At 45.5% G+C, this 138,013-nt stretch overlaps 3 long non-coding RNA genes across 3 annotated transcripts; 1 reads left to right on the top strand and 2 right to left on the bottom strand.

Moving 5' to 3' along the window:
• Window positions 1-19,807: 19,807 nt before the first annotated feature.
• Window positions 19,808-132,028, bottom strand: LOC114673700 (uncharacterized). The gene is made up of 5 exons (XR_013408364.1): window positions 131,703-132,028; window positions 127,858-128,134; window positions 123,975-124,058; window positions 59,919-60,017; window positions 19,808-21,923 (listed from the first exon to the last, which is right to left on the bottom strand). It is a non-coding gene; the product is annotated as an uncharacterized LOC114673700 (long non-coding RNA).
• Window positions 74,244-78,243, top strand: LOC144336517 (uncharacterized). Its single transcript, XR_013408374.1, has 2 exons — window positions 74,244-74,445; window positions 76,148-78,243. It is a non-coding gene; the product is annotated as an uncharacterized LOC144336517 (long non-coding RNA).
• LOC144336518 (uncharacterized) lies at window positions 102,599-108,201 on the bottom strand. The gene is made up of 2 exons (XR_013408375.1): window positions 106,791-108,201; window positions 102,599-104,246 (listed from the first exon to the last, which is right to left on the bottom strand). It is a non-coding gene; the product is annotated as an uncharacterized LOC144336518 (long non-coding RNA).
• Window positions 132,029-138,013: the final 5,985 nt, after the last annotated feature.

The following is a 138,013-nucleotide window of genomic DNA, read 5'->3' as shown; positions in this document are numbered from 1 at the left end:
TAGAACTTTCTCACATGAATGGAGGGTCAGAGGCACCATGCGGCTCACAACAAGCAGGGGAAGACTTGGAACCAGGAGCGAGCAAGGCATCGGGAAAGGGAATCCAGACAGCGTCCCTCAGAGGGAGTGGTGGGTTGACTTGTGGAGCGGAGTTATCACAAGGAGGAACCACTTTCTCCCACAGAAAGCATGGCAGACACAGCGTGTTCCAACAACTCCTTTTGAGGGAAAACCATAGGGCCACTCTCCTGCCATTGCAAATCCCCATACAGTGTGACATAGGCCCACGCAGACTCGCAGGGAGTGCAGCTCCCCTGAGAAAGGATCCTTTGCAGAATCAAGAGGAAATATTCCAGCTCTTCTGTGGTAAGATGAATCAGAAGTCAGTTATTTCCCTTGCCTTGTCCACACCTACAGAAACTAAATTAATTTTGATGCATTTCTTCCAGGGGTTCCTGTCTTCTGTGAACATGAGTGTAATTAAGGCTTCACATTGCATAGTTCTTTGCTGCTGACCACTCATTGTCGTCTGCATCGCCTCCCTTTGTTGATATTCAGAACCACACTGAGATCCTGGTGTTACTTCTCTTATCCAGACTTTACAAATGGATCAGCTGGGAGAAATTACTCATTCAGTTGTTCACCCAGTAAGTGGGACATGTGAGATTTGAACCCAGGGCTTCTAACTTTCTCCCACATGGCACAGGCTTGCACAAGGCATGTGGGCCGAAAGCTAGAAACCTCTGAAACGTGTGTCCCCGACCTCACCTCCCCTTGTTCTCCTTGGGCGGTCCCACTCAGAGGCCAGTCCATGTCTGGTTCTAGGAGGCAGCCTCAGCCCACAAGCAGACAGCCATAACCCTGATCCCACAGTCTTGATGGGTGTGGATGGAGACAGGGTTGGCAACCTTGGGTTAAAGTGGCAAGGGTGAGTCATCAGTGCATGTGTCCCTGAGAACACCCATTCTCAGCTGCCCCCATCCCCAGACCCCATCTGGCCTGTAGTAACATCATCCACAAGACACAACTCTGCCCATGTTCTCTCTCTTGTACTTCTATCGGCCCTGAGCCCATCTGAGGCTGTGTTCTCTGTCCAGGCCCCAGAGGCCTTGCTTCAATGCCAGTCTCGGCACCTAAGGAAAAGCCTCTTCCCAGTCTCCTCTTGCTCCCCATCTGCCCCTCACAGCTGAAGCCCATCAGGCCTCCAAGCCCATCGGAGGCTGCACAGACAGCGCTGCATTCAGAGCTCTGCTCCAGTGTCCCGTCTTCAGAGGGGACCCGGGAGCAGCCCAGCTGGCATTCCTCCCCGCACTTCCTCTCTGGCCCCTCTGCTCACCCACAAAGCCACTCTAATTCTAGGACCTTCTTACAGCACTAATCACTGCAGGAATTATTTGATTCAGGTTCTCTCTGGGTTTGCTAGCATCTGGAGCTCCAGTGTGACAGCAGGCCTGGCCCACATATCAGCGTGAAGAAGTGCATGTGTGAATGAGTCCACAGCACTAGCCCTCTGGACGCTGGCACAGCCTGGGCCCCGGTCACAGTCTCATTTGGTAGAGAAACTCGCTATCAGCCTGTTGGGAGCCTGCTTGTGAGACTCAGTATGGTCCCAATAAGGATGGATGGAAATGGACCTCTGTGCCATTGAGACTCTTGTCATCAGGCCCTTTGCTTCGCGTCTGATCGTCGGGATTGTTTTCTTTCCTACAGCCAGCTCCTGGTAGTGCGAGGAAGGCAGATCCTGACACAGGACAAAGCAGGCATCAGCAACTTTTGTGGCCATTGGAATTCCCCTTCTTTCTTCCCCCCTCCTATTCTTCCTCTCATCATCTCTCCACCTTCTCCCACTGGACAATGCAACTTATACATCCAGACTTGTTTAATTTGCACCAAGTAAATAGAGAGGTTCTATTAGCCAAACTGCGCATTTGTGAAACATCCAGAATCTCTTTCCCCATGAGATGTCCCTGAGCCAGGATGAGCTGGGCTTTAAGGCTGGCCAAGTGGGGCCATTAACTCTGGTGTTGCAGTGACAACCCACCCCTCTCCTAGAGGAGGATAAAGGGAAGAGGATGGGGAGGGGGGAAGGAAGGGAGGGTGGGCATCCGGGTGATGACTTATCAGGGCAAAATTCCCATTTTCTCCCAATGATTGTGGAGTCCATACTTAACCATTGCCCTAGGAGCTTTGCCCAGTATCAAAGCCAAACTCTTTACCTTGGTGGACTTAAATGTTTAAAGTGCATTTCCTCGTAGCTGGGGTTCAGAGAGAACATCAGAGTCGAAGACTTTATCACCCATTATCTTAAGTTTTCTTTTTTGCTGTGTTCTTATTTGGTATGGGGATCAGGGTTATACTGGCTTTGTAGAATGAGTCTAGAAGAATTCCAACTCTTTCCATTTTTTGGAAGAGTTTGAGAAGAATTGGTATCAGTTCTTCAAACATTTGGTAGAACTCAGCAGTGAAGCCGTTTGGTCCTGGGATGTTCTTTGTTGAGAGACTTTTTATTTTTATTTATTTATTTATTTTTTTATTTTTTTTTTTTTTGAGACGGAGTCTCGCTGTGTCGCCCAGGCTGGAGTGCAGTGGCCGGATCTCAGCTCACTGCAAGCTCTGCCTCCCGGGTTTTTACGCCATTCTCCTGCCTCAGCCTCCCGAGTAGCCGGGACTACAGGCGCCCGCCACCTCGCCCGGCTAGTTTTTTGTATTTTTTAGTAGAGACGGGGTTTCACCGTGTTAGCCAAGATGGTCTCGAACTCCTGACCTCGTGATCCGCCCGTCTCGGCCTCCCAAAGTGCTGGGATTACAGGCTTGAGCCACCGCGCCCGGCCTGTTGAGAGACTTTTTATTACTGATTCAGCCTTGTTACTGGTTATTGGTCTGTTGAGGTTTTCTACTTATTCTGAGTTCAATCTTGGTAGGTTGTATGTATCCAAGGATTTATCCATTTCTTATTTATTTATTTATTTATTTAAACAGAGTCTCCCTCTGTTGCCCAGGCTGGAGTGCAATGGCGCGATCTTTGCTCACTGCAAGCTCTGCCTCCCAGGTTCACCCCATTCTCCTGCCTCAGCCTCCTGAACACCTGGGACTACAGGCACCCACCACCACGCCCAGCTAATTTTTTTGTAATTTTTTTTATTAGTGACAGGGTTTCACTGTGTTAGCCAGGATGGTCTCGATCTCCTGACCTCGTGATCCACCCGCCTCCGCCTCCCAAAGTGCCGGGATTACAGGCATGAGCCGCCGTGCCTGGCCGAATGTATCCACTTCTAATAGGTTTTCAAATTTACTGGAGTATAGTTGTTTATAACAGTGTCTAGTGATCCTTTGTATTTCCACGGTATCAGTCATGACATCTCCTTTTTCATTCCTGATTTTATTTATTTGAGTCTGAGAAGAAGTTATTTCTAATATATTTAACTATCAGCTGAGGGCTCTGGAGATCCACCAAACATGGTCTCAAGAGAGGGTTACTGGGAGATACTGGTCACCAAAACTTGGCATCACCCCTCGCGCGCACACACACACACCCCCCACAGGCAATCCACTGACCACAGCTAAGAGTCCCCAAGCACAATCTTAGCCCCTCTCTGTCCTCACTTAGACAAAGTCCTGGTGCTAACATAGTGGAAACGCTTTTACCTCAGGTGTGAAAACACAAGTGGCCACTGTGTCGATTCACTTGATCGGGTATTGCCTTCCGGTAGGCGCCTAAAAGCTTCGATGTGAGAGCCAGCCTGTTCACACCTTGACTCCATCACCGCCAGCTCGGCCACGCTGGGTCAACTGCTAAGCTCTCTAGGCCACAGGTGTGGTGATAGTGCCCCACCTGACAGTGAATCACACTAGCCACAGGATTCAATCAGGAAAGAGCTTAGAACAGTGCCCAGGCCACAGTCAACACAGCAAAAATGTGCAACAGCCAGACATTATTCTTAAAAGGCCAGCATGTGTGAGAAGAATCTTATCCAGTGTTATATCACAGGTTCTTGATGTCCTATTTTTGAATCTTTTTGATGCCGCTTTATTGAACACTAAGTGCACTAAGAATAAATGATAAACAAGCCGGACTGTGCCCTCAGAAGCTCACATTCTAGAAGCGGGGAGAATAAGTAAGCCAGTGATGTAAATTCTGCAACAAGGGGGAGCTTGGGGCACTTCATTCCTCATAGGCAGTGTCCCTAACTCAGCCTTAGAGGGCCAGAGACAGCTTTCCCTATAGGAGCTGAGTCCTACAGGTACGTCCACAATTTCCACGCGCTTTCTCTCCTATCAAGTGTACGTCCACAATTTCCACGCGCTTTCTCCCCTATCAAGTGTACGTCCACAATTTCCACGCGCTTTCTCCCCTATCAAGTGTACGTCCACAATTTCCACGCGCTTTCTCCCGTATCAAGTGTACGTCCACAATTTCCACGCGCTTTCTCCCCTATTGAGTGTACGTCCACAATTTCCACGCGCTTTCTCCCCTATCGAGTGTACGTCCATAATTTCCACGCGCTTTCTCTCCTATCAAGTGTACGTCCAGAATTTCCACGCGCTTTCTCTCCTATGAAGTGCAGCAGGTTTTGTGTGCAGTGGGATTGTAGTTATAGGTAAAAAGGAAGCTCATAGATTTTCCATGTTCAAGACAGCGTGCTTCTGCCATTTAATGCTCTAATAACTTGAAGGCCAGACTGCTATTAATGTAGAGTCTCAGAGACTGTTGGGTTGTAGTAGAAAGAAATTGGAATGTAAGTCAAGAGACTTGGCCTTCAGTGTTTGCTGTCTACTGTTAAATTTGGTTAACAGTAATATATAAGCTACCTCCTTATATATTTTAAATTCAGCCTAACATTTCTCCGTACATAGTGAACTATAACCTAACTGCGTGTGTAAACAGGCGTAACTTGCTGTTGTAACAAAGAGCCAAGTCTCAGCCAATCACAGAAGCCAGACTTCAATCATTCACAGGTGGCCAACTATTTAAACCATATTCAAATAAGGCAAACACCAAGCTGTAACCAATCCAGCTGTTTCTGTACCCCACTTCCATTTTCTGCACATCACTTTCCTCTTTCTGTCCATAAATCATTTCCAACCACACAGCACTGCCAGAGTCTCCCGAGCCTATTCTAGTTAGTTGGGTGGGGCGGGGAGGGCGGGAGGGGGGAGCAGCGATGGGGAGTGGGTGCTGCCTGACTTGTGAATCATTCATTATTCAATTACACTGTTAAATTTAATTTGTCTAACAAATGGTGTCAGAAGCGAGACTTGAAAGACAACTTCCAGCGACCCTCAGGAGCATCGAGCGACCGAGCGAGGCACTCAGCAGACCCACGGTGCTTTCTCACAGAAGCTGGGAATCACGGGTCAGTTCGTTCTGAAGCTCCTTGGATCTGTGTTTTCAGCTCCTTGAGTTTGAACAAATTTTTTACTCAAACTGGGCTGAAAAGTCCCACAAAAACTGAACTGAGTCCAGGATGGGCTAGATCTGGTAATTAACTGGCTTAGATCCATGTAGAGGCCTGAGATGTCCGCCTGGGCCAGACAGAAACTGGCAGTGAATAATAAAACTGGGCTTGGGGGGGCTTTCACAGGGGTGTTTGTGTTCTATTTCCCATCCCTCTTTTTTTCTTGCATGGTTAGATAGAGAAAAATCACTGGCTAAGTTAATAAAGGGCATCTGAGAGCCAAAGCCAAAATTCAATGTAAAATGAGAACTTTAAATTCTAAAAAACAAAACGCCCCGCTTCCAGCTACAACTACCCACACATGTATGAGCATTAGACCCCAAAACAAGAAACGCTTACAAAAAAGACAAAATCTGGCCGGGCGCGGTGGCTCAAGCCTGTAATCCCAGCACTTTGGGAGGCCGAGACGGGCGGATCACGAGGTCAGGAGATCGAGACCATCCTGGCTAACACGATGAAACCCCGTCTCTACTAAAAAATACAAAAAACTAGCCGGGCGAGGTGGCGGGCGCCTGTAGTCCCAGCTACTCGGGAGGCTGAGGCAGGAGAATGGCGTCAACCCGGGAGGCGGAGCTTGCAGTGAGCTGAGATCCGGCCACTGCACTCCAGCCTGGGCGGCAGAGCGAGACTCCATCTCAAAAAAAAAAAAAAAAAAAAGACAAAATCTGACTACAAATAATTTAATATTACAATGCAATATTCCAAATAAACAATACTACACTTTAAAAAATACATTTAAACATAAGGGTTCTTAAATTAGGCTGATCCAAAGATGTTTACTAATGTGTAGAAGTTTCTAAAATTTTTTCAATATTTTTATTGCCCCTTTTAAAAGACTATAAAAAACAAATTAAAATCTTAATTGACTAATTAATTTTAAAACTTAAATCTATGAACCTTTTGGCTTAATTACTATCCTTCTATAAAGGCTTTTTAAAAGGCTATTCTAGATAAAATATTTATAAGAGATAGACTCTCAGGTTAAAAGAGGCTTACTTCTTTTTCTAGACTCTCAGGTTAAAAGAGGCTTACTTCTTTTTCAGATTTATCCATACTGAGTCCAGACATAGAAAATATTTTCTTTGCCCTATTCTTTAATGGGTTCCACCTTAAACTCAATAATTTTGGCTAAAAAATAATAACAAAGTTAAAAAGACCACCTATTAAACTAAATCTGTCTCCAAAATACAGCTGACAACATTAAGCTGGCCATTTTCACACCTTTTTTTTTTAAATTCACATGTATAAAAAAATTCAGTGATAAAGATGTCTGCCTCTCTGCATCAAAAAGAGAGGAAGGAATGAGTCACTAAAACCTCTCACCGTTAGTTTAAGTTTACATAGCTAGTCTTACTTTTACTTGAGGTATTTTTCTTTGACATATTGTCTTACCTGGGCCTTTACCTATACCCTCATTCCTTAATTTGAACAAATTATAATACAACATTGGAGCCTAACATCTCAGCCCTGTACTTTTGAGATAAACATTTTCTGCCTTTGTATTTGGCTGTTCTTACATTCCTATAAAGGAATATCTGAGGCTTTCATTCCTATAAAGGAGTGATTTATAAAGAAAGAAAGTTGAATTGGTTCACAGTTCTGCAGAACGCACAAGCATGGCACCAATGTCTGCTCAGCTTCTGGTGAGGGTTTCAGGAAGCGGGCAATCATGGAGGAAGGTGAAGGGGGATGCCAGCATAACACATGGTGAGAGAGAGAGCAAGAGAGAGAGAAGGGAAAGTCCCAGATATTTTTTGAACAACCAAATCTCATGTGAGCTACCTAAGCAAGAACTCACTTATCACCAACGGGATGGTGCCAAGCCATTCATAAGGGATCCACCCCTAGGATCCAATCACCTCCCACCAAGCCCCATCAACATTAAAAATCACCATACTTCAACATGAGATTCAGAGCAAGCAAACATCTAAACCATATCAACTTTGTTTCACTTAAGAGTCATTCCTTTAAAAATACAAATTTAGGGTTGCTTGCTAACAAATACTTAAGATGATAAAATGTATAAGGAGTTATAGTCTAAATAGAAAGAAAAAAAAAACTATCCGCTGGGTGCAGTGGCTCATGCCTGCAATCCCAGCACTTTGGGAGGCCAAGGAGGACGGATCACGAGGTCAGGCACTCAAGACCAGCCTGGACAACATGGTGAAATCCCATCTCTACTAAAAATACAAAACTTAGCTAGGCGTGGTGGTGGGTGCCTGTAATGACAGCTACTTAGGAGGCCGAGGCAGGAGAATCACTTGAACCCAGGAGACAGAGGTTACAGTGAGCTGAAATGACATCACTGCACTCTAGCCTGGGTGACAGAGCAAGACTCAGTCTCAAAAAAAGAAAAAAAAAAGAAAAAGAAAAAAACTATTTAAAAGACAAATAAAAATTCTCTATAAAAGCTGTAAGATCTGATTCTGCCTAAGTGTCTTTATTATGAGGTGTGTGTGTGTATGTGTGTGTGTATGACAGTTATATCACATTCATATATACTTAACAAATACAGCTAATTTAAAATTTTAAATGTTTAAAATTCTAATAAAATAAAAATGGCTTCAAATTTGTCAGTTAAATATAATCAAAATATTTTTGCGTGGTTCTATGGGTTAAACAGGTTTACACTGTCCCCTCTACATATTTTAAGGTAATAAAACTGCTGCTTCTAGAATATTGTTGATGCTTAATTTGTTCACTAAAGAGAAAGACTGACTGCTAGACACCCCAGAGCCTTACACACATCATACTGTGAGCTTGTCTTTAGTTTGAGGTTATAAATTCTAGGATCTAGACAGGTGGCCATAATGAGACATGTCCTCAGCACCTTGACCACCAGCTGCAAGGCAAAGTCAAACCCAATATGTCCCCTTTCCCCCTGGCCCAACTTTGCCTCCTGGCCATACTGAGAGAGTCAAATCTTCTAGACATCCTCTTTACAGCTTTGTCCTCGCTCTTAAGTTCTATACCTGGTATATAAATTCGCACCCAGAAGGGCTCTGTCATTCATAGCCATCCTGGGTGCCACATGGGTACTCAGGACCTGGGATGACTGGGGAAAACATTAGGGAGGGTACCTGTGTCATAGTTTCAAAATTCTGTCCAATGATTTAAAATATTAAAGTCATGTTATGTTAAATTAAGTAATACATAATCATAAAACATCTGAGTTATTTCTAAGTTAAAATACTGAAACATTAATTATTAACATAAGTTTAAGTGTATATACTTTAGCATCTTACTTTTACATAGTATAGAAAAACCAAATGTATTTAGATCTATTAATAAGCAAAAAATTTTAAAAAACACATCCTTCTAAAAAAATTAGGAAATGGTTTTTAATATATAAATACTAATATGAAACAGTTCAAAATTACTTACTTCCTAGGTTTTCATTAGAAATTTAGAGAGTTACTATCATTTCTTGGCCTTTTTGCTAACATCAAGTGTAGAAATTAGAGTTACTAAGAGTTAAAATTATAGTTGATATGAATAATTAAAACTACTAGATATAAAAAAATTCTGTATACAGAGTGTATTTAAAAGGCAATATGTGTTATTGGCAAAAAAAAATTATAAAGGCATAGAAGTGAGTGTTGAAAAATGTAATTTTGTCGAATTTAGAAGTTATTTAATAGTTCTTTCAAGTAAGAAAATTAAAAAAAGATCATGGCTGACTAGAGGCAGGACTAGATTGCAGCTCCAGACAGAGCAGTGTGCAGAGGCTCACACTGTGAATTTTTACTCCAGATACCCAAAGAATTATAAATCATGCTACTATAAAGACACATGCACACGTACATTTATTGCAGCACTATTCACAATAGCAAAGACTTGGAACCAACCCAACTGTCCATCAGTGACAGACTGGATTAAGAAAATGTGGCACATATACACCATGGAATACTATGTAGCCATAAAAAAGGATGAGTTCATGTCCTTTGCAGGAACATGGATGAAGATGGAAACCATCATTCTGAGCAAACTATCACAAGGACAGAAAACCAAACACCTCATGTTCTCAGTCATAGGTGGAAACTCAACAGTGAGATCACCTGGACATAGGGTGGGGAACATCACACACCAGGGCCTGTCAGGGGTGGAGGACTGGGGGAGGGATAGCACTAGGAGAAATACCTAATATAAATGACGAGTTGATGGGTGCAGCAAACCAAGATGGCACATGTATACTTAGGCATCAAGCCTGCACATTGTGCACATGTATCCCAGAACTTCAAGTATAATAAAAAATTTAAAAATTAAAAAAAACTCCATGGACCAAGACAAATGGCCTGTAATAACCCATTTAATGAATAGCGCCATACATATAAATTTAAAAACCAAAATTAATATTTTAAAAGATATAATTCAAATATTAACTGTAGATTCATGGAAAGTCTAGATGGCCATCTGGTCCTTAAAACTTCCATTATTAAAAGCTCTACAATCTGTGACTTATCATGAAAAAAAATCCAAATTATATATATTGGATTATATATTACATAATATATATTACATATATATATTGGATTATATATTATATATATATTAGTAAAACAACTTTTATAAATTATTAAAATGGTTTAGGACCAATATTTGGTTTGTCAAACTCATAATCCTAAAAAGATAATCAAAACTTCAGATATAATACATTTCTACTACCTAATGCGTGACTTAAACACTTGTAGAAAGATTTCACTAAATTGCCATTTTCAATACATGTTTTCTAATTATATAGAGGCTTTCCCATAAAAAAAGGCTAATGATAAAACAATATCTATAAGGTTATTAGAACATATGTTTCCCTCATGAGGCATTCCAAAAAAAACCCTTCAACAATAAAGGCTTATTTCACTAGACAAGTTGTAAAACAGTTAAATAACATATTACAGCTACAAAAATATTAGACATAAGGAACTAAATCAACTAAGTTGCCTTAGTCAAAGATATCACAGATTGATGACAATCAAATCCACTTCCAAATAAATGGACCCTTTATAAGACAGTCACTAAAAGGCCTATGCCCCTAATAATAGAACATCGTGTATCTTTTGCTCCTGAATTCTGATATGACTAAATGTTGCAAGCTTTTAATAGGTTATGCCAAAATATATTTTCAGATTAAAGAAAGCTGTTCTTAATCCACCAACTAAATATAATCAAACCCTTCACGATCCAGAACCCAAAGATAGAGTCTTCTAAAAATGACATCAGAGAAAAACTGCCCTTACCACCCACACTACAACAAAACTTTGAGACTTCAAACCTTGGGTTCATGATCTCACAACTCAGAAGGGTCCCTCCAGATGCTTAAAACTCTATGCCTGTTAGAACCCTTAAGGTAAACCTAGCCAAAGAAGTTTCTCCCCAACAATGGACAGCATCTTACACATAGACAGCTTCCCCAAGATGACAGATCAAGACTCCTCTGCCATCATGAGACTCTGACCTCTCATTTCTTTTCTTACTTATGCCTCTATAAATAACAAAACTAAAGAACAGTCATGTGCACCCGTGAAATATACTTTTATTTATAAAAGATTTTACAGCCAGTCTTATTCATAGACAAACTTATGCCTTGATAGACAAAAAATAAAGGTCCAATATTGACTAAAGGTTTTAATAATACCTTTGTTACTCCATAGTGGAAAACAAAACATTAGTGCACTCCTCTTAACCTACATCACAGGTTTAAAAAAAATTGCCAGAAAGCCTTCACCTTTCTAGATAGACATCATTTTACATCCCTTCCTCCATGGTTTACAAAAAATAAAACAATGATTAAAAATGTATCCCTCATACTGGGCTCTGTAACAGATTTTACTACAAAGGCTAAGATTACACAACAGACTTCTTAAATTTTCTTGCTAAAGTTACACTAAATAATAAAACTACCTTAAATTACCTACTGACGAAACAGAAAAATAATATAAGTACAATTGCTGACATTTCTTTTTACACATAGATAAAATACATCAGATATTATAGAAATTCAGTTATAAGAGATTAACAGACTACTTAATTAAAACAAATAGGTTCTTCATTTGTCTCATTCTTTTTTTTTTTTTTTTGAGATGGAGTCTCGCTCTGTCACCCAGGCTGGAGCGCAGTGGCACAATCTTGGCTCACCGCAAGCTCTGCCTCGCGGGTTCAAGTGGCTCTCCTGCCTCAGCCTCCTATGTAGCTGGGGTTACAGGCACCCGCCACCACACCCAGCTAGCTTTTGTTATTTTTAATTTTTAGGAGAAGCAGAGTTTTACCATGTTGGCCAGGCTGGTCTCGAACTCCTGACCTTCAGTGATCTGTCCGCCTCAGCCTTGGCCTCCCAAAGTGCTGGGATAATAGGCGTGAGCCACCACGCCCAGTCTCATTCTTTATTTAATTTTAGTTACATAGTTTATGAAGAACCTGGCTTAAAAAAATACTTCCAACTCCTGATATTATCCTTACATATCCTGCCTCCTTACATATTTTAAGTTCCTAATAGGAGTCTCTCTGATGTGCTATATTTTGTGAAAAATTTTAAGTATTTACATGCAGCCATCCATAAAATATCAAATGGCCTTTCTTCAACAAAAACAATAAAAACTCAAAAAAATACGTGATCATAGGCACCATAACCTATAATGACCTATGGAGACCAAGAACCCAAAATAATAAGTAAAAACAGTGCTAAAGCCCCAGGTGTTGGTCACAGGTCACATTCTCATCTAAATAAAAATCTGACCAAAAAAAATTGTTAAACAAAGTTATGAGGCCATTATTTTAGACAGAGTTCATATACTGGACCTCAATAGACCAGACCAAATTAAAGCAAAATAGAGTCACTCATACAAACTAAAACTTTATTTTAAAAAACACCAGATAAATCCCAACACAGACCAGATTTTTTCTCTCCTAAAAACAAGAAATTCCAACATAAAGAGATCCCCTCTACTCTAACCCTTACCAAAAAATAACCTAGAGTTCTTATTCTCACCTTATATAACCTACCATCCTACCACTTCCCAGTGAACTTTGAGATCAAATAAACACATTTACAAAGGTGACAAAGTGATATCAATGCTGAATGTTTTGGTCAACCTCTCAAAATTGGGAAATTGTTAAATTAAGTTTAGCCTAAAGCTATCACCTTCATATTTCAAGTTCAGCCGAATGGTTTGTCCATTCATAGGAAACTGTAGCCTAACTGGATGCATAGACAGACGTAACCCACTCTTGTAACAATAGCTAAGTCTCAGTCAAACACAGCAACCAGACTTCAACCACTCACAGGCAGCCAGCTGTACAAACAAGTTCCACTAAGGCAAAACTGAGCTTCAACCAGTCTGGCTGTTTCTGTGCCTCACGTCTGTTTTCTGTGCCTCACTTTCCTTCTTCCATCCATAAATCTTTTCCAACCACTCAGCAGCACCGGCGTTGCTCCGAACCTATTCTGACTCAGAAGGCTGCCCAATTTGCAAATCGTTCTTTACCCAAGTAAACTCTGCTAAATTTAATTTGTCTAAAGTCTGTCTTTTAATGCTGCCCATCTCGGGCCTGTCACTTAATGGCAGCATCCTCCCTTAGCTGCAAAATGAGCACAACATTACCTGTCCTATCTGTCTTGCTGTGCTGTAGCACAGGGTATAATAAGTTAATGTTGATTGAAACACATTGCAGGAACCACGAGATGTTGCACATGTAAAGTGACATTGCTGTTAGCAGCAGCAGCAGCATCAGGTTGATCATAATAAAGCAAGGTTATTATCTTTATGCGAGGAGATTTGGTAAGCTCTCCTGGTTTTACAGCTCAAGGTCCCACATCTGGGAAAACCCCTCAATGTCAGGCCAGTAGGGCTGGTTGGTCACCCTCCAACAGTGACGGCAAGTCAGACCTTAAGTTCTGATTCCTCATTTGCCCCAAACCTACCCTTCAGGCCTGGGTTAGCCAATTAACTTTCCAGCACTTCAGGCTTGCACCTCGCTTTGTCTAACAAAGAACTAGGAGAATGAAGAACAGGGATTGTGTACCCTGGCTGCATATTAGAACCACTCTAGAAAGTTTTGATAATTTTCCATTTTGGGGACCTACCCCAGAGCAATTAACTAGTAAATCACAATCTAAATATTACATCACAATTGCTTATTGTTAATTATTAAATCACAGTCTCTGGAGAGTGGTGCCCAGTCATCAGTGTTTTGTTTGCTGTTGTTTTTGTTGTTACTGTTGTGTGTCCCGTAGGTGATTTCTGTACCCAGCCAGGAGTAAGAGCCCTGCATCCGAGCTGTGTTCTTCCTGCCTCACAGGCAGTCTATGATGGGTCATGAGACCGTATTTATGTAGAGCAGGGCAATCTGCACATGAATGTGCCCTGGCTGCTTGGTCTCTCTTCTTGTACATTTGCTGTAATTGTTGGCAAGAGCTGAAGTGCACTCATATATTACGGTTGTTATTATTGGCATGAGAGGAAGGAATGCTTATGGCTTTTATCAGCAAACCATGTATTTGCATTACTCACTGTATGGCTAATGACAAGCAGCATATGCATTTTTGGAAATGCCAAGTAAGTACCCAAATAAGATGAAAGAGCTGGAGGGCACATTGTACTGTCAGCAAAGCGCATCATCTATCAGATGGATCAGATCTGAGCAGCACTCCCCCTTCCCCACCTGCCCCTCCTGCCAGGCGTGTGCCCAATGAGGCAGAGGATCTAGGGCTCTGGCACACCCCTCACCAGCTCACGTGGGAGCCGGTGGCCTGGGCAGGCATGTGTGGAGACAGAAGGCTTCTTTCCTCACTTTAAGGACAAAGCTCTTAGGTAGGCGTGAGTAGGGAGGCAAACTGTTCTTTAGAACTTTCTGCTAGAAGGAGATACGAAAACACATTAAAAGTAATGGCAAAACCACAATTAGTTTTGCACCAACCTAATACATAGAGACAATTTGGGAATAAAATATAACTGAAGTCCAAATAAAAAGACTGACTTTAATTCATATTTTCATATCTCAACATGATGTGGCCCCTGATAACTAAAACTGAAATCCGGAGGGTGGGCTTTGTGGCAGAAGAGAAGTCAGTTCTGGATATTCATAAGATTTAGCAGATGAGGTCTGTGCTCACAGGGAGGGTCTGTGCACTGGCAGAGTGAGAATTTACCAGGGCTGCTGCTGGCAACACCTTATGTAGCCGGGTGTCTTCCCAGTGAGTGACCTTGTCCTCTGCCCAAGTCCTCTTAATGTAAATGGGAAGGTTCCAAACCATGCAGTGAAATAAATCAAACCTTTGAGTGACCAAGCGACCCTCTGAGGTGCTGGCTCTGAAAAGCCACCTGTCTCTTACTCAGCAGGTGGTACCCAGCAGGGCAGGGCTGTGCCAACCTTTATGTGTCCTAGTATAACCCTGGTTACCTACACAATGTGCCTTCTGAGTGCCATCCTGGTTCCCAGCACATGGCCCTCCCCAGGCCCCTGCCCTCTGCTCCTCCGGCCCAGAACATCCTCTGACCTCCCTACCTCAGTTATCCAGGGCCTGCCATCTCTCAAGCCCAGCTGACATCCCTCCATCTCCCTAAGGCCTGGGGCCACCCTGCCTCCACTATCCCAGTACACAGTGATAAGAACAGAACCCACCCATAGTCCTTTTGCCACAAGTCTGAAATTTACAACGCTCTGAAAAACAAACATTTTTCATACCTCATTTGGCAGCAAAACCTTACCTGAATTGCCATGAGGCCTAAATGCTGGATGCCACCTGGCTCCACCGCCATTTTGGCCTTTCCCTGGATGCACTGCCTTGGGACATCTAAAGATGGGTTTCCACCCTAGAGCTAACTTTCAACACTTTTTCTAAACAGAACAGAGAGGGCATATAAGCCGCTGGTCCCTGGAGCAAATCTGCAGCAGGGAATGAGTGTCTTAGGTTGGCAGGCTGGGCCAGAGGAAGAGTTATCAGAGTGAGTAAAAGCAGTGCAGTGGTGGGCACCCGGGACCTGTGAGCCGAGAGGCAGGGAGGAGGTCTGAGGTTCCAAGGGCAGGAGGAAGAGCACGTGGAGAACTCTAGGCACCATGTCCCGGGGTGAGGCAATGCTGTTCTCAGACAGGAGATGCCTTTCTGTTCAAGGTAAGATACACTTAATTTGCTCTTAATCAAAAACAAAGAAGAAACGAAAGAAAGAAGCTCGAGATTTTCAGCAAGTAGGAAGCGGGCAGGAGATGTGAGGCAGTCCAGGGCAGAATGGGGAGTCTGTCACTGTGTCATAGGCAAGACCTTGAAGATAAAGCAAGGCCCTGAAGATAAAGCAAGTGCACTTCCCAGGGACAAATGAGGGATGGAGGAACCTGTACCCTTTCCTGCTCCTGGGGTCCAGCTGTTGGCTGTCCTGAACCAAGCATCACCCCCAAGCATCAACCCCAACCTGAGCACAGTTTGTTTGTGTAAGACAGGGTGTCACTCTGTCACCCAGGCTGGAGTGCAGTGGCACGATCTCAGCTCACTGCAGCCCCAACTGCCCAGGCTCAAGCCATCCTTTGCCTCAACCTCCAGGGGCATGCCGCCACACCTGGCTAATTTTTAAAAATTATTTGAAGAGATGAGGTCTCACTATGTTGTCCAGGCTGCACAGTTTTGCCACACACCGTAGCCTTGGTTCCACTTGCTTCGGGACCTATAGGAACAGGGCTGTGTCCCCACAAAATTGGCACTGAGAAAACAATCATCGCATAAGGCAGATTGTGAAAGTGATCAGGAGTTCACAGGGACAAGAAATCAAAGTGAGAGAAGGTGACGAGATCAAACGGTCTTAAAATGTTTCACAAATGTGGAGGAGACAAACCTCAATTTGTTGCTAAAGACCCAGGCGTCAGGCCAGGCCTGATGGCACCCTGTTGTCCCAGCGACTCGGGAGAATCCTTTTAGACTGGGGGTCGAGGCTTCAGTGAGCCATAATCTCACCACCGAACTCCAGCCTGGGCAACAGAGCAACACCCTGTTTAAAACATAAAACAATAATAATAATAATAATTAAAAAAAAAAAAAAAAAAAAAAAACAGGGACATTTAGGCCAGTGACACTGCACGTGTATTTCTTTTTTCAGCCTCACAGGGATAATTCGAACTGTGTCTGACCCCAGAGCCTGTTTTCAGACACAGGCCGGACTGCCGTGGTTGAAGAAGGGACCTGGGGCTGAAGCACCCCGAGCACAGGCCTTTCCCCTTAAGCCCAGGGGGACTGCCCTCGTGCCCTTCCGCAGGGCCTGGCGCAAGGGTTTTCGGTGAAGTCTGCTCCTCCTCTCCCGCACCCTTGCTCCATCCTGCCCTTCTTAGGGCCGTGAGCACGGGCCTGTGGACACCAGCCTCACACGGCCAAACTCCATTCCCTCTGGCAGACACATACCCAGCCAGGCTGTCCCCTCCAGGCCCAAGTGAGGGCACCCCTCTGGTGGCTCGGTGGAAGGAGGACCACACACAGCCTGGCAGCAGCTCGGAGGACCTGGGTGCAGGGGCATGGGGACCCCTTGCCTCGGGCCCTAAATAGGCTCTCCCAAGTGTAAACCAGACCACGTCTCAGCCCCTCCACAGATCCCCATGACATACAAAGCCTGGCCCAGCTTCCTGAACACGATCCCCGCTGGCTCGGAGACCTCCTGACGCCCCCTCCTTTTCCCCAGGCTGCAGGAGCAGTCCTCTCGGCGACCCTGCTGGGTCCAGCCTCTGCACCTCGGCTCATGCGGTACCCCTGTTAGACCCACTAGGTCTTCGTTGTCCTGGCTTCCCTCCCAGCTAGGCGATCCTTCCGTGCTAGTGTCCATGCCCGTCTCTGGGCATAGAAACTCCACCTCTGTAGCTGCTCGCCTCGGCCTGCACTAGCCCTCATCACCTGCTCCAGGCCCTGCGCGCATTCACCTTGGGCCTGAAGTCCCCAGCAGAGAGCTTGCGCAGGATGGGGCCTCGCTGGGAGGTGCGGGGCAAAATTAAACCGATTTGGCAGGTAACTCCCAGTGCACAGAAACCCGGCCCTGAGAGACACTGATTCAGAGGAGAAGAGAGACCTCTGTGAGGGACGGGAATCCCCCGGCCCTCCGTGGAGACGATCTCAAGCCACAGTCCTGCCTGGCTGAAGATGTCATTCCAGCGCCTGATGAGTCTGGGCCTGTGACTCCCAGTGTGCAGAGCCCTCGGGGCCTTCAGCAGCGCTGTGCTGACTTCAGGCGGGTACTCAGTGGCGGGCACCTGGGGCCCCTCCCAGCGGCTTTTCGCTGCCCCTGGAGAAGGTGGATCTGAGCACGTGTGCCCCAGGCCTCAGGTGCTAGACTCTTTACACCTGGGGAGTCTCCCTCAGTAAGAGACTCCGTCCGGATTCCCCCACAGCTGCTGGCCAGGAGGGATAATTCAGAGGCAGAGTTTAATACCATTTCCCAACGTGTTCTCACTCTACCTGGGATTAGGCTCCGGTTATCACTGCTAACGGGCTTCACAGCGCATCTTCTGTTGGCTGCCTCCCTTCCTTGTCATCATTTACCCCATTCCCTTCTGGCCCTTCCCTGTACATTCCAAAATATACGATTTGAATTCAAACCCTCCTCTCAGGGTCTGCCCTGAGAAAAACTCCAGCCAAGACACCGTGATACCAAACTCAAGGACACTTATGAAATAATTGCTGCTTTAACTTTTTTATTTTTGGCTGGAATCAATACACCTTATAAAAAATAACGTTGATATTTTTGTTTGTTTTTAAGAAAAATAAAATCCTTATTTCATTAGAAAATGGTCCACATATAGTATAGTTGCTTGCAGTCCTTGTTTCCCTCAGATCAGTGTCTCCAAGATACGTGCTGAGCGGATGTAATTGGACTGAGAAAGGGCCCATCTGCATGGGATGGAAATAAGGAATCCTGGGCCATTCCCGCTAGGGCTTTCGGATATCCCTTACAGAGCTACTGAAGGACCTCCTTCCTGAGCCCCTGCCCTAGCGAAAAACAGCGTCTAGCGCCAAGTCAGATACTCTCCAGTGGACTTGCTTTTCTTTTCCCCTTGAGTGAAGGGAACGGCTCAGGAAATGAATCTCATCAGCTCTTAGAAAGCTGGTCCATGCTTCAACAGGCAAAGTGTCAAAATAGCAGCACTGGCTGGAAGGATTAGCAAGGAAAACCAAACCTGACGTGTTCTGGCTCTTCCAACAATAACGGGAAGAGGCAGCTGAGCCGGAACCTGGCAGACTGCAGCTGCCGAGCCTTGGGTGGGCAGGGGGTCCGCACCGCAGCTGAGCTTCTCTAAGCCTGGAAGCGCATGGAGTCACTGCTTAGGGTGTGATTTGCTGCAGAAACATATTGGGACCTCTGCATTTATAACAAAATACTTACGCATTTCAAGAGAGCATGAAGTCGCTCAGTGGAAGCTCAGTGGCCACACACACCGCTGCCTGTGATGTTCTGGGAAAGCGTCTATTGCACCAGGTGTGGGCTAAAGATGTTCCCTCCCCTACACCTGCCACCACATGGTCTGCTGAATACTTTTTCATTCAGGCACTGAAGCAGCACTGAAATTCAGATGTAACCAGCTCAGGGGCTCACGCCTGTAATCCCAGCACTTTCGGAAGCTGAGGCAGGTGAATCACCTGAGGTCAGGAGTTTGAGACCAGCCTGGCCAATATGGTGAAACCCCGTCTCTACTAAAAATACAAAACTGGTGGTGCACGCCTGTAACCCCAGCTACTCGGGAGGATGAGGCAGGAGAATCACTTGAACCCGGCAGGCGGAGGTTGCAGTGAGCCAAGATTGCGCCACTACACTCAAGCTTGGGTAACAGAGCTAGACTCTGTCTCAAAAACCAAACAAGCAAACAAAAACAAACAAACAAAAAATCAAGTAATGTTTGAAAGATAAGTCACTTCTGACAATGATACCCTATGACCCCAAAAAGGTAACATGATCACAAACCAGTATGATTGCCTCCCAATTCAGGATTATGAAAAAGCTCACAAACCCATGATCACATGCCTCTGTGAGAAATTAATAGACAAAGTTAGGTAAGCTATAAATGCTTTAAGCAATGAAATTTGAAAGCTTGATCTAATATTGTAAATAAATATAAATATCATTTACCCAAGGAAGAAAAATACATTCTTTTCAATTACACATCAAGGAGTTGAAAAAGAGACCACACATTAAATACAAAAGAAGTGTTAATAAATACCAGAGAATTTCTTCTGACAAACTTGCAATTGTATTAGAAATCCACAAGTAAAGATTGTTTAAATAAATATAGTTGGAAACACCAACATCGCACTTTTATATAATTCCAGGTTAAGAGAAACCTGTTGTAGAAATTACAAATTACTTAGAACAGAAATGAAAGTACTCCAATACCTATTACAAGTGGCACATAGGAGAAAATTTATTGCCTTAAGTGTTTATTATAAAAGCAAAATGAGTGCATTTATATCAATGAATTAACTGATCAATTCAAAAAAGCTTGAACAAAATGAAAAGTAAATCTAAAAGAAGATGTAGGATGTAAATAATAAAGATAAGAGCAGGTATTGATGAACTAGGAAACAAAGATTTCATAGAGAAGATCAACAGAAACAAAAGCTGATCCTTTGAAAATGCTAAATAGAATAAACAACTAGTCAGACCCACTGAGACAAAGAGAAAAAACCACAACTAATATTAGCAATGTAAACATGGATACCATAAAGATTTTCAAAATCACAAGAAGATACCTTAAATAACTTTCTGCCAACAAACTTAAAAAATTGGAATAAATGAATACTTTTCTAAAAAATATAAAGTTATACATAAATTTAAGTTAAATATAAACATCAATGTAAAGTTTGTTCAGGAAGATACAGAAAACCCAAGAGAACACATAACTATGGCAAAAACTGTTCTAGAAGAAAAAAATATTGCTCCCAAAAGACACCAAACCCTCAGTGACTTTACAGGGAAGTATAATGCAAAAAATTACAGTCCAATTTCATTTATGAAACTATGCAAAAGACTCAAAATACTGGCAAATTGAGTTCAACAGTAGGAGAAAACTGAATAGGTTGTTAAAATGTTGCAGTTGATGCAGGAATACAAGAATGGCTTTGAATCAGTCTTTGAAAAGGGGTAAAAGTAGTTGCCTATTCCAGGTCACAGTTGCAGGGAAAGAGGAACAGGTCTTACATAGCATATAAAGGAAAAGTTTAGAAAAACTTGCCTGTAGGGAATATGAAGGTCAGAAGATGATACAATTGCTAGAGGGAAAACCATAAAATGATGAAGGAACTAAAAGAATGTTGCAATTTTAAAATAGTATTTATGTTAGGGACAGCATCTCACTGTGCCACTCAGGCTGGAGCCCAGTGGTACCATCATAGCTCACTGTAACCTTGTACCACTGGGCTCAAGTGATCCTCCTACCTCAGTCTCCAGAGTACCTAAAACAACAGGTACCCTTCACCATGCTCAACTAATATTTTTATTTTTATTTTTTAGAAATGGAGTTTCACTGTCTTGTCTGGGCCAGTGTCAAATTCCTGGCCTCAAGCAATCTTCCTGCCTCAGCCTTCCAAAGCACTGGGATTACAGGTGTGAGCCACTACCCTTGGCCTAAAATAGTATATTTTTTAGTTATCTTTTTAACCTAATAGTAATCCTACAGAGGGTTCATTTGTAAGTTTCTTTTCATTCAATTTGCAAGTATGGGAGAGGTCTATGTTAAATATGTTCTAATTAGTTAGAATATAATTAAAGCTTATAATTTAATCAAAAGACCTAGTTGTTTCCTGAAACCTATGTAGTTTGCAAGTGCTGTTGTTTCTGTTACCTATATGGTATGGGGCTGTAAAATGCCACATGGCATACAAAGCTAGCGGAAAGAGATGGGAAGTTTCAGTCTGGGCCCAGAGAAGACCCATAAGTTGAGGCAAACAGCATCATGGCTGCAATGCGCACACTGGAGGGAACGGGGAGTCTGTACCACAAGTTGCTCCCCTAATGAGGCCTGGACAGAAACCAGGCCATGGCAGACCCAGCTTCAGACCCAACCTTCCTTATCTGGATGGCCTGGAGTTCTTTCCAGGGTAGTCCTGATGGACATCTGGCACCTATGTCCCAGTTTGCTGAGGAGCTTTCACTGCCCAAAGAAGGAGGCAGCATCTCCTTGCAGTGGTTCCTACAGAAAAATGTGGAGATGGCACTCCACCCGCTGCCCTGAGCACGTAGGTGAAGCTATTCGGACCAGGAATGCGTTTAACAGGAAGCCTGGGACAGTCACAACCTAAGTGCTGAGAAATGCGGCCAAGAGCATCCATCCGCCTCCCTCAGCAGACAGTCTGGCGGCGTGTGAAGGAAAGCTGCTTTCTGGGACCTCCAGAGGGTGAAGCGTTGACATCATCTACATTGGTGATGTTAACCAACTTCATTGATCACGGGGCATCCATGTTCCATGTCTCCAGCCTTAGTGTCCTCAGCAGCTTGTGCAAAGTCTTCTCAGAGACTTTGAGAAAAAACATATTAATAGATAATTGAATAAGTAAAAGTGTAACAAAACACAGTGTTTAAAAATCACAAGTGTTGTGTGATTTATAGGATTAAAAATTGAATTAAGGCCCTGTGAGTTTTCCGGTAGCCCTCTCCTCCCCCGCTGCACCAGCCATTCCAGACCTTTGAAGGAAGCATCTTGGTGTTTCCCCCAGGGGACTCTCCCCTCCCCAAGGACCTCAGAACCCCACCAGGATGAGGGTCACCGCAAGCTCCAGACTAGCAACGATGGGCGGCCACTGGGGGTGTTGCTGGGGTCGACCCACTGGGAGGTGAGCTGCCCACTACTCCAAGCACTGGGAAGAACAGAGAACACAGCCAAGTGATTTGAAAGTCTCTATCAGTTCACATGGGAAAGCAGCCGGCAGAAACAGGGGAGCACAGGCCCAAGGCTCCCCAGAAGCATTTCTCAGGGATCGCTCTGCAGTCGGCTGATCACTGGCATGCGGGCTCTTGGTGTTCTAGACGGGACCCCAGCGGGCTGGCAGCAGGCTAGCCCCGTGATCATTTTATAACTGTTCTTCCCACCTCTGTTTTATCAGTTTATAAACCTTTTCAAAGTGAGTTTTCAGCTCTTGACCCAGGAGTAACGGTCTGTGGTAGACAACTGAGGGAGTTTAATTTTCATTTGTATTTCCTCTGAAAAGTTTCCTCTTTCAAGTTTAGGTTTGTAAACTAAAAATAAATTCCTAAGCTCCCCCATCACCTGAATGGACCCCTCTTTGCCTGCGGAACCCTGGAAAAACCTTAAAACTGAGTTCCTGGCCATGACAGGACAGGAGGTCAGACATGTCTCATTATACCCCTCCCTCTAGTGGTTTAGACACAACAGCCGACCAGCATGAATGTTAAAGTCAAGATCATAAGACACACACAAGGGACCCTTTGTGGCAATAAGATACCAAATTCCAAATAAGACCGAAGGCCATGCCAGGCAAGGGTGGAGTCACACACCCCTACACTTCAAGAACAAACTGTGTTCTAAATGCCACAAGGGTTTTCTTTTTCTCTGGCAGCTGAAAATGCACTCGCCTGGAGAGATAAGCAATATTCTAACGGGGACCGGCGCAGTGGCTCATGCCTGTGATCCCAGCACTTTGGGAGGCCATGGCGGGCTGATCACCTGAGGTCAGGAGTTCTAGACCAGCCTTGCCAACATGGTGAAACCCTGTCTCTACTAAAAATACAAAAATTAGCTCGGTGTGGTGGCAGGCGCCTATAATCCCAGCTACTCGAGAGGCTGAGGCAGGAGAATCGCTTGAACCCAGGAGGCGGAGGTTGCAGTGAGTTGAGATGGTACCACGGCACTCCAGTCTGGGTGACAGAGAAGAGTCCATCTCAAAAAAAACAAAAAAAATCTAACAGTTGTAGCTCACCAACAGACACTAACTAACTGACCCCTTGTTCCACCAGCCATCACTACAGCTTTGATTGGACAAGACACCAATTTCAGCAACATTCTCCAGATAAGACCACTGACCACGCCCTCGTTCTGGCCGGTTTACAGAGGCTGCACACTTGCGTTCCTTCATGTCCTGAAAATACCTTTTGACATATAGGACCTAACTGTAACACATTTAAATGTTAAGTCTCCACCCCAAAGTGAACATGGGTCGTATGTTACATACATGTTTGTTCAATTTGCATGTCTCAGGACTACCTTTATGAACATTCACAGCTCTTCCTGTAATCTGTTGAATGTATATGTTTAGCCAGCCTGTCCAGCATAAAGCTCCAACTCCCACTCCTCCTCCATCCAAGTGCTCTGGTCTTTGTAGAAGGCTACACTTCCCAGCCCATGGAATGGCCACCTGGTAGGCTGTAACCCTTTAGAAGTAACAAAGTCTCTTTCTCCAAATGTATAAAGATCTCCTGATGTTTCAAAAGTTAACAGATCTGATTATGAGTTGGTTGGTGACAGCACACCTGGGTGACCATCCAGGTGTTTTTCCTCATTGACTCCATGGCCATCCTGGGCCATAGCTGCAGAACAGCCCCTCCACAAGAACCAGAGGCAGCCAATGTGATCCTGTCCTATCTCCAGTGAGACCACCGGCAGGCTTTTCCAAGAGACCTGGGCAACAAATGAAAAAGAGTGTCTGTGTTACTGCTGCTTTAAAAGGCATAAAACAAATGAAGGAAGTAGAAAGGGGGAGGGATTAAAGATGAGCAGACAGACAAGAAATCCACACAGTGATTGTTGGCTGTCTTTCGAGAAATTTCTTAAAGGATTGGTGTCTTAAATACCTTTGTGTCACTGCAATATTCAAATTATTAAAAACAGTTACTGTTCACTGATCACTGTGGTATTTGATGCCTGATTCACTCAACATTTGACATAATTTTCCAATCATTAAATTTCTGTTTACATTATAATAGGGAAAATGGAAACATTAATAAACACTATAAATTTGTCCCTGGTTAGTTCATATTATTCCACTGATACAAATGGAGATTATTCACACCAATATCACACCCTGAAGAAGAATTCCAAAGTGGGCCTGCAGCATGAATGCAGTTGCTGGGCTCCTGAAGTCGAGTGCTCAGGTGTAGAGGGGGAAAGAGAAAGGAGAGGCCCCCCCTTGCACTTCTTGCTCTCCATCTATCTGAATAATCAAAATAATTCCATCATTTTCATACACAGTCCCGAGACACCAATAAGGTAAGACCATTTCCTTGAGGAACAGATAATCCTTCTTCTCTCTCTTAGTGCATATCCATTCTCTGGTCTTTTTGTGAAGAGACTAAATCTGTCACCTCTAAATGTTTATTTACAAAAATAACAATAATGATTTTATATGCAAGCTGCAATAATCCATATCTGCCCATCACACAATAACATATAGCATTTGAATGTCTTTTACCCCATGTCCTATTCAAGGTGCAAAGGTGTAATATACTAAAGAATATACCTGGTCTTTTCCCGTAGATTCTGGCCTGGAGCTTCAAAACCCTTGGAATTTCCTGATAAAAGTCTCTTTTGTTAGTCATAATGAGCCCTTTCAGAAATGTCTGAGTAATTTTTGTTTTTGTTTTTTGGTTTATTGAGTTTTTCTTGAGATGGAGTTTTGCTCTTGTTGCCCAGGCTGGAGTGCAATGGCGTGATCTCGGCTCACTGCAAACTCCACCTCCTGGGTTCAGGTGATTCTCCTGCCTCAGCCTCCCGAGTAGCTGGGACTACAGGCACATGCCACCATGCCTGGCTAATTTTTTTTTTTTTTTGTATTTTTAGTAGAGACAGAGTTTCATTATGTTGGCCAGGCTGATCTCAAACTCCTAGTCTCAGATAATCCACTCATCTTGGCCTCCCAAAGTGCTGAGATTACAAGCATGAGCCACTGCACCTGGCCCACGTCTGAGTTTATACTAATGAGGTGGTGGCTCAGGGTGAACCTTTAAATAATTCCAAGGGAGGGATTGACCATGCCGGAGAAACCAAGCATGCCCTGCCCTCTGACTTCTGCAGAGGATGGGAGGACCGGAGATTAAGTTCAGTCATGCAGCCAATAATTTAATCAATCATGCCTATGTAAGAAAACCTTGTTAATGACTCTGGACATCGAGGCTCAGCTGAGCTTCTGGGTTGTAAACACCTCAATGTACCAGGAGGGTAGCGCTGCACAGAACAGAGAGGCTCAGGCTCCCAGAACTTGCTGCCATCTGCACCTCTTCATTTTGTTATTCCTTTGACCTCTATACAATAAAATGCTAACCATAAAGATAGCCCTTTCCTGAGTTCTGTAAGTTATTCTAGCAAATTATCTAAATTTGGGGGGAGATGAGTTGTAAGAATTCACAAATTTGTAGCCAAGTTAGACAGAAGTTTGGGTAGCCTGGGGGCCCCACTTGGAGATGGAATGTAAGGTAAAGACACTCTTTTGGGGGCTTTGCCCTTCAACGTGTAGATCTAATGCTAAGTCTAGGCAGTTAGTGTCAGAGTTGACCTGAACTGTAAGATACCCAGCTGGTGTCAGAGAGTTGGTGTTGAAATGCAAAAAGGAAATAAAAAATATAGAAATAATACTTCCAGTCGTAAGTCTCTTCCAAACTAATTATGACAGTAAGTCATCAACCCATATAAAGAGATGATAATATAATGCAGTAACTAATTGTCTCAGTCTGTTTTGTGCTGCTATAACAAAATACTTCAGACTGGGTAATTTGTAAACAACAGGCATTTATCTCTCATGGTTCTGGAGGCTGGGAAGTCCAAAATCAAGGTGCCAGCAGTTTCAGTGTCTGGTGAGAGCTATATCCTCTGGAGGGGAGAAACACCCTACCTTCAAATGGCAGAGGGAAGAAGGGCAAGAGGGACAAAGTCTCTCTGTCAATCTTTTTATGAGGATACCTAATGCCATTCATGAAGGAAGACCCCTCATGGCCTAACCATCTCCAAAGACCGCACCTCCCAATACTGGTTACGCTGACTACACTAACAAAAGACCAGGAGTGAAGATCTCTTAGGCAGACAGCTATACTCTTTTCTCAAAAAGGACGCTGTGAACAAAATTTGTGTTTGCTTGGTTTTTCAGTCCTCCTATTGGAAACAGCCCACTCGACTTCATGCTTCTTAAAAACAACAAAAGCTTTTTACACCTTCATTTGATTGCTACGTCATCACACACACAATCAGAAAATGCAGTTATGACTTCTGCACATTTCTAGTGCTGTTGTATTCCTAACAGTGGCACCACTGACATACTGTGATATGCTTTCTAATCACAGCTTTGTGTTGGCAAACAATTGAATTTGGGTTGGTATCTTAACCCAGTTCCTGGGCAATCCTCCTCAGTATGGAGACATAAGAGCACACATTTCATACCCAGAATAGCCAGGCTTCTTCCTTTCACTCAGAAGCTGCAGGCCCACCTCCCTGGTCTTTGAGGAGCGCCTGGTGGCAGCATTCTTCTTTGGAAGGAAATGTGGTAAGGAAATGGAGTAGGAAGAATTACACGTTAAACTCACATCTTACCCCTTGGCTCTAACTCCAAAGTATACAAGAAATTCCAAGTAAATTTTCTAAATGGGTGGGAAGAGGCAAAGCAAAATCCATTAGGAGGATTATAACAGATTTACTTTGTTTGAAATTGGTCTCTAATGACTCTAGAAAGTGATACCTACACAGAAGGCCAATTACATCTTTAGCCTGGAGATGCCAACACTATTTCCAAGGAGATAATCTGCAATATCCCTAGACATTCTGATTTTCTTAGCATTTTTCACACCGCTTGTAAACTGCTTACTTGGGGGATCACACTTTGGAATATGACCCAATCAGCCCTGTAAATTTTCTGTCACCCTATTAATGTCCAAGAAAAGATGAGATGGACTTAGATTGTACCATTTGATTTTTATTAAACAGTTAATTGTACCTTTCACTTTTTTTCAAACACTTTCCACAGATTTCCAATTTTCAGCCAAGCTCATCTTCCCTAGACTATGACAAGCCATCAAAAATCTGTTTTAAACGTGCTTTTCCAAAATTCATCACAGTATAGAGTAAAACAGGAAAAAAAAACAGTGATCATTTCATTTTGTTAATCAGAAAATATATTCATTAGTCAGGGGAGGATGGCTTATGCTGCTGCAACAAATCCCAAACCTCAGTGGCTTAACACAACAATAGTTTGTTTTCCTCCATGAAAATTCTGCTGTAGATCCACGCAACTCTCCAGGGCATCTCCCCTCCATGCAGTGACTCAGTCCTACAGGCTGAGAGGCGATTGCTCTGCAGTCAGCATAGCAGAGAATGCAAGAGTGGCAGCAGGTCTCGCATTAATTAAACGCTTGGCTCAGAAGTAACCCACTTACTTCCTCTCATAACCCCATTGACTTAAACTAGTCTTATCACTACAGCATGGAATTGTCATCCTACTGCATGTCTGGAGGAAGAGAAAGATATGTGGCAGGGCACTAGGAACCACTGCCACATACAGATTCTTAGATTATGTATAGACAAGAGAATGGTGCCCTCTCTCAAAAGGGGTCCTTCTAGTGATCTTAAACAACACTCACCATTCAACAGAAATGTACTCCAAGTCATAACTGTGAGCCACGTAAATAACTTTGAACTTTTTAAGTAGCCACCAAAAAATGTAAAAAGAAATGAGTAAAATTAATCTTAATAATATATTGTATTTACTCAAATATATACAAATATTAGTTTGTCATCCGATCAAACTCTATATATATATATATATATATATATATATATATTTTTTTTTTTTTTTTTTTTTTTTTGAAATGGAGTCTCGCTCTGTCACCCAGGCTAGAGTGCAGTGACACAATCTCAGATCACTGCAACCTCCACCTCCAAGGTTCAAGTGATTCTCCTGCCTCAGCTCCTGAGTAGCTGGGATTACAGGCACCTGCCACCACACCCTGTTAATTTTTGTATTTTCAGTAGAGATGGGGTTTCACCACGTTGGTCAGGCTGGTCTCAAACTCCAAACCTCGTGATTCACCTGTCCCGGCCTCCCAAAGTGCTGGGATTACCAGTGTGAGCCACCACGCCTTACCCCAATCAATATTTTTAAATTGATTATTTTGCATTTTTGGTACTAAATCTTCAAAACTCAGTGTGTATTCTATACTGACAGCACATTTTAATTTGGACTAGCCACATTTCAACTATTCAGTCACCACACGTGACTGACAGATCTGGAAGCTACTCTGAGTCATAGAGGAATTCATGATTGTGCTTGTTCAGCACTGATTTGCCATACATTAGCATATGCAAATTATTTCTATAATTTAAACTAAGGCACTAAGGAGATGTGCCTAGAGATTAAGTTGAATCATACAGTCAATAATTTGGGAGAAGTCAAATAAAACACCGAGGTCACATGGCCCTTAAGGGATTGAGCCAGTATTCAAAACTGTGTAACCCCAAAGCCTGTGCTTTTTCAACATCCTGTCACATAGAACTTTAGAGCTGAAAAGAACAGATCAGAAACTGAAGGACTATTTAGTGAGCAATGATATCTTGCCTTAAAGCTTCATCATTTTTCTTCTCCTTAGAGAAGAGCTTAATTGTATGCCCTCTATAATTAGGACTTTACAGAACCAGTACTTCATTTTGTACCTTAGAAAACAAATCATTCTCTAGCTCCTTAAATGTGTTGCTTCTCAGGAATAGATGTGCAGGGGAGGAGAAGGAGGGAAGAGAAACAGGGCAGGCCAGGCAGAAGTTAAGAGCAGCCAAAGGAAGGAGGCCAAAGTTTAGTGGCTTAAAACAACTATTCCATTATAGCTCATAATTCTGTGGGTCAGAAATTCAGGAAGGGCTTGGATGATATTTTCTGTCCCACATGGAGGCCACTCAGGAATGATTAACTGGTCTGGAGGGTCCAGGGTGGCTTTGGGCAGGGATGATGGGAGACTGGCCCAGCCAGGACTGTCCAGCAGGGTGCCCCAGAGTCCCTTCCACCATGGCAGCCTCAGGGTAATGACGCTCAGGGACAACTCAGGGATCCAAAAGAGAGTGTCCCAAGATTCTGGTGGATGCTGCAAGGCTTTCTGTGGCCTAACCTCAGAAGTTCCAGAACACCACTTCCATCCCATTCTATCACTCAAACAAGTCATTTAGGTAGATTCGAGGACAGCGGAATTGGATTTAACTTCTCAATGGGAGGAGTAGCAAAGAATTTGGAGCCATCCTTAATCTACCATAACCAGAAAATAAAAGCAGTAGCTTGGCCAGATGCAGTGGCTCATGCCTGTAATCCCAGCACGCTGGGAAGCCAAAGCAGGAGGATCGCTTGAACCTAGGGGTTTGAGACCAGCCTGGGCAACATAGGGAAACCTCCATCCCTGTAAAAAAGTTTAAAAATTAGCCTGGCATGGTGACACTCACCTGTAATCACAGCTACTCAGGAGGCTGAGGGAGGATCCCTTGAGCCTGGGAGGTTAAGACTGCAGTGAGCTATGTTCACACCACTGCACTGCAACCTGGGTGACAGAGTGAGACCCTGTCTCAAGAAAAAAAAATACGAACAGTAGCTTAAGCAAGGTAGACACTTATTTTTCTCTCATAAAAACCTGGTTAGAAGCAGCCCAGAGTGGATATGGAATTTCCGGGCACCTGGGTTCCTTCTGTCCTCTTGCTCTGCTTTGCTTGAGATATTAGTCTAGGACAAGAGTTGGCAAGCCACAAGCCCGTGAGCCAAGTTTGACCCATAGCCTCTTTTTGTAAATAGAGTTTTATTGGCAAACAACCATGTTTTCATTTAGGTACTTTCCATGACTCCTTAAAGAGGAGGACCTGCATCAGAGACTATGTAGCCTGCAAAACTTAAAATATTTACTATCCAGCCCGTAACAGGAAAGGTTTGCTGTTCCCTGATGCAGGGTATGATCTGAAAATTGCCCATATTATGTCTGCACACATGGGAGCTGCAAGGGAGGGTGAGAAATATTTTTATTCTGGGGATCCATGTCCCATCAAAAATTGGAAGTTTTGCTACTATAGATAATGGGAAATGCATACACCAGAGCCGACTCGCAGACTCTACAACCCAGGCCCAGCTGCACGGTCAGTTTGGAAGTCTACACAAGCATGCAGAGGACCTGGCCACAAACAGGGCTAATTCAGGTGCCCAATTCATGTCCCAACTCTGTCCTGTCAGGCGACTAAGTCAGGGCACTGGGAATCCAGGGCCAGGTGGAATAACTCCTCCACAGTCAGTGTGGGAGTCTCAGCAGGTAGCTGGGTCCTGCCCAGATTCGTGTGGGACGGAGGGCTGGGTAAACTCATTGCTGCAATAAAAGGGACAGAATCTCAGTGCAAAAGAGACTAGAAAAAAAGTTAGGTTTCCAGGCTGGAATTCAGAGGGGAAGATGGAAGTCCATTTGATACAGTAGTGGTGAAGATGGAAAGTGGTCCCTGCAGTGAGGAAGGTACTTGAGCTATGAAGAGTGGAGTATAAGCTTGGAACCAGATGTGCACATACCCAGAGTTCATGTCCAACATATCTCAAAATCTTTGCAAAGTCTGCGTGGATGCTTAAAAACTGGGGAGGGCAGAGCCAGCAGTGGTCAGGTGGCCCCCACCTGGAGGAATGAGATGATAGAGTCCAGGAGTGAGGCAGCGCCCTGTAGTTTGTCCTCATCCTTCCATTCTCCACACTTCCAGTTTCCTTTCAACCACTTCAGAAAAAAAAAAAAAGTCCAGAAACTTCAATGTTGCCAAGTTTAGAAAGCAGGTCATCATTAGTGTGAGTGGAATCAACGTTGATCAGTCTGGTCCTTTTCAAGTTTCTTTGAGATCTTCAAAAGCCCAATCATCCCATTCCATCTAGGACATAAAGGAAAATGCACCCAAAGAATAGTCTTTCAAGTGCATTGCCACTGTAGCTAGATGATTATTATCCTGACTATTAATTGCTATTATAGTTACTATTGGCATGACTTTTATGCTTTTCTGTGTGCCCATCCAATCCCACATCCAGCCACCACAGCCACTGCTGGGTGTTTCCTGGGAACCAGATGCCCATGTGCTGATCTGGGCGGGCCTATCCACCAAAAGCAGCCTATCCAAGCAGAGCTGAATGTATTGGAAGACAACAGAATGGAGGAGCCACAGGTGAGCCACAGGTGAGCCACAGGTGAGCAGGTTTACAGCCCCCAAGAGGATTTGGATGCCCAGGCCTGGGAGCTTGCTGAAGAAGTGTGGTTTCATGAAAGCATTCATCCCAGTTATGATGAGCCTTGGAATAAAGAAAGCTCAGCCTTGGAATAAAGAGAAGCACGAAGAGTGCAATGAGGAAGAAAAAACAGCTCGAATGAAGGACAAAGACACCAAGCCATCATCATAATCAGGAGACAGTATTAAGATAGCCCTCAAAGCAATCCAGCCAGAGGCCAGCAAGTGCACCTAGACCCCATCGGGAATGCCAAACACCTGGTAGTTTGGGGGTTCTGTTGGTTTCTCTTATAGTGCTTCATTTAAATTTCCAGTGCTGAGTTCTCTGCAGTCCTCATGACTTTCAGATTCCTGGCACAGTCTTTTTCCCTCCTACTGGGTGGTGAGCTCCTCAAAGACAGGGCCTGGGTCTTCATCTGACTTCTCCCATGCCTAGAACCACACCTACATAACAGCAGACTTGAGTAAAAAATAATTGAATTGAATTAAGGACCAAAAGGAAAAATTTTAAGGACTCAGAGTTGCAATGAATAGGAACTGTAATGAAAGGAGCAGTTCAGCACAGATGGAGGAGGAGGGAGCCCAGGAAGGAGAGTGGCTGAAAAGGCCCACACAGAGAACGCACTTCCACATGGATGCAACACACACAGAACATGCTTCCACATGGATGCAGCACACACAGAACATGCTTCCACATGGATGCAGCACACACAGAACATGCTTCCGCATGGATGCAGCACATAGAACATGCTTCCACGTGGATGCAGCACACACAGAACATGCTTCCACATGGATGCAGCACATAGAACATGCTTCCACATGGATTCAGCACACACAGAACATGCTTCCACATGGATGCAGCACACAGAACACGCTTCCACATGGATGCAGCACACACAGAACACACTTCCACATGGATGCAGCACACACAGAACATGCTTCCACATGGATGCAGCACACACAGAACATGCTTCCACGTGGATTCAGCACACACAGAACACGCTTCCATGTGGATGCAGCACACAGAACACACTTCCACGTGGATGCAGCACACAGAACACACTTCCACGTGGATGCAGCACACAGAACATGCTTCCACGTGGATGCAGCACACAGAACATGCTTCCACGTGGATGCAGCACACAGAACATGCTTCCACGTGGATGCAGCACACAGAACATGCTTCCACGTGGATGCAGCACACAGAACATGCTTCCACGTGGATGCAGCACACAGAACATGCTTCCACATGGATTCAGCACACACAGAACATGCTTCCACATGGATTCAGCACACACAGAACATGCTTCCACATGGATGCAGCACACAGAACATGCTTCCACAAGGATGCAGCACATAGAACATGCTTCCACATGGATTCAGCACACACAGAACATGCTTCCACATGGATGCAGCACACACAGAACATGCTTCCACATGGATTCAGCACACACAGAACACGCTTCCACATGGATGCAGCGCACACAGAACATGCTTCCACATGGATGCAGTGCACACAGAACATGCTTCGACATGGATGCAGCACACACAGAACATGCTTCCACGTGGATTCAGCACACACAGAACATGCTTCCACATGGATTCAGCACACACAGAACATGCTTCCACATGGATGCAGCACACAGAACATGCTTCAACATGGATGCAGCACACAGAACATGCTTCCACATGGATTCAGCACACACAGAACATGCTTCCACATGGATGCAGCACACAGAACACGCTTCCACATGGATGCAGCACACACAGAACATGCTTCCACATGGATTCAGCACACACAGAACACACTTCCACGTGGATGCAGCACACACAGAACACGCTTCCACATGGATTCAGCACACAGAGAACATGCTTCCACATGGATGCAGCACACACAGAACATGCTTCCACATGGATTCAGCACACACAGAACATGCTTCCACATGGATGCAGCACACACAGAACATGCTTCCACATGGATTCGGCACACACAGAACATGCTTCCACATGGATGCAGCACACACAGAACATGCTTCCACGTGGATGCAGCACACATGGATCCAAACAGACTCAGAGCACGCCTCCACACATTCTCCAACCCTTCCATGCAGAGAGAGTCAACCCCTCCAGGGAAGGCTCCTTGCTGCCTATTAGAGTTCAGATGTCCCCTTCAGGGGTGAACATCGATTGATCTTGAGAGTTTGTAGGAAGTGGGTGGCACAGTGTCCATGTGGAGTGCCTGGGTGGAGGAGCTGCTGGAAGTTGGGAGCTCGGCCCATATGCCCATGGCAGCCGATGTCAGGGTTCAGAGGAGGCTGCAGGAAGGCCCCAGATAACCCCAGAGACTATAGCCAGAGAGGCACGCAGGCAGGCTGGGGCCACAACAGACATTCTGATGGAGGGAGACAAGCTCCAGAGTAGGGGATAGTATGGAATCTACAAGTCTGTTGCCAAAACAGATGGTACACAGTAAAAAAAAAGATGTGGGGAGGAAGAGTTCTCACGTATAGGCATTGAGGAAATCGGTCAAACCAAAGCAAAACCAAAGCTGCCACAGAGGTGAGTGCACAGAGGATGGAGCTGCCTCAGTGCCTGGGAACCCCATGGAAGCCCATCCAGGGCCTGCAAGTGAGAAAAGGTAAGCAGTGGCCTCAGGTGACACTGGGGAGGGACAGGGCATGAATCAGGGTAGCCGATCTATTGTAATAAACAACCACCAGATCTTGGGAGTTTGACAAAATAAAAGTTGATTTTTTTCCCATATGAGTCAGTGGAGGAGGTGGGGGTGGGTTGGAGTAGCTCCTCTCATAGAAGCATCTGGGGACCAGGGACCTTCCCTCCTTCCACTTCTCATCTCCATCTTCTCCTCTTAGAGTCCTCCATTGGGTCCTCTGCATATAGCCAGCAAAAGAGGGAAGGAGAGAACATAGAAGATCACATTCAAGAAGGTTTTTAGAGTCTAGGCCCGCAGGTGGCGGGACACTGGCCAAGCTCGGCGACGCGGCCTACCCAACTGCAGGAAGAGTGTTGTCTTGTCTCTAAGTGTATGAGGAAAAGCACGTGGGGCTGGAAAAACACGTAGTTGGAGACAAATCAAAGCCGCTCCAAGAGAGCAGATGTGGCCAGAGAACACAAGACAATAAAGGCCCTGATGTGGGAAGAGGCATCGCAGGGCAGGAACAGGTCAAAGACCTTGACGCAGGGGGGCTCTGCTGTGCAGGGCTAATGGTTGTGACTTATTGGGCCACTCAGCAAACCACCTGCATGCCCCAGGAACGGGCAGGGCAGTGCTGTACATAATGTTAGAAGAATGAGGGCCAAGATGTTCTTGAAGGACCCAGTAAGCATGAAATAAAAATCAACAGAGAACAACAAACAGAGGACAGGGTGCAGTCCCCGGCACTATGGGCTCCTGTGTGTGGGGTCTGCATAGAGAGTCACAGGCAAGTCACAGCTGCTGCTGACTGGGGGCTCCCAGAAAAGGCCAAAAAGGAAGAGCTGATGGCTCCAGAGAGAGAGTGGAACAAACTTCCTGGCCACTTCCAAAACTCAACATTTGCAATCAAGACCGTAGAGACTGGGAGGTGGCACAAAAAGGTCTGTGCAGCCCTGGGGCCCACGAATCCACAGACTCAGGCACCCGTCACCTTGCAGGGTGCCTCCCGGCAGTAATCTACATGTGTGTTGTGTGGTGCCTTCCTGTGCATAAACTCCTAATGTTGTTTTTCTCATAGTCTCAGAACGGCCTGGAAAGGATCAGGGCCATGCCTAAAACTAATAACCTGAAGGAAGTAATGGAATATTGCAATTGCTCTGTCCATTTCTTGGGAAGGCTCAATTGGAAATAGACACATCATCCCCTTCTTGGAAAGTTGGTTGATCCAAATCACCTCAGATGGAAATGATTTCTCAGGATATGTGTACGGAACATTTTCTGTCTGCAGCATCTCAAAAGTCCCAGGTAATTCAGGGGCAATTAACAGAATCTTCCCTCTGATTCTAGTCCAAATCTTAAAGCTCGTCTCATCCAATGTGGAAAACAGAACTTCCAAAATCCAGTTGTCAGAAGTTTCCATGTGGGTAACAGTGGCCAAATCAAGACAACATCTTGAAACTTGAGGAAGACACTAAGCTTTGTTTGTCTGCCAGCCAGCGTGCTGTGCCTTCAGGGAGAGTGGGGCTTAAAGCCCCTGTGCACCACAGGCTTCTAGCCTTTTGGAGTGGCATCGTGCTCTAAAGGCACTTAAAGAGGGCCGGGCCTCTGGGGTTTTGTTTGTTTGTGGTTCCGATTCTCATGAGAGCTGTTTCTTCTTCAGCTACCATCATGCTATCATCGCTCCACAAAATGAGATTCCAGAAGTGGGCAGGCGAGATCCAGTTTCCAGAATGAATCCCCATCTCACTCATTCGCAATCTGCAGAGCTCATAGGAGCTAAACAGCACGAAATAAGACACACTCCTGGTCTACACGCCAGTGGCTGTCAGCTGCAGGCAACCTTGGCAATGTCTGGACATTTTTATTTGTCACTGTTGAGGGGATGCTACTGGCATCTAGTGGGGATTATCACTCCCAGCGACTCACTGGGGGAATTTTTGCTTCCAAGGCCCACAACACTGGGCTCTACAGGTTCAGAGGCACTGGTTCCCCAAAAGGCATACTTTTCCTCCGGGGAGCAGAGCCAGGGTCTCATTGAGCTACAGCACAACAGCCACCTGGGCACTCTGAGGTCCTCCTGTGCAAGGAAAGGAGCCAGCATCCTTTCCATGATTGTCAGAGGGAGGTTGGGTTGCCATGATACACAATGGCAGGCATGAGTCTATGTGGGCTTCAGGGGACTCATGCTGGCACCTCCTGCACGCCCTTACCTAACTGTGACCATCCGTGGGCATGTGCAGCAAACCCAGCTCAAGGAGATCATGGCAACCAGGACTTCAGGAATGAGGGTCTGAGTCACACCACCAAGTAGGACACCGAGACAGCAGGAGTGGTGTCTAGGGATGAGGGGACTCTGGACGGAGAGTGGATCTATGGCACTATGCTAGGACTGCCAGTTCAGTCCTGACACTCACTGCAGCAAAGGGGTGCAATGTGTCCCACTAATCTCCCTCTCTAAGCTTCCCCCCGAAAGAAAAGTGCACCCTAACAATGGAGGAGCTGGAGCTGCTCCCCGGGATGCATGGAGAAGTGTGGCACGTGGCCGCGAGGTGGACCATGCTAGGCCATCTGAGGCACAGGTCAGCCTTCAAGGAACGACTTGCTGCCCCATGGCAGGAAGGATGGTCCTCAGGCAGCTTTGGGTTCCACCTGGGCTGCAGAGAGCTGCCTCACCTGAGGTCATGCCCACATCACTGACTGAGCAAGGAAGGGCTGTAACATGCCCCATGATGGCTCTGGCAGTCAGCACTGGCTCTAGCGATCCCCGTCCGGTGAGCTGAGGCTTCCTGGGACCTACATTGCCATTTAGCTTTTACTTCTGCTCAATCTCATTTCCTCACCATTCTTTCCACAGGAGTTCATCTTGCACCCCGAGCTCCATCTCAGCAGCTGCTCCCAGATCGCCCAACCTGAAGCACAAGCCACTTAAGTTTGCATGGGCTCTTTTTCCCCCAATAGCTTCTTATCAGGTGTGTGGGAATTGAGGAGGGGGATTCTATCTGCAATGCCCGCTGTGTCCCCAAAATTGCTATTTATTGACAATTAATGGTAACTAATCATCTAGGACAAGATAACAGAGGTGCCACAAAGCAGTCCGCAGCCTGAGATGCATTTATGGAAGGGCTACAGGACACCGAGGTGCCACAAAGCAGTCTGCAGCCTGAGATGCATTTATGGAAGGGCTACAGGACACCCGTCCTAAGGCACTGACGGTGGGGGACTGGCACATTCTTTTCTGCAGAGGGCTAGATAGTAAATATCGCCAGCTTTGCAGGCCACCTGGACTCTGTTGCCACTCTTCAGCCCTGAGGCTGCAGCACAAAAGCAGCCACAGGCAACAGGCAAGGTGATGGCGGGGCTGTGTTCCCTGCAGCTTCACACACCCAAACAGGCAGCACACCAAATCCTGTCTGCAGAGTGTAGTTTGCTGACTCCCTGTCTCTGAGCAACTGTTTAGACGGAGAAGATGCAGACCCACTGCATGAACATGAGCTCATCTTTTTCAACATTTGCTGCTGAGAGTCTTTCCTTCTCCTCTGTCTAGTGTCTCCTTCAGGGAACTTCCCATCTGGAAGAGCGTCCAGGCTCCTCGCTTTGTAGGATGCGGGCAGGAGAAGTGACTTGATTAAAACTCACGGTAAGAAATGCTCTTTGCTTTGCAACCCAGGACACACATACATGACTCAACATCTACAATATGATTTCAAAACGTTAGTGGACAATGTCCCCAATAGTTGAAATCAATTTGATAAAGTACATAATTGTAGTGTTTGAATGAATTAATTAGAGGAACAGAATAGAATACAATAGAGTTGAAAATATCATGCAAAATAGGTGGAAAAGGCAAGTACTATTTCATGAAATTTTTATGGAGGTTATATGCGTTTATGAAATGTGTACATGCGTTTATAAACACATGCGTTTGTGTGTGAGTATAATACCAGGGTAGGTTGTAAAATGTATTTCTTAGGTTAAGTCATAGTCAAAAGGCTTCAGAAACACTAGCCTATGGCAATCACCCCTGATGGGCTGTGTCCCAGGGGTGACACTAACTAGGAGCAGATTTGCTTACAACCTGCACTTGAAGGATCCACACAGGCAACTGGATTGCCCATTATCCCACCGTACTTGTCAAGGCACCTTTTCAAAAAAAACTCCTCCTCTTCAAAACATTTTCTTATTCTTTTGGGTTTTCTGACATTCTTTTCTGGCCTCTCTCAGTGGACTTTTATGACTTCAGTTGCCAATGGAGCGCTCAGGTATCAGGTGCAAGACCTGCTGTGATTTCATTCATGCCTAATTACTTCAAGCTGCCTGTTGCTTGCAAGCATTTCATGTGCTGGCCTGTGTGTCCATCCCCAGGGCTCAGGCCCCAGGGCTCAGGAGAGCCCTTTGGGTCACACTCCAAATGGAAGAGTGTCACACTGACTTCAGAGCCTTCCTTCCTTGCTGAAGTGTTCTCTCCCGACCCCTGACTTTGTCAGGCCAGGCCTGTGTCTGAGCAGATAAACAATAGCTGGAAAAGTGACTGTCACCTCCAGGCTCGGAAGGTCCTTCTGTGTGACTCCAGGCAGGGCACACTCGGGACAGTTCTCCACCCCAGTCCAAGGCTGGCAGATGCTTACACATACCCAGAGTGCCCCACACACGCCCTGGGGCATCAGCACATGGGCTCAGGGTTTACATCCACTGAAAATACTGCCTCCCTCCACTTCATCTCTGACCCTTGATCAATTCCTAAGCAATGACTTGCAAATGGGTGCTCATCGTGTCTGTGCATGTGGCAGGGATGAGGTGACCACTAGGGAACAAGCAAACTACCAGAGAAGGGTTTTTCCTCATCAAGCGTAGCTCTCAGATTCCCTCCCGAAAGGGCAGTGAATGGAACAGTTGGAATTTGCAGAACTGTTTGTGGCCTGGGTCCGTCTGATCACACCTTACTTGCCTGTGGTTAGTGTCCTTTAAGTCAAGGGCTCCTTGTGTTGTTAATGAGCAAGAAGACATCTAAGAGCATAACCTAATTGACTTGAGCACATTTCAATTCCTACTGAGATGCCAGAGATCAGACAACATTACGTCACTCCCCCTTCCCTTATTTCAATAGGACCTCAATTCAAACTGCCCAGAGCAGACATACTTAATCTCAATGTTCATTGCAAGAAGTGGGATGCAAAGAGAGACTATCTGTGCCTCACCAGTTAAAGCAAGTGGTCCAATAACAGGAAAGCTATGAATAGGAGTTTCCAATGTTTCCAAGTTACCTTTGTTTCCCTCAAACTTATTGCTCAGGTTGGATCTTTTGATCTAAATACCAACTCTTCATTAAAAATTGTCACAAAATGAGCTGGGTAGTGTCTCATGCCTGTAATCTCAGCACTTTGGGAGGCTGAGGCAGGTGGATCATTTGAGGTCAGGAGCTCAAGACCAGCTCGGGCAACACTGAGAAACCCCATCGCTACTGAAAATACAACATTTAGCCAGGTGTGGTGGTGCACACTTGTAATCCCAGCTACCTGGGAGGCTGAGGCAAGAGAATCACTTGAAACTGGGAGGTGGAGGTTGCAGTGAACCGAGATGACGCCACTACGCTCCAGACTGGGTGACAGAGTGAGACAAAAAAATTAAAAAGGCACAAAATGAAGTAAATAATGATTTTTCATGCAGGATGAGTTTGTTAGAGGCACAGACTCAACATTTGCATATTGTCTCCCTGAAACCCGACATAATGAGCCATCTGAGGAAGGACAGCAGGAGTGAAATCTCTCTTGCCCTCACAGCAATGCCAGCACGCAGCACAGCATCCCTTCCTAGGTTAAGAGCTCGGTGCTTTTCCCATGAACAGGCAGCTGTCCAAATGGAAGCTCCGAGTGACCTCTGTGCCCAGATCTAAAAAGGAGAGATAGGCTGAAATTGATGCCTGAATATCCACTCCTGGCACACATACACAATCAACATCAGCAAACTTGCTGGGTTTTGGCAGGCTGCTGTCCAGGATTCACAGTTTTTAGATTCTGCAGTGAATCTTTAGGTCTTGTTCTTGGAAGTCAACAAGTGCCTGGCATCTAGATGTTTTTCTTCTTCATTTTCCTAAGGGAAATTACAATATTAACATAATGAACCTTAGCAAAGCTAGTGACATTCCCTTCCCGTTCCACCAAAAATAAAGTGCAATAATGTGAGGACTCGCCCTGGAGAGACACCAGAGTGGAAGGAGAATGATTGGTGGTGGGAGCAGCCCAGAGCTGCCTGATGCCTGTCCAGGGAACACAGAGGCAGCCATGTAGCCAGCTGGTCTTCATGGCACTTGTCTGTAGAACTGAGCCAAATGGCACTGGCAGGGAGAGGTCAGGGAGGGCACCTCTGCCTCCCTCCATGGCAGCACCAGGGCTCCACAGTCTCAAGGCCAAAGGACCACTGGCTCCAGTAATCACCTTGTGTGAACATCGGTGCCCCAGCTCTATCTTTTTCTTTTTTGAGACGGAGGTTCGCTGTTGTTGCCCAGGCTGGAGTGCAATGGCGCGATCTCGGCTCACTGCAGCCTTCGCCTCCCGGATTCAAGCAATTCTCCTGCCTTAGCCTCCAGAGTAGCTGGGATTACAGGCACCTGCCACCATGCCCTGTTAATTTTTTTTCTTTTTTCTTTTTTTTTTTTTTTTTGTATTTTTAGTAGAGATGGAGTTTTACCACGTTGGTCAGGCTGGTCTTGAACTCCTGACCTTAGGTGATATGCCTGCCTTGGCCTCCCAAAGTGCTGGCATTACAGGCATGAGCCATCACGCCTGTCCACCAGTTCTATCTTCTTAAAGCAGATTCCAGTCACTGGCGAGGTAATTCACATGGCAGGCCCTGCGAGGGCTGCTCAGGGCTTCTATAGCATGCACTATAGATGAGAATGATCATAATGACCTCATCACATTGTTGAAAGAGGAGTAAACGTGCACCTGGCACATAAAAAACATCCAATAGATGGGCAATCCTCCCATCTAGGAAACAGCACAGTCATTGGCATGTCCTTGTGAACTTGCTCATCAGGTGGCTTTCCGCTTTCACAGGAAGGTCTGTGCAGGACGAGAATGCTGACTTGGGGCTCAGGAGGGAGGTTGCTGGTGGCAGGAGAGGGGATGAGGGCATGTGGGCAGGGTCAGGGAACGTGGGGGATGAACTTGGCCTACTCTTGTTTTTTTCCTGTGCTGTCTGCTTGGGGAAGGGAGGGAGCAGGCTTCAGGGGGAGGGGTAGCAGGAACATAGCGTGGGGTGACCTAGCCTCAGAATTTTTCACAATTGGACTTGGGAGAGGGCACCAGTGTTATAAAGGGAAGAGGGCGCCAAATCGCATAGCTGGGCAGAGGCCAGGGAGGGGAGCCCTAAGTGCTGGGCCAACGTGGGGGTGAGGGCCAGGGCACCAGGAAGCAAGGGCTATGAGTCAGGGATATTTTCCAATCACAGACCTGGGAAAAAACAGCTGGAATGCACTTTAAAAATCACATAGCTCGATTTTTATTTTGCACAGAAACTGAAGCCAGTGGTCCCGTCTCACAAGGAAAAGTTAGAACTCACACTCAGTTGGGTCCATTTAAATCTAACAACCCACAACTTGTTCATAAATTATTAGTTAATTAATTAAACAAAATATAAATTATCCAGACAAAAATTTGAGTCACAGCTTATTTTCCAGCTTTCAGTCACACAGTCAAGAACAAAGTGAGTTTGAATCTGAACATGAGGTTCCACTATTGGGTACTGAAATCATCACGCCCTTTATGACTTCATTATCTGTCAGGGAGCGGCCCACAGAAACAGGAAAAGTGAGTTATTTGTAGCTACTCCATTATCTGAAAAATATCAGCGCATAAGTCACGTTGGGCTCTAAGGGTTTTACTTTCCACAAGGAGAGAATGCTGGTAAACAGTTTGAAAATAAGAATTATCTGGGCTTCCTAAACACAATGGCTGCTGTTAAGTTGAATTTATTTATCAGATCACGGTGGTGAAAATGAAGAATCAGGAACTAAAGAAAGTAAACAATAGGGAAGAGAAACACTCCTGTCATAAAATCAGTCTGTGTCTTTTAGACGATTTGTGGGAGGTGGGAAATTGAATTTTTCACATACTCAGTGTGTAGATTTAAACTGTTGATACCTCTTTCGATGTCACAAGGTGGGGGACTTGGAGTATGTGAAAGCTGATGCTCTCCCCAGGGCCCGTGGAGAACAAATGCCCAGGCAGAAGGGCGTGCCTCGGGGAACTCCAGGAACATGCGGAGGATCCCTTGGCATGACTTTTGGATAAAGCCAACTCTTTGTGAACTCAAAGTGACTTGCTGGTTTCCGCAGAGCACGGCTGGCCCCCAAGGGTGTCTTCCTAGCAATGGCTTGCATCATGCTGTGATAAGGGCTTCTGTCACTCTACAGATGTGAAAGCTCTCCCCTAACTCAAACGTCAGCCAAACACCCCGAGCCACCCTGCAGGGTCAGCACCTCGGATGTGTGAGGAGTTGCCCCGGCTGGATCAACCAAATCAGGAAGAGACTTTGGCCGTTTCAAAACTAAACTTCTGGGCCGGGCACGGTGGCTCACACCTGTAATCCCAGCACTTTGGGAGGCCGAGGTGGGCGGATCACCTGAGGTCGGGAGTTTGAGACCAGCCTGACCAACACGGAGAAACCCCATCCCTACTAAAAATACAAAACTAGCCGGGTGTGGTTGCGCATGCCTGTCATCCCAGCTACTCGGGAGGCTGAGGCAGGAGAATTGCTTGAACCTGGGAGGCGGAAGTTGCGGTGAGCCGAGATAGAGCCATTGCACTCCAGCCTGGGCAACAAGAGCAAGACTCCGTCTCAGAAAACAAAATAAAAATAAAAAAAATAAACTTCTCTGGCCACCTCAGTTCATTCGGCTGAAACAGACCGGGGTGAGTCTCAGTGTCTTCTTCTATTTGGCACCTTTAGCCTGGGGGACTCACACAGGTCAACCCTTCTGAACACATGAAAATCATTCCCATTTAGGCAACCTCAGTTTCTCTTTTATAATCCCCGCAAAGTCAATACAGACTTTCAGGCTAGATTCTACCCAGCTCCCACATTCAACACATCACTCACCTGGTGTGAAAGGAGTCCAGGTCAATATCTAGCTAATGCTGAATCTGCCCTATGACTAAGTCTTTTATGTGCTTGCTTCTTGTGAGCAGAAAACTAAACAGAAACTATTTGCAAAGCCCGGGGGCCTGAATGGGTGGTTCTCTCAGCAGGAGGTGGGGCCTCACCAAGCTTGGGACGCGGTTGTCAGCTCAGGCCCGTTTAGATTTCCCTGACGGCCACTGTCAGCCTTCTCCGGCTTTTGCACCAATTCTGTATTCCACTGACTGTAGCCTCCCAGTCTCCCGGCCTCAAATCACTTCGGGAAGTTCTACAAAGACTCATCTCTGACCTGGGTCTTTGTTGTTATTTCCTGCATGAAAATGGGGGTAGGGGAAAAAAAGAGAGACTTTTGTTTTACTGTGTCAGGGTTTGTAAAGTGACACTTGAGTAAGTCTGTGGGGTTAGAGTTATTCAGAGCAAAGGCATACTGTGAAGGAAGCATTTTACAACAGATTGGGTAACAAATCCTGGCCCTGTGTCTTCAGGGCTGATTTTTCACCTGAAACTAAGAGCTGCAGCTCCGCTTCCTCCTGGGCACCTCCACTTCAGTTCAACAAGCCCAAAGCCACCCTGACCACCTGCCTTCCTAGGGCCCCTCTCACTCCTACATGAGTCTGCCATTGGCCCAGTGCTTCAAACCCAGAGTCTGCCTCCTCTCCCATCAGTCACCCAATCTCACCAAGTCGGCTTCCCTCCTGCTGCTCACCCCTTTCCACCCTCCCACCACCCTGCTGCTGCCAGTGTGGATGGGCCCGTAACCTCTCCCCCTGCACTACAGTAACAGTCCCCTCGCAGGGGCCCCTGCTTCCAGTTCATCCCTCCAATCCTTGCTCCACACTGCAGTCAAGGGTGAGCTTTCTGAAGCAAAAACTCTTCTCAAGTCATTCCCTCTTTGCAGGGCTGCCAGGCCCGCAGCGAACATTGTCCAGTTTTCTAGGAGAGCAACTGAGTCAGGGGTGGGGATTCTGGAGGAGGCTGAGGTTTGAGAACTGTGAGTCAGCTCCAGACAAGCTGAGTTTGAAGTGGCTTGAATCATCCTGGAAAAAACGTCATATGGGAAGTAGATAATCTGTCTAAAGCTCGAAAGAGACGCAGCGGCTGGAGACGGGCCCTGGCAACACAGACCTTATTTCTGGCCCTGTCCTCCACGGACCCCGCTGTCCTGTACCACGCTGCAGACACACCGGCCTCCTTGCAGTTCCACACACCCTTCATGCCCTCGTCTCCTGGAGCTTTACAGATGGAGACCCACATTCGGAAACACTCTCTCCAGCCTTCTCACACACTTTGCCTGCCGATCCTCTACTTGTCCTTCAGGACTTGTTTTCAACAGCAACCAACAAGATGTGCACCCAGAACACCTGCACCTGCCACCAGGGTCCCAGTGATCCTTCATGCTGAGATCAACTAGTTCCTGTCTTCTCCCACCACTAGACTCCAAGATCTGGGGTATGCGCTCAGTAAATATCTGTTAAGCAAAAGAATGACTAATTGTTTAATTATTTATCTACAGGATCAAGAAGTTCTGTAAGCCCCAGGAAAGATAAATATAAAGAAATGCACACCTAGACATATCATCATAAAACTGCAAAAAAAAAAAAAAAGACAAAAAGAAAATCTTAAAAGCAGCCAGAGGAAAAAAGTTTAAGTACCTTCAAGTGAGCAGTAGATTGACAGCTAATGTTCCACAAAAAAACAAACAAAAAAACAACAGAAGGCAGCAAACAATGCAATGGTATGTACCTACAAAGGACAGAAGGAAATTAGCTGCCAACCTAGTAATACACTGTGCATGGGGAAAACATGCTTCAAGAATGAAAGTTAAAGAAAGAGGCCGGGCACGGTGGCTCACACCTGTAATTCCAACACTTTGGGAGGCCAAGGTGGGTGGATCACCTAAGGTCAGGAGTTCAAGACCAGCCTGGGCAACATGGTGAAATCCTGTCTCTACTAAAAATATAAAAATTAGCCAGGCCTGGTGGCTTGCAACTGTCATCCCAGCTATTTGGGAGGCTGAGGCAGCCTCCTGAGGCAGGAGAATCACTTGAACCTGGGAGGCGGAGGTTGCAGTGAGTTGAAATGACACACTGCACTCCGACCTGGGCAATCATAGCGAGACTCCGTCTCAAAAAATAAATGAATACATAGAAAGTTAAAGCAAGACAAGTCTATACCAATGGAAGCTAACATTTGCAAGTTGCAAGCTGACTCATACTAAGTGAAATCCTTACAGGCTTTCTTAGATGAAACGCCAGAGATCGTGTATACGGGCGCACAAAGTGAATGTTGGATGTATAAAATAGCACTTGTTTATATCTGAGCAGAAGGGAAGAGAGGCAGTTCTCTTTAGTCAGAAGAGATAGGCATTAGTTATGAAGATTGGAAAAGAAAGGGGAAAAGAAAAACGCATTTATTGAGAAATTACTATTTTCCAGATTTTTCTACCACCTGACTACTATTTCTAAGGGACGGGACTTCAGTTTCCAAGAGTTTTTAATACACTGTAACCTTACAAGACAAATTCCTACTAAATCCTACCGATTCTTAAACCCATTGATTCTACATGGAGGGAAAGTCAACCACAGGCCTCCCGGCCAGCCCTGAATCCCCAGTGGCGTTTTCTCTCCCCTTCCTTCCTCCTGGAGGAGGAGGAGGATCCCTTCCAGGGAGACTGGAAACTGAGAGGAGTCTGACTACTTGGTCTCCTGCTTTTCCTCGGATCTTGCAAGCTTTCTGCTCCACAATTTTTCATTTTTCATTTCTTCCCCAGTGGCAATATTCACAGTATATCTATCCACAGTGCCTTCACCGCAGGAGGGACCCTCACAGTCCCCTGTTTTCACTCTTTTCATAGAGGAGGAAACTTAGCCTCAGCGAGGTGAGGGCTTCAGGTCACTGATGAAGTTACTGTTAGGATCTAGGCTAATACCAAGAACAGCTGTGGTTAGCTATTATGTGTCCGAGGTGCTTAATATGCATATCTCATTCATTCTCTCTCCACTGTGTAATCAGAATATGGTAGGTCATGCTGGAAACAACCATTAAATCTCAATGGCTTCACACCACAAAAGTTTATTGCCCACCCATGCAAAGTACCCTAGAGGTCTGGGTGACTCTCCACAGCTGCTATCCTTCATGGGATGGCTCAGGGATCCAGGCTTAGGGCACCTCCACGTCTCCTGAGCTCCCATCATTCCCATGGCAAGAGAAGAGAAAGGTGTAGACACGGCACCAGCAATAAAACACTTTTTGGTTAGCCTGAAGGAGTCACGTGGTCATGCATACTTCAGAGCGGTGGGAAAATGGCTTCCTTAAAGTCTAGGAGCTAAGGGGCTGCAAGGCAGTTCTCCAGTCCAGGATGACCCAGTGTTGATGCTGACTTTAATCATCTTGACATTCAGCATTCTGAAGGTATTGTCCCTAAATTATTGCCAACACCACTAAAAAATAAAATACATTTTTATGAAAACACTCACTAATACCTACAAGTTTATAAACCTGAAATCTATCCATGACTCCTCTCTCTCTCTCCCCTTCACTACACACATCTGATTCATGAAAACACCACCCCATCTCCTCAGTCCTCTGGAGTGTGTCCCCTTCCCCTGCTGTAGCCGCCCTGGCCAGGCCCTCTCTCCTGGACTCATCACCTGCCCCGATCCCGGCTGCAGGTCTAGGTCCATTCTCTACACTGACTCCAGATTGGTCTTTCTGAATACCTGAGTTGGTTACATCCCCTCTTATGCCCTCCCTGACTTCCCACAGCCTCCGAGATGAAACCCCACACAGCACAAAGGTGCCCCATGAGCTGGCTCTTTTCTTCCTCTACCCTCATCATCACCTTCCCATCCCCGCCCTCGCCATGCCTCGGCATCCCAGACACTTGTTACCCAAACCCCAGTGCTCGGAGAAACACATTCCCTCACATTCACACGCCTGCCCCGGGTCCCACCTGCCTGGTGAGCTCCTGCTCATTAAGTAAGCGGCAGCTCAAAGTTCCCTCCGTGGAGCCAGCGCCACCCTCTCCCCATCTCCTGCTTTATCTGAAGACCTGAGTCCTATTCAATAAAGCATCCTTGGGGTCTAGCTGAGTATTTTACAATGCTTATTGGCAGAATAACAAATGAATACTAACTCTTCTGCTTGGCAATCAGAGGCTGTGTCCCCAAGAATATGGGTCTTTAACAGGTGTTAATAAAATAGTCATAAAAATAGTCAAAAATAGTTAATAAATATTAGTCATAACACCTAATAAAAATAGGTGTTAATAAAAATAGCACCATGCATATGGTGCTTATCTTTTGCCAGGTACTAGTCTAAGCGCACTGGCATGTACTAACTCATTTAATTCTCCTAACAGCCCCGAAGGGAAGCACTGGTCATTCTCCCTCTGTTCTGAATGAGGAAACTAAGCACTGATTGGCAAAAGTGACTTGCTCCAGGTTACACTGCTAGTAAGTGGCCAAGCTGAGATATTACCTCATGCATTTCACCTTCCTGGCTCTAGGAAGAGTCAGGGTCTGTGCTCTGATGGCCTCTCAGGGTCCACAGAGAAGAACCTCTGCTGGAGGCACTCCATGTTCCACACTGCACCTTAGCCTGTACTTGTCTCCTGGAAACAGGGGCTGGTGAGTGCCCTCCAAGTCATGTGCTATTCCCTCTAAACCCAGAAGGGACAATGGTGGTGTATTTGGCTATAGAAGACTGTCTTACCCTATCAACTCTTAGGTTAACCATAGGGCATGCCAAGGAGATATTTAAAGTTCCCGAGAAGGCTGGGCGCCGTGGCTCATGCCTATAATCCCAGCACTTTGGGAGGCTGAGGTGGGTGGATCACTTGAGGTCAGGAGTTCGAGACCAGCCTGGCCAACATGGTGAAAACCCGTCTCTACTAAAAATACAAAAATTAGCTAGGCGTGGTGGCACGCATCTGTAGTCTCAGCTACTAGGGAGGCTGAGGCAGGAGAATCGCTTGAACCAGGGAGGCAGAGATTGCAGTGAGCCAAGATAGCGCCACTGCACTCCAGCCTGGGCAACAGAGCAAGACTCTGTCTCAATAAATAAATAAATAAAAATAAAGTTCACAAGAAAAGGATTCAGCCTCCATCTAGTAATAATAACTAACACTGGAGTAATAACTATGCAGCAGAGAGTCCTCTGAGGACGTACATGCATTAATTCACATAATCTTTACAAAAACTGCTCAGGAGTAGTTGCTACTGCTCGCCCCATTTCAGTGGTAAAGGAGATAATTCAGATAACACATGACCTTACCCAAGGTCACCTTGTTACTAGTGGAGGGCCTTGACTACAAGTCGTACAGATTCTTGGCATTTTGAACAGAGAATTGGACAAAACACACAAAGCAATGTAAAAATGAAGCAATGAAAGCAGATTTATTGAAACAAAAGTACACTCTACAGAGTGGGTGCAGGTGCAAGTGAGCCCCTCAAGAGTGCTGGTTACAGAATTTTCTGGGAAACCTCCAGAGGTTTCCCATTGGTTACTTGGTTACACTCTATGCAAACGAAGACTTAGGCCCACGATCAGTCTGATTGGTTGCAGGAGAGAATCAATCAAAGGTACCTTCCAGTTTTCATCTGACTTGCAGTGGAAATGGGGGTGGTTGCAAAGGGAGTACCTCTGATCCTTTTGTTACCTGGGTGTGGAGGGGTGAGGTTTTACCTTTTGATTCAGTTCTAGGAAGTCAGCGTGAATCAGCCTTAGGTTCCCTGCCTCCAGACTCTATTTTCCCGCCTCAGCTTGACACCTTACTAGGAAGCCAGGGATTCCAACCCAGACATTAGGCTGCAGAGGGTGCAGGTGGAATCTGGCCTCTCCAGGACATTGGGCTGGATCACTGGTGGCTGCCTGTGGGCCACTTTTCAGATCCAGTGAGGCCACACTTTCTGGCTCACCATCTGGGCCTTAGAGCATCCATTCTCCTTTCCATTTGAAGCTCAGAGATTTGTGGGCCTTACACCTCCTCCAGTCAGTCATGTCCCAGCTTCTCTGTGCATACACTCTGTAGGCAATCAGTCCCCCTTGTTATAAAGCAAACCAAGTCTGCATTATCTGATTACTTACATTGGGCCCATTCAGATGGCCTTTCCAGGGATTACTGGTCGAAGAGGCTAGCTGTCTTCCTAAGGTCATCAGAAATAAGGCTGGAGATCGAGAGTTACCCCAGCCTGTATCCAAGGAACCACCTCTAGTCCATTTATGCCAAACTGATATGATTTGAAAGGATCTGTCAAAGCACACATTTGGTTTTCATTAACTGGCTCCCTAGAATGGAGGAGTGAGTCAGGGACAAGTCCTTCACTGGGTACTTACCCCATGGGTTAGAACTCCCCAGCTTTCCTTTAACTGGGAAGGGTGGCATCTGGAAATAGTCCACTCTGCATTTTATTAGAACACTCAGTCACCTTGTTAAAGGCCCCAGAAAGACAGGGAGAGTGGATGGTAGTTATCGGGCCCATCCACATTGATCCCGGGCCATCTGTATCCATCTTAATATGCCATCCTGGCCCTTAATATAGCTGATGACTAAACAGACTTGAAATGAATTTTAACACTGTTTTCCAGCACTTATGGAAGATATGAATCATAATCCTATTTTCTTGTTGTTATCTCTGGCCAAGTAGATATAGAAGAAACCAGTTATGTCAAATAACCCCCAAGTTTTCATGATCTTTTGGGAAACATGACTAACAGTAGTTAGAACCATGTGCTTTTTCTCTAACAAGAGATGATCAGGTGATGCTGGGATGCCCTTGAGCACCCAAGGTAAAATGGGAAACAGAAAATGGGAATCACAGCACCTCAGTTATACTTTAACACAGAAGCAAGTCTAATTTCTTATTCCTCTTAACCCATAATGTCACATCAAATCATAAGTTAGAAATAATATGAACGTGGGCTACTACCTCTCACGGTCACAAAAGAATATAGGAGACTGGATCGTTTTCCATAAAGTACCACCCCTGCCTCGAGACATGACAATTTCTGTTTTAGGACTACTTTGTTCACATTTGTTTTGGGAACAGGTAGAAGAGAAAGAAGCTTCCGAAAAGAGAGCTATCCCTTCAATAAGTGGAGTTACTATAAAAATCCTCTAGAGGAAGTGTCTCTTCTCAGGTATTTAGAGGCAAGAGCCTCTCCTTGGGAGTCCCCACATTCTTTATCTTGCCAGCCCGCATCTTCATACACAAAGCGAGCCTGTCTGCCAAGCCTTCCCGCTGGATATGGAGAATGGTAAAAGAGGATATTGGCAGGACTTGGACAAACATCATTGTAATATTTTTTTGTTAAAGCTCACCAATAGGTGTGGTTAGTTAACTCACCTCTAGATTCAGAGGCACACAAAAAGTTCATTATGCAAAACATATTGATACGGAAGTGGGGGAAGGGAAGTGCTGGGTAGAGAAAGGCTGTCCCTGGCTAGGGCTCCGCCCCCCCGACCTACGTGATGACAGGCATTTCCTGCCCAAATGTTTCATTTCCCAAGACCACCCCGGCCTGTCACGCCCCCATCCTGGGCCCATAAAAACCTGAGACCCTAGCTGGCAGACACAGAAACGACTGGACATCGTGAGAAGCGCATCGGCGGAAAGAGACACAAGCGGCTGATCGTTGCCTGGTTGTGGAGAGCCCACCAGCAGAAGAGCCACTGGCGGGCTGGCAGGCCACTGACTGGTGGAAGGACGTGTAGTTTGGACGGAGCAGTCAGAGAAGAGCTAGAAGAGCTGGGCCGCTGAGCAGCCCGACTCCAGGGGAAAACCATCTACCTTCTGCCTCTCCCATCTGCTGAGAGCCACTTCTACTCAATAAAACCTTGCACTTATTCTCTAAAGTCACATATGATCGCATTCTTCCAGTACACCAAGGCAAGAAACCATGAGATACAGAAATCCCTCTGTCCTTGTTATAAGGAAGTCTAATTGAGCTGATTACCCCAAGCCAACTACAGAGGGCAACCTAAAATAGCACCTGTAACACACGCCCACTGGGGCTTCAGCTGTAAACATTCACCCCTAGACACTGGGGTGGGGTCAGAGTCCCACAGTCTGCCTGTCTGTATGCTCCCCTAGAGGTCTGAGCAGCCAGGCACTGCAGAAGCGAGCCACATCACCACCGCATGCCCTGTGAGGGGGACAAGGGAACCGGCCCCGTTTCAATAAAAGATACATCTTTTACCATATTTTGTTTTGCAAGCAATCTTGATTTCACTCTAATAATTATAGGAAGGTGTTTTGGAAGAACCAGTAGTTTTAAGTGCCATCATATGGTAGAAGAAAGATATTTGGTCTTTGTCTCCAGTTGCTGGCACAGAGCTCTAAGCCCCTTGGAGTTTCCTGTGTGGTAGGAGTGTCTTCTGTTATTCAAGAACCCCTTTCCCTCACACGGGTGTTTATGCTGAGGAGGTGACTTAGGGTGGGGACCCTAGATAGCTTCAGGATAAAGCTGGTGGCCAGAAAGACCATGTGATCAGAGGGATGGGACTTTCAGCCCCATCCACCAACCTCCCACAAGAGGAGTGGGGCTGAAGATTAACCTCTGTCAAGCTCTTGAGCAACGGAGGTTTGATGAGCGTTTAGGTTGATGAATGTCTTCAGGCACTGTGGGGGTGGCACACCCACAGGACATGGAGGCTCTGAGACCGTTCCCCAATCCTTGCCCACTGCATCTCTTTGGCTGTTCATCCGTACCCTTTGCAATACACACACACACACACACACACACACACATCCCAGAAATCACTGCTGCCATCTGTCCTGCTCACGGTGAATTGTATGGCTCCCTGACCTATTGCTGTGTCTTCTATTTCAGGCATCAGGCAAGAGCCTACCAAAGAGTTTGTGTGTTTTTAAAAAGGTTTTGACTTCAAGTGACAAGGTCAGCAATAGAACATTCTCACACCATTAGGATCCTTACTGGTTAAAAGCCTTACAGTGATATTCAGAAGTCACCTTTCCGAAGAAACCAACCAACAGCAAATGAAATCAGATGTCTTCTTTGAGGAGAGCCCTGGGAGGCAGGTGGATTGATGGTAAATGGTCAACTTTGCAACAGATACAAGAGGGTGGATTTTGTCTGATAATCAGCAAGCCTGTATTTTCAAAACCAGATCAATCGCTCAACATTCCACGTCTCATGTGAGACTGTATCCTGGATGTGGCATAAGCTCACTAGCAAGTTTATCTTCCCCCCACTTCCTCTTTCGGGGATGAATTCCTACTTTATGTAGACCAACTCAAGAGTCATCGGGGGACCCCCAGAGCTGAAACAACCAGACCTTTCATCTGAGAAAATACATCCCAATCTCTTCTATGAAAATTATATAGATCCAAATGCTTTTTTTTTTTAATTACATTTTGTACTTTTTCACCAGTTGGAATATATTTTACACCTTTCCTAAATGGCTTGAACAGTTGATTTTTTTAAAATTTAAAACAATAGTACTAAAATTGAATTTTAAAATTAAAGATGAAAGAAAATAAGAAAAACTGGTCAAAGCAAAGCCTGCGTTGGAACCAGTCTACCAGAAAGTCCTGCAGCATTGTTCAGGCGTCTCAAACCCCACTCTGCTTATGTCAAACCAGAGGAATGGAATCCTTTAGACAACTAGCAGATTTTGATTCCATTCACGCAAAAAAAAAATGGCCAGCACTGACTCCGGAATGCGTCCCTCCCAGGGCAGCAGCCCTACGTAGGGGGCCTCTAAACATCCTTTAATAAGGCCCTGCCCCAGGGGGAGTGAAAGGGCAGAGGGTGGGGTGGCCCCTGGGCCGCAGCGGGAGAGTCTGGCCCAGCTCACGCCGCCTGGAGCCAGCAGGTGACCTCACCCAGCGTGGCTCCGGCCTTTTAACGTTTTCATTAAAGAGGCCATTTTTCACCGGGACATCTATGAGGAGAGAGGACAAGAAGGCCCATTCTTTCAGGTTGCCAAGGACGCTCTGCAGAGCGCGTGGGGGCCGCGGCGGAGCGGGCGGGGCGGCAGCAGCTGCCGGGGAGAGGCCAGCGCGCCCCAGGGACAGGTGTGGGCGGCCCGGCCGGCCCGAGGGACTGCCCTGCGCGGCTCCTCCAGACCCCGCCCTTGCGCATGCGGGGAGCAGGGGAGCCGGGGAGCCGGGGAGCCGGGGCTTGCTCGAAACCTGCCCGGACAAGGGGCTGCTATTGAGGGGCAGCGTGGGGGCGCTAGGGCGGCAGGTGCGCCCCAGACAGCGCTTCACCCCGCAGTAAATTCCATAATTACAGGTCACCGAGTGGGCGCCCCTTTGAAGTGAGAGACTTTCTTGTTGTTCCTGCAGCGGATACAATTTGGCTGAGATATCAAATGCAGATAGTAAAAATTTAATTAACAAATCAAAGCCTTTATCTGCAGTTTTCAGAACTGTGGCCAACAGTTTTCTTCCATCTCAAGAGCTCCAGTCAGACGAAGAGAAGAAAACAGCGCCTTTGTAGCACATAAAACGGACTCTCCCTGATGATTGCTCTCACAGATAAGGCTTCCAGTGACTGCAAGAGGCTTGGAGGCCCCTGCCATGGCTGCGTGTTTGAAAGCCCTTTGACGCGGGGGCCCTGGTTAACCCTTTATCTTCAGAACTCAGGATGACTCTCACAAGCCAGGCTGGGAGAGAAGAGGAGCCCCTTGTGTGGGTTACATCCCCGGGACCAAACAAAAGTAAACAACCCAGATCTTCTTTTTAGGTACCTAATGTGGACTCAGTTTCATGAGAGACACAGAGATCAAGTCATACTAGGTTGGTGCAAAAGTGACTGCGGTTTTTTTCCATTAAAAGTAGTGGCTAATATTACAGCTGCCATCCACTTAATTGCAGACTCAAAAGGGTTAAGAATGTGTCCAGACTCCTAATGCAGACAAAACTCTCATGAACAAAGCAAGAGGAAATTATGCAGGCAACATGTAATTAACATCCAATCAGATCACCAGAATCCAAATGTGTGGGCATCTGTACTACATACGTACCTACCCTTGTTTAAAACTATCAAGATGCCATCTGACTATGATTAAAGGTGGTTTTATTTTCATTTTTTGTGCTTAGCTCTAGTTTTCAGGGTTCCTGAAATTAACATGTGTGAAATGTATAATAACAAATTACTACATCAGTTAATGGCGCTCCTGAGGACAGAGAACAAGCGCAGGGGCAGCTCCCAGTGCTGGCCAGCATGTGGTTTGGATTGGCTGGACTAGACTAGGTTGAATGGGATGGACCAAGAAGGGATAAAGTTCTCTCAAGGCTGTAGGCCTAGGGTAGGAAGGGAGCCGCCCAAAAGGAGAATGCAAAGATCAGGAAGCCAACTGGAGGAAGTGTCTGCAACGTCACCAAGGCAGGAATGACGCTTGGCCAGAGGAAATGAGGAATCTCCCCTTCATATCACCCCATTTCCCTATTTCCAGGGGAATGTGCATACGCTGGAGGATTCTAACATTGTCCCGTAGTCAACTGCTGTGTGTCAAGTGGACCCCATGAACTGGGCAAAAGTGGAAGAGATAAGGAAGCCCAAAGGGAAGAGAGGAGGCCCCTAAAACCTGAGGCATGAGAGCAGCAAATCTATTCATCAAATTTGATAGGAAGCCTATCTCACAGGCTATAATTTCAACATGAGGCTTTTTGGGGGGTGGTGATGGGGAGACACAGGCAGGCTGAGGACTAATCAAAGTTAAAATGGCCAATCCAGAGGTACCTTGGCACCGTGGGGCCAAGAATGTGACACTCAGAGCGCAGGGCCCAGGGTGCTGAGTGGAAGCCAGAACATCCACTAAGAGGGAAGAAGAGCAGGTGCTGCCCCCGCTCGGTGGTCTCTGGGATATTCCTGCATCCTAACCTGTCACTTCAGAAAGGCAAAGAAATATGGGAACCAGGGAGACAGATGGAGAAAGGGAAGCATCACCAAATACGTTTCATCCTTACCAAGTCTTGGAAACGTGACCCCTGTCTGGGAACGTTTCAGCGTTGCAAAGCCCTCTTGTGCAGCTTGTCCCCGGAAGTGAGGTGCCTGACTACTTGCGACCACTGTACCAGAGGCCAGTGGAGGGACCTTACTTCGAAACGGTTGGGAGCAGCTGACCAAGAGTTCCCACCCAACTGCATTCTGTAACTATAAACCCCACATTTACCATCAAACCCCTGGGCGGTTTCCATTCTAGCTGCTTGAATGTTCCATTTCTAAGCATGAATATCATCTAAGATGCATTTGACAATTAAAGCTATTTAAAGCCATTGATTGCTGTCACTCGTTCAGGTGATCATCTTACTGGAAAAGCAAGATAAAACCCCTGTGACACTGTCAGGATGAGTGCAGGTCATCAGTGAATCTTTAAGAAGATGCTGTCACGTTTATTACATCCCTCGGTTTCAAAACATATTTCCTCCCTGAGGTTCAAAGAGAAAAAAAATTTTAAGAGCTTTGAAAACAACAGAATTGCAGGCCTTCATTTATTTTTACAATTCACTGGGTCTGTAATGTATTAAACATGAGAGGCTCCTCTAGGCCGGCCTGTTTTTAATAAGTGTGGCTTGCTAATTCCCCTGCATTTGCTTAATGAACATGAGAGCTGCAGAGCAGAATCAGATCTAGGATGTTCTTGAACCACATGCAGCTAAACACATGCTCACTTAGGTGTCTGATGAATGCAAAGCTGACATTTAGGGTACACCCTGAAGGGAGATGTCCAAAATTACAGATGTTCCTATTAATTTATTAATGCAATTAATTAGTCAACAAATAGTTATTAACTATAGTTACTATTTATTGGGAACTTGTTATGGGCCAAGCCTTGCTAAAACATTGTTTAATCATCACCGAATTCCTGAGAAGCAGGAACCATTATCTCTACTTTCCCAAGGCACGATAACAATCAGAGACAAGATTTGACTCCAGACCTGTTTTACCACAAAGCCTCTGCTCTAAATCAGTCTCATACTGATTTAGAGCCACGAAATTACAGGGAAATTCCCTGTTGGAGAATATAAAACCATATATCCATGGCCCCTACCTGCTTGCTATAAGTTTATGGTATCTTCATGTACTAGGGCATACACATAAACTGTTAACCAGTGACTCGGGACAGCCTGTCAGCTCCCAGTGATGGCAAGGAAAGTAAGTGCTGTAGCATTCAAGGGTGCGTGTGATCCTGTCCTGGAGTTACCAAGAATGTTTCCAAAGGGGAAGATCATGAACAGGCTTTCTGGTAGTGGTTTTGGGAGAGGGAGACTTGCAGGCAGCCCAGGCTAATGTTTTTTCACAAATTCTGAGTAGGCTAGAAGGTGAGAGCAGTCAGTCTAAAAGCACCTTTGCATGTGTTTGCAAAATCAAAGGAGAAGAGATTCATTTCCATGGGCACTGTAGTAGCTAACATGATTTAAATGTATGATAACACAGATTTTTCACATAGTTAGATAACATAGTATTTAACACAGTTTATATCTATGGTGACAAGCCTATAATAAAGCTAATAATACTACCACCAACCACACTGTGATAAGTCTTTTGCAATTATCTCATTCTATATTCAAACAAGCCTAAATTCCTGTCACATCCTCATTTAACAGATGAGAAAACTGAGGCCAGAAGAGGTAGGCCAGTGGCTCATGTTCACACAGCCACTCAACGGCAGAGCTAGAGTAAAACCCGCTCTCTCTGATGCCAGCATGTCACTTCAGCACCTGGCTCTCCAGGTAGTAACATAGGAAGACGTGGATAATGATCCGAACTGACTCCAAAAAGAGATTCTTGGAAGTTGCACTGTGGAAGCAAAGAAGCAGCTTGTACTGGGAGTCAAGGAAACCCATAAGGGTGGAGAGGGAATGAAGTGAGAGATGGCATCCCCCAGAGGTTAAGAGCTGTCATTTCCCTTTCTCCAAAAGAAGCTCATCTGGCAAATAATCTCCATGCCAAGGACACAGCTAAGAGTGTGTGCATGTGGCCCAGGACAAGGCCCAGACCCTCACCCTGAGTAACATGAGCAGCCACAGAGTGGGATCTGGCTGGCCTCTGGAATTTGGGATTGCAGGTGCAAACACTCACTTGATATTGACAGCATGTCATTTCCTCCCTGGGAGGCCCGTATATAATAAGAGGCTGTGCATGGTCATATTGCCATGGTCTGGTACCCTTAGTAGAAAGTGGATGTGAGAATGCCCTAAGAGAAGGTCACTCGCTCTACAATTGACTTTTAGTTTGGCCAACATTGCAAAGGCTCAGCCAGCTGTGAGGGGTCATCAGCTGCTGGCCAGGCAGTCACTCGGCAGAGCAGGGTCTCTCAGGCTGAGATCAGGGCTTCAGGACAGGACCATGCCCTGAGGCCTGGAGCTACCAGGAGTCCTGCTGCACTCCAGCTCCTCTTCCTGCTGCCTCCACATCTACTTTTCATCCCTGTCGAGGATCTGCCCTCCCCTTCCTCAGTCCTGCAAAGCCAGCCTCAGAGGTGATGCAGAAAACATGGCCTCAAGGAAGAGCCTGGACCAGGCGGCAGGGTCCCAGGTTCAAGCCTTGGCTTTGCCCAAAACCTACTGTGTGATCTTGGGCAAATCACATATATATATAAACCCTGCTTGAAGGACACTATGAGCCCCCAGAACAAGGAGGATTTGCCTGTCCAGAAGAAGAGGGAAGCCAACAACGAGGAACCCTGGGCGTGGCGGCCATTGTTCCCCATGGGACAGAATCCCAAAACCTAGGGTAGCGGCTGAGGAGGAGCAGAGTGGAGCTTTCTGCAGACTCACCACGCTAGAGGGGCAAGATTTGGAGTTTGGGGCTCAGCAAAAAGAAGAGTCCCTGACAAATAGTCGAAAGAGTTCGGGTTCTCGTGAGAATCCTGAAGGCTCCCCTAGGAATGAGTGAACCAGAGATGGACCAGCCCTCACAGGACAGAAGTCTAGCCTCGCCCTTGAATAGTCCCAACCCCTGGTTGGGTTCAGATGACCAGAGCCTTCCAGAAGCACAAGTGCATCCTTCAGGGACAAAGAACGAACACCAGTCAGTAACATGAGGTGTTGGAGTAAACAAAGAGCAGTGAGTATGTGGGTGAATAGAACTGAATGCTAACTATCCCATATAGTTACCATGTCCTGGAGGGTTCTAAATATATGTAAAATTAAAGCACATGTAGCAATAGCACAAAAGGAGGAAGGGAGGGAAATGGAGTTAAACTGTTCTAAGGTCTCTTCATTCAGAAAGCGGTGAAAGAACTAATTTTATCAGACTTAAGAGAGTCAAGGAAAGATACTATAATTTCTATGATAATCACTAAAAGAACTGTAAAAAGAGGGTATAACTAACAAACTAATATGAGAGAGGAATGAATTTTTTAAATAACTAACCTAAAAAGCACAAAAAGAAGGGAAAAGGAATATAGACAGGGTGGAGGGATGCAATGAGAAAACAATAAAATAATAAACTTTAGTATTTACAATAAATGTAAATGAATATTGCAATTAAAAGACAAAGGTTATCAGACTGTAGTGGAAAAAACTAACTGAGGCTTACTAGAGTCATACCTCAAATATAAGAGTAAAGGAAGTTTGAAAGGATGGGAAAAAATATAGCACGCAAAATAACCAAAGAAAAGATGGTCTAGCTATATACTACTATCAGATACTTTAAGGCAGAAAACATTCCTAGAGACAAAGAATAACACCTCATTATTATTTATCTAATAGAAAATAATAATTTTACCACTTCCTTGACAATGTTTCAGTAAGGAATGAGCCAAGCCATAGAATGGGAGAAGCTTTTCGTCGTACATCTATCTGACAAAGGACTCTCAAAATCAGAGTAAAGAGAGAATTCTTATAAGAAAAAATAAGATAGTACAATTTCTTAATGGGCAAAATTTAAACAGGCACTTTATAAAAAAGGATATCCAAATGGTCAACAGACCTACAAAAAGTGCTCAATTATATTAGTCATCAAGGAAATCTCAAATTAAAGCACAATGGAATGAGGGTTCACACCCCACATAATAGCTAAAATTTAAAAGACAGCACCAAGTGTTGGCAAGGATGTGGCACAAATGGAGTTCTCATAACCGTGGTGAATATATATATTGGTATAAACTCTCTAAGAGCTATTCAACAGTATATACCAAAGGTGGCCATACACCTACCTCACGACCAAGCAATTGCCCTCCTAGGTATACAGCCAACAGAAATATGGACACATGTGCACCATAGACATGCTCACAGCAACTTTACTCATAATATTCCAAAAGAGAGAGCAATCAAAATGCCCATTAATTTTAGAATGGATAAAATGGTGTCTACAGTATGTCGCATGATGGAATTCTTTATAAATAAATAATGAAATGACATGAAAATGAAAGAACTTCCGCAATCGGCAGCAACCTTGCTAAACCCCAACACCACACAGGAATCACACAAACAGGATGCTGAGCAAAGGACACCAAACACAAAACAACACCCACTGTATGGCCCCATTTATATAACGTTTAAAAACAGAACAAATGGATTTATGGAAGTAGAACTCACGCTTGTGGTTGCCTTGGGAGAAGGGGTAGTGGTTCAGGGGACACCAGGAGGCCTGGAAGGTTCCGTTTCTTGATCTGGGAGCTGGTTACATGGATGAGTCTGTAAGAAATCATCAGGCAGTACACATATTATCTGTGCACTTTTCTGTCTGGATGTTACTCTTCCACTTAAACACAATGTTTGTTTTTAGTTAGTAAGTCTATTATGATATCGCAAGAGGCAGAATCTCTGAAATTCTGAGTCTTTCTCAGAATCTGTGTGAGCAACAAGCTAACTGGGATTGAACTTTCTTTCCTAGGCAACAGACATTCAGGAATTCCACCCTCCCAGCCACCCCCCAGCCTCCTCTTTTCAGTTTGGTCTGTGAGGAGCCAGTTTCTGTGTTGCCAATGCCCAGGCCAAGGCAGGGTCCTGGGGCAGCAGATCCGTCCCAGGCTGAGGAACAAGGGGTCAGTGGCCAAAGACTGGGACTTTGGGGCCAGCCCTACCCTATTTGTGTTGCCAAAATCACATTTTCTAATAAATGAAGCATTAATTTGATTGAGTTGCAACAGGCATGGATTAGGAAAATAACAATAGTGATTGTACCTGTTGGCAGAGTGTGCAGTGGCATTGGTGTTCTTACACCACTTGCTGGCATTTGTTTCCTAAAGGAACAGCCAGTGAATGACCTCACGCCACTGAGCTGTGGACGGCATCAAGTTTGTTTTGAATCTCTGGCTGGCCAGGCCTGATGTGGCCCAGACAACAGGACAACCTGATTCTCCAAAACCAAATTGGCTGCTTTCCAGGTCTCAGAGTGAGGCTCTGGGGCCACACATGTCCTGCCTTCCTCCCCAGTGGCTCGCTGGGCAACCTGGTCTCTGACACTCAGTGAAATGTGTTGCTCCAGGAAGTTATCCTGTTGAGGATGCCCGAGACCAGCAAGTTGAAGACGCATGGGGGAGCAGAGGAAATGCAGGACCCCTCAGTTATGGGGACCTAGGCCCTGGCTTTCGGGGTGGGGGCAGTTAGAGCAGGAGGACTTTCTACAACCAAGGAGGGAAGAGTTGTGAAGGGAGCAGGGGGTTGATCAAGGAAGCAGCAAAAGGCAGAATGGAAGAGAGCTGAGCCAGGCATGGGAGGCTAGATGTGGGCTGGCAAAAGCAGCAAAGGGAGGTTGCAGAGCTGCGAATCAACCAGCTAATAAGCCATGTGCTATGCGAGCCTGCAGCCTCTCTGTCTTCCGCATGATCCGCAAATCAGTAATAAAGCTCTGGTTCAGCCGGGCAGGGGGGCTCACGCCTGTAATCCCAACACTTTTGGGAGGCCAAGGCAGGCAGATCACTTGAGGTCAGAAGTTTGAGACCAGCCTGGCCAACATGGTGAAACCCTGTCTCTACTGAAAATTACAAAACTTAGCTGGGTGTTGTGGCAGGCCCTTGTAATCCCAGCTACTTGGGAGACTGAGGCAGGAGAGTCGCTTGAAACCTGAGTTTCAGTGAGCTGATATTGAGCCACCGCACTCCAGTCTGGGCAACAGAGTGAGACTCCGTCTCAAAAAAAAAAAAAAAAAAAAAAAAAAAAAAAAAAAAAAGCTCTGGCTCACTGGGCCCTGTGTCATTGATGCCTGGAAAGAGAAGGGAGATACAGATTTGGGTTGAGCAGCCAGAGAGGAGATGAAGCAACGGCCTCCCAGTGAAGGGTGGAGAAAGAGAATCCTGTCCATGTGGGATGGTGGAGCAATGGTGGCTGTGGAGGGAGAGGAGCCGCGGGCCGGCAAGCTGGGCCGGGGGCAATAGACAAGCAGATGGCCAAGGCTCGGTGAGCCTGCCAGGCCACAGTCACACAGCAAAAGAAAGAAGCGACTACTGCACAGGCATGGCCGGAATTCAGGAGAAAACATACAAGAAGCGCTAACACAATGGCAGACTGTGATTATTATCTTGTTCCTTGAAAAAGTCTCCTTTCTTTCCCTTTTCTACCAAGTCCCAGATGACTGAGGAGCTGTCTTTCTTAATGTGCCCAGGGACAAGCTGGCCTCCCCTACCCTCTGTGGCCAGCCCTGCTCCTTCAGTAGGGCCCTATTTGTACCTCTGCAGTCTGCATTCAGACCTGGCCAGATTCTCCCCCGAGCCTAAGGCCTCTGCCGTGCAAGGAGAGCTGTGATTGTGAGGTTTGGTTATAGAATTAAAAGGGTTAAGGGGGGCGTCGGAGCCAGAGGAAGTTCTGTCATTCAGGGCAATGCCTAATTAAGATGAGTAATCAGGAAACCTGCGAGAAAGGCGGTTTTCTTTCCGCAGTGCATCCTCAAGCCTTAGAGAGTTTGACGTCTTTTATTCCATCACCACTTTCTATTTCAACACTGCTCAACAAAGCATCCATAAAACTCAGCATAGCCTCAGGTAGAGGCAAACCCTCCCCCTAGCCCTGGTCAATCTGGTTTTGTACTTTTCAGAAACCAGTTCTGTTCCCTAGATCAATACTTTATTAGATCGAAATCCACAGATGAAAAGCATTGGCCAGGTTGTGTTGTTGCCTGCCAGGAAATCTGTGAAAACTATTTTCATCTTTGCTAAGAGGTAAAATATTTATGTCTTTAATAAGTACGGTGACTGACTGAGACGTCAGTGTGCTTATAAATCTCTACGGCAGAAGTGTGTGTGCACACACTTCTTAAATAAAAGGAACTGGAGGCCTTACAAGTACCACTCTCTGGGCCCTCCCTAGCCTAAGGGGTAAAAGAGCTGTGACCACCAACTTCCAAACAACCCTGCCTCTTCGGTCAGGCCTCTCTTGTTAAGGTGAACACCAGTTTTTCACCATCCTATGATAGCTCTGGCTGTGTCAGACAAGAAAGTGGCAGCTGTAGCTCTCAGTTTCTTCCTGTGGGTAAACTAAGTGGTGGGGACTCAAGCTGGGGAATCAAGGGTGATCACCAGGCCTGAGTGTCAAGTACGGAGCTGATGGCATGTCATGCTGTGATACCGGCTCCATGTGCCCATCCGATGTTGGGGCATCCCCCAGGGCATTTCTGAACCCCTCGTACCAATTACAGCACTGTTCAAACACACACACCCAAACATGATTGTTCAGCTGACAGGTTACGATAAAGCAGTCATCTGACCACAACCACTAAACCACTCAGTGTAGGGAGCTCAGATTACAGGCACTGTGAAATCTGAAAAATTCTTGAAGGACCCAGGACACTTTCACCAGCCAATCTCCCTTCTTTACTGCACAGTTAATAGCAATGGGAAAGAAAACATGTGTTGGCACAGAAACAGTTATGTGACCCAAATACCACAGGCTCAGCTCTGCAGACCACATCCGGGGTCACACAAGAAGTACATGGGACAGAGGGTGCTGAGGCTACTCGAGATATTTCTCTGCCGTGGAACAGTACATAAACACAGTTTACTAAAGAATGCATAGATGTCTACAATTATTTAGGAGACAGCAAAGTTGCAAAGCACTCTGGAAGTATTTTTGGCACTCAGTGTCTGCTCCACATGTGTGAACACATCACCTCTCTGCAAGAGGTTTGGGTAAACCTAACAAAGCCTTGCAGTCCCCTGATTTATATAGAGGAGCCTTTACACGGGCCTCCGTCCACACCCGGAAGTTAATCCTGCGACCTCTTATATGCTCTGGAGTGGAGTGAAGGGGTGATACAAAATAAACCCCACGCCAAACACACGCCTACTCTCCGAGAGTACACTAACACAGACCCTTCCATCGGCGGATCCTTCTGTGTCACACATACAGCAATGGTGCATGTTTCCACATGAACCTGGGGAATTTCATGTGCAAGTTTTTGATTGAAAATGTTTAGGGGAAGTTTTCAACATGTAAATACTACTAAAATATTCTCAAATGATACATAAGTCCAAAACGAAGTTATTGAAGAGTTTAATCAACTTGCGGGGTTTTTTTTGTTTTTATTTATTTTATTTTTAAGTGACATAATAGTTGTATATATTTATGGGATGCAGTGAGATGTTATATGTATATATTGTAGAATGATTAAATCAGGCCAGTTAACGTATCCATTGCCTCACATATTTATTTATGGTGAGACTATTTAAAATCTAGCATGTTAGCAATTTTGAAATATACATTATTATTGACTGCAGTCCCCATGCTATGCAATACATCACTAGAACATATTCCTCCTGTCTAACTAAAACTTTGTAGTCTCTGACCAACATCTCCCCTTTCCCTGTCCACCTTCCACTTGGCCTTCTGCTCTCTGCTTCTATGAGTTTGACTGTTTTAGATTCCACATATAAGTGATGTCATGCAGTATTTTTCTGTCTGGACTTAACTTATTTATTTAGCCTGTTGTCTTCCAAGTCTCAAATGAAAGAATTTCCTTCTTTTTTATGGCTTTATCCATCCATCTGTTGATGAACACAGGTTGATTCAATATCTTGGCTATTGTGATTAATGCTGTATCTGAGTCCATTTAGTGTTGCTATAAAGGGATACCTGAAGCTGGGTAATTTATACAGAAAAGAGGTTCACTAGGCTCACCATTCTGTAAGCTGTACAAGAAGCATGGTGCCAGCACGGCTTGGCTCCTGGTGAGGGCCTCAGGCTGCTTCCACTCAGGGCAGAAAACGAAAGGGAGCTGAGCATGCAGAGATCACATGGAGAGAGAGGCAGAAAGGCAGGGTGCGGTGGGAGCAGCAAGACTGGTTCAACAACCAGCTCCTGTGGGAACCAACAGAGTGAGAACTCACACTTGGGAATTGCATTAATCTATTCATGAGGGATGCACTCCCATGACCCAAATCCCTCCCAGGAGGCCCCACCTCCAATACTGGGGATCAGATTTCAACATGAGGCTTAGTTGTGTCAAACATGCAAACCATAGCATGCTGCAATGAACACGGGAGTGTAGATCTCTATGAGACACTGATTTCAGTTCCTTTGGATACATACCCAAAAGTAGGATTGCTAGGTCAGATGGTAATTCTATTTTTAGTGTTTTGGGAACCCCCATATTGTTTTCCACAATGGCTACACTAATTTACATTCCCAACAACTGTATCTAAGGATTCCTTTGTCTCTGCATCCTCAATAGCTGTTGTAACATGTGATATCTTCTTATGGTTCTAGTTTGCATTTCCCTGATAATTAGTGATGTTGAAAGTATTTATATATCTGCTGACTATTTGTGTGTCCTCTTTAGAAAAATGTCTATTTGGGTCCTTTGCCCACTTTTAGTCATTGTTATTTGCTATCTTGGTACTGAGTTAAGTTCTTTATATATCTTAGCTATTACCCTCCTCTCAGATATGCAAATGTATTTCCTCAAGGCATGGGTTGTCTCTTCACACTATTAATTGTTTCCTTTGCTGTTCAGAAACATTTTAGTTGAATGTAATCCCATTGATCTCTTTTTGCTTTTCTTACCTAGGCTTTGTGGGTTATATCCAAGAAATCATTGCTCAGACCAACGTCACAGAGCTTTTCGTCTATGTTTTCTTCTGGTAATTTTATAATTTTAGGTATTACATTTAAGTATTTAATCTGTTTTGAGTTGACTTTTATGCATATGGTGTAAGATAAGGGTCCAACTCCAGTCTTCTGCATGTGGAATTCCAGTTTTCCCAACATCATTTGTTGATGAGACTGTCCTTTGTCCATTGTTTGTTTTTGGCATCTTTGTCTAAAGTCAATTGATGATAAATGTGTGGGTTTATTTCTGGTCTTTCTATCCCGTTCTATTGGTCAATGCATCTGTTTTTATGCCAGTACCATGCTTTTTTGGTTAATATAGCTTTGTAATATATTCAGAAATCGATGGAGTGTGATGCCTCCAGCGTTGTTCTTTTTGTTCAAGATTTCTTTGGCTATTCGGGGTCTTTTACAGTTCCCTATGAAGTTTAGGGTTTTTTTTTTTTTTTTTTCCATTTCTATTTCTTTAAAGAATGACATTGGAATTTTGATAGAGATTATGTTAAGTCCACAGATAGGTACTATAAACATTTTGGGATCATATGGATACCCATATGAACTATGGGTACTATGAACATTTTAACAAAATTAATTCTTCCAATCTATGAACATGGGATAGTTTTCCATTTATGTGCATGTTCTTCAATTTTTTTCAACAATGTTTTATCATTCTCAATATACAAATCTTTCACTTGATTAAATTTGCTCCTTTTTATGCTATTGTAAATGGAATTGTTTTCTTAATTTCTGTTTCTGATAGTTCATTGTATAGAACCGTTACTTATTTCTTTATGTTGATTTCTATCCTACAATGTTACTAAATTCATTTATTGGTTCTAACAGTTTTTGGTGGAGTCTTTAGGATTTTCTGTATATAAGGTTATGTCATCAGCAAACAGAGAATTTAACTTCTTTCTTTCCTACCTGGGTGCCTTTTATTTCTTTTTCTCGCCTAATTGTTCTGGCTTGGACTTCCAATACCTTGTTGAGTAGCAATGGCAAGAGTGGATGTTTTTGTCTTATTCCTGGTCTTAGAAGAAAAGCTTTCAGCTTTTCAACCTTGAGTGTGAGGTTAGCGGTAGGCTTGTCCTATGTGACCTCTACCGTGTTGAGAGACATTTCTTCTCTACTGAATTTGTTGAAAGTTTTTATCATGTAAAGATGTTGGATATTTCTACAAATGTAAATGTAAAAATCCTCCACAAAACACCAGCAAGCCAAATTCAACAGCACATTAAAAGGGTCATTCACCATGATTAAGTAGCATTTATCCTTGGGATGCAAGGATGTTTCAGCATACACAGATTCATAAATGTGATTCATCATATTAACAGAATGAAGGACAAAAAGCATATCATTATCTCAAAATGGAGAAAAGGCATTTGACCAAATTCAACATCATTTCCTGATAAAAAACTCTCCACAAATTAGGTATAGAAGGAATGTTCCTCATCTTGCATTTTAAACAGTATAAGAGGTGTTTATAATGATTCTACACATATTTCTAGGATCTTCCCTGTATATCCATAAAGTCACCGGGGGAGGGGGATTCTGGCTGTGCCGGTACACACGATGAGATCGGTAAGAAACCTAGTGACAGGTAGGGCCTGAGGGGAGCCAGGACGTGCTTTCCTGCAGCTTCACAGACACGGAAAACGCATGTGTAATGATCAGAAATGGGATAAAACTTTCAAAAGAGCAAAAAATGACTACAAAAATTATAAAATGTAAGTCCGAATTCCATTGTTCTAGAACAATGAAAAGCAGACTCTTATCAACACAAGAAACCATAGCAGTGAGTCCTCTGGCACAAGTCAGCTGTCAACACCATGTCCTGCCATCCCCACTGCCATCTGCTCCAACACCCAGAGAACCCACGGCCTAGTCAACACTTGCACAGCCTCATTTCACTTGATAGACAAACAATTTACATTTTTTTAGCAATACGATCTTTCCATTATGGTCAACCGTAGTTTCTTTCTTGATGACTTGATATTGCATTATGTGAAATGCTGTCTGAATTTCTTCCTAGCAATCTTTCAGCGGCAATAGTTTCTGTGCAACACCCACCATTCTCTTCTGCTTCCTCCCCGTAACCTGGGTCTGAGTTTCTGAGAAAGCTGGACACAGGTCACCTGTAGACCATGGTTATAAGAAACAACACTGCCCCCAAATCCAAAAGTAACTCAGAACCATGGACAACAGGGCTCATATAGGAATGGCAGGGCATACCTGTGTGAACATTTAACTTGCATTTATATATTTAATGTAAGTTAAAATATATTTTTTCAATTTGTATTATTCCTGTGTCAATGTTTGAGTCTTCAGTAACTCAAAACAACGGTTATTTAGCTTTTGTTTGCTGAAATGACTGAATCTAAACTTCATCATTTATAAATTTAGTTAAAACTTACAATTGTTCTTTCCTTAAGAGAGGAAGATTTCTCCACATCCTCTCCAGCACCTGTTGTTTCCTGACTTTTTAATGATTGCCATTCTAACTGGTGTGAGATGGTATCTCATTGTGGTTTTGATTTGCATTTCTCTGATGGCCAGTGATGATGAGCATTTTTTCATGTGTCTGTTGGCTGTATGAATGTCTTCTTTTGAGAAATGTCTGTTCATATCCTTTGCCCACTTTTTGATGGGGTTGTTTGTTTTTTTCTTGTAAATTTGTTTGAGTTCTTTGTAGGTTCTGGATATTAGCCCTTTGTCAGATGAGTAGATTGCAAAAATTTTCTCCCATTCTGTAGGTTGCCTGTTCACTCTGATGGTAGTTTCTTTTGCTGTGCAGAAGCTCTTTAGTTTAATTAGATCCCATTTGTCAATTTTGGCTTTTGCTGCCGTTGCTTTTGGTGTTTTAGACATGAAGTCTTTGCCCATGCCTATGTCCTGAATGGTACTACCTAGGTTTTCCTCTAGGATTTTTATGGTATTAGGTCTAACATTTAAGTCTCTAATCCATCTTGAATTAATTTTCATATAAGGAGTAAGGAAAGGATCCAGTTTCAGCTTTCTACTTATGGCTAGCCAATTTTCCCAGCACCATTTATTAAATAGGGAATCCTTTCCCCATTTCTTGTTTCTCTCGGTGGGATTGTAAACTAGTTCAACCATTATGGAAAACAGTATGGCGATTCCTCAAGGATCTAGAACTAGATGTACCATATGACCCAGCCATCCCATTACTGGGTATATACCCAAAGGATTATAAATTATGCTGCTATAAAGACACATGCACACGTATGTTTATTGCAGCACTATTCACAATAGCAAAGACTTGGAATCAACCCAAATGTCCATCAGTGACAGATTGGATTAAGAAAATGTGGCACATATACACCATGGAATACTATGCAGCCATTAAAAAGGATGAGTTTGAGTCCTTTGTAGGGATTTGGATGCAGCTGGAATCCATCATTCTTAGCAAACTATCACAAGAACAGAAAACCAAACACCGCATGTTCTCACTCATAGGTGGGAACTGAACAATGAGATCACTCGGACTCAGGAAGGGGAACATCACACACCGGGGCCTATCATGGGGAGGGGGGAGGGGGGAGGGATTGCATTGGGAGTTATACCTGATGTAAATGACGAGTTGATGGGTGCAGCACAGCAACATGGCACAAGTATACATATGTGACAAACCTGCACGTTATGCACATGTACCCTACAACTTAAAGTATAATAATAATAAATAAATAAATAAAAAAAAAGAGAGGAAGATCACTAGAATTATTCTTAAGCTTAACTACAAATTTGAATCAGAGAGACATTTTCCTACAATAAGAAACTGAAAGAGAATTGGAAGAGAACAAGGAAAAGGAGGATTTTATACGCACATTAGAAGCAAAGATTTTCTAACATTAAATGCATTTGTCTGTGGGAGATGAAAGACAGGAAAAAGCAGGTAGCTTGATGTATGTGTAATATTTCCAGAGGGAAGAGAAAAAACGGTGATCCTGACCTTGGTCAGAGAGTACCTCATGTCAGCCACCGGATGGTTCATCTTCCCCAGGAAACTTGGGCAAAAATCACAATGATGAATCAATAATAAATCATGTTTACTGAGGACACATCATTTGTCAGGAACTTTGGGGAAAACCTCTCACATGTTACTTGATGTAGGGAAAAATGTGGACAGTCTCCAACTGGACAGAAAAGATCACTGGCCGTCTTTTCAGTGGAATCCTAGAGATGCCTCGGGGGTATGCTCCTCGCTTTGTCTTTGACTAGAGTGTTTTACAATTCTGTAGAGATGAAAGTTAACTTGTAGCAAACTGGGAGTGAGGCAACTTACTCCTATCTGTGGAAACGCAAATTGTGTCCAGTGGAATACAACTGACTATCACCCTGTAGAAACTGACCAGTTTTGCCTCCATTGCATATGTAAGATATGTAAGTTCATTTCGTCTGCCCTTTTTTTTTTTTTCTTTTTTGGGATGGAGTCTCACTCTGTCGCCCAGGCTGGAGTGCAGAGGCGCCATCTCCGCTCACTGCAACCTCCGCCTCCCGGGTTCAAGCAATTCTCCTGCCTCAGCCTCCCGAGAAGCTGGGACTACAGGCACCCACCACCACTCCCGGCTAATTTTTGTATTTTTAGTAGAAACGAGGTCTCACCATGTTGACCAGTCCTTCTTTATCTGACTATAGATGGGTGGATCTTGAGTTCTCTTTTGAGCCAGTTGTAATATCGAGTGACTTCCTCATTAATTGAGTTAAATAAAATCCTTGGCACATGTTCATTTTATGATTGTGTGAGAGTCATGATTTTACTGTCTTCTAAAATTTAGTCTTTAACGCTCTTCTAATCTTCATGATAATACTATGAACAAGAGGAACAGGTTTGCTGGGAATCTTCTAGCAAAAGGTAGAAGGTAGAAGAGAAGGCCTGGGCAACCCCTAGCCCACACATGGCTTCAAAGAAAGGGGCTTTCATATAATTTTATTTGAACTCCCTTTCAATATGTGAATAATTCTTCTCCAGCACCCCTACATTCATAAAGTGTCCAGCGCACAGGAGCTCACTACCTAACAGCAACTTCCACTCCAAAGTTGGAAAGCTGTAGTTCTTACATTGAAAGGAATTTCCCTCTCCTGAAATGTTAGCCATTCTCCCAGAAAAACAATCTACTCCCTTTTCTGCAAGAGTATTTTAACTCTTTGAAGGCCAACATCTCATATTCCCCCAGTCTTCTCCAGATAAAATCCGTTAGCTATTCCTTATTTGAGATAGTTTTAAGACCCCTCATCATCTTGCCTTTTCTTGGTGCTCTTGATTTCATGTCTCCCTAAAATTGAGGCACCAAAAATTGAATACAATTCTGACCCACCCAGAACACTGATCTCATGATCTAAGTTTTAGAAATGTGTAGAGTGTTAATAACCCCATGTTCATAATTTGAGGGGTTGTCTATAATTTGCTTAGGTTCCTTTGTATATACGGAGCTGGCACCAGCTCTTTCTGCTTTTTTGTGTGTACTATTATACGACTCTTCCTAATGTATGTAAACTATGTCAGTTCTTTTTTAAATATGTATACCTACTTATTTCTAGTTAGATTCATTAAAACCGTTATTTCTAAAACAATCAGTTATCCCTTTTATTCGATTTTTATTGAAAAACATCTGCTGTCTTCTGTTTATATTAACAGATTAGTTCTGATGATTAAAAACATAAACTATCTGTTTGATGCAAGGCACCATGGTGGGGTTGTTGAAGCATGTGACAAATAACTCATTTTGACACTGTAAACTAACAATCAATCAATATTTACAGCTACCATTCATACTCCTTTAGGAATTCATGCTGGTGAATTCCACGTTTCTGATAGTTTCTCAGCTAGAAAGGTTGCCAGTTGTGGGAAGCCAGTGTGGTGATGACAAGCATCCTCCAGTTCCCTAAGCTGCTAACAAAGTTGCAGAAGGTTAACCAAAGGAAAGAAATATCCCAATACCCCTGGGCCTGTAATTAACGTGATCCACTACTCCTCCTGGCACTCCCCATCTTCCAGCCCCTGGCTGGCCAGAGCAGTCTGCGGAAGCCTAACCTGTAATCAGGCTGCAATAGAAATGAGAGAAAGAATCACAAAACAGAGGAAGAGGAACTCTGGATGTCTTCTCTACCAGATGCTCCTCTGCATGCCCGAGGTTCCAAAACAGACGGAGCTTTAAACCTGGCTTCTCTCTTCACAGGGCTCCGTGCACCCTCCCTATCGAGCTGTATTCATGGGCAAACAAACCCTCCATGAAGGTTAGCACTCCGTGGTGCCCTTGCTTTTCATACCATTATTAATTATGTACGTAGAGCATTTAGACATCATCTTATGTGGCCACAACAACTGTTGGATAAAAGAAAAATATAGTCATCCCACTAGTTCATTGACCTTCATGCTATCCAAACACTGATTTTTTTAACACATCGATTAAAATAAAGGATATGTTGACATCCTGTGCAGACAGTGTCTGAATTCTTCAGTGCCCTTCAATATAAATACATTGCTCATCACATAAGTTCTTGATGACATGTGAAGGCCCCTTTGATATTGTATAACCATCAAAACCATGGGGAAACATATCAAAAGGGGAGGCAATAGGCCAAAGGTCAATGGCAAGGTCAAGGATGGAATTAAATTTAAGAGCAAAAGTTTCAACTTCATTAGCCACTATTCCCTAGCGAGACTCCAGAACATCCTGTAAGAGCTTGTTGCTTCTATGTTCAAAGTTAATTTATATCATTAGCAATTAAGAAAATTACCTGAGGAACATCACAGAACCAAATTATCCATTTTGATTATTTGGGTATGGAAATGTGGGTCACTTTTTCAATGTCAGGCAACACTTGTAATGTTTCCCTTCAGTTAAACCTGGCAAACTCCTTAAATCTAGAATGAGTTCCTGGTTCACCATTGATGTCATTGCCTCAGGAGAGCCCGAGGAAGGACATACGGACAGTACTCTTTGACCCGCTGTTCCGCACAGCCAAACCTTCTCTTTCTGAGTGAACAGCATTTGTATCATGCGCCACTTCAGCGAGTGCCCTGAAAACCCCTTCACACATACAAGGGAGCCTTGGGCAGGCAATAAAGATTTCATACGAACAGGAAACCAGACTTGTACCACTTTATGCAACAATTTAGCAATAAAGTTAGAGCAATCATTTGGCTCTTCCAACGTGTTGGGAAGAGAAACATGTGGAAGAATTGCAAGTGGCTTCCTATGAAGAGATGAATCTACAGCCACAGACAGTGCCCAAGAACTTTGGGAGAGCTCCCTGGAGACAGTGCTGTCTTCTGAACAGGGCTGGACCAATGGCAGCCTGGGCCATCCATCACCACCCCAGCCAACAGGACAAACACACCCCTGTTGCTCCAAGACGCTTGGGACAGGGCTCCCAGGGCAGGCACCAGCACACACAACACGAGCTGCTCCAAGCCAGCTGTGTCCAGGCCTCCCAGATCAAAGATCGGTTTGGGGCAAAAGGAAGTTTTGAATTTGACAGGATGTTCCTGCACACGTTCAAAACAGGAATAACGTGACAGGCAGGAGCAACAGACTCAACTGCATGCAACTCTTCAGGGCCACAAGGTTGCGTGTGTGGGGGCGAATCCTTCAGGGTCCAAGGTGGTGCCGGCTTAAAGAAAACACACAAGGATGAAAACTAGCCCTCCGTACAGTAATCCACAAAGCCCGCGGTGAGCGAAGGGAAAGGAGGGAGGAGGGGAGGCAGATTAAAGTAAGCAAATGAATTCCTTGACATGGGCCTTATGAGTTTTGACACTTTGATAGGAAGAATCTGTTACTGTGCTTAAAAGTTCCAAGTCTCGCCCCGCAGGGTATGGGGGAAAGGAGCAAAGAGTTCAAAGTGAATAATTACCTGTTATTGATGTATTATATTTAAAGACCCTGGCTGAGGATTAAAGACACTCTCAAGGCTGTTAACAGCCTGCAGTAAACAAGTCATATATCAGAGAAGTGGGGGAGAAAAGAGTTTCAGAAGGATTTCCTCCATCATTCCGGAACCCTCTGTAGGAGAGACACAGGGTGGACATATGCATTACACAGAAGGACACATTTGAGACCAGGAAGAGAGTCATTAAATACTGACGGAGCTCTGTCTCAGTGCCTGGAAGCTCCTCAGTGCCTGGAACTTTGCTCTCTTAATACTTCATTGATTAATCATGATATTCCGGGCACCACTGAAAGACTGGCAACTGGTGGGTGCATGACAAACTTCATTGGTTGGATGGTTGATCGGTTGGTTGGTTGAACCCAATTTCTTTCTTGCGTATAGTTTCAATAAACAAAAGAATAAAGATTTTAACCACTAAAGTAGGTGGCTCACCACACCCCATGCCCCTGCCCTGGGAATATGCCTAGAGAAGGAACAATTTTTCATTAGCAAAGTTCCCCCAAAAGCAGCCACTGAGGGTCTCCGTCTCCCTGGAGGATGGACTTGATGATCCCCAGTTCGCGTTTCCCCTTCTGTAGCATCTGATCCTGTGATCTCTCAGCTGAGGACTATTATACTAATGAAAAACACTTCCAGGAAATCAGTCCAAGACAGATTCAATTTGATGTGGAAAAGAATCCCAAACGCACATTCTACCCATCAGAAATTAGGATCAGCTTTAGGTTTCAAGTCCCCAGTTCTGAAGATGCCACGGTATGTTGAAGGAATGGAAGAGGAGTCCTTTTTGTTTTCGTCTTTTATTTCTTTTAAGGAACAATGAAGAAGAAAAAGAAGAGCCATCCTTCCCCCAGGGAAAAGACAGTTCTGATCAACATAATTACAAGCCCTGACGGGCAGCGCCTGCCTAGTGCTGAAGCCACGAGGCTGGTGCCTGTGCAGGTCACGTGTGCCTCCCGCAAGCTGTCCAGGAAGAGTTCAGCTGCAGGGGAAAGAGAAAGTCAGGTTTTCTGGGTGCATAGGCTCAATTCAGCCACTGTCTCCAGGACACGTCCCTGCCTCTCTACCTGGCAGTGCTGAGCTGAGAACCCAGTCCTCTCCAGCAAGACCTGAGCTCACTTTCCCAAGTCCAGCTCCACGTGTGCCCTCAACAAACCATGCCAGCCTCCAGGTGAGTTCGAGTCTTGTCTCCAGAAAACACTGTACCCAGTTTTCAGCCCTCTCTGCTCCTTCTACCCCAGAACGTCACAAAATGCCAGATACTTACAGCAAAAATGGGCCTGGCCACCCCTGCAGCTGAATTTCAGCATACTAAAAATGAAAGTTCTCTCTTACGGGATAAGAAGGCAATGCTGCTCATCGCTTGGCTGCGCAAGACCAGCTCCAAAACCCTCCTTGTCTGTCTTTCCAATGTGCAGAACTTCAAGGACACACAGTTAAATCAAGCATGGTTCCTGGCCCAGAAACCCCATGCACATAGGTCTACAAGTATACTAGGATCCGTCATGGTAAATGTTATCCCTCCATTTATAGTTTTTTATTTCGGTGAAATATATGTAACTTAAATTTTCCCATTTTAATCGTGTCTAAATGTACAATTCAGCTGCATTAATTACATTCACAAGGTTGTGCAACCATCACTACTCTCTGGTTCCAAAACCTTTCACCACCCCAAACAGAATCTCTGTAACCATTTAGCAATAACTCCCTACTCCTCTCTCTCCACCCCAGGCACCTGACAACCTCTCATCTACTTTCTGACTCCATGAATTTGACTATTCCAGGTATTCTATATAAGTGAAATTATACAATACTTATCCTTTTGTGTCTGGCTTATTTCACCTAGCATAATGTCTTCAAGGTTCATCCATGCTGTAGCATGTTTCCTATTTTCATTCCTTTGTATGTCTGAGTAGCGTTCCATTGTATGCACACACCACATTGTGTTTTTCCACTCATGTGTTAATGGACACACTTGGGTTGCTCCCCTCTTTTGGCTATTGTGAATAGTGATGAACATTGGTGTTCAAGTCCCTGATTTCAGTTATCTGGGGTATAAGTCTAGGGGTGGAATTCCTGGGTCATTCCTTTTATGTTTGATGAATGAAGCTGGGCATGGTGGCTCACACTTATAATCCCAGCACTTTAGGAGGCTGGGAGGATAGCTTGAGCCCAGGAATTCGAGGCCAATCTGGGCAACATTTTGTGCAACCTTGTGTCTACAAAAAATAAATGTAAAAAACTAGCCAGATAGAGTGTCATGCGCCTGCAGTCCCAGCTTCCTGGGAGGCTGCAGTGGGAGGATTGCTTGAATCCAGGAGTTCGAGGCTGCAGTGAGCTGCGATTGCACCACTGCACTCCCACCTGGGTGACAGAGTAAGACCCTGTCTCAAAAAAAAAAAAGAAAAAAAAAAAAGATGAATGAATGAGTACTTCCAGCAGAGACAAGAGTTTGTGCAAAGGCAGAGCCCACCTTGTGCAGCTCTGCACGGCCTGAAGCCATGTGGAAAGGTTGCCCTGAGGGACCCAGAGATGAGACCATGGGGGCAGGATCTCTCCTGACACTCCACCACCTCTATCTTCTGACTACATTTAATCCAACACTGACAAACTCCCAGGTATAGTCCAAAAAGTAACTGGTTCCAAAACTCTCCTCTACCTGGACACCCAGGCCAGAAGTCATTCAAAGATGTAGAATACTCCCATGGCCTGCCAACAAAGTGGTCTTAACTCCACTTCTCTCTCTTTCCCTCAAGAGCTCAAGCTAAAGGGACTTACATTTTTTCAGGAAAAGTTATTCTAGTATATTAGAAAAGACCAACCATTAGTGTTTCATTTTAACACCACTCTTATCCACCTTACAATCAATACAGACACAAGTGACGACGTGGAAAGGAAGATGGAAACATCTTCTGCAGCATCTATCTCATGGACCAACCCCACAATGGATCCACTGACTTTGTTGACAATCACAATTAGCCAGGACAGAAAATATGGGAAGAGGACTGGTATGGAAAGATGATGACTTTATTTTAGGATACAGACTGAGAGGTGGCCCCAGGGAGAGGATGGGCACAGTGGTCCAATCTCCAGAGAAAGGTCAGGCTAGTGAGAAAGATGTCAGAGGCACCAGCATTTAGGGTGAGACTGTCTGGCGGTGAACAAGGCTTTAGAAGAAAAGAGGACCAAGATCAGACTTCTGAAGAATTCCAACATTTAAGAGATAAGTCATCAGAGACTTGGAAGAACCAGCAAAATCTCGTAATAGTCAAGGGAAGCACTTCAAGGAGACGGTGATCAACAGTAACCAGCACCCCCAAGTCACGGTACCAGTGAAGGATTCTATTAAATCTGACAATTGGGAGGACCAAGAGGTCTTAGACCCATCTCAGGGGAGCAGTGGACAACACGTCCACGTTTGAACAGTGAAAGGGAAATAATGAAGTGGATTGGGAGTCATCTCCACATTTGGTAACAGACACAACACATGGTGGACACTCAAATGTTTACTGAATAACTGAATGAGAAAATAAGTAAATGCTTGGGAAGGAACTATTGTAACTACCTACTACTGTTGAATATAGGACTGTCTCTATTAAGATTAGTAAAAGGCCATATTTATAATTGCTAATTTGTTGCAGAATGGTCTTGAGTTATTTTAGATTGAATGAGCACTAATGATATAACTATAGAGTTGTCCACATTTATAATGAATGCAATAAATCGGATCACTAAATACACTAGAAGGTGATTATAAGAGACTCGGCCTTTCAGAATTTGATGATCTGGAAGAGCAGAACTTGTTCTGACTTGAATGGAAGTTTCTTTTTCTTCTCTAGCTAAAGGCAGAACCAATGGTCTAAATACTATTGGACTATCTTCAATGTTTAAGAATATGGACAGGCAGGGCACGGTGGCTCACACATGTAATCCCAGCACTTTGGGAGGCCAAGGCGGGCGGATCATGTGGTCAGGAGATCGAGACCATCCTGGCTAACACGATGAAACCCCGTTCTACTAAAAATACAAAAAATTAACCAGGCGTGATGGTGGGCGCCTGTAGTCCCAGCTACTCAGGAGGCTGAGGCAGGAAAATGGCATGAACCTGGGAGGTGGAGCTTGCAGTGAACCAAGATCACGCCACTGCACTCCAGCCTGGGCAACAGTGCGAGACTCAGAATATGGATGATAACAGGAGACAATGATGATAAATGGATCAGCCATCTGCATCATGGGCTGGCTTACAATAGGATATTAAACTCAGAATTCCCTCTCAACCCTGAGTCACCATGAGCTGAGAAGTATGATGAGGTCAACTCCACACACTTGAGGTCGAGAAATATCATGTAAAATGCAAAGAAATCTCCTACATCACAAGATGCAAACCCTCACATCCTTAGAGCCTGCTTTAGTGCAAAGAGAGGCTCTCACTAATATCGTGGGAGAGCATGACTGGAAACACGAGAGTTAGAGCAGACAGAAGCAGCAGAATCTGTGTGCTCCATGTGTCATCATTTCAAAAGGGGTGAGGGGAGCACAAGATAGAAAATCCAAGCCAGTGCCTCAGTCCACAATTTCATCAATTTACTTTTCCTAATATACCGTTTCATCCTATCACACTATGGCTCAAAACTACTCAGTGAATCTTCTATTCTACTTTTTTTTTTTATTTCAAAATCTTTGAATTGGCATTCAAGATTCTCTAGACTCCGCCCTTGTCTTTCTTATGAGAATTCTCCAACCAAACTGGCCACCCATGGCCCCCAATACTCGCCACATGGTCGTGCCCCAGGGACGTGTCCCACATGGGCCCCCCTCACTCATAGTCTGTGGTCTTATCCCTGACCTCCCTGCCCACAGGAAGATGCACATCTCATCAGCTATTGTCTTGTCATCTGAGCCATGCATTTATCTTCAAACCATTTTTTGGACTTTCTTTTTTCCAAAATAGATTTCTGTTTCTTAAGCATATGGGCTGAGAATTTGATTCATTTATATTTCCACAGTATGTGGTATAGTGCTTTTCACATAGGGGCTCAGCAAAGAAAAAAGCTGAATAAATGAACAGAGGAAGGGATGGATAAAATAAAATCCAAAGTCGCAACGATTCTGGAAAAATAGACGTATTAGTTGAGATACTTTTAATCTGCACTCAAACTGCCTTACACAATAGAGAAAGATTTTATTTCTTATTCTGACACATAACCAGAAGCCAAGAGGAAGGAACACTTCAGGTCTGGTTGGTCAGTGGCTCAGCAGTGCCATCAGAAATGCAAGTTTTCACTAATCCCACAGAAATACAAAAGATCCCCAGAGACTGTCATGAACACCTCTATGCACATAAACTAAAAAATCTAGAAGAAATGGATAAATTCCTGGAAACACAGAACTTGCAAGATTGAATCAGGAAGAAACTGAAACCCTAAACAGAACAATATTGAGTTCTGAAAATAAAGCACTAATTAAAAACCTATTAACAATAAAAGCCCTGGACCAGATGGATTCATGGACAAATTCTACCAGATGTACAAAGAAGAACTGGTACCAATTCTATTAAAACTGTTCTTAAAAATTGAGGAGGAGGGACTCCTCTCTAACTCATTCTGGGAAGCCAGTATCACCTTGATACCAAAACCTGGCAAAACAAACAAACAAACAAACAAAAACAGAAAACTACAGGCCAGTATCCTAATGAACACAACAAACGCAAGATCCTCAACAAAATACTAGTAAACTGAATCCAACAGCAGATCAAAAAGTTAATTCCCCATAATAAAGTAGTCTTTATTCTGGAGATTCAAGATTGTTTCAACATATATGAATCTATAAATGTGATTAAATAAATCATTTTTGAAGTCAATAAACAGAATTAAAAACCATGTGATCTTCTCAATAGATGCAAAAATAGCTTTTGATAAAATCCAACATCCCTTCGTGATAAAAATCCTCAAGAAACCGACCATCAAAGGAACATACTTCAAAATAATGGGTCATCTCTGACAAACCCACAGGCAACATTATACTGAATGGGCAAAAACTTGAACCATCCCCTTGAGAACTAGAATAAGACAAGGATGCCCACTCTCACCACTCCTATTCAACATAGTACTGGAAGTGCTAGCTAGAGCAATCAAGCAAGAGAAAGAAATAAAAGGCATTTAAATAGGAAAAGAAGAAGTCAAGTCCTCTTCTTTCATGGATGATATGATTCTATACTTAGAAAACCCTGAAGACTCCACCAAAAGGCTCCTGGAACTGATAAATAACTTCAGTAAAGTTTCAGGATACAAAATAAATGTACGAAAATCAGCAGTATTTCTACACATCAATAATGTTCTAACTGAGAGCCAAATTAATAATGCAATTCTATTTACAATAGCCACAAAAAATAATAATATACCTAGAAATGCATCTAACCAAGGAGGTGAAAAATCTCTTCAAGGAGAACTATAAAACTGCTAAAAGAAATAACAGATGACACAAACAAATGAAAAAACATTTCATGCTCATGGATCAGAAGACTCAGTATCACTAAAATGGCCATACTGCCCAAATCAATGTATAGATTCAACACTATTCCTACCAAACTACCAATGTCATTTTTCACAGAACTAGAAAAACTATTCTAAAATTAATATGAAACCAAAAATTAGCCCAAATAGCCAGAGTAATCCTAAGCAAAAAGAAAAAAAGCTGGAAATGTCACATTACCTGACTTCAGGCTGTACTATAAGGCTACAGTAATCAAAACAGCATGGCACTGGTACAAAAACAGACCTTATTAGTCTGTTCCCACATTGGTATAAAAAACTACCTAATACTGGGTAGTTTATAAAGAAAAGAGGTTTAATTGACTCACAGTTACACAGGCTGTACAGGAGGCATGGCTGGGGAGGCCCTGGGAAACAGGGCAGAAGGCAAAGGGGAAGCAAGCACATATTCACATGGTGGGAGGAGAGAGAGAGAACAAAGGAGGAAGTGACATGCACTTTTAAACTGTCAGATCTCATGAGAAATCTATCATGAGACAGCACTAGGGGGACAGTTTTAACCCATTAGAAACCACCCCCACAATCCAATCATCTCCCACCAGGCCCCACCCCCAACACTGGGGGATTACAATTCAACATGAGATTTGACTGGGGACACAAAGCCAACCCATATTGTAGACACATAGGTCAATGGAACAGAATAGAGAACCCAGAAATAAAACCATGCACCTACAGCCATCTGATCTTTGACTAAAGGTTAAAAATAAGCAATAGGGAAAGGACTCCCTATGTCATCAATAATGCCTGGATAACTGACTAGTCACCTGCAGAAGAACAAAACTGTACCCCTAACTTTCACCATATACAAAAATTAACTTCAGATGGATTAAAGATATAAGACCTCAAACTATAAGAATTCTAGAAAAAAAAAAAACCTTAAAAACACCATTATGGACTTTGGGCTTATAACTAAGTCCTCAAAAGCAATTGCAACAGAGACAACAATTGACAAGTGGGACCTGATTAAACATCTTCTGCACAGCAGAAAGAACTATCAACAGAGTAAATAGACAACCTACGGAGTAAGATAAAATATTCACAAACTATGCATCCAACAAAGGTCTAATATCCAGAATCTATAAGGAACATAAACAAATCAACAAACAAACAGAAAGAGAAAAAAAAAACACAAATAATTCTGTTAAAAAATGGGCAAAAGACATGAACAGACACTTCTCAAAAGAAGACACACAAGTGGCCAACAAACATATGATAAAATGCTCCACATCACTAATCACCAGAGAAATGCAAATCAAAACCACAATGAGATACCATCTCACACCAGTCAGAATGGCTATTATCAAAAAGACAAAAAGTAACAGATGCTGATGAGACTGAGGAGAATAGGTAGAGCTTATACACTGTTGGTAGGAGTGTAAATTAGTTAAGACACTGTGAAAAGCAGTTTGGAGATTTCCCAGAGAACTTTAAAACAGAATCACCATCAAACCCAGCAATCCCACTACTAGGTATATACCCAAAAGAAAACAAATTGTTCTACCAAAAAGACACATGCACTCATATGTTCATCACTGTACCAGTCACAATAGCAAAGACATGGAATCAACCTAGGTGCCCATCAACAGTGGACTGGATAAAGAAAAAGCAGTATATATACACCATGGAATACTATGCAGCCACAAAAAGAATAAAGTCATGTCCTTTGCAGCAGTATGGATGCAGCTGGAGGCCATAATCTTAAGTGAATTAACACAGAAAACCATATACCACACGTTCTCACCTAAGTGGGAGTTAAACAATGGGTACTCATGAACAAAAAGATGGCAATAACAGACTCTGGGGACTACTAGAGGTGAAAGGGTGGGAGTTGGGGAAGGGTTGAAAAACTAACTATTGAGTACTGTTCTCAGTATCTGGGTAATCATACCCCAAATCATACCCCAAACCTCAGCATCAATCATACCTCAAACCTCAGCATCACAAAATATACCCATATAACAAATCTGCACATGTACCCCCGAATCTAAAATAAAAGTTGAAAAAAAAAATTAAAAATAAATTTTAAAAATACTAATTAGCTCTTTGTTTTGATCAAGAATATTGATCAGTAAGTGATTGATTCAGCTGGGCGCTGTGGCTCATGCCTGTAATCCCAGCACTTTAGGAGGCCAAGGCAGGTGGATCACTTGAGGCCAGGAGTTCGAGATTAGCCCGGCCAACATGGTAAAACCCTGTCTCTACTAAAAATACAAAAATCAGCTGGGTGTAGTGGTGTGCGTCTGTCATCCCAGCTACTTGGGAGACTGAGGCAGGCGAACTGCTTGAACCCAGGAGGTAGAGGTTGCAGTGAGCCAAAATTGTACCACTGCACTCCAACCTGGGTGACAGAGTGAGACTCTGTCTCAAAAAAAAGTTTTTTAATTAAATAAATGAAATAAAATAAATGATTGATCCATAAAGTTAAATCCCAAAAAAAGAAGAAAAAGAAATGCCAGCTTTCCTATCTCTGTGCTCCACTTGCCTACTGGCTGCATCCTCAGCAGGAGGCCCTGTGGCTGCCTGTGGCACCTGGGGCCTCATGTGCTCTTGCTCACATCTAGTAGGAGATGACACACTTCCCTGTGCACAAACCAACTCAGGTCACCCAGGGGAGCGCCACGTGCTATTTGGCTTGAACTAAAGTTAGAGATGAAGCCAGCACCCTGAAAGGCAATTGGATTGTCTTGCGTAGGGTCAATGCCTGAACAAAACAAGTTTTGTTAGGAAGAGGAAGGGTGGGGGGCACTGAGGCTCAGGAGGCAATCAACAATGTCCACTGTAGCAGGAACAAAAACTAAATCACGAAGTAATTTACATGCATTACCTTGTTGACTCACAATGCTGCAAGATTGTCCCCATTTTACTGAAGAGGACGCTGAGGCACAATGATATTTAGTAACTTGCACTAGCTCACATAGCTTTTAAACAATAGAGCCAAGATTCAAAATAAGTCCATGGCTAACAAAGTGACCTAATTTGAAGGCTGCTGAAGAATGCTAACCCAAATTTAGCTCTCCTGGTTACCAACTACAAGAGCCAAGAAATCCTACCATTCATCATTTCTTAAAGGACAAATGGACACCGCTACTCCTCCCAAGACAAAATATAAAAGTGTTACTTAAGAAGTATTGGCAGATGGTAGAGACACAACAAAAAAAAGAGAATTTTAGACAAATATCCCTGATGAACATCGATGCAAAAATCCTCAATAAAATACTGGCAAATCGAATCCAGCAGCACATCAAAAAGCTTATCCACCATGATCAAGTGGGCTTCATCCCTGAGATGCAAGGCTGGTTCAACATACACAAATCAATAAATGTAATCCAGCATATAAACAGAACCAAAGACAAAAACCACATGATTATCTCAATAGATGCAGAAAAGACCTTTGACAAAATTCAACAGCCCTTCATGATAAAAACTCTCAATAAAGTAGGTATTGATGGAACGTACCTCCAAATAATAAGAGTTATTTATGACAAACCCACAGCCAATATCATACTGAATGGGCAAAAACTGGAAGCATTCCCTTTGAAAACTGGCACAAGACAGGGATGCCCTCTCTCACCACTCCTATTCAACATAGTGTTGGAAGTTCTGGCCAGGACAATCAGGCAGGAGAAAGAAATAAAGGTATTCAATTAGGAAAAGAGGAAGTCAATTGTTCCTGTTTGCAGATGACATGATTGTATATTTAGAAAACCCCATCGCCTCAGCCCAAAATCTCCTTAAGCTGATAAGCAACTTCAGCAAAGTCTCAGGATACAAAATCAATGTGCAAATCACAAGCACTCTTATACACCAATAACAGACAGAGAGCCAAATCATGAGTGAACTCCCATTCACAATTACTTCAAAGAGAATAAAATACCTAGATATCCAACTTACAAGGCATGTGAAGGACCTCTTCAGGGAGAACTACAAACCACTGCTCAATGAAATAAAAGAAGACACAAACAAATGGAAGAACATTCCATGCTCATGGATAGGAAGAATCAATATCATGAAAATGGCCATACTGCCCAAGGTAATTTAGAGATTCAATGCCATCCCCATCAAACTACAAATGACTTTCTTCACAGAATTGAAAAAAACTACTTTAAAGTTCATGTGGAACCAAAAAAGAGCCCGCATTGCCAAGTCAATCCTAAGCCAAAAGAACAAAGATGGAGGCATCATGCTACCTGACTTCAAACTATTCTACAAGGCTACAGTAACAAAAACAGCATGGTACTGGTGCCAAAACAGAGATATACACCAATGGAACAGAACACAGGGCTCAGAAATAACACCACACATCTACAACCATCTGATCTTTGACAAATATGACTAAAACAAGAAATGGGGAAAGGATTCCCTATTTAATAAATGACGCTGGGAAAACCGGCTAATCATATGTAGAAAGCTGAAACTGGATCCCTTCCTTACACCTTATACAAAAATTAATTCAAGATGGATTAAAGACTTAAATGTTAGACCTAAAATCATAAAAACCTTAGAAGAAAACCTAGGCAATACCATTCAGAACATAGGCATGGGCAAGGACTTCATGTCTAAAACACCAAAAGCAATGGCAACAAAAGCCAAAATTGACAAATGGGATCTCATTAAACTAAAGAGCTTCTGCACAGCAAAAGAAACTACCATCAGAGTGAACAGGCAACCTACAGAATGGGAGAAAATTTTTGCAATCTACTCATCTGACAAAGGGCTAATATCCAGAATCCACCAAGAACTCAAACAAATTTACAAGAAAAAAACATACAACCCCATCAAAAAGTGGGCAAAGGATATGAACAGACACTTCTCAAAAGAAGACATTTATTAGCCAACAGACACATGAAAAAATGCTCATCATCACTCACCATCAGAGAAATGCAAATCAAAACCACAATGAGATACCATCTCACACCAGTTACAATGGCAATCATTAAAAAAGTCAGGAAACAACAGGTGCTGGAGAGGATGTGGAGAAATAGGAATACTTTTACACTGTTGGTGAGACTGTAAATTAGTTCAACCATTATGGAAAACAATATGGCAATTCCTCAAGGATCTAGAACTAGAAGTACCATATGACCCAGCCATCCCATTACTGGGTATATACCCAAAGGATTATAAATCATGCTGTTATAAAGACACATGCACACGTGTGTTTATTGTGGCACTATTCACAATAGCAAAGACTTGGAACTAACCTAAATGTCCATCAGTGACAGACTGGATTAAGACAATGTGGCACATATACACCATGGAATACTATGCAGCCATAAAAAAGGATGAGTTCATGTCCTTTGTAGGGACATGGATGCAGCTGGAACCATCATTCTCAGCAAACTACCGCAAGGACAAAAAACCAAACACCGCATATTCTCACTCATAGGTGGGAATTAAACAATGAGAACACTTGGACACATACACAGGAGGGGGAACATCACACACCGGGGCCTGTCGTGGGGTGGGGAGAGGGGGAGGGATAACATTAGGAGATATACCTAACATAAATGAAGAGTTAATAGGTACAGTACACCAACATGGCACATATATACATATGTAACAAACCTGCGCGTTGTGCATATTGTACTTAAGTACAATAAAGAAAAAAAAAAAGACTTACACCTCTCAGCAATTGCCAAATGACAGTTCTATACTCTTCATGAAGGACAGAGCAGTCACTGAAAGAATAAATGAAAGTAAAATCCTGCTGGACTTACATTCCCCTCAAAAAAAAAAAAAAAAAAAAAAGAAGTATTGGCAGATTACCACCTGACTTTCCTGAAATTAGGCATCAGATTAATAATGTAATTATTTTTAAAAGAAAAAATGGGTATTCAAATGAAAGCTAATTAGGCCTCAGGCACTGTCCTAAGCACTTCTCATGTCATGAAGAGAAATTACTCACAAAAATCCAGTGAGCTCATATGATCCCCAACTTATAGATTGAGAAAGAGAAGCTGAGGGAGGTTAAGTAACTTGTCTAAGGTTATCTGGTTATTCAGCCAACAACTGGCAGAGCTAAGATCTTTGAACTTATTTATTTATTTATTTATTTATTTATTTATTTTTGAGAAGTGGGTCTTGCCCTGTTGCCCAGGCTGGAGTACAATAGCGTGATCATGGCTCACTGCAGCCTCAACCTCCTGGACTCAAGCAATCCTCCCACCTCAGCTTCCTAAGCAGCTGTGACCACAGACACACATCACTGCACCTGGATAATTTTTTATTTTTTAATTTTTTTGTAGAGAGGGGGTCTCGCCATGTTGCCCAGGCAGGTCTTGATCTCCTGAGCTCAAGTGATAGATCCACCTGCCTCAGCCTCCCAAAGCACTAGGATTACAGGCGTGAGCCACTGTGTCTAGCCAGATTTGGACTCTTGCTCTTAAAACTTGACCCATTATCACCTCCATACATTACTAGTCCTTGTATCTGTTTCCCTTTATCTGAATCTGGGAAACCCACTCCTAACTTCCCTGGAATCTGGAACAGTAGAGCCAAATCCTTGCCTCCTCCACCCTCTGACACCCCACACCCAACACCCCGGTCCCGGATCCATCAAAGCAGAAGAAAGTGGCTTCTCCAGAAGGCCAGTCCTATCCCCTCCAAACCAGGCAAAGTGATGTGAAAGCTGACATGGACCCCTAAACCACGGACTCTCTGGGGGGGGCAGGGAGGCAATGTTGCCTTCAAGGGCAGCAAAAATTGATTCTTGAGGGAGAAAACAATTTGGATGTTATAATAGTTTGTGGCTCTCTAAAGCACGATGTTATTCAACAAAATTATGTGTCTCCGTATTTCATTTCTCTCATTAGGGAGAATTTAAATTTCAATTTATCTTTCTTCTTAGGGAGGTGATCATGAAGAAATGGTTGAGAAACACTGCAAGGGGCGATCTACCCAGAATTGAAAGACCCCTGAGAATGCCCCCAGTCCTACCTCCACACATATCTCTCCCTGAACCTGCTCAGCCTGAGCTGCTAACCAGCTGTGGGCACCTTCCCATCAGTCACGAGGTTCCCAAAGATGTTCTTCACATATACAGGTTCCAAAAAGTGAGTACTTTGGGACAGCAGATAACTTCGGGAAACTCTTGGTGAAGTGGCATCAAGCTGTAGTCTTTGCTGCGGGACTCCCTGGTCTTGAGCCCACCTGTGGACACAGAGGCTCTCCGGGAAGTGACTCCAGGCACAGCCCGAAGCTTTCTTTGCTGTCTGGGACCATCTTCTGTCATGAGGGCGCACTCGGCAGACACTGCTTCAGAAAGCAGTCACTGAGCCCAGCACTCAGGATGTGGTAGCAGCACCATTGATTTCTTTTGATGAGATTTACTTTATTTATTTCTGAATTCAGCATGTTCCGACCCTCAAGCTCCAGCCGGCCTGCACCCCAGAAAAAGCTACACAATGGAAGGCGGAAGCAGGGAAAAACTCTACCCATGTGTGGTGGTTTGTGTCACAATCTATATAGGCAGCACGGTCCATCCACCGCTCCTCCAAACGTGCTCCCAGCCGCCTATCATTGCATTTCGAAGGGGTTTGGGAAACCCTCAATGAATATATGCAAATCCATTTATTCAGCAGGAATAATGGTTACAGAAGGAATGAAGGGAGAGGGGAGAGATGGGAGCTCTGCAAACAATTTCTCTTGTAAAGGGAATCTGCCAAAGGAGAGGCGGAGAAATGGAGACCTGGGGGATGAATCACCCAAGTCCCACGGGGAAAACCGCAGTAAGGCCAAGGACGCAGCTCTGAGAGCTGTGCCACGGCGCTCTGCAGAGCCATACTGCCTCTTACTGCCGGTGTTCTTTTAACAGCAAACGCCAAAATGAAAAACTGCAGAACAATGGGATTGCCCGGTGGCCAGCAGCCTTGTCAGGGATTTCTGCGCAGCACATTTTCATTTCCTGCATGCGGCAGGACCACCTTCTTTGTTAAAATGTCACCCACACGATCCTAACCCATGCGGCTAAGACTAGTCCTGCCTTCAAAGAGTCTCTTGGCAAAGCTGAGGAACCTGGACACTTGCCAATAACAAAGTGTTTCCAACCTGGAATTTTGGAGGAGGCTTGTAGGCTCTCTGTGACCACCTCCCTTTCTTTATCCTTTCTAAGCCTGGTGGCAATTTTCTGAGTGCAAGCATTTGATTTGGCCCTAGCCTGGTACTCACAGGCATCCTTGACTGATGGGACAGACATGACTCCTGCACACACACAAGAAATCTGCTTTGCTTTGTGACCTGAAGGTATCTCTATACTGAATTCTTTATGGCCATGAATCTTAATCTTCCTTGTTTCATAAATTGCACTCAAGGCTGCAAGAAATCCTAATGGCAGAGCCTCTTGTTTTATGTGGCATTTTCCATCCACATCTATAAAAATCAAATCCAAAATTTAGTTTCCATCTTCAGAACCATAAAGCATTTGCATCAGTATTTTTCTGTTTTGTATTTTGCTTAGTGCTTTGTTTAAAAAACAAAATTTTTTAACGCCTGCTGTGCAAGGGCAATGGATTTGAATGATAGTTCTTGTGACTATCCCACTTAATCAACAACACCAAATGTCAACCCATAGCACCTTATGCATTGCTAAGCCATGTGTTTGCAATCGGCAGTTGCTCTTTGAGCCTTGCCAGCATATGTTCTTGGCTTTTGAATTCAATTTCAGCAACCTTGAGAAAGCACAACATAGGCTGGGAAGGAATTTGAATGGTATTAGCTTAATTTGGATTCTGTAGAAGCCAGATAACCATCCACCCATCTGTCTGCTCCAAGATGTTCATTTGCAAATGTGCACCAATCCCTCACTTTGTGCTAGGCCTCCAAGGCATGCATGTGCAAAGTGGAGGGAATGAAAAAGTCTGCTGTCTATTTATTTGATGAAAGCTCTATGTAACCGAAGGACTGTTGTGCAGAGTGTCTGTGTGAAAAGACCTAGGCACATACACATGGTGAACATAATGAGTCTAGTGAGGACCCTGCTGAGGACTGGATTTTAACTGGTCATTGAAGCTGGATAGATTGCTCACCCCTTGGGCTGCATCTTCACATCCTCAAACACCTGGAGGGAAACTGGATAGGAAATGTTCTGCTTATCTCAAAAAACCAGATGTGTTCCATGGCATGGAAGGAACGCCCAGATGCCAGACATATCCACTGCATTCCTCCAAGTGAGTCTTGTCTGGAGTATCTTTGAAAGGCATATGAGGAACCTCTGACTGAGGCTTAATCAATGTGCTGTAAAGCAGGGGTCCCAACCCCCGGGCCGCAGACCGGCACCAGGCCACACTGCAGGAGGTGAGGGGCAGGTGAGAGAGCATTACCACCTGAGCTCCACCTCCTGTCATAACGGCCACGGCGTTAGATTCTCACAGGAGCCCACACCCTATTGTGAACTACGCGTGAGAGGGTTCTAGGCTTCACACTCCTTATGAGAATCTATCTAATGCCCGATCATCTGAGGTGGAATGGTTTCATCTGAAACCATCTTCACCTGCCCCCAGCCCATGGAAAAATTGCCTTCCACAAAACTGGTCTCTGGTGCCAAAAAGTTTGGGGATTGCTGGCATAAAGCATTCTCTGCCACATGAAATCCTTTAGAAGAGGCAGGGATGTAAATAAATACCTAAACTCATTTCATTGTAAAACTAACGAATATCTTCTTCAAAGAATATTCTTCTTCAAAGATACTATAGCTTCGCTAAGTAGATGTATGTGAGATTGTTTGCATGAGTGTGCAAATGGGTGTACACCTGTGTGTTTCCTAGTGCAAGGATTTCTAAACAAGACTCCACATCATTATTATCTGAGGAGCTTCCTAGAAATACAGATCCTTGTTCCCAAACTGGACCTACAAAACTAAAATCTCCACTTTTCGAATCCAAGAATTTCTCAAACGTACCCAGTTGGTGCTGGCATCAGAGCACAAAGAGGCATTTAGGAAGCAGAGGGAGGGCTCCAGAGTGCTCACTCTCATGGTTAACTTTTGCTGAATTCCTGCCATGTGACAGACCTGGTTTTAAGAATTTGATGGACATCTGAGTTAGCCCCTACAAACACCATGTCATGTAGGTACCACAGTATTTCCATTTTATCCTTGAGGAAATTGAAGCTCAGTCACAGAGTAGTAAGTGGTAAATCTGAACATTGAAAATCCCCATATAAAGAGTCGGCTCTCACTAACTTACAAGCTCCTGACTGGCCAAAGTGACCTCCATTCTCAGTGCTGGTTCCCTGAGTCCTCTAAACCTCCAATTGATGAGAGCTGAATTGGGAGATCAGTCTATCCTCTGACCTAGCCCAACTGATTTGTTTTGCAGACAAGGCAACTTTGATCTAAAGAGAATAGGCCAGATGTGGTGGCTTACACCGATAATCCCAACACTTTAGGAAGCAGAGGCAGGAGGGTCTCTTGAGACCAGGCGTTCAAGACCAACCTAGGCAGCATAGGGAGACCCTGTCTCAAAAAATAATAATAATTAGTCAGGCACGGTGGCATGCACCTATAACCCCAGCTACTCAGAGGCTGAGGTGTGAGGATCACTTGAGCCTAGGAGGATGAGGCTGCAGTGAGCCATGATCACGCCACTGCACTCCAGCCTGGGCAGCAGAACAAGACCCTGTCAATCAATCAGTCAATCGATAGAGTAGTGGTTCTCTTAGGAACAACCAGATTTGAACATAAATGTCTAGATTTCATCAGTATCCTAAAGGCACCCTGCTCTGTTTAGTAACTAAGTTCTTAGTAACTAAGCTCTCTAGGATTTAAATGTTAAAAAGTCCCCTTGCCCTACAAAGCCAAATTTAATGATGATTACCAATTTTCTAAAAGTTCCATGTTTAAGGATCTCTGGAACTAAGACCTTCTAGAAACCTTTGGTGAACCCCATAAGATCATGGGTTTTTGGGTTTTGGTTTATAGTCCAGACAAGAAATATTCTCTAAATTCATCTTATAAGTCTGCTTTTACTATCCTCTCAGCTCCATGAACATACATTTAGGGGGTAAAACATCAAAAATGGTTATCTCATGGCATTTAGAGACACCAGACACGTGTTTCAACAGTTTTCCCTGAGGCTCCTTGACTCACATGTCAGGAGCTTATTGCTAAAGTTTTAGTTAATATGGGCTGCTTGAGATAGGCTTATACCTTAACTATCAGCCCACTAACATGTTCTGGAAGCTTCCTCTCTCCACCCTACAAGATTTTATTACTGAAGTTATTATGTAACTCTCCTCAAACTTAAAAGACCAAGACGGGTGTGCTGTAGGCTTGTGCTCCCTGGTGGCTCTAGTTGGGTTCATAATTTGCCTGTCTCCTAACAGTGAACACTGAAGGTTTCGATCACTGAGGCTGCAACCTCACAGTTGAGGCTTCCCCTGACATACACCTGCCAGGTGGCAGAGGTGGGAAAGGTGAAAAGTCAGTCACCTTGTTCCTGCCATATCCCAGTAGAATGGCCCAGATTTGCTGTCCTTTCTTCGGAGATTTGGTGAGTTTTTCCTTCCCTCCAAGGCTTAGGGTACCAACAATTCCTATTTATAATACGAATATACATGTATACAATTGTGAGGAAGCTAGGGAATTAAGGGCCCAAAAGAGGGAGTCACTAATTGGACTTTCTGATGACCTGCCCTGGTGCATGAGTCAGAACTTGCCAGAGCTTCTAGGAATCCAGGGACATCCATTCACCAAGGGGGTCAGCAAAAAACAGAGCAAGGAGACCATGGGAGCCCAGCTGGGCCAGCAGCCAGGAAGATGAACTGGGCACAGAGTCAGGCAGAGCAAGGACAAGGTGACCCCACCAGCAACTATATGACCATCTGTCCATGAGGAACAGAAAGAACAACCTGGCCACTACCAGTGTCTGCATCTGTCTCTTGTCACATCTCACCTCACCTTCATGGGTTGATGCCTGCTGCCCACCTTCTACCTCTCCAAGGCCATGCAACTTTCTCCTTTGGCCAACTCTAACTCAGACTTATGCAAGGATACTGGGAACCATAGTTCCAGCTTGACCAAGTGGACACAGTGCCAAACCATCCATATATACCTCTTTTAACCATTTTTCATTTCCAAATAAATACGATCATAAAATTATGTTTTTACCTAACATGGCACAACTATCTCTCACACAACTAAAGACACACTAAGTCCCTCCCTGAAATAGGATGCAAAGTCTCAGTGTTGCTTTATCTATCTTTGGGTGGCCATACCATGCAAAATCATGAAAACTGAGACTGAAGTTCTTCCTTCCCAGTCAACTGGCCATAGGGAATTTCTAATGAGCCACAGCGGAAGTTGAGAGAGAGAAGGCAACTGAGCGGAACTAGGGAGCGGGAAACTCTGAGCCACTTGCTTGGGTAACTTACATGTGCTTTCAGGATCTGCTCAAGGCCAACATTGAATATATTACCTCCCCCTGAGGATGCAGTGCTGCTGTGTACACCTGACTTTACAGCTTGGTTGGTCAGAAAACACCTGATTCTTGCTGCACAGTTTGGATCACGAGGTGGCCTATGGTCAAGTGTTCAGTCTTTTCTGTGGCCCTGTAACAAGTCAGAAGCTATTTATCAAAAGAAAAATCGTTATTTGCAGAGAATGGTACAGCTATGTTCCTCCTAAAGACTTGCTCTACAATTCATTGATAGGGCCCTGCCAATGTCACAGTATAGCAACCTGTCAGGGACACATCAAGTGGCACCGAATCTGCTGTGTCACATGGCGGAAGTGGCAGAGCAACTTGCAGAGAGGTCTCTTGTGGAGCCTTCTTTTGTTATGAGACCCACTCAAAACTAGCTGCCTTTCGGGGTGATTCAACAAATGGCTCAGTGTGACATGACCAAATGAGGTATACGTTGCCTTTAAGATCCAAAAAAGGCCCATTAGATTTTGCATTTCTTTCTAGAGAAGATTCTAGATGCAGAAACTCACCGCTCACCTTGGAAGGGATTTTTTAAATGCCTTGGAGCACGAGACCCCTGTACCTTTTCACTGAGATGGTAGGCCCCTGAATTTTTGTGGAACTTATTTCTCCCCTCTGTTACAGATACGTCTTTTCAAAGTGTCTAGGTCAGTTGGCCCTCAACTCACTTCCTGCTCACCAGGTCCAATCAGCATGATATCATCAATGATCTTCAGTGGAGTGGACCAGCACGATGTCCCCTGAAATGGAGAGACAGTCAAGATCCCTGTGAATTAGATTATGACAGAGGACCAGAGAGTTGCTACAACCCTGAGTTAGTTCAGTGAAGGTATATTGCTAGCCCTGCCAACTGAAGACAAACTGCTTCTGGTGATTTTACCAACAGGTAAAGATCTGCCAGCTTGAGAGCAGCAAACCAGATGGACATGATGTGCAAAGAATACACATTTGGAAGAGCAACTGCAATTAGATTCACCACCAGATTAAGTTTACAGTAATCCACGTTTGTTCCTGAAAATCCATCTGTCTTCTGCCCAGGCCAAATAGACAAGGTAAATGGAAATATGGTAGGATTCTCTAATGCTGACTTTCAAGTTCTTGAGAGTGGCACTAATCTCTGCAGTCCTTCCAGGAAGGGTATAACGCCTTTGGATTACTATTTGGAGAGGTAGAGGCAGCTCTAGAATCTTCCACTTGGTCCTTCCCATTATAGTAGCCCTTGGGTCATTCCACAGGTCAGGGAAACAATGAGGGGAGTCTGACAGTTGTTATGCCTGTTCCAGTTACATATTCCAAAACCAGGGATGTAAGCATAGGATGGGTTCAGAGACACACTTGGCACAAGATGAAAGAGACCTAAGTCAAAACTCCATGACTCCAGACCCCAACAATTTCCTACTCTGGCTAACGTATCACAGTAGCCTTTTGAGTCCAATAAACCCTCAAAGTCTCATCATTTCCTCTTTCCTCAGTGCACAGTCACCTGACAAATAGCTGCCACATACCTTTGGAGAAGGTTAAGAGGGAAGTTTACAGTATATACAGTCATGCATTGCTTAACAACAGGGATACATTCTGACAAATGCGTCTTAGGTGATTTCATCATTGTGCAAACAGAGTGCGCTTACACAAATCTAGATGGTACAGCCTATGACACCCTAAGCAATATGGTGTGGCATTGCTCCTAGACTACAAATCTGGACAGCATGTTACTGTCTTGAATACCACAGACAATTATAACACAATCATGAGTATTTGTGTGTCTAAACAGATCTAAATATAGGAAAGATACAATAAAAATATATGAAAGACAAAATATGATACACCTGTATAGAGAACTTACCAAGAACGGAGTTTATAGGGCTGGCTCTGGGTGAGTCAGCAAGTGAATGGTGAGTGAATGGGAAAGCTAGGACATCACTGTATGCTACTATAGATTTTAGAAACACTGGATACTTAGGTTACACTACATTTATTTTTAAAATTTTTTTCTTCAATAATAAATGAATCTTAGCTTACTGTAACTTTTTACTTTATCAACTTTTTAATATTTTTAACTTTTTGACTCATTACATTTAGCTTAAAACACACATTTTATAGTTATATAAAAATATTTTCTTTCTGTACATTGTTATTCTATAAGCTTTTTTATATTTTTAGAAATATTATCAGTATCACTGTCTTCCTCTTCCACACCTTGTCCCACTGGAAGGTCTTCAGGGCAGTGACATGCATGGAGCTGTCATCTCCTGGGATCACAATGCCTTCTTCTGGATACCTCCTGAAGGATCTGCCTGAGGCTGCTTTACAGTTACTTTTTTTTTTTTTTTTTTTTTTTGGTAAGTAAAAGGAGTACACTCTAAAATAATGATTAAAAGTGGCATATAATAAATACACAAGCCTGTAACATAGTCGCTTATGATCACTACCAAATATTATATGCTGTACATAATTGCATGTGCTCGACTTTTTAATGACTGGCAGTGCATCACCACAAACATGTGAGCAATGCATTGTGCTACGATGTCATGACAGCTACATCACCAGGTGATAGGTTTTCAGCTCCTTTATAATCTTATGGGACCACTGTCATATACTCAGTCCATCACTGACTGAAAGGCTGTTATGCAGTGCAGAGCCGTACTCTACGGGGCCAGCCCCACTGTATGTGAGTAGTTACACCCCTGCCTGTGTCTACTCTGAGAGGCTGACAGTAGTCACACTCCTCACGCCGCTGGACCCTAAGTCTCCACTTCTCACTAGGACATCTTTCATTAGGCACCTATGCAGCCTCACCATCCCTGGAGTGCCCTGTCTTCACTAAAAACAATAATTAAAAAAATAGCTGAGTGTGGTGGCGGGTGCCTGTAGTCCCCACTACTCAGGAGGCTGAGGCAGGAAAAGCACTTGAACACAGGAGGCGGAGGTTGCAGTGAGCCAAGACTGTGCCACTGCACTCCAGCCTGGGCGACAGAGCAAGACTCTGTCTCAAAAAAAAAAAAAAAAAAAAAAAAAGTGCGCAACCTAGATCCCTTGCATTCGCAGTTCACCATAGGGTTCGTGCTCCTATGAGAATCCAGTGCTGCCACTGATCTGACATGAGGCAGAGCTCAGGCAATAATTCGAGGGGTGGAGGGGAGCAGCTACAAATGCAGATGAAGCTTTGCTTGCACTCCTGCTGCTCACCTCCTGCTGTGAGGCTTGGTTCCTAACAGGCCATGGACCCTAACAGGCCTCTTGGTTCCTAACAGGCCAGGGACCCTACCAGTTCATGGCCCTGGGAGTGGGGACCCCTGCTCTACATGGCATTGATCAGCCTGGATATACTCCACTCTGGGATTATCTTTACTTGGGGCATCTATTCTACATTGTCTCTAAAATACTGCAGGGAGTGTTTTTCCGAGAGGTGACTACACTTTTTGATTGGCTGACATCTCTCAGTCTTTGTTGCTTCACCTCCCCACATACCCAAGGTCTGAAGTAACCTCTGAAAACAGTTCCCTCACTCTTAATGTTCCTCTGGTATAGCATTTCTCAGAAATGTGGATGTACCCTGGAGGGTGGGCCAGGCCCCATCTGCATTCTTTGCGGTCCCCACTCCCCAGCTCTGAGCCCTTACTGGCTCCAGCTCACAGCACACACACGTGTATCTAAGCTTCCTGTGGTACAGCATTCCCCAGTGGCTGAATTCCCGGCCTCTCCCAGCGTTCACACATCACCCCCTTGCCCAGCTTCACGGACTTAAAACCCAAACACATGCAAAAATAGGGGACGTGTCTACTATGTGGGTTTAACAGATTCCATGTAAAATAAACTCATCTGCTGGGTTAACAGGTTTCATTTAGTATAAAACCAAAGACTAGCTTCCAAAACCGGAAACAGTGGTAGTTTTCCTTTTACTATCTTTAAAAGAAGGAGAAGAAAGAAGAAGGAGGAAGAAAGAAGCCCCTTTTCTTTCTCACGTTAAAGTTTCCAGTTGTAGAAGAAAGGACGTTTTTTACTTTTCAATTAAGCTTCCCAAAGGAAATAAGCCTACATTTATTTCAACCTCAGACGCTCATAGAACCAGAGATTTTCCACTGTGGAACTGTCCCCAACTGCCTTCCTGAAAGAGCACCTTGCTGTAAAGGCCTGCTAAGAGTGGACGGCCACTCTGCCGAATTAGCAGCAGGGAGCTAGGGCCAGCTGACTCCCAGTGATTGGCAAATTGCTGCTAATTATTGCCAACACACTTCCTAATTATTAGCTAATACAAGAAAACTATGTTAATATCACCGGGTGGGCCACAGAAAATTCAGTTCATGTGAACTTTAGAAACACAACAGAGTAGCCCTGGATTCCTCTCCTGTTACATTTTCCTTCACTGAAATGAACCCCCGCACCTGCTCTTGCTCGCTCCCTCCTTCTGTCTCTTCCAACCCCCGCCCAGCTACGTGGCTAAACCCTTGGTTGATGTTTTCCTTTAAGTGCTTGGCTTGGGGTATTAATAGCTCTGTGGTGAGAAGCACATCTGCCTATTCCTGGAAAACTATATGTAAAGCAAAGGAAGCTCATCAAATGCCCCGAAAAGGACACAAAGAAACCTTGGCAGAGTGCTTTTCCCCAAGGCTGTTATTAGAAGCTTTCATGTTGCTTCCGCCAGGGCCACATGGCAGGCTCAGAAGGGTTTTCTAATGTGGCAGCCGTGGGGGGGCCGTGAGGAGGCATCAAACACACCACCCACTTCTCTTAGGTTTGCTTCCATCCAATGACTCAAAATCAGAAGAAAGCACAAGCCCCCAGGCCCTCCAGTGCCCTGGGACACGATTGGCAGGAACCCTCCTTGCACGAGCAGGTGGTGAAGAGGGCACTGGACTGGTGGTCAGACGACCTGGCACCCTGCTGTGCAGGCTCACTGTATTCCACTGCACTGTGCCTCAGTCCCCTGCATTTAGCATGACATGATTTCGATTTAATAATCTCTAAGTCTCCCTCAACATCTAACACTCTGAAATCCCAAGATGAAGAGACTCATAAGGCAATGCAAACTGCTGACAAAGATGAGCCACACTGGGCCTCTTTCCTGCCATTTAACTCAACATTCTAATATATTTAGCAGAAATAATCTCAATGATTTGCATGCAAATCTGTGCCTATCCACAAATACTTCTCACTCAGTGTCCTCCCCACCAGGGTTTGTCATTGCAAGGAACTGTCGGGTTCCACTCCTTACTCCTTCATCAAGCCCAGTGTTTATTCATCTCTGGAGTCTGTTCCTGGTTATTACTGACTTTATTGGAAATCATGTTGCCCTCTAAGAGCTGAACAATGAAATAAACATCTAGTGAACCCATAGAAGAGATATGATGTTACCTTAAATACAGGAATAACAGAAGCAATGTTCTGTTCCCCACACCGCTTCCTCTTCTCAGAAACACAGGCAAACACCTTTCTCTGCTGCCTTAACGCTGGTTGTGGACCCTATGCCTGAGTCCTGTACCTGCACACTCTGCAGAAGTGATGCCGTCCCTGGCCAGGGCAGTACAGCCAGGGGCGTGCTCCCCACACTCTCATCCCTGCAGCTGAGATTAGAGAACGCGCAGATGGCAGAGTGGAAGCTGGAAGCATCGTGGGACTTTGAATCATCCCTGGAGAAGAGCCACTAAGAGAGATACCTGACTCACCTTGGACTGTGGTACCAGCAAGGAATAAACTTGTTTCTGGTAATCACTGAGATGTCACAGTTTTTTACGGCAGCAGAGCCTACCCTATCCTGACTGCTTCAACAAGCCAGTCCTGAAAGCACAGAGGAAGGAGCATTCCAAAGGCAGAGGCAGCCACTGCCTAGCCAAGCCCTGTCCTCAGAGAAGCACCTTAGCTCCAGGCGTTTTTCTGGCTCCACTGGCAAAGTCTTCCACCAGGTAGAAGCTGGTAGGGTTATTGTGGCCAACTTGTTTAATTCCTCAAACCATTAAGCTATCAGTTCACCTAGTAGTCATTGTTCTTATTTGGTGCTTGCAATAAGTCAAGTGAGGGATAACGTGGCTTCTGTGATCTACGGCATCGTTAATCAAATTCTCCGAGGGATGTGAACAGGTAAGACCAAGTGAATCAGGCATAGAGCTTAGGACCAGCTGCTGAGGACTCAGGAGGCCAAGGCAAAGGGCACACCACATAGACTGACCCTGGAACCTAGGCTGCTGGCCTGACTTCCTGATGCCAATAATCTTACCCCTGGGCACTGCTCTTGTCTGACTAGGCCTACAAAACCTGTCCCTGTCCCCAAAACTGGGTCAGTCAGCTATTGCTGCGTGACAAACCATGCCAGTGGCAAACAGCACTATGCATTTATTCTCATGCCTAAAGATCTGCAGGTCAGCGAGGGCAGTTCTGCTCCGGGCTATAGGTCTGCAGGTCAGCTGGGAGGCTCTGCTCCACACGTGTTCATTCTGGGGCACAGGGGAAAGAGACAGCAGTTACCTGCAGCATTTTTTTCCATGCAGAAGTTGGAAGCTCCTAGAGGGGCAAGGAGAGACATGCAATGTCTCCTAAGGTCTAGGCTTAACATCAGCAGGACACTATCCCCTCCTCCCATAGTCCACCTGTCAGCCCAACGTCGTCGGGAAAGGGGCAGATACTTCTATTCTGGTGGGAGGAACTACAGCGTCACATGGCGAAGGGTATGAATTTCAAGTGGTGGAAAATTGGGAATAACGGTGCAATCTCCCGCATCCACCCATCAGGAACTGACGCAAGGACCTCCAGTGGGGCTTCTCAAACATCCACAGGCATGAGAATCACCTCAAGAGTTCATCAGATACAGAATCCCAGGCCCACCCCCAGAGATTCCAATTTAGTAAGTCTCAGGTGAGGGCCTCAGAATTTACATTTTCAACAAGCTCCCAAGTGATCCTGACACTGCTGGTCACGTTCAGTAGCCATGACCACAGCACACTCGTGGGTACTAAGGGTCAGGTCCATGGAGGCAGCAGCTGCAAACACTTTCATTCTCTAGGTAGTATCTTACCTCTCAGAATGCAAATGGTAGGACACCTCCTTAGCTGTGACGGAGAAGCATATTCAAACCCATGTGGGGCTAGAGCTCGGGTGAACAAACACTTTGTTGCTGTTTGACCTTGGTAACCAAGAGCACACAACTTGGTCCAAACCCCTCAACTCTCTTCACCATTAAATAAGGATCATAACTCTCAAAAGCATTCTATAACCTGCCCCTCACGTATGTATGCTGAGTGAGCGCTTCTTTGCCCTGCACGGTTTCGTGGTCTCTATTGAGACGCACGGCAGGTGCTGGAATCACCTGTTCACAAAGCTGCATTCCCATGCCCCCCTGTAAGTCTTGCGAAAGCAGCCCCTGTATCCCCTCCGTGGGTCTCCCTAATGCCTGATGCTTATTAAGGGCTCTACCTATGTTTGCTGAGTGAATAAATGAGGGCAGAAGAGTAAGATTTCCATCTCCTGGGGAAGCAAGAGTCTGTGAGACCCTCTGAGAGAACAGTGCAGCTGAAGGGAATATGAACTCGTGCTGCTGCCTCAGGCCGCTGGCTCTTCCTGGCCTCCAGCCTTTGCTGATTTCATAGAGTCTGAGCACTGGCTTCCTTCATCACTGTATAAGAAGCACCAGGAGGGATTTCTAAAATCTGGATGCCCAGGCCACCATCCAAACCAATTAAATCAAACCTTGGGGGTGGGACCAGCCATCGGTAATTTCCAAATCTCACCAGGTCATTACCACAGTGGCCAGAGCTGAGGACAGCCGAGCACTGCAGGACCCCAGCTCTTCATACAGCAGTGACTGACACCTGCACACACACAGGGCACCAATGAGCCATGAGTGACATTTAACCTCACTGCCACGAGCTCTGCAGCTATTTAGAATCAACCATCTAGAGAAACAAAAAAAAAACTCTCCCAATGTCACGAAAACAAAGGATTAGTAATTATAACACAAAGCTGGGTGCCTCCCTAATCCTCACAGAACCTGTTTGATCACGAGTTACAAAGAAGTGACAGGGCCTGAGAATGCCCTCTCCGGCTGCTGCAGGACCTGCCCACAGGCGGGAAGAGGGCAGCTGGCAGTCCTGAGTCCAGGAGCCACATCAGACAGGTCCTGTGCCTCCCAGAGGGTGGCACAGCACAAGTTCTGCCTGCAGAAAGAGAAAAGGGCACACGGAAATCATGGGCCAGGAAAATTAGAGGAAGAGCAGAGCAGAAAAAGCAGAAGAAAAGAGAGACCCAGGCCAGCCGAGAAGAGGCTGCTGAAAAGCAGGAAGGAGAGCAGCGGAAAGCGAGGCCTTCAACTGGCCTTCTTCTCACTTGCCCGGGGCCCCGTCCCACCGTCTCACAATGAGCATCACAGCGTCATGCTCTCACCCCATCACTGAACTCGCTTTAGGTGTCTCCTCAATGGATCTCCTGGGGTTTATGCAGGCCCACATTCTCCCTCTGAGGGTAAGCTCCCTGAGCAGGGAGCACTTACAATCCCATCTGCAGTCCAAAGTCCCGAAATAAACACCCAAATAGAGCACGCCGGTTTAGAGGCAGGGGAAACCAATGCTGGTAGTTTGGGCCTTGTTGGTTTCTTATCACCCACAGGGATAAGCATTGCCTTTGTAAAGTAATAAAAACCCTGAATCCAATCAGCATCAACTAGGCAGCAAAATATCTTGACTGGATCAGAGGCCGCCATAGCTGAATACAGCTGAGGTTAATGAAGTCCAGCCACCAGGAATATGGCCCACGTAATCAAGGGGAGTTTAGTTTCCGAATCCAGGCCTTCAGAGACGTCTTGGTCTAGCTAATTAATTGCACGTGCAGTGTCTCAGAGGCAGTGATTGATAGTTGATGGACATAGACTTCTAGCCTGCGTTATATCATCCAGAAAACAGGACATGACCATTCCCAGCTGTTTCTTTTACTGCAGGCACTGCCAGATGTCACAGCAGATCACATCACACAGTAAGACTAAAGGAAGCTCCCACCTTCTCCCCCAACCTGGGAAAGAAGGAATAAACAGAGATTTAAGAGTTTGCTGTTTCTGTTTCCACTAGAGGAGAGGAAGAATGCTGACTCATCTTCTGATATTTTATCTGCCCAGGAACCTGATGGCAAAACCACTTCAAAGCGAGCTGCCATCTCTGCAAATACGACTCAATTATCAAATGTGAGGATGGTGGTGGGATTTTCTCAAGGGTTCCACTACACATACAACCTGGCAATGTATTCAGCCGTGTAGTAGCTGCCTGCCTTGCATGGGATGCTGTCTTGTCGTTTCACTTTATATTCCTTCAGAGCCACAAGTCTTGGGTAGTCTTAAAGCCTTGCCTTCGAAACAAGAACCTGTTCGCTCTATTGTCCAAGTCTGAGTGACTTAGACCCGGAGAGTGTAGGCAAGGCCAAATACCAGGCTCAGCTCCATCTAAATTCAACAGGGACCAGCCCACTTGGCAAGAAAGAGAAATAACGGTGTCTACTATGTGGGGTTGCAGTGAGAATCCAGTGAGATAAAACGAGAAGCATTTACCAACATGCTGAGCACATAGTAAGTCCTCAATGACTGTGAGATAATCCATATCTGACCACTCTATTCCTGTGCCTTATCAACCTGTCCCTAGTGGCCACTAGTCCTAGAACCAAATTCTCCTTTAAGAAGCATACTTAGATGAAGTGGCCCTTGGCAGGACTTCGTCCAGCTCCCATGGAAAAAGGCAGAAGCAGAACTTTCTTCCCCCTCTCCTCATTCCCTATTGGCTCCGGGAGAGCTTTAGGTTCACAGGAAAGCAGGGAAACAATCTTCGCAGGCCCCCAGGTACCTCTCCTACCTGGCCCTTCCCAGATATTCTGTTTTGTATTTAGGAGTGAGTATAATGAGCTGGGTTAAAGGAGTGTCATGTTTTGGTCTGCTTGTGTGTTTTTGTTTTTTTGTTTTTTTACTTTGGTCATTTTTTGTTTTGGAGAAAAAGAAAATAATTTCATGGTATACTAATTGTTTTTCTAGAGTTAAAAACATTCAAGAAGAGACACCTCATGAAAGAAGAGATACAGATGGCAAATAAGCATACCCTCCACATCACATGTCATCAGGAAACGCAAATTAACAGAGCAGTGAGATCCCACTACACACCTATTAGAACGGTCAACATCTAGAATACGATATCACCAAATGCTGACAAGGATGTGGAGCAACACGAACTCTCTTCCATTGCTGGTGGGAATGCAAAAGGGTATAGCCACTTTGGAAGGCAGCTTGGTGCTTTCTTATGAAACTAAACGGTCTTCCCATACGATCCAGCAATGTGCTCCTTGGTATTTACCCCAAACAGTTGAAAACAAACGTTCACACAGAAACTTGCACACAGATGTTTAGAGCAGCTTTATTCATTATTGCCATAACTTGGAAGCAAACAAGATGTCCTTCAGTAGGTGAACGGATAAATAAACTGTGTACAGCCAGACAATGGAATATTATTCAGCACTAAAAAGAAATGCCCTATCAAGCCATGAAAAGATGTGGAGGAAACTTAAATGCATATTGGTAAGTGAAATAAGTCAATCTGAAAAGGTTACATACTATATGATTCCAATGATATGACATTCTGAAAAAGGCAAATCTATGGATGCAGTAAAAAGGTTAGTGGCTGCCATGGGTTGACCCCTTACAATTTTTAAAATGGTGCTAACAAATATGAATCTGAAAGAGCCAATCCTTGAAGACGGATCCAAAGTGGCTGCCTGGGCCTAAATATAAAATAGAGCCATGCAGCTATTTACTGATGAGAGGTCACACACATACTCTGAAGGTCCCCAAAACCAACACCTCTGTTCAACTTTGGGACACCTGAACCAACCAATCATTGGCCAAAAGCTCAGCTGCCTTGGCCAATCAGGGCTCAGCTGTATCAACCAATCAGGACTCAGTTGTATCAACCAATCAGGGTTCAGCTACACTGAGGCTAATAAGCAAAATATGGGGGTCTTTAGAGTCCTGCCTCAGAGTGTACCAGGAATGTGACATCCCTGAAAAACTCTCCATTTGGGTAGCTCTGAACTGAAAGGGAAAATGTGCTTCCTCTGAAGCCATGTCCCATCCTGAGGGTATCAGTCCACCTGCCTCACCCCCAGCCAGAGTTAGGAGAGGGTCCCGTTAGGAGGAGCAGCTGTAGCCACGCCTGGGCTCAGGGTGTCCTGAGAGGGTGGGTGCTGGAGCATACACACAGCATAGGTCTGCGCCAGCAGCCTCCCTCACCCGATGACCTCACTCCTCCAGGGAGCACCCACAGGACCCTGTCCCCTAATCCTGAAACCAGTCCAGTTGTTCCATAGAACTGATGTTTATGGTGTCTTTTGAATAAGCATAGAAATTGGCCCTCCTAGTTTTAAAACAAGAAAGTTACATTTGTCTTATCTGAGTTCCTTTCTCAGGAAAGCAACCATCAGGTCTCACAGATAGTATCAAGGAACTGAAACTTTCCAGATCACAGCATCGGGACAGTGAGAAACCACACCCCTCACCCAACATGATTGCCTAACCCACCACCTACTGCCTGTTGGCTAACTCCTCTTCCTTACCCCTTCCTGGTTCCTGTTTTCCCACATGTAGTTACATTTCTTCCCTGCTATGTAAACCCTTAATTTTAGTCAGTTTAGGAGATGGATTTGAGACTGATCTCCCACTTCCTTGGCTGTACCATCTGAATAAAGCTGCCTTCCCTGGCAATACTTGTCTCAGTGATTGGCTTTCTGTGTGGCAAGCAACAGGACCTAGACCAAACCCCTGTTGTTTCAGTAACAATCCCACTCTCCCAGAGCCTTTGGAGCCATCACCCTAGCCTGTGCTCTCTCTGCCTTCTGTCCTTCTCCCCTGTTCTCAGCATTTTGCAAACTAGCTCATCAGTGAGTTGAAAATCAAATCATTCTCAAAATAGCTCAAGAAAGCAACCAGTTCATCTTCTACTATTTGGTGGTGGTGCATTCATGCTTCTGTCCCCTTCCCAGCCAGGCCATGCCTGGATGAAACTGTGACTGTGGTGACATCTAGACATCACTGTGCCTACTCTCAAAGACAAGGCTCCCACCACAGACAGAGGACATTTAAGAATAAAAATAATTTTTACTAGACCTGTCTGAAAATACAGTCACCAAAAAAATTCCATGCTCTGGGGTGCTGACCTACAGACTTCAAATCACAGCCCTCCCTGTTAAATGTCAAACTTTTCCCAGGACACCTCTAAAATGAGAAGGGTTCAATGCTGCACAGTAGATGTTTATGAACTATTCTGTTTTGAAACGGTAATGCAAAGAGAACAAGTCTTCAAGAAATATATCCTAGTAGAAATTCCCATGCAGGATCCCAGTTGAATCTTCCAAAAGATTTAAAAATAACAAATCCCATTCTTCCTCCCATGGCACTGGGTTGGGAGAAAGTAGCTTCTTTGACTCTGAAGTGGGGAAGCTCTCTGCTGCGGACACATGGATCTACTTTACATCATCCCTGCCTGCAGATTTCTGCAGGTTCCTGTTGCTGCAGTTTCATCCAGGCATGGCCTGGCTGGGAAGGGGACAGAAGCATGCATGCACCACCACCATATAGTAGAAAACAAAGTGGTTGCTTTCTTGAGCTGTTTTGAGAGTGGTTTGATTTTCAACTCACTGATTTCTCTCCCTCTACAATGTTCTTGGAAACAGATAAGTGCAAATCCAAAGCTTAACTGTTTTAATAGAGACATGAATAAAAATAACATGTGTGTAACACTGTGTGGATTACATGGCACTTAAACAAAAATCATGTTGTTTCATCATCCCAACAGCCAAGTGGCATAGGCATTGCTATTTCTGTAATATGATCCTTCTCTGTGCAGTAGAGATAAAGCCAGCTGTCAAAGGTCAACGTGCTTGCAGTGGTAGGTGGATGGCGCTAGGGCTTCAGCTGGGCTCTTCTGCCTCGTTCATCACCTTGCTCCGTGGCCATGGCTGTGTCCCATCAGGAGCTGCCGAGAAGCGGTTTTATTCCTCTGCCTTACAGCAATGTGACTCTTAGAGGAAGAGCAGAGTCTGCCTATTTCTAAAATTCTGCAAAGGAGACCTGTGCCCACAGTCTTCCTGTTACTGCAAGCACAGTTCAAAGACCACCACAGCTGCATCTTATGTCCCAACATCGCAGAACCTGCCCTCTGGCCTCCTGTGCCTCGTCCCTAGGAGAGAGGAGAGCAGACCATCCTGTTTCTCAAAAACAGCTGAAGTGTGTTTCAGCCAGGGCCCACTCCGGGCTGCAGAACCACTTCAAGTGGTGTACAGTGTGGATCTACTGCAGAGAATGGCTCTTCCTCCCTCATGGGAGTGGAATGAGGCATCTGTGTGGGTCTGGCACCTCCAATCTGGTGCTCGGTGGGATTCAGCAAGGCCAGCCCTCAGGAAAGCGCGATGAACATGAAGTGGGGAGACCAACAGTGTAAGAAGGCATGCATGTTAGGCAGTTCTTGCATTGCAATAAGGAAATACCCCAGATTGGGTATTTTATAAAGAAAAGAGGTTTAATTGGCTCACAGTTCTGCAGTTCTGCCAAGCATGGCACCAGCATCTACTTGGCTTCTAAGGAGGCCGCTGGCAGCTTTGACTCATGTCAGACGGTGAAGGGGAGCAGGCATGTCACATGGCAAGAGCAAGAGCAAGAGAGGGAGAGTGGTGAGAGGCACCACATACTTTTACAACCAGATCTCAGAGAGAACTCAGTCACTGTGGTGAGGACAGCACCAAACCACAAGGGATCTGCCTCCATGACCTGAACACCTCCCACCAGGCCCCACCTCCAACACGGGTGCAGGGGGAGGCGGGCGGGGAGTACATCTCAACATGAGATTTAGAGGGGATGAACATCCAAAGCACATCACCAAGCGTCTCTCACTGCCTCTCATCAGCCTGTGACGCAGGCAACCTGCAGCCTTCGCTGAAACTGATGGAGGACCTTTGGGAAGCTGGCGCTGCTGCGGCCTGAGGCGGTCACCTGGGACTTGAGTGACAGCGGCACCTGCCCTGCTCAGACCCGCTCCTGACTCACCCCTTCCAAGGCCCTCAGATTTCTCCTGTGGTGAACGCTGACCTGGCAAAGATCTTCCCAGCTTAGCTAAGTTGACCCAGTTTAGCGAAACCCCATGGAGACTTCACTCATAGTACCTTTGGAACCCGACTAGCACCAGGACTCACCAGCCTGGCCACAACCTTAGGCTGCTTATGTGAATCCAGACCTCAGATGAAAGGTTAGCTACATGACCCCCACCCTGCACACACACACACATACATACAGTCACGTGCTGCAATAAAGACATTTCAGCCAATGGGACTGCACAGATGATGGTGGTGCCGTAAGATTATAATGGAGCTGGAAAATTGCTTTTGCCTGGTGACATCATCACTGTCCTGATGTCATGGCCCATTGCTCACCAACTACTGCACTGCCAGCCCTATAAAAGTCTAGCACATACAATTATGTAAAGTACACTATACTTAATTATGATAATAAATGGCTATGTTACTAGTTTATGTATTTACCATGCTTTTTATTGTTATTTTAAAGTGTACTCCCACTTACCACAAAAAAAAAGAAAAAAAAAAAGGTAGCTGTAAAGTAGCCTCAGGCAGGTTCTTCAAGGAGTATCCAGAAGACATTGTTATTCTAGAAGATGGCAACTCCCTGCGTGTTATTGTCCCTGAAGACCTTCCGGTGGGACAGGATGTGGAGGGGGAGACACTGATATTGATGATCCTGCCCCTGTGTAGCCTAGGCTTATGTGTGGGTTTGTGTTTTTGTTTTTAACAAAAAACTTTAAAAAGCAAAAAAAAAAAAAAGTAAAAATAGAAAAGAGCTTATAGAAGAAGAATATAAATATTTTTGTACAGCTGCACAATGTGTGTTTTAAGCTGAGTATTATTATAAGAGTCAAAAAGTTAAAAAATTTAAAGTTGACAAAGTAAAAAAGTTATGGTAAGCTACGGTTAATTTACTAATGAAGAAAAAGTTTTTAAAATAAATTGAGTGTAGCCCAAGTGCACAGTGTTTATAAAGTCTACAGTCATGTACATCAGCGGTCGGTCCCCAACATTTTTGGCACCAGGGACTGGTTTCATGGAAGACCACTTTTCCACAGACCAGCGCGGGGATGATTTCAGGATGAAACTGTTCCACCTCAAATCATCAGGCATTAGATTCTCGTAAGGAGCTCACAGCCTGGATCCCTCGGGCGTCGTTCACAGCGGGGTTTGTGCTCCTGTGAGAATCTAATGCTGCAGCTGATCTGACGGGAGGTGGGCTCAGGCAGTAATGCCCGCCCACCGCTCGCCTCCTGCGGTGCAGTCCGGTTCCTAACAGACCACGGACTGGTTCCGGTCCTTGACCCTGGGCTTGGAGACCCCTGATGTACGTCATGTCCTAGGTCTTCACATTCACTCACCACTCACTGCCATTTTTTACCTTTTATATCATATTTTTGTGGTACTTTTCCTATGTTTAGATATGTGTAGACGCATAAACACTGTATAACAATGGTCTGCAGTACTCAGTACCGTCTCACGCTGCACAGGTTTGCAGCATAGGAGCAATGGGCCACACCACACAGCCTCGGTGTGTGGTAGGCTCCACCCACTAGGTTTGTGTGAGTGCACCCTGTGACGTTCGCACAATGATGAAATCACCTACGGATGCCTATCTCCAAAGTGCCCCTGTGGCTAGGCTGTGCGTGACTGTGGAAGTATTTGCCCCATCCGCCCCAGTGAGGGCCAGCCCTCTGACTCTGGGCCCTTGCTCAGGCCACCTGCAGCTCACCTCACAGCTTCAGCCTGGAAGGAAGAACTCCACGTAAGAAAGATGGACACCAGGGTTGGGTTAGGTCCAAGTCTGCACGTTAAAGCCTATTTCAAAAAGACTTCTTTAACATTTTCTACACATCCTATTTCACACCAGCTTTTATGAATGTTCTTAGAGATATCTGTACATGACTAAAATAACCCTTATTTCTTGCCCAGTGAAAAAATCTTGCCCCAAAACACACTTGTAATATTGACAAACTGAGATTCATACTTTGCCACTGATCTAGGAAACTAGACAGACTTTCAAAGCAAATGACCTTTTAATATTAAAAAGCATGGCTGTAAATCATTAAACCAAAGTAACTACTACACCCTCCACAATTCCAGTGAGTTCATCTGTGTAATTTGGATGGTCACTCACCTCCACTGTACACAAAGGCAAGGCTGTCTCTTGCCCAGATCAAAGGCATCAGACACCAGAGGCTTCTCCTTAAAAAGAAAACAAGACTTTCACGTGATCTGTAAAGACTCCGGCTGATAAACTTGGCAAGCCTTTCTTCTGTGCACGCATGTGACACACACAGAGGGATGAATAGCATCTGTGCAGATGGCTGAAAACTTTCTGATCTCTGTCATGAATTGCAAAGGCACCTAGAAATCAATAGACCTCCTCAGAGCATGGCAGTGACTGTTTCCATGAGTTCATTGAAGTGTCCAAGTGGTCATGATTAATGGAGCTGAAGCTTCACCAGGAGGGAGAGGAATATGTCACTTTATCCTGGGAAATGCCTGCAAAATTCCACATCTGCTTAGTTGGACCTTCTTATAAGTTCAGTATTCACCAGAACAATTCTACTGTCAATGCTGAAATCTCAGTAAAATACATAGGTCCATTTTCCCGCTTTACTCTATAGCCCAAGCCCCAGTACATGCTAAGTAAGAAATAGTAATGAATGCATTCATTAAAGTTCTTGCTGTTGATCAGAATCCTGAAGGACTTCAAATTCACATTCTGCATGCAATAATCCCTTTCCTGTACCATAAAACAAAAGTGTAAAACATTGGCTGGCACTCTAGTAACCTTAGAATAATGCAAGATTATTTTAAATAAATTCCTACTGTCTTCTTACCACTCATTTAGCTGACAAAGGATTTCCTGCTTTTGATATTCTGATAAATTGAGAAAATCTATTAATTTATTAATTCAATAAGTTTTTAAATACATTCTTTATTGTAGATTATGCTAAGCCCTGAGAAAATAAATATAAAATCTAGCTTCTACCCTTAAAATAATATGGTTTAGTAGTTGCTGTAGAGAAGTAGACCAGCAATTATGGTAAGATGGTGGGATAAGTGGCTAGGACAAATGCTTTGAGTGGCGCAGGGGCTGCAGAGGGAGACGCCACCCTGGGGGTGGGGAGCAGTGCTCTCTCTCTGCCATTGTTTAGAATTGCCAGAGGAGGGTGATACTAGAAAGCAGATGAACCTTGAGTTGGTTTTAATTTTTAATCATTGTTTTTTTAATTCTCTGCAAACAACGTACCCCTTAATGCCCCCAACACTCCTAGGCCACACTCCTCCTGACAGAGGCCAGGGTGAGGCATCTCAGGGGTCCGGGGAGAGGAACATGGACTTGAGCCCCAGCTCTGGGCCAACCTCTCAGAGGGCTAACAGGGATGCTGGGGCAGCTGAGCCCCAGTTGAGACCCTCCAGTTCTGGCCATGATTTGAACATTAATCTTAATGCGATGTGGTTTGAGGCCAGGCTGATAAGACCCAGGGACAGTCAGTTAGAAGGTAATGTGACAGAGATGCCACGTGGTTCAGAGGGGCACAGAAGAGAGAGGGTGCCGCCCTACATTGGTGGAGGATCTATAGAGATGCCAGGGAGGAGTGAGGTGGAGGTGACCAGTGGGCAGGATGGGAGGCTGGGTCACAGCATGGAGCAGCTGAGGGCCAGGGACACCTGTCGGCACAGAGGGAGCTTGGAGCAGACTGAAAGGGAATGGGAGATGGAGAAGTGGACAAAGGGCCTCTGTACTGTCCTGAGGAACAGGATGAAAATGAGGACTGTACCTTATGCTTCTCTGCCCTAGTGTCTCCCTCTTCAGATTTCAAGCAGGATTCCTAACATATCAAGAAGCATTTAGCAATCTTCCTAATAAATCCACACCACTGAAGAGAATTAAGCAGGTGAGTCTGTCAGGTTACAAACCTTCCTCTGGCTACACCCAGAGACTGGCTGACAAGGAGAGGGGGTGGGGACAGGGGATTAGGGAACAGGGAGGCCATAGAAACAAAAGGCCATGGGAACAGGGGGTCCTTGGGGACAGGGAAGTCATGGGGACAGGACGCCATGGTGACCAGGGGCCATGGGGACAGGAGGCTATAGTGACCAGGAGCCACAGGGACAGGAAGTCATGGGGAAAGGAGGCCATGGGGACAGGGGCATCAGGCACAGGAGGCCGTGGTGACCAGGGGCCATGGGGACAGTAGGTCATAGGAAAGGAGGTCATGCGGACAGGAGGCCATGAGAACAGGGGGGTCACGGGGACATGGCTCATGCCTGGTTGGTGCAGACCAGAGGGTGCTGATTGAATTGTATTTACTGGAGATAAGCTGTGGGATCCGTATCTGTTGAGATGGTTGGGCATGAGAGTGAGGGAGGACTCTAGGCTGCCCCCAGTTTCTAGCAGGAATGATTTGGACACAGTTCAGAGGGACAGCAACCAGAAAGAGGATGAGGATTCTGCAGGAAGGGGATAGAATGACCTGGAGCATGTTGAGTTTGGTGTCAGAGGAGATTGTGCTGCAATTGTCTGCACAAAGGCTCAGCAAATGTTAGAAGTTGGTGCACAGGCAAAAAGCAATGGGGCAGTCCCACAGCAAGATGTACCACGTGACAGAGAAAAAGTGCTAGGACAGGACTCTTGGAAGCACAACCCTGAGGAGCAGCTGTGAGGCCACCAATCTACAGGGGGAGAACAGAAAGGCCTGGGGTGGGAGAGGTGGCAGGAGAGCCTGGAGCTCAGAAGCCAGATAATTTCAAGGAGCAAATGCCCACTGCAGCACAGAACGATAGAAATAAAATGCAAGTCACCAATGTTCTAGTAGCCACCCTAAAAAGAAAACCAAAACATGAAATCCATTTTAATAATATATTTTGTTCAACCCAATATAGCCAAAATGCTGTGATTTCAAAACGTAATGAAGATCTTAAAGATCAAGATATTTTACATTCTTTTTCTGGAACCAAATCTTGGAAACCCGGTATCACATTTTACACTTACAGCACATCTCAATTCAGACACCAAATTTTCATCAGAAATACTTGATCTGTATTTAGAGTTTATACAATTTACAGTTGAAAAACTACATTCACAGATGCAAGTGGTTCCAATTGTACTTAAAAGTTTTTCAACAACTGAATAAAGTATCTGTTTTTAAGTGTAAAATAATTAAAAATTCTGTTCGTTGTACAAATGTACAAATTCCTACATTTGTAGTGTTCTGTAGCCCTCTGCACAGCTACTGAACAGGGCAGTTCCACAGCCTCAAATGAGGCCTCTGGGCTTGACCATGGTGGGATGCTGGGGTCTAGAGCACTGATGGGGGCACAGCCTGACGGGGGGGGGGGTTACAGGTTGAGGGGAAGTGGAGAAAATGTCAACGATGTAAATCTCCTGGATACTGACTTTGTAACAAAAGAGATAATAAGGTAGCCACAGGGGACCCCGAATCACAGGAGGTTTATTTTTTTCTAAGACAGGAGAGTGAGACAGAGATTGAAATACGGGTGAATGACTGATGCAGCCTTTGGGGCCTTTATTTGTCCGAAAGCCCTGCTGAGACCAGCATGTGATCATGACAGTGATAACAACAAAGTTCTGAGTGCTTTCTGTGCGTTGCCTATCTTTATGTGTTGCCTCATTTAATCAACACGTAGCCATGGAAGGGCAGGTTTTGTTTTAGAAGAAAAGTACAGACTGGAGAGATCACTATGCAGCCACGATGGGACGGACACATCACCCAGTCAGAGCGCACGCCCTGAGGAGGGCTTGGCTGCTGGCGCTGGGGTCCTGGGAGTGACAGGAAAGCCACCCCAGTGATGTTTGCACTGCAGCTTCGCTTTCGATTTACCATGTGCATAGCTGATATGACGCAGCTTCTGACACAGGAGCGACGTGGGAGCACAGGAGGAAGGGGGGAGTCACACCCTCGGGGGTGGATTCCAGAGCCTCGAAGGGTGTCGCCTGAGAGGAGCATTTGAAGACCATCACTTCACAGTAGGGGTGAGGAATCACCTCTACAATCCTCTTATGTGTCCACCATGACCAAGTCCCGTGCAAAATCCCATGACAGACCTTCTGGTGGATGACTAGAAACCATAAGGAAAACCTGCTTCCAAACCAGCCCCGCAGGAAAACAGCTGCTCACACATGCAGAAAACATGTCTAACCCACTTCAAAGACTGTGCATGTCTAACCACCAAAAGGAAAGAATTCGGAAAGGAAAGCCCTCAATAAGTTTTTGGGGGAAGACAGGTTCAGCGTTTTTGATTGCTCTGTTGAAAGGCAGAGCTTTCTGATCCCTTTTTTCTTTTGCTGATCTGGAGCCAATAAAGCTATTGACATAATTTTTTTTTAAGCTGAGTCCTAGAAATGTGTTAGAAAAAACAGTGTGTCCATCTGGAATAGCAATTTTGGTACACACAAGACAGTGACTTCACCTGACTTGGAGAATTCCACTGCCAGCCAGTTCCCAAAGATTCTGCAAGAGAAGAGGTGCTGGAGGAGGAGCTGGGCCCTAGCGCCAGTTACCCAAGGAGGATCCCACGTGAAAAGATTGATCCAAGGCTCACTGCTTCATAGGATCAGATTGGTTCATTCTCTTTTTCTTTTTCTTTTTTTTTTTTTTTTTTTGAGACAGAGTCTCACTGTGTCGCCCAGCCTGGAGTGCAGTGGGGCGATCTCGGCTCAATGCAACCTCTGCCTCCTGGGTTCAAACGATTCTCCTGCCTCAGCCTCCCAAGAAGCTGGGATTACAGGCACCCACCACACCTGGCTAATTTTTGTATTTTTTTTTTTAGTAGAGATGGGATTTCACCATGTTGATCAGGCTGGTCTCGGACTCCTGACCTCAAGAGATCCACCCACCTCGGCCTCCCAAAGTGCTGGGTGTGAGCCACCACGCCTGGCCTCGGACTGGTTCGTTCTCATGGAGAGGATTGGCTCAGGGGATCAGTGATGTCTGGTCATATGAAGACAGTAATAAGACTCCACAATGACAGCTAATATTTATATTAGGTCAGTGCAAAAGTAATTCGGTTTTTGCCATTGAAAGTGATGGCAAAAACTTGATTACTTTTGCACAACCTAATACTGTGCACTTGCCTGGTACCAAGCGAAGTTCTGAATGCTTTATATATTTTCCTATTTAAATTCCTTTAAACTTCATAGCTACCCTTGCAGATAAGGAAACTGAGTCCCAGAAAGGTGAAGTAACTTGCCAAATGTCACATAGCTAGTAAGGTGCAGAGCCAGAATTTGAACCTAGGCTCTGAGTCGGCCAAAGTACCTGCTAACCCCATGTTTTATGTCAACTCAGATGTCCTCTGAGATTGTTCTTGTGTTTAAATCCCTGTGGGCCCAGTGAAAAAGGAACTGACACAATTATGGAAAAGTTGCTCAGATTTTCCAAGCTAAAATTTCACCCAGATTATCCTAATGTATATATACCTGCCATTTTAGGGGTCAGGACTTTACTAAAATAGGACTGGATATTTCCCTAACTTACATTTAAATAAAGTTTTTCTGCTACCATTCCCAAAGACAGTAGAGTGTGGTTTATTGATCATGAGTCAGAGCTATCCCAGAGCGTGAGGAAATAATGTGGTTTTTTTATTAGCTGGGCTCCTGATGAAGGTCCTAGCTGCTTCCAAGAGGAGCCAGGGGAAGAAGTGCCTGTTGGCAACATCATAAAGTTTGTGAGTCCAGCAGAAGGCTGAGAGCGGTGGCAAAGGGCCCGTGGGGACTTCAGGTGTTATCCACACCTGTGGTCAGGCACCTGTCGTCCTTGAAGAAATAAGTGACCTAACATGTCGTTTACACCGGAGCAGGGGCCGTCGCAAAGAATGATGAAAGAAGCTGCACTTGAGCTTCGGAAAACTGAAGAGCCCACTGCAAAATCCCTCTCTTTGGATCAGTCAGCTGTCTGAACTCCAGATGGCAAATCCCATTAAATAAACACACCAGAAAGCCTGGAACAGTCTAGAGCTACATCACATGTCAGAGTAAGTGACACCAACCTCCTGCTTGATGTCCCGAAGCTGCAGAACTGAGCCAGCCTGACACCCAGGAGTCCAAAAGGAAAGAACCAGCTCCTGCTCCCGGATAACAGTCGCCTGGACCTGAGGACTTCCCCAGTAGTGAGAAACCTGACAGGGACCCCCGGCTGGGCTGCTGGGGTTTGAGATTGATAGCAAATGCCAGATGTACCTGCTTCTTAGAGCTCTGTGCACTTCTCAGCTTCTTCGTAACCACAGCCAGTCCCGAGTCATGTCCTTGTTCCTAGAGCTTTAGCCGCAAGTCCCAGCTATAGGAGGACGGAAATCTTGAAACTTGCTGAGATGCCTCCTTGAGTTTCGTGGGGGGCAACCCAGCTTGCAGTGGCAGGACTATAAAAATGAGGTAGAGAAAGGAAGTGGTATTTATCAAGTACACACTATGAGCCAAGTTTTTTTTCATGCATGATCCCATTTAATCGCTAAAACCTTATAAGGCAGTGTTATTACCCCTGTGTACAGATTAGGAACAAAAACACAGAACAAAGCAGCACAGCTTCAAGCTGTAAAGTGGTAACCTGAACCCAGCCTGCTTGACTCCCAAGCCTGATTCCAAAAACTGCTGGTATCATTGAGAGCAAATCCTAGAACCTGAGAGTTGGGAGAGGTGTCAGAGATGGTGTGACCCAACCCTTCAGACTCAGGGGGAAGAAGCAGGGTCCCAAGAGCTAAAGCCACGTGTCCAAAGCCACCGTGACATTTGTTCGCCGTGTTAGCATGCTGCTGTGAAAGTTGGTCAATTAAAACATCGCCCGTACATCGGTCACAGTTTCCGTGGGTCAGAAGTCCAGCCGCAGGGTGGCTCAGTCAGTTCTTTGCTTAGGGTCCCACAAGGTCAAAATCAAGGTGTCGGCAGGGCTGTGTCCCTTTCTGGGGGCTCCAGGAAGGATTCCACTTCCAAGCTCACTTATGTAGTTGGGAGAATTCACATCCTGATAGCTACAGGGTGTAAGTCCCAATTTCTCCACTGGTTCCAGGCCTTTTCAGCTCCTTGGGGCCACCTGCATTCCTGGACTCAGTGCCCCTCCCTCTGCAAGCCCCAGCAGCCCATGGAGCCTTCTCACCTTTCCATCCCTCCCCCTCTCCTTCAGCTCCACCTCTCGGACGTCAGTGAAGAGAGGTCTTTGCTTTTGAGGGCACATGTGATTTAGCTGGGCCTGCCCAGAGAGTTCCAGATGATCTCTCTATTGTGAGGTCCATACCTTTCATCACCAGATAGTTCCAGATGATCTCTCTATCATGAGGTCCATACCTTTCATCACATCTGTAAAGCCCTCTTCCCCCGCGACGGAACATAGTCACAGTTTCCAGGGGTGAGGGCCCGAACATCTTTGGGGGACCATTCTGCTGACCACATGGTAGCTTTAACCAAGGCTAGAGGAGAGGGTTATAAAAGCAGAATGAAAGTGGTAAGCCACACAAATCAGGCATGGCCTGTGTCAGGAATCTCACAGCTTCCAGCTAGAGGCTGTATCAGCCACTGGGACGTTTTTTTCCTATTCCCCGCCACTCTTGCAGAGCAAGGGAGAACCACGGCCCACTTGGCTTTTCTGGGTGCTCCAGGCCTGTTTGGGGAGCATGCCTGAGCCCCTTTGTGAGGACATCTGCTGATCCTCAGAACATCAACAGACGGATGTGCAAAAGTAAATACCAAAAGCTTATTGCAAAATATTCATTCATATGTTAATTTATTCAGTTATTCAGTAAACATTTATGGAGAGCCTACTGTAAGCAGGCAATGTGAAAAAGGTCTGTGGATTTGCAACAACTTTGAATTATTCATAAGGCAGCTTCCTTGCCTGGTATGAATAACTGAATTGACCACATTTGGGCCTTTGTAAAAATCAGCATTCACATGGTCCGTTTACACTGCAGATCCCAGCATTCACACGGTCCGTTTACACTGCAGATCCCAGCATTCACACGGTCCGTTTACACTGCAGATCCCAGCATTCACACGGTCCGTTTACACTGCAGATCCCTCCGGGGCAGGGCTGGGGCTGGTGGCAAAGTGGCCAGCCCTGCTTCTCAGGTGGATGGAGGTCGGTACCAGAGATGACCCACCTCTACAAACAAGGCTCAGGGGACCTGCAGTTGTTGTTATCATGCATTCAGGGCCCCGTGTCCTGTCGCCGTCAAAGCAGGGGAGTCTCACGGAAACAATTGCCAAGCATGACACGTGCCAGGCTCCCTCGGCAAGGCCAGCAAGGATGTTCTTGGGGCAAATGTAGTGGACCCTCAGTTCCTACCCCACCAGAGCTCTTGGCTTCCATAGTTCAGAGCCAGGCAGCACCTTCAGAGCATCAGCTCCTCTCCAGACCGACTGACATGCAAAAATCTGAAATGATCCCAACAACAACTGATGGAGTGTTCGCTTTTCAAAAAGACCCGGCATTCACTAGCAAGCATCTTCGAATAGCAGGCTTTCTTTCAATGTGGGTCCATCATTTAGTGACCAATTCAGACATTTTTTTTAAGACCGAGTCTCGCTCTGTCTTCAGGCTGACTCTCAGGCTGGAGTGCAGTGCGTCATCTTGACTCACTGCAACCTCCACCTCCTGGGTTCAAGCAATTCTCCTGCCTCAGCCTCCCAAGTAGCTGGAACTACAAGTGCACACCACCATGCCCAGCTAATTTTTTTGTATTTTTAATAGAGACGGGGTTTCACCATCTTGTCCAGGCTGGTCTCAAACTCCTGACCTCAAACAATCCACCCGCCTCGGCCTCCCAAAGTTCTGGGATTTGATTCAGACTTTTAAAACTGAAAGAGGCCTTGCAGTCCAAACTTTTCACTTTAAAACAAAAAAAACAGGCCTCAAAGAGGCAGCGGGTCTTGCCCAGGATCACAGCCAGCTGGTGCCAGCAGGACTAGAACTCAGAACCTCTGAGCACTGCCCTCTCCCATCTCTCCACCCTGCCTCCTACAGCAATGCTTACAGAACGCAGTTTATAAAAGGATAAGCACATGCACCGGGTGTAGCACATCCCGAGCTACGGCCAATACACCCATCACTTCACACAGCACGAGGACGCTGGCTGAGAGCTGAAGAGCGGGGTTCTCATCCAATTCTACACTGCAAATTGTGTGACCTCAGGCAAGTTGTTCAGCCTCTCTGGATCTCATTTCCCTCATATGTGAAATGAGCCTTGACCAACTGGCATTTAAAGCCCTTCCCATCTCCAGTATCCATGACTCAATGCAGGAGGCCATGCGGGGTTAGCCGCATGCCAGGAGCACAGCAGAAATGTGGAAGGGCTTGGCCTGAGAGATGATGCTGCTTTGATGTGTGTGGTGCAAGGCGTGAGGCTGGAGTGGGGTCTGCAGAGTTGGAGTACAGGAGCACTGGCAGGTGAGGAAACCCCCTTCCCAATCTCCAGAGGCTCGCTGTGAGAGGCAGAGAGCTGGCAGGGTAGGCGGATCAGATCGAATCGAATCTTGCAGGAAGCAAGGCCCACCCATGCCTCTCAGCCCTCCCACTCCGCAGAAATCACTGTCCCAGTGGCTTCTGCAAAGGGGACACTGCAAGACCTCTCCAGTCACCACTATCCCCTGTTACCCTGTGAGCAATGCCTTCCATCCTAGCCAAGGGGGAACGAGGTGACTGTGTTCTGGGCCATTGCACTTATTTTTTTTTTTTACCTGAGGCAAAAGGCGAGGAGAGCAGAGAGCTGCCTGGAGTCCAGCGGGCCTCAGCTCTGCTTTCCTGGAAGCACCGTCCTCCCTCCTCACCCCTCCCCATGACGGAGAGAGCACTGGATGTGCCAGGAGGGCTCTGCACTTGACCTTCACCTCCACCTCAGGAGAAAGAGAAGACAGATATGATTCACATTTTATAAATGAGGAAACAGAGGCTCTGCGAAGTGACCTTGCAGTCCTGCACGCCATCACAGGACAGTTAGGAAGGCAGCAGAGGCTGCCCTGTGAGAAGACAGTGTGAGGCCATCACAGGACAGTTAGGAAGGCGGCAGAGGCTGCCCTGTGAGAAGACAGTGTGAGGCCATCACAGGACAGTTACGAAGGCAGCAGAGGCTGCCCTGTGAGAAGACAGTGTGAGGCCATCACAGGACAGTTACGAAGGCGGCAGAGGCTGCCCTGTGAGAAGACAGTGTGAGGCCATCACAGGACAGTTACGAAGGCAGCAGAGGCTGCCCTGTGAGAAGACAGTGTGAGGCCATCACAGGACAGTTACGAAGGCGGCAGAGGTTGCCCTGTGAGAAGACAGTGTGAGGTGTAGAGGTGGCTTCCACAAATGGCAGAGGACCCCAGCAAGGATGGTAGGAAGACACTCTGTGCCCAGCACTGTGCACAGTGCACAGTGAGAAAACCAGAGACGCCGACAACTCAGTGAGGAAAGCGTGTCCAAGACTCGCAAGGCTGACAGAGGAAGGAACAAAGCCCTAGCTGGCTGAAGCTGCACCAAGGGCCCGTCAGTTCAGAGAAGCTCAGGAAGGGAGACAGCCGGTAAGGGCTCCGTGGCCCCACTTCCCACCTCACTCACCATCATAACACCGTTTGCTTGGCAAAAATAGGTGTGTTAGATCTCAAGATAATAATAAATGTTGTCCAAAGACAGGAAAAAGGAGCCAAACCCCAGATGTTTTCATTCTGTGGGGCAATATTATGGTTTCCACTTTCACATTTGCCCTCTGTGTAGAAAAACAGAGCAGGGAAGGGGGTGCAGACAGGACTTCCCGCTCTCATTTCTTTCCAGCTACTATTGTGGCTTTTATCCTCCGTGGTAGACTTGAAATTCCACCGGCACAGGTGGTTACTCTGATCTCTCCCAGCAAGAGTGAAGCACATAAAAAGGAAACCACCTCTGAAAAGCAGCAAAACTCTCGAGTTAAGAACCAAAATATTTAGAAAGGCAACCTCTCAACAAATGTTTTAAGCATATTCAACACATGGAAATTCCCATGCCAAGAACAAAGGTGCTCAGCCCAGTGAGAACATAGAGATTAGCAGGGAACGGGAAGGCGGCCGGTGCTCAGGAGGGAAACAGCTCCGAGAAGCTCCTGCGCCCACCTCGTGGAGTCACCGGGGGCTCGGGGCATGCCTGGGCCTTCGTCGTGTCCTAACGACACCCAGAATCGAGGTTTCCCTGTGCACTGTGACGGCGTAGCTCTGAGCATAAGCACAGGCCTGCTGCACAGGTCACATCTGGAGGAACCCAGGGAAGGAGCCCCCTCCCAGGGGAACTGGGTAAGGGTGGGAGGCGCCAGTTTGCAGGTTATCTGGCCCTGGCCCATTACTTTACCAAGAAGGGAGTGATTAGCCTGAGATCACCGTGGGGCTTGGTGACAGGGTAGGGACCAGGACTCAAGAGCTTTGCACTCCTGGTCCAGAGATGCATCTGCAACTGTCAGCAGAAAAGCTGATGCTCCGCCACTCCCACTGCAGACCTGGGAGGTTTTCCTCTGTCTCCCCACCATTTCCTCCGCGGGTGCCCCCTGGCTTCTCTTCTCTCCTCTCTCCACCCGCTCTGCTTCACGTCCGTGGCCTGGTGACAGCTATTTCTGTGGCCTGTGCTAGGCAGGGTGGGCGTGATGTGGGCAGGAGGAGTTATGTAGGGAGCTTTAAAGGAAGAGAGGGGCTGTGAGGCTCCTGGGTCTGGTTGATTCCACGTGTTTGATTAACTGCCGGTCATGCAGTTCCCCACTTAGAGCTGCCCCCAGTGGGCCGTTCCTTCCTGCACAAGGTCATCACTCCCAGAAATGCCATGTCCCTCCCGGGACATCCAGGCTCTGAAGGGGGCCGCCTATGTGCTCCCTTCCTCGGGGACTCCAGGTGAGCGGTTTGCCCCATGGAGACACAGCCTGGGCCTGGCAGAGGCATCCTGCAGGTGGACCAGCTGGGGTGAGGGCTGCGGAGGCTGCACCTCCCACTTGGATTGTTTCACTCAGTAACTCATGAAGGCAGGATTTTTATTTCTTTTTTTTTTAGTACTCACTGGATTCTAACAAAAACTAGGGAGGAATGACAGTTTTATCAGCATGCAGCTGGAATGTCTGATTGTCAGTTTTAAAAGTCAACACCTATTTACGAGGTGAGGTTTAACCTCTATGGAATTTGTACAGTGTATGGATTTGTAATCCTTGATCCTCAGAAAATACGAATGTCTGTGTGACTTTAGACTATGTGGGCAGATGCCGTCTTTTTGATCATCTGGACGTCCATTTAGACAAACTTGAGTGAGTGACTGAGTGAATAAAGTATTTCCAGTTCTGTTTATTTTAATCCACTCTAATCCTAGCTTTTTAGAGGACATCACATAAAATTATCTCAAATCATGTCAAAATGAAATTAACTTCAAGTCTAATTTTAAAAATAAATGTGATAGAACTTTTTATTGGTAGCAATCCGTAAAATCGACTATGTTAATGGAGTATGTATGTTCATGTCTAACTGCGTATTCTCATCTTTGCGGCTACTTGGTCGAAATTGGGGACCACATCTTTATATCTACAAACTACTCAGAGGTATGGAGAATAAGAATGAGCCGCCCCCTAATGAGTGAACTTCCCTGAGCATCTTCTGGGTGAGACAGGGCTTTCCAAACGACACCCAGGGACACTTCCATTCCGAAAAGCCCTTCCTGCTGCCCCCTGCGGAGACAGGACTCTTCCCTCAGCAGCCTGGCTCTGGACACAGAGTTCCAGGGGATGTCAATATGTTTTACTTTAAAAATTTTTTAAAATAAGAAAAGTTCTACAGACAAATAAGTTCGGAGAATGCTTGATTCAACAAAGGATATCAGCTTTGTTTACATAAATTGACATACTACCTGGTCAACGCCCATCCCCTCACGATGTCACTTTCAAGAACCTCTGGGTAAACTGAGTTATAGCTCATCTGGCTACAGCTTGGCTGACAGCAGAGCCCCAGATTATCCAAAGCAGTCTTTCCTATGCCAAGGGAGAGGTCAGCTTTGGAATGCAACCTGAGACACGCAGATGTCTGAAACCTCCGGGGCATGATCATTCTCTCTTTCTTTTCCTCCTCTTCCTTCTCTCTCCCTGTCTTTTCACCCCAATCATGAATCCCAACAGCTTGCTCCCTTGGCCTCTCTCTTAGCAACTGAGCATCTAAGTAAACAGTGTGGTTGCAGCAACTGCAGATAAACCAAAACCTAGGTGCTCCTTGCACAGAAGCATAGAACAATGAAGCATAGATTTAATCTTGGTTGTAGAGGTTAAGAAATTAAAAGAAAGCTAATTTGCTCACATCAACTTTTAGTCAGGGATTATTGCTCTATGAAGGGGGTGAAAGTGTGTGTGTGTGTGTGTGTGTGCGCCTGTGTGTGTGTGTGTTACATATGCAAACTGCATTAAGATGATTTCAAGCATTCTAATAAAAACTGACAAGACCAATTGGCTAGTTTGGTGTCTCCCAACTTCCCACTGCCTGGCTGTCTTAGTCCAACTCCCACAACCCAAACACCTCCCCCAGGTCCACCTCCAACATCAAGGATCAGATCTCAGTATGAGGTTTTAGGGGTCAAACATTCAAACTACAGCACTGGCATCCCATCTAGCACCTATGTCCATCTGAGGCTGAACGATCCAGCTGTCATGTGGGTTAACTCCCCAAGCCCCTTGTGTGACTCTTCCTGGTCTACAGGTGCTAGACTCTGGAGCAGTGCCCATGGTGCAGAAGTGCAACCCCCAGCCCCAGGTGTTTGCCCCCCACCCAGCTGGCATCTGAGCAGGAGAGGAATCTGGGGTAGGAGGCCTGGTAACTCGGTTTGGAGGTCAGTCTGTCCCCAGGGCTTCTCTCTGGCACACAAGTCTGACATATCAGACCTTCCTCTGGACACGCTGGACAGTTTTTCCATTTGCACTGTTGGTTTTGTTCCCCTTTTTGTGTGCACAATGATAGGCTATCATTTCAGAGCCTGCCAGTGCAGGACAGGGCGGGTTTTCTTGAAGTGTCTTATCTGTTTCTATTGTGAGCCTCCCCGGCTCCCACCCTCTGCCCGTTGCTTAGTGCCAAGCATCCCAGGAAGACCAACCCAGGGCTTCACAGAATGGGCCCGCACCTTGATGCCAGAGCTCTGCGATGACTTCATGCTTTGGAAGACAGCCACCTTATCGTAAACCCCAAAACGACAGACGACACCTCAGGAGCTGGCCTCGCCGAGGCCTGTGCAGCTTCCCGCAAGGTGCTCAACTCACGGGCTTGCCTGCTACTCCGAGGAAGGGGCACTGAGCATGTGCTGCTGCAAGAATTGCCTGGCATCACCCCCCGTCATTCATTCGTTCACTCACGTATTCCTCCACTCAACACAAAACATCCTCTAGATGTTTCTGTATAGCAGATCGTAGAGGGACAGACGGGGGTAGGTGAGGAGGAAGGGTGATGCTGGAGGAGTACTAAAAACTTTAGAATAGGAAAAAAGTGCTCTCCCCACCCCCCGAAAGCATTAGGACAAATACTGAATGCATTTGGGGCCTAAAACCTAGATGACAGGTTGACAGGTGCAGCAAACCACCATGGCACATGTACACCCATGTCACAAACCTGCACGTTCTGCACATGTATCCCAGAACTTAAAGTAAAACAAAAAAGTTTTAAATAGTAAAAAACAAATGCAGTCCACTCCCACGAACAAGGAAGTGTTTTAAGAGCAGTACAACATAAAGATATATCAATAAGAACACTATTACTACAACAACAAAAAGATAGAAGGCAGAAAGTCTAAACTTCCCACAGTAAGGGATTGGCTGAATGAGACACAGTAACCACATGTGCACCATACAGCCGAGAAAATGAACGAGTATAGTTCAGTGTGCAACGACAGGCAAAGACCCAAAGGAGCATCAGGAAGCAAAAAGACAGATGGACTCTGAAATCAGCCCATTCTTCTTTAACAAAAACAAATATAGATTCAAGTCTACGCTTTCAAATGCAGTGAAAATTTCTGGAAGGATAAACAAGAAATAGTTCACAATCTTTAAAGAATTGAAAGGGAAAAAAAAAACTATTGACCTGGAAATCTATACCCAGAAAAAAAAAATCTCTCAACAATGAAGGCAAAATAAAACCTTTTTCGGACATATAAAAGCTGAAGGAATTCACCTCCAGCAGAGCTGCACGACAAAAAGTGTTTAAGGAAATTCTTTAGGCAGAAGGAAAATTATACCAGGTGGAAATCTAGAGCTACACAAAGAAATGAAGAGCACCCAGAATTGAAAAATAATCTTGATACCATTTTGTAAAAATTTTTCCTACAGAAACTCACACTTTGCTCTCCTTTTCTCTTCCTGTATCCCAAAGTAAGATGGCTCCTGCCAAAGTTTAAGGAATTTCATAAAAATATTAGTCAATGTTAATATTATTGAATATCACAAATCTAACACTCATAGCTCATAGCAGTTACTCATTAAATGTAGGAGGAAGGATGGAAGGAAAAAGAGAGGGAGAGAGATGAGGGAAAGAGGAAAGAAGAAAGGAAAGAGAAAGACAGGAAGCAGGGAAGGAAGGGAGAGAGGGAGGGAGGGAGGAAGGAAGAAAGGGAGGGAGGGACGGAGGGGAAGAGGAAGGAAGGCAAGAAGGAAGGAAGGAAGGAAGCAAGGAAATTTTTATTTCTCACCTGTTGCTGCAACATTTCCCTTCCCTTGAATAAAGCGCTGCCTCCCTGCACCCCTCTGCAGAGTGCTCATCCAGCCGTCATCTCCTGGGACCGTGGGAGAAAGTAACAATGAGCTTTACATTCTGGCTTTCCAAGGCTGTGGCCTCCATTCTAAGGACTTACAGGATATTGAACCAACCACCCCCAAAAGGGAGCACTTTGTTCAATCACTGCAAGACCAAACAGCAAGTCTCTGAAGCCCACAGAAACATTTCTACACCCTGCACAGGGCTTACACCCTGCACTGGGCTTACACCCTGCACTGGGCTTACACCCTGCACTGGGCTTGCACCCTGCACTGGGCTTACACCCTGCACTGGGCTTACACCCTGCACTGGGCTTGCACCCTGCACTGGGCTTACACCCTGCACTGGGCTTGCAGTGATGACAGGCTCAGTGCATTCCTCCCGGGCTTCCTTGAAATTAAATCATGTGCAGCATATTTACATTCTGCCCCCAAATCTTACCACAGGCCAAAGAACCCTGATCTAGCCTGACTGGAATGAGCACTCATTAATACCCTGCATCCTCACCGTGGCACAGGGTCCCGGGAATGTGTCCTTCAGTAGGCTGAGCTGCACATTGTCAAGACAGCCCAACAATCTCATGACAAATTAGTCCAAACAATTACCTAGCACTGTGTAAACAACACCAAGAAAAATATCTGGCAGCGTTTTTTTTCACTTGTTACCGGTCAACATGCCCTGTGGATCTTAGGTTTTATCTTCACGATGCAAAAAGGACCCAAGACTACAGTCAGCTGAGTCAAACAATTGTCCATGTTTGTATAGATGAAAAATAACCCTTGCCAGAACTTGTCACACTTCAAGTTGCTGTGGTGACCAGATACTGACACAAAGTTCTGCTTCGATCCAGAGACTGATACAAAGTACAGTATCAGTGCAGACACCAATACCAACACAGATACAGATACAAAGATGGACGTCTAGAGAGTCTTAAAGATTGGTCTTTTGTCCCAGCTGGAGTGAGTCCTGTCCCCACTGGTGGCATGAGTCCCACTCTGACGTGTCTGGGAGCAGGTTATTAGGAGCCAGGTCATCATGGGTCTTGTGTGTGCTTGTGGCTGAGGAGGGACCCTCAGCAGGACAGAAGGGGCCCTTGGAGCTGACCTTCCTCAGGCCAAAATAAACAGGCTCTCTGTGGTCATTATTTTAATTAGATAATTTAATCGGTCTTGACATGCTTTCTATACACAGACAAGAGCACGCCCAAACTGCTGCTGGGTCTGTGATATGGGAAAAGGTCTGAGTTTTCCAGTGACTCCTGGATATAAAAATAAAGAAAAGAGGAGGAAGAGCTGTATTAATTCTTTTCCCTTCATGCAGTATCACTGAATTTTTTCCAGAGGTCTAACGAAGAAAACAATCCTCCAAACCAATTTTTTCAAGGAAGTTATTCATTTTTCCTAATCTTCCTAAAACACCATGATTGCAGAAGACCCTTTGTCCCACAGACTCCCCTGCGTGGAGGTTGGTCTCCATGAACTAGTTCAGCCCCAGTCTACACTTTCTAGGGGGAGGGAGCAGGGAGAAGGGGAAAAGGGCTGAGAGAAGAGAGGGGAAGTGGGGAGGAGGGAGCACAAAGTCATGATGCTTTAGTGTTTAGAAAAACATAATTAATTAAAAGAAAACACACATTTAAACAAGTTTCTGCTTCTTTTCCAAAGCAACAAAATACTCCTTTAGGCAAAGGGATTAGAGAAACGCAGGGTCCGTGTTTAAATTCCAGGAAGACTTTGTTTCCGCTCGTCCAAAAGTTTCTTCTTTCCTGGAGGGTGAGCCCTAGATTTGGCTTCCCCAGAGGCAGTATCGGGACATTTTGTAGGCCTGGCTCCCTCTCCCCCAGGCTGCTCCCAGACGTTCCCCAAAGGAGACATGCTGGTCACCCGCTTAACACTTCCTTCTTCCTCTGGAAGCACGAGCTCAATTTCTCTTTACCCAGGCAACAAGAGCCCTAGACTCACCTTTGCTTTCTTCCTGCTATAAACTCTGAAATCCCTGTTACAAAATAAAGTCACCCTACAAATCTGTATCGCTTATTCCCTCCTGATTCCTTCCTTCATGGCAGCTCCCAGCAAATGAACGGCATCGCCATGGAACAGGCTGTCCTCTTACAAAAAGGCCCCAGCAAACCAGAAGAGATTATGGAAAACCCCAAAGACACAGGTCTGGAAGAGAAAGAAGCAAGTCTCCTGTCTTTCCATTCCTGATGAAGACCCACTGCCCTGCCCAGCTGCTGGCACGCAGCACACAGCCCTAACCAGGCTGACGACACCCACCCCATGGGGACAGTTCAATGCGGGGATTAAACTACAGACTATGACACTTGGCACTCAGTTTGCGGTGGGCTTTGTCCTGTGCTGGTCCTTGCTGTTACTATTGTAGGTTTCACATTCATGTTCTCTTCTCAATTAAGAAACATCCATGAAATCTCCTCCCATCTCATTTGCCTGCCGAAAGCCCACCCAAACAGAATTATAACAAAGAGGGTGCTGTTCCCCTGTAAGGCACTCTCTAGGATTTGGCTTGGAAAAGTAAATTCGATGTAGTGACATCTTCATCATTAAAACAAAACAAAAAAAAAATCTACTCTTTTCTTCTTTAATCACATTATACCAGGATTTTGAGGTTCCATCAACCCACTTGGAAATGAGGAAATGGGGACAATGTGGCCTCGTCCTTGCAAGCTGCTTTAACAGCGACAGCGAGGCTCCTACATGCAAGCGTCAGAAGCTCGCTGTCCACTGAACTCTGCTGCTTTCCCAAGAAGTTTAGTATCTCAAGGGAAACATCTGGGGGCGCGTCTGGGGGAGGTGAAGACGGCATCCAGAGAGCCCAGCCCCACACTTCAAAGCAGACTTCCCAACTCTGAAACGAACGAAGTTTCCTTCTTTCCCACATGTCTCTGCCATGCTAAATATAAATCCATCTCGGTTTACATTATGCTGCCTCTAATTGAATCTCATTCTTCGTTTGTTTAATTCAGAAACAATAAGCCATCCTGAGTGGCTCGCCGGGAAGTTTGCCACCGCAGCCAGCCTGGGTTCCCAGCAAGCCTCCTGAGGGGACCAAGGGATGAGGGGACATGGCTGGCCTGCCCACAAGGGCTCGCTGCACATCGCAGGGACACATCTGGGTTTAAAAGGTAAAGACACAAGGACGGTCCAACTGTAGGAAACCCATCCACATAATGCCCACACTAAGGAGTCAAAGAGAAAGCTTAATACCCAGTAGGTGCTGAAGAGGGCTGACGAGCATTAACCCTTCATTCTTCCTTGGCTGTAACCAAAGCGTCCTGAGTAAAACAAGAGCCCGTGGTACTTCCTCAGCATGACAAAATTCATCCCTCAGATCTAACGCCAACACTAACTTGCCATCCACGGTGGAATTTCAGAGACACTTCATGGAAGGTCAGAAGCAAGATAAAGCTGTTGCTATCACCCCTGTTATTTATTATACTGGAAAATATAAAAAAGGAAAGAAGGGGGGAGTATAGGAAAATTGTCATTATTTGTAGATGATATGATTACATACCAGGAAACCCAGGAGAATCCACTGAAAACAAATAGAATTTGGTAAGAATCTGGCTATAAAGTCATATCTAAAAATGTCACCAACTCTCAGAAGTCTTAGTTTATAGTTCAGTATAGTTTCCTTTCATTCATTTGGCAAATACTAAGCACCTACTATGAGCCAGGTGGCATTTCTGGATGCTCCATATACAGCAGAGAAGAAAGACTGCAGACCAAGTGAGGGATTCAGAGACAGAGGAGGGACTGCTGATTTTGTAGGAGTAACAGAGAAGTCCTTTCTGAAGATCTGACCTTATATGAAGTCCTGGTGAAGCGGAGACATCAGGCAGATACAGAAGGACATCGGGGCTGCTAGGTGGGCTTGGGAAACAGCTTGGAGGAAGGACAGGGCATCATCCAGAGATGAGGCCAGAGGTCACTGGGAATCCTTCAGGCTTGGGAGGCCACCAGGAAGGCCGAGGCTTTTACTCTTGAGAGGGTGTTCAGCAGAGGAAGCGTGATCTGATGTTCCTTCATCAAAACGGCGCAGGAAACAGTGAGACACCGCCTCACAACATCAGGACAGCTACTATCAAAACAAAGAAAATATCAAGTGTTGGTGAGGATTGCTTTTGTTGCGATTGCTTCTAGTGTCTTCATCATGAAACCTTTGCCTGAGGACAGGATTGTAAGCTGTCCTATGAATCACTCCAGTTTGTGAGCTTTTGGCTCCATGATTGCAATGTTTAACTGATCTGTAGACAGGAGCCAGGCTGTATCCTTAACGAAAGGTGGAAACTCAGGTAAGAGCCAATCCCTTCCAGGGCCACCACCTCTGAGGTCACTGCTGGTTCAGATCATTGCAACATCTTCCAACTCAAAGCCAAGCCCAGAGTTTCTGTGACTCTGGGTTTTCCATCTGATGTGGTTTTTGAAAATACAACTAATCCTTAAAGAGCATCTCTTGTTTCAAACCACAGCTCAAGGCTGTTTTCCAGGAAGGAGAACAAGCCCTGCTCTGAACTTCCTCCTCCCTCTTTCATCTTAATGACCAGTTAACTTAATTCACCACCCAACTGAGCCTTGGTGGAAGAACAGAGGAAATGGAAAGTCCTCAGAGAAAGACCTGCCTTGTAGAACTGTCCATGTCACCCTCCTTCCCTCCCCCTTGCAGAGGCCCCGAGTCACAAGCTGTAAGCTGTCTCGTCCTGACTGCATCCCAGCCCAGGCTCAGGCCTCGCTGCTCCCCTGCAAATGTTCTTGCCCATTCTAGCTCTGGACTTCTAAATTCTATGAAGGGAGGAGTAGCCGTTTCCAGTAAAAGGAGGAAATAAAAGCAATAGTGGCTGACGGGCAGGGAACAGCTAAGAATGATCACCCTGAATCTTCACATATCTCCGTCTTCAGATATTTGCTCTGAAAAGACATATTTCTCCCATAAAGTGGTTCCACGCCGTTTCTCACAGCACATGTGATGATTAATCAGACAATTCTCAACTTAAAGCCTTTGTGCACAGTCACAGGAAGTGACTTTTTCCAATGTTCTATTTGCATGCAGTGTAGTTCATAAAAGAGTGTAGGAAATGCCACCCCAAAATACACACAAGGGCACATTGAAATCACTCTTGGCAATTTCTTCAAACCAAGGCTACTTGGGGAATAGCAGATGCAGGAAGGGGCTTTCTCCAAGCTCCTTGTTTCTACCCAAAGACAGATCTTCCAAAGGAACTCAGATGTCATGAATCCCTCCCCAGGAACCTCATCCACCAGGCAAGAGGGAACTCAAAGCACAGCAGAGCAAACTGGAGGTTCATGCCACCCAGACAGACTTTGCCACAGACAAAGGGTTAAAGTCATTTACCCTCCCCTAAGTTGTCTCCCTTCCCCTTCCCTGCCCCCTATGAAGAGCATATATAAGCTTCTAGATCTCACTACAGGGAAAGTTTTCCCTCCCCTCCACTTACAAATGCAAAGCATTGTCAGAGTTCTCAGCAGCCTAGTTGAAGCCACACCCAATCCTGCTGCACCAGCCAGCCTGAGCATCCTGCAGTCTCTTCATCAAGTGCCATGAGAGTTGAGCGAGCCCGAGAAGGTGGCAGGAAGTGTGGGGCTTAGGTGCCACCCAGAACTCAGAGACCTCCACCCACACAGCCCACCAACGCTGTCATCCACAATGAGTGCTGTATGATGGTGTGGCTACCATGTACTAAGCAACTGAAACATGCCCTGCATTGCATGAGGCCCTTCACAGTAGCGCATTTTACCCTCACAACAACTCTATGATGTAGATCCTTCTGCTTTTCAGATAATCTCCGAATGCTCCACATAGGATGCTGGTTGTGACACTATGGCATGGCAGGCATCCCACCTGGATCCCTGAATTGTGTCACTCCTGAGACCTAGGTATCTCTGGCCCCAGACAACAGGCTGATGGAGTGGGTCTATCTAAGCCTAAGTAGCACAGGAAACAAGAGAAAACTCATCCTGAAGAACAAAAGAACCAACATAAATATCTATGGCTAAAAGAAATGGGTCAGACTCACGATGGAAAATGACTGTGTGCACTGAGGACACTGCCAAGGGCCTTCCAGGCTTGCCGGCCCCGGCTGAGGCCCTGCTGATGCACACCTGGGGGAGGAAACAAACAACTGCAGAACTGCTTTCCTAAGACGCCCTCGGGCCGTAAACATGGCCACCTGCGTCAGTGGACTGGGTCTGTGGGGCAGCATGCTGACGGTTCCCTGATAGCCACAGATGGGGCATGACAGCGAGGCCAACACATCCACGGCCCTGAGCGGCAGGCGCTGTTAGGCATCGATGGCCTGTCCCAGAGCAGGATGATGTGGAAGAGAAGAGGCTCAGAATTCATTCAAAATCTTTGAGGCCAAGGGCCTGGGCCATCTCTCTGAGATGTCCAGATGCTTTCCTGAGCATTTTCTTTCACTTGCCTCATTTCACTGAGCCAGGACGGCTAGACACTGGGCTGCAGCAGACGAAGGACACCAGACTCAAAGGCGTTCGGTGTCACCTGCCTCCCAGAGACAGGGTCTTAAGGTTCGCTCTGTTCACCCGAGGGGTCCTTCCATGGCCCTTGCGGGCAAGGTCCCCAATACCTTGATTTTTTTTCTACTTACATTTTACTGTCACTCCCAGCAAAACTCAGTCCAGCTCAGTTCTCCAGGCTGCACACGTGGCCACGGTGGCCCCCAAGCTTCTCTGAGGCTCAACAGTAGCATTTCTCTGTTAGGCTTAGCCAACTAGGTATTTAGTTTGACCAAAATAACTCACTCATTTCTTTTCGTAGTAGCTTTAGGGGTACAAATAGTTTTGGGTTACATGGATTAATTGTGTACTGGTGAGGTCTGCACTTATCACCTGAGTAATATATATTATACCCGGTATGTAGTTTTTCAGCCCTCACCCCACTCTCTTCTCCCCAATTCTGAGTCACCAGCGTCCATTGTACCATTCTGTTTGTCTGTATGTTTGCATAGCTTAGCTCCCACTTGTAAGTGAGAACATGTAGCATTTGGTTTTCCATTCCTGAGCTACTTCACTTAGAATAACGGCCTCTGGTTCCATCCATGTTGCTGCAAAAGGCATTATTCCATTCTTTTTTACTGCACATCTCTTTAGACAATGCCTTCCAAATTTCTCTTCAACATACAGCTTTGTTTTTCTTATGATTACAAAGATAACACATTCAAACAACACAGAAAAGAAGAAAAAGGAAAGTCAAGATCACCCGAAATCCCATTCGCTCATCATGAACTGTACAAATTGTGCGATACCAAACCAGTATTTCTGGTGTCTGCCACACTGATGGGCCCGAGGGTGCAGGTGGGATTTTGCCCCGGCTCTGCCAGCTCATCTCTGTGGAGCAAACACATACGGGCCGCGTGTCCCTGGGATGGGGACCAGGCAGCCGCGAGGAGCCATGGGGACCTCACTGCGCTGGCTGTGCTGCTGTCTATGCTTTGACTTAGAATTGAGGCTTGTGCCTGCAAACCTTCTTTGGGCACATAGAATAAATAAGTAGCAAAGGGAAGCTATTATTGTTGTGTGACCCTGACCGGCCTAATTCCCGGAGCCTGCTTCCTCCCCTGTGCCATTTCCCGTCCTCCCCGCATATCTACCTCTGCCCAGTCAAGACTGACCTTTGACAGTGATCACTCAGCTCCTGACAAACTTTCACTGAGACAGAATTGGCTTAGTATCTCCTAAACCAAAAAGATTCTGCAGGAACAACAGGGTGTCAGCACTAAGCAGTGCGGTCCAGGCGGGGAAGTTCTGGGACTTGAATCCCAGGGCAAGCAGACCTGGCAGGAAATCACCCCTGACGAGGACCAGTGCGCCCAGGCTCAGGATCCCAGTCAGCAGAGCGATGAGGTCCCAGGAGCAGTTAAATGAAGCAAGGCTTTAGTGTGGCCTGTGAATTCTGTGTACTCTCCTAGAGAGTGTGCTTTTACACACATGACTTCAGCCACAATTCCCACAGAGCCGGCGCCAGATGAATGGAAGGCAGGGCGGGTTGGGGGGGGAGGCTAGCGGAAGGGAGGGGCATCCTGATGCTTGGAAGGAGGTAGAGTCACCGCTGGTGATGTGGGGAGAGGCCTGGCCCTGCCGCCACCTCTGTGTGCCGTGGCCCTCCTGGAGTGAACGGGAAGATTAAGTGAACACAGTCCTGGAGGAGACCTACACAGGACACAGCCAGCTGCCATCTTCTGGAAAGGGGTCACTTCTCGGGGGGGAGCCTTGCTGCTCCTAGAATTTGGTGGACTCGGAGTCGCAGATTAGTGCAGGGGAGGGCTACCAGGCGTGCGAGGGGGCGGTGAGTGTGGAGTCGCAGGGGCACTGCGTTTCCTGAGAAAGGCAGGAAAACCTGGGAAATGCTGACTCCTCCTCTCACCTTCCATATCAGTTCCTTGTGAGATGCTGTCAGTTCCCCATCCTAGTATAATGTGAATCCCTTTCTACAGCCATTGTCTCTGCCCAGGCCACCATCCCCTCTCACCTGGTGAAAGCACAGCCTCCTCCCTGTCCTCTGGCCTCCAGCCTTGTCGCTCTCCCATCCATTCTCCCTACTGCAGCCACAATCATTTCATTCATTCATTCATTCATTCATTCATTCATCTGATGCCATCTACCCTTTGAAATGCCACCAAAGTGGCTTCCCTTTGCTCTCAGGAGGACATGCAGACCCTGCAGCTTGTCCTACAAAGCCCTCGCCACCCCTCCCCTACCTGCCCCTCCATGTCCACCCTCACCCTGTCCTGACTCACCTGCAATGCTCCTGCCCTGCAGCATGGCCCCAGCTGCTCCTGGCAGACGTCCGTCCCTCACCTCTAGCCCTCACACCCGCTCCTCCTGGCGGGCGTCCGTCCCTCACCTCTAGCCCTCACACCCGCTCCTCCTGGCAGGCGTCCGTCCCTCACCTCTAGCCCTCACACCCGCTGCTCCTGGCGGGCGTCCGTCCCTCACCTCTAGCCCTCACACCCGCTCCTCCTGGCAGACGTCCGTCCCTCACCTCTAGCCCTCACACCCGCTGCTCCTGGCAGGCGTCCGTCCCTCACCTCTAGCCCTCACACCCGCTCCTCCTGGCAGACGTCCGTCCCTCACCTCTAGCCCTCACACCCGCTGCTCCTGGCAGGCGTCCATCCCTCACCTCTAGCCCTCACACCCGCTCCTCCTGGCAGGCGTCCGTCCCTCACCTCTAGCCCTCACACCCGCTGCTCCTGGCAGGCGTCCGTCCCTCACCTCTAGCCCTCACACCCGCTCCTCCTGGCAGACGTCCGTCCCTCACCTCTAGCCCTCACACCCGCTCCTCCTGGCAGGCGTCCGTCCCTCACCTCTAGCCCTCACACCCGCTGCTCCTGGCAGACGTCCGTCCCTCACCTCTAGCCCTCACACCCGCTGCTCCTGGCAGGCGTCCGTCCCTCACCTCTAGCCCTCACACCCGCTGCTCCTGGCAGGCGTCCGTCCCTCACCTCTAGCCCTCACACCCGCTGCTCCTGGCAGGCGTCCGTCCCTCACCTCTAGCCCTCACACCCGCTGCTCCTGTTCCCTTCTCCTAGACCACCTGTGACGGCTAATACCTAGTGTCAACTTGATTGGATTGAAGGAGGCAAAGTGTTGATGCTGGATGTGTCTTTGAGGGTGATGCCAAACGAGATTAACATTTGAGTCAGTGGCCTGGAAAAGGCAGATCCACCCTCAATCTGGGTGGGCACCACCTAATCAGCTGCCTGTGCAGCCAGGATATAAAGCTGGCAGAAAAATGTGCAAAGGCCAGACTGGCTTAGCCTTCCAGCCTACGTCTTTCTCCCTGCTGGATTCTTCCTCCCCTCAAACCTCAAACATCAGACTCCGAGTTCCGTTTTGGGACTCGGACTGGCTTCTTTGCTCCTCAGCTTGCAGATGGCCCATTGTGGACCTTGTGACTATGAGAGTCAATACTACTTGCTAAACTCCCATATATATATGTGTGTGTGTGTGTGTATACGTGTGTGTGTGTGTGTGTGTGTGTGTGTGTGTGTGTATCCTATTAGTTCTGTCCCTCTAGAGAACTCTGACTAATACACCATTTTTCTTGCTTTTCACCTTGCCTATTCTTGAAGGAGCTGAAAAGTCACTGACTGTTGCATTCCTTCCTGATCCCACCAGATTGGGTTATTTCACCAAAGGGAGAGGTTCTCCTCCCTGGCTGCAAAGGAAGGTCTCCTGGAGAGTTTCAGTACCAATGCCCAGGCCCCATTCTCACCCAGAACAATTAAATCAGACTCCCTGGGGTGCTGGGGGTGGGTAGGCTGACCAGACCAGATGAGTCTAACAGAGAGCCACGTTTGAAAACTACTGACCACGGGGTCAGTTACACTATGCTCTGCTCCCCAAGCATCCATCCTGTACTTCCCATATCAGGGCACTTGTTGTGAAATGACAGTGACTGGCATTGTCAGCACATCGTTAACATCATAGTCATCATTGCTATCATGGTCATCCTTGCATGCTATTCTGTTTTGTTTTTTAGAGACAGGATCTAGCCCTGTCACCCAGGCTGGAGTGCAGAAGTGTGCTCATAGCTCACTGAAGCCTCAAGTTCCTGGACTCATGCGCTCCCACCTCAGCCTCCTGAGTAGCTGGGACTACAGGGGCACACCACTATGCCTGGTTAACTTTTTTTATTTTTATATTTTGTAGAAATGGGGTTTTGCTATTACCCAGGTTGGTCTCGAACTCCTGGCTTCAAGCAATCCTCCCACCTCAGCCTCCCAAAGCGCTGGGATTACAAGCATGAGCCACTGTACCTGGCCCCTTGCACGTTATTCTCATATCCACATGTCTCTATTTCCATATTTAAATTTTGGAGACAAAACCTCTCTTCTCTGTCTAGCTCCTTTCCAAAGGGTGGTTAATTTATAAAGGGATAACACCTGTTTGCTGCTTGGCCACTTAAGACACCAGGTGCTACATCTCCAGTCCCTTCTGTTGTTTTGACTCAGGAAACCAAGCCAACTAGTGAGGCTACATGTTGGAATTGAGCTTGCTGGAGGCTTTTAAATTCCAGTTGCAGGTGCCAAAGCATATCTGCACAGAAAGGCTCTCTGAGCCATGGTTTGGACAAAGAACTGTTCTCGTCATTGTTTATTATGAAGAGCTTGCAGAGATTCTTGTGGATTACTCAACAGTGCCTATGAATCTGACCTCTGTTGATGGCTGGGTGAAACTAGTGTCCTTGTTTTTAGAGCACAGCTAATAACACGAGCTAGAATCACTCAGGGCCAGTTAATCAGAAGGAAGAGGCGATAAGAGCATCTTTATGATATACAGTGATGTGATAAGATGCAGACGTAATGAGAACTCTTTTCTTCTGGAGAAGATTAAAGACATAAAATCCTGGCTTGGGAAAAAAAGACTCTTTGTCCTGCCGGAAAAAAGTGACCAGATGTCTTGATTTAGACAGAAAAGGGCCTGATGTTTTAGGACCGATCCCCCATCTGTGAGGCTTTTTTTTTTCTTTTGCTTATTTTCCTGTTTCCTGGATTTATGAGGCACCACCAAAAATCTGAACTTTCCTTGGGGCTGCCTTCCTCCCCTGGAAAGCAGTGGGCCCACACAGAGACAGGAGCAATGGGGCTCAGGGCACACTGGACCTTCCCAAGTGTGAAGAGGTGGCCCGGGGAGTGTGCACTGAGAGGCTTCCTCAGCCCCCATCAGATCACAGGGGTAGCACTGGCTGCTTGCTGAGAGCAAGTGGGACCTAGACCTAGCCACCGGGTGAGGACCATGGAAACACTTCTGATTTTCCTTCCACGAGTACCCACCAAGGGGACACCACGAACCATGGCATAGAGATCAGAAGAAAACTCCAAAGCTTTGGGACAGCTATCCAGGCAGGAAGATGGGCGTTTGTACGTTTCCCACTGCTACACAGGAAAGCGTGGCGTTGGATGTCTTTTCTCTTCTAAATTGAGTGGCCTCTGTGGGAGTGGGGTGAAGCTTATTAGCCAGAGTTGGACGAATGTGAATCTGCCTCTAACTAACCAGCCATGTGGCCTGGAGCAAAGTAATGTCCCTTCTTCAGGCCTCTTCCTTCACCTGTGAACTTAGAGGGCTGGCTGGAAGACTGGCCCTAAAGTCCTGACAACCAGGACTACAACCACTGTGGTTGACACTGGCTCTCATGATTGCGCACAGAGCCTGGCACATAGCAGGACTGCACTCAAAATCGTGGAATGAAATCCTGAATGCCTCCAGGAATGAAAGCGCCTCTGAAGGTCCCATTTGGCCCTCAGTTTTGTGATCCTTACCAGATTTTTTTTTTAATCATTCAGCCTGCAAAATTTTCACTGAGCCCAGCCCTCAGTGACTTTGCTCACTGAGCAATGAATCCACGAGATCTGCCTAAAAGCTAAAACCTCTGTGGGAATTCCCATAGGAAACCAAGAAAAAGTAAGGCAAAGGGAGAGATTAATCATGTTGAACAGCCTCTAATTTCTAGGCTCCAGGTAGCCGTGGGATGCTCTACATTTGAAAATATGATCTGAAACTCACTATTGCCAATTATCAGCTTTTTGCCTTTAGACAAGTTGCTTGAAACCTCTGAGATTCTACTTAAACCCATCTGTAAGGTTGGATAATAATTGCATTGATCACACACACACCTACACACACACACACACACACACACACAGTTGTTTTGATGATTAAATGGGAAATATTTGTGAAAACATTTTACAGCAAAAAGTGCAATCATATGCCAGGCTTTGCTATTGTATAAGCCTGTGTTATCGCTAGGACCAGTGTAAGTGGAGGGATGCTAAAGGCACTGACTGGTGCCACTTTAAAATCCAGCAAGACAGGCATGTTCAGAGCATGCCACTCAGTGCTGCCACTTTGGTGTTTTGAACATCAAACAAATCTTCTGGAATAACATTTTGATGTTTTTAGTATACACAAGTGAAGAACATGTGGATTCACTTTCACTGCATATATACACCGGGACTGCAGAGGAACGTCCTGGGGAAGGAGTGTGAGATTTGGTAGAACCCCAAGGTTTTCAAAACAAATCCAATAATTCAAGGAAAAGGAAAACTAATATTTAACGAGTGCATGATATTGGCCAGATGCTTTATACATATTATCTTATCTAATCATCACAATAACCCCATGAGACATGGACAGCGTTTATAGACAAAGCAACTGAAGTTCACGGAGGTGGAGTTTTTGCACATAGTCACAGGGAGGGCCAAAGCTAGGACTTGAACCCAAGTCTCACAGAAGCTAACCCCTCTGAATTCTCCTGTGCTCAGCACTGAATGGGGTTCCTGACTCTTGGGGTGTAAAAATGTTACCTTCCCTTGGAAAACATGAACTCTCCCCCTGTGCTTCCTGGATCTTAAAAGATCTGGACACTGATATGTTTTCTTAGTCTCTGCTGGGAATGATCCATAAAATGGCCTCACTTTGAGAATCAATGCCAATGACCACCGCATTAATACTGAGACAGAAATGCATTTCCAAGTGCATTTGCTTGCTTATTTAGTAAATATTTATGTGTCTTGGACACTTGGCCACATCTCAGCCACATCATGAAATGCCATATTTGGGAGCTTTATATTGGAGCAGAAGATCTTTGATAAACACTGTGGAAATCATCGTGTAATTCACTAGGACTTCCCGGCTTTGCTGGAAGCATCTGGTGAATTCTCCCACTGCATTCCCAAGAGGGCACTAGCTCACTGCCTTCCCACAGGAGAGAGAGAGAGCACTCAGTCTCTTCTCCAGCCTTCCAGAGTCTTTCAAGCAAAATAGACCCCACTCACCTGTCAAGGAAGCTTGACGAGGCCCTCGGTGGGGAAGGGCCTGGCAGAGCCTTCCATCAGGCCTAATGATGTGCTGGCCAGCACACAGGGAATGAGAGGCACCAAAGGGAATGGCCTCCTGCTCTCTGATGATCCCAGGTCATCAC

The sequence above is a fragment of the Macaca mulatta genome, chromosome 18, assembly GCF_049350105.2.
Source record: "Macaca mulatta isolate MMU2019108-1 chromosome 18, T2T-MMU8v2.0, whole genome shotgun sequence".
NCBI lineage: Eukaryota > Metazoa > Chordata > Mammalia > Primates > Cercopithecidae > Macaca > Macaca mulatta.
The sequence above is the reverse complement of the archived record's forward strand: the minus strand, read 5'-3'. Positions and strand labels throughout refer to the sequence as shown.